The 121,896-nt window shown below is 40.4% G+C and overlaps 1 protein-coding gene across 4 annotated transcripts; it reads left to right on the plus strand.

Annotated features, from left to right (window-relative positions):
- The first annotated feature begins 54,767 nt into the window (after positions 1-54,767).
- Positions 54,768-120,325, plus strand: DAB2 (DAB adaptor protein 2). Of its 4 annotated transcripts, XM_053591754.1 has the most exons (15): positions 54,768-55,140; positions 90,691-90,882; positions 92,490-92,629; positions 93,411-93,509; positions 95,951-96,082; positions 96,567-96,647; positions 100,777-100,800; positions 101,041-101,094; positions 101,627-101,689; positions 107,647-108,300; positions 109,290-109,452; positions 113,274-113,906; positions 114,484-114,593; positions 115,774-115,841; positions 118,341-120,325. In XM_053591754.1, the coding sequence occupies exons 2-14, from the start codon at positions 90,792-90,794 to the stop codon at positions 115,834-115,836; spliced, it is 2,307 nt and encodes a 768-aa protein (XP_053447729.1). In that variant the 5' UTR covers positions 54,768-55,140; positions 90,691-90,791; the 3' UTR covers positions 115,837-115,841; positions 118,341-120,325. The 4 variants fall into 4 exon arrangements, with proteins under 4 accessions (XP_053447729.1, XP_053447737.1, XP_053447744.1 ...); XM_053591762.1 differs by lacking the exon at positions 101,627-101,689 and having other exon boundaries at positions 54,769-55,140; XM_053591777.1 differs by lacking the exon at positions 107,647-108,300 and having other exon boundaries at positions 54,776-55,140.
- Positions 120,326-121,896: the final 1,571 nt, after the last annotated feature.

Consider the following 121,896-nt stretch of genomic DNA (forward strand, 5'->3'; position numbering starts at 1 on the left):
GTCCCAGTTACTCGGGAGGCTGAGGCAAGAGAATCGCTTAAGCCCAGGAGTTGGAGGTTGCTGTGAGCTGTGTGAGTGCCATGGCACTCTACTGAGGGCCATAAAGTGAAACTGTCTCTACAAAAAAAAAAAAAAAAAGAAAGAAAGAAATTCATACTGTGGCCAGGCATGGTGGCTTATGCCTATAATTCTAGTACACTGGGAGGCCAAAGCAGGTGGACTGCTTGAGCTCACAGGTTCAAGACCAGCCTGAGCAAAAGTGAAACCTCATCTCTAAAAACTAGATGGGGGTTGTGGGAGGCACCTGAAGTACTAGCTACTTGGGAGGCTGAGGCAAGAGAATTGCTTGAGCCCAAGAGTTTGAGGTTGCTATGAACTATGATGCCATGGCACTCTGTCTCAAAAAAAAAAAAAAAAAAAAATTCATACAATAAGTAAGTTAAACCACAATCTCTGAGGGAATCCTCATACACTATTGGTGGCAATGCAAATTAGTGCAACCATTATGGAAAACAGTATGCAAGTTACTCAAAGAACTAAAAACAGAACTACTAGATGGCCTAGCAATTCCACTGCTTGGTATATATCCAAAGAAGAGGAATTCAGTATATCTGAAATATATCTACAGTCCCATGTTTATTACAGCACTATTCACAAGAGCCAACATTTAGTACCAACCTAAGTGTCCAAGGATGGATGAATAGATAAAGAAATTGCGGTACACATACACAATGGAATATTATATAGCCACAAAAAGAATGAAATAGTTCCACTTGCAACAATACATATGGAGAACATTACATTAAATCAAATAAGCCGAGCATAAAAAGACAAATCTCACATGTTCTTACTCAGATGTGGGAGTTAAATATTATAAATAATTAATTTCATGGAGATAGAGGGTAGAATGATGTTTATCAAAGGCTAGGAAAGGTAGTGAGGGAGTGGATAAGGTGGGGAAGGTGAATGCGTGCAAATAGGTAGTTAGAGAGAATGAACAAGGTTTGATAGCACAACAAAGTGACTATAATCAATAATAAGTTAAGGAATACTTTAACTAAAGGATTATAATTAGAATGTTCTTAGAATAAAGAAATATTAAATACCTGAGGTGACGAATACTCTATTACCCTGATTTGATTAATTCACATTACATGCCTGCCTCAAACCATCTCATGTACAGTATAAAGACATACAACTATTATGAACCCCTAATAATTAATTTTTTTTTTAAGTTCTGGGAGATGATCCCTAAACAATGGTATTATTATTATTTTTTTTAATTAAAACAATGGTATTATTAAAAGATCTCTAAGCATTTGAATATGTAGTCAGGATGGTGAACCCCTGGCATGAAGTATCCTGCTGGGTTTCTTTGACCAGAGATTCTCAAATGCAGCTGATAAACTCAATTGGAAGAACAGATTTTTAAGTATAGAGGGATTGAATCAGAGTTTGTAGAGGTGGGAGGATGGGGTGGACGGTGGTGACGATGTAGTGGCAAGGAGCAGAAATCTGTGCTTTTAAGAGCACATTATGGGAAACCATGTCACTTGACAATCCAGACTCTTAGGAGGAGTTCTAATGCTTCATATTTGCTAAATGAATTAGTAGATAGATCAGATTAGTTAGTTACAGACTGTTTTTTCCTCTTTATTGAAAATGTTACCTTGACCTTGCTTGATGCAAAACAATTCAAGCTTGTTTTCCAGATGGCTTTTCCCTATCAAAATTTTTAAGATAATGAGCCTGCTTTGATAAAGATATGCCTTTGCTGGGGTTTTGGAATTTCTTGCTGGTTATGCTCTGTGAATGCTCACACCATGAGTCTTTATGAACAACGAAGAGTGCAAGATAATTAGGTTTTTAAACTGAGATCTATTACAGATGGAATTTTCAAGCCCTACCATTATTTATCACCCCAACTTTCTAGTCTCTCCTGTGAACTAACTTTTCTAAAGGTTTCCCATTAGCAGGCATTAAAAACTACTCCCGTCTCCAAAAGACCTCCAAATGTTGGGGCACCACTTCTAGAGACGCAGCCTGACTTCCTAATTTCCAAATATGTCTGTTTCCATTGACCAGCAATATTTTATTCATTGTGGTTTTGTAGGGCTCTTGATCCGCCCTTCCTCTATAATAGGAAAAGTGGAAAGGCACGCTCTCTGTGTTTTGTTTTTTCAGTCCTTGTGAGACAAAGGACATTTCCTATTCAGAGAGAGACTTCTTTACTAGCAGAAAAGTCCACTTGCCACTCACACGAACATTGCCTGAAGCTAGTGAATTTTTGTTGTTGCTGTTGTTGGAGATTCATTGAGGGCGCAAAGAGGGTTACACTGATGGCATTTGTTAGGTAAAGTCCCTCTTATAATTGTGAAGCTAGTGAATTTTACACTCCAGGATTTGGGTACTGACCCACGCTGCCTTATTTTGTTCTGAGGCTTTCTCAGAATGCAATTACATCTAAGAGTCGACCTAACACTATTGAAAATTAGACACTCTGCAAGACTCTCAAGTACTTTTGATGGTACTAGACACTCTGAGATCTGCCTATCCCAGGGCTACACAGAGAGTAGGTGTTTTGTAAACATACTTCCCAGTAAATACCTTTGACTCCACCTCAATCTTACCAAGCAGCAATAGATTTTCATATCAACAGTTCTTAGGCCACAAAGGCAAAAAAGGCTTGCCTCTTAACCCAGCACAACAGCAATTTTACCTATGCCACTTACATTGACAACTTTTCTAGTTCTTAATATCTAAATTTTCTATAGCAGGTTGGGCTTCAATTAGAAGTGACAGCTGCCTACATTGATCAAAAGCACCTGAAATAGTTCAACTTTACCCTCCAATCAACCACTCAATATGACTGTAGTCAATTTCAGTTTTCTCATGTGAAAAAGAAATACTAATGAGCAACACTTTTCAAAGAAAATGAACATCAGAATGAATCAAGTCAAAGGGAAGAAAGTACTGAATACTGACAATTTTCTAGAAACTTAGTTTGTATCCATGGAAAGCACATATGCCAAAACGAGGAAGTGGTTGAAGAAAGCATCACATCTTTTTTGTTGTTGTTGTTTAGCAGACCCTGGCTGGGTTCAAACCTGCCACCCATTGTGCACGGGGCCAGGGCTCTAACCATTTAGCTATAGGCATCCAGCCAGGAAGCATCACATCTTAAAAGCAAGTTCTTTTTACCATAAAGCCACCCCCAGGCTAAGCAAAAGAATAAAGAAACACAAAATAACTTAAAAATATTTAAAAATAGTCTTTTTTTTCTTTAAAAATATTAGTCTATTGGTAAGACAAACACCATGCACCATGAAAGGTGAAATGAAAACAGAATGCAGCACTTGATTAGATTCTCAGAGAGTGGAGCACAAAGCAAATGTTATAATACTTCAGATATTTGGGGGGGGGGCGGGTGTAGAGCCTTTTCACAGACTAACGGGGATTTAGGGAGGCCTTTGAAGATAGGAAAGATTTCAAAATAAGACACTAGACCAGGCTTGGTGGCTCATGCCTGTAATCCTAGCACTCTGAGAGCCCAAGGTGGGTACATTGCCTGAGCTCAGGAGTTTTAGACCAGCCCAAGCAAGAGGGAGACTCTGTTTCTGCTAAAAATAGAAACACTAAAGCAAGATGATTGCTTGAGCCTAAGAGCTTGAGGTTGTTATGAGCTATGATGCCATAGCACTTAAGGTGCCAGAAGACTCTAACTCAAAAGAAAAAAATAAAAAAGAAAGAAAGAAAGAAAAGAAATGTCCATATGGTTTCAGGCTGTATTATCATCACTGAAATAAATTATCTGCTCATGATGAGTATTTGAAGAGATTACCCCTCATTTTGCAGTTTTTTGGCCGGGGCCGGGCTTGAACCCGCCACCCCCCAGTATATGGGGACGGTGCCCTACTCCTTGAGCCACAGGCACCACCCTAGATGCCTCACTTTGGATCCAAGATCTTCAACCTATTTTTTTTTTTTAATCCAGGCCATTGCTCTTTAATCACATATCGTATAAATGATGCAATTTCAAGGCTTTCTTACATCCCCAGACTTCTTCTCTGCCTTGGGACTGAGAAAAATCAGACTGAGTTGTTCCTGATTGTTTGATGAGCCTGCAGTATAGAAACAGGGAACAGCAAGGTGGGAAAAGCCTAAGTTTGGGCATCAGAATGACTGTGTTTGAGCCCTGGATCTACCACCTCTGAGCTGGGTGTCTGTATGTTGCTTAACCTGTGTGAGCCTCAAATACTTCGTCTGAAAACAAGGATAATACATAATACGCAAGTACATTATAAAGAGCACATTTAGTAGACTCTCAAAAACGTAAGTTATGGTTTGGACATCACATTCATATATACTTATGTTATTATTTCTGATGTGATTTTGGACAAACAAGGCATTAACTCTTTCCAGGCTTCAGTCTGGGCGTGATGAATGAAACCTTATGACAATCTCTGTGTTTCCTTCCAGTTCTAAGATTTTGTGAAGGAAATCACATCTGCCACCAATATAAACCACAGGCACAAGTTATGAATTTTTTTGCTGAGCAGTAGTTCTACTTCTGCATTCATGGAAATTTCACAACTTACTCAAAGAAGACAGAACAGCAGAGACAGAGGGTTTTCTTTCTACATATTTTCCAAAACACACTTCCCAAGTTGGGGTCTGGGTTAAAAATTAACTTTGGAAAAGAAAAATAATGCTATCTTTTAGAAATGGCAAAATAGTCCTGATGATTTCCATAAGAACTTATTTATTTATATGATACTTCTAATATTTTTAGTGAATTTCTTGCACAAGATCATATATAAGTTATGAATTATATGGCTGTGGAAGGGAAGACAAGCTTTGGTAGAGAAGGGTCCTTGCTTTGATTCTCATGTCTGCCAAAGGCGAGCTGTGTGACCCTGAGCATCTGTTGTCTCCTCATCAGGAATAATAATTTCTACCATCTAGCGGTGCTGTGTGTTAGCACTGTGGCAGGCCAGGAGCAGGATAGGGACTCAATCCCAACCATCTTCTCCTCTTCCCCACTCCTCAGGTGCAGGGACTATGCTGTACTCTTCTTGGTTAAGAGAGAACACTAGATGGTCACAGAGCAGATGTCCAATAACCATTTGTTGAGTTGAACTGGACACAAGTTTTTTTCACATGTGTAAGACTGAATTTCAGAGAAAACTGAAATAGTTCATTTTTATAATAATAATCAGAACAGTTAATGACCTGTGCCTATTTTATCCCATATCTAGAGTCAGGCTGATTTAAAAACAATACTTCCCAGAGCTTGGGACAAATGTTCTTGGAGAAAAGAGCCCCGCTAACAAATGTGTTTGAAAAGGCTGGTATTCTGAGTATGCACTATCCCCCCAACACCTGAAGGTCCACAACAACACATGAAAGGGCTCTAAAACAAATGTGGCAACAGAAAACTCTTTTTGCTATGTTTAAGCCATTGTTTCCCAGTAGCATTTGACCTTAGGACTCTTTGAACACAAATTAACCAAAGCTAGTTTTTCAAGGAATTGGAAGAAAAGAAGAACAAGCTGTGTGATATATTTATATTTTAAAAGTTATTATAAAATCTGCTTTAGAGCGTTGGTCATTAAGAGATTGAGAGCAATGTTTAGACATAAATAAGAAACTTTGAATAAGACTTATAAATAGGGTGGCACCTGTGGCTCAAGGAGTAGGGTGCCGGTCCCATATGCCGGAGGTGGCAGGTTCAAACCTAGCCCCGGCCAAAAAAAGCAAAAAAAAAAAAAAAAAAAAAAAAAAGACTTATAAATAGAACACTCAATGTGATTAATAAATGAGCCAGACTCTGCAGGAAAGAGTGCTCTGCCATTCTTCAGTACCCGTTCTTGATATCTCTCTGTTCTTCATCTTTCTGCCCTTCTGTTTGTGATTTCACCTTCCAAATTTCTCTTGAGTCATCATGGCTGCAATACTGGAAGCCATCATCATCTCTCTCCTACCCTATTGCAGTCTGATTCCTTGTAGTCCTCCTCCAAACAGGTATCATTTATCATCTGGAGAAATCATAGAGACAAATGGGCTAGCACTCATCAGTAAGCAATAAATAAATATTTTAGAATAAATTTATTTTAAAATCCACATTTGTGACAGACACTAAGATGATTCACGAAATGACAAGACTAAGAGGAAAATAGACATTTTAAGGTCTAACCCATCTGTATGTGTCAGACGAATTTTAATGTGGACATTTAGGTCTAAATATGTAAAAAGCATTCAACCAATATATATTTATTGGATGTCTATTACATACCAGTTATGGCTCTATGGGAAACATGTAAAGCTAATATAAAAGTAAGTGTCCAATTAGTCCTACAGTAAGTCCTGTGGGCTCTAATTTCTACGTTAGACAATGAGATCAGGAACCACACAGGCTTTGTTCACTGTTGTGCCCTCAGCACTTGGCACAGAGCCTGGCACCAAGGAGTAGCTCAATAGATATTTGCTGAATTGTTTGTATGAATGAATAAGTGAGTGAATGGATGTGCATGTCCAGCAGGGGATCTGACATAGAGTTCAGGGCAGAGGATTGCTGAATGGAGCTGACTTCTGAAGGGTGCTTACTGAGCAAAGAGGGAACACATGTGCAAGGAGAAGGCATGGCCCTGTGCAGAAGGCAGGAAGCCTGGGGTGATGGTGGTTGCCATAAACAGAGAATAGAATCATCAGTGCGAGATAGGATTGGGATCTAAGCAGGGAAGACAGGTCCTCTGACACCAGTTAAGGAGTCTTTTTTTATCTTAAAGTCAAAAGGGAATTTCTGAGTACTGTGAGCCAGAGAGAAAGGTTACATTATCAGATTTGTGTTTAAAATTAGGACTGGGGCAGGGAGGAAGGAACTAAAGGACTTACATGGAATACCACTGCAGCAGTGTAGATGAGAGATGATGATGGTGTGGACTGCTGCAGTCACGATGACTCAAGAGAAATATGAAAGATGAAACCACAAACAAAGGGATGGAAAGATGAAGAACAGAGAGATACCAGGAACAGGTCCTGGGTTTTTGGTTTGCGTAACTGGATAGATGATGCCTTAACACTGAGTTAGGAAATAGAGTGAGGCCCGGGGGATACAGAGCCTCATGGATTAAGTCAGTTGTATAAAATGAATGGTTGTGAATGAGTAACTAAGAGTCTGGAAAAAGAATCAGAAACTGACCATTTGCCTTCATTCTTGGTCATTTGAGATATGAATAGTGAAATAGCAAACACCTATTTTAGCCAAGATAGTCATTGCTTCCTGAGGAGACTGGTCAGTGTCTGTTCCCGAATCAGAGGGGGAGGGAGGAAGCCACTTTAGTGCTGGGCACATGAGAAATAGTTTTGGCAGTCACTATACTTTTCCTCTACAAAGATAAACCGTATCTCTATCTAGATTCTAGAACTTGATGTGTTTTTAACATCATTCCGTTTAAGAACCCCATAAAGGGCTGGATAATTACCATAGAAATGCAAGTGAAACAATATGTTTTTTGAGGGTTAAGGGAGATCTTCTAAAAGTTTACTCAAAAAACTAAATGCCGAGAAAAAATTAAATAAAATTCAAAGAACCAGCAAAGGTACATTTATAAATTAGACTGTGGTAAGCCCCTAAAATTTAGAGTGTTGAATTCATAAGAAGAGAAGACGTAGATTGAACAGAAAGAGAACAAAGAGGGGAAGCCTTATAACCCAGCGGTTGCCTGAATGTGAATTGCCTGGGGAAATGGTTGAAATGGAGATTACAGTTCAGAAGGTCTGGGCAGAGCTTGAAATTCTCCAGCAAGCTTCCAGATGACACTGAGGTTGAGCATTGCTAGGCTATAGATTATTCTGCAAAAAGCACTGAATCCTGAGTAATGACAGTCCCTTCTTCATGGGGTTGTAAAGATTACTTGAGACAATTACTGACACATAAGCACTTGCTAAGCTCTAACTCATAAAATTAACCATGTTGCTAAGTCATCGTTTAGGGAGGTGGTCAGCACTGAGCTCCAAGTCAAAGGTTTTAGGTAACTTCATAGTTATTGCATCCATAAGTCCTATAGTTATCAAGATCCATTAGAACGACTGAGGCACACTCTGGGAGGCCGAGGCGGGCAGATCACTTGAGCTCAGGAGTCTGAGATCAGCCTGAGCAAGAGCGAGACCCCATATCTAAAAGCAGCCGGGTGTTGTGGTGGGCGCCTGTAATCCCAGCTACTCAGGCTGATGCAAGTGATTGCTTTAGCCCAAGAGTTTGAGGTTGGTATGAGCTATGACAGCATGGCACTCTACCAAAGGGAATAGAGTAACACTTTGTCTCAAAAAAATTTTTAAAAAAAGAAAAGCAACTGTGCTTGTGGTTTATATGGGTGGCAGATGTGATTTCCTTCACAAAAGCTCAACTGAGACTGTGGCATTTCACCCCGTTGTGCAATTATTTTGTGTGAGCCATTAGGTAAACTTTTGTATGTTATGTTCATCATTTCTCATAAGTTTGTTCAACAGCTGCCCAAATGCCAATGTCAGCTGAACTGTACCAATCTCTGGACTAGACATAAACTGACACAGCATCAATTCCACATGAGAAAGTTCACTTCCAGGTCTACCATCAAAATATGTTGAAACTCAACTACTTGTGTGCCTCTATAACAGGAGCACGTTTCCTTCCATTTCCCTGCCAATGAAATGCCTTCCTTGTCCAACATTAGAGATTCATAAATTACGCAAATTAAAAAGCATATGGAGACAAGGAAATGCTCTCAGTTGCTCTCACTGAAAGTGCAGTGGATTTAAAAGGAGCCCTGACTCTGATATATAATATGCCCCACAGGTCTTTCTGGAACCCAAGGGGGGAAAGTCCTTCAAAAATAATGAACTTCTTGACGTCAGCGAGTCTGAAGTAAAACAATTAAGTGCTTTCAATTCATTTGATTGCAAACAATTGTGCATTGAGAGTCAGCTATGTCTGACTTTATCCTAAAAGTCATGCGAGAGAAAAAGGTTTAAGAGTCAGTTTCTAGCCCCAAGAAATATGTGGCTGATCTGTCAGGCAAGACGTACACATGTGTTCAGGGCAGCCTGCAACTGACTGCCAAAATGCAAGAGCAAGAAGTAGGAAGAAGGCTAGAGGCGGGGATGACCTGGGTTAGGTGCAGAAGGTCATCCTAGGAGACGGAATTTGATTTTGGCCTTGAAGAGTAACCAAACTGGATTTGGATAAACCTAGAGTAGTGCAAAGGTCATTCCCAGCAGAAGCAACAACAACAACAAGATTGGGGATTAGAAGGGATGTGACATGATTTTGAGTCTGCAGAAAGTAACATAACATTGGAAAGGAATATTCATTCAGTGTGGTGAGGCAGGAATATGGGAAGATTTTATTAATCAATTGAGGAGATGGGAAAGGAGAAGGGGTTGTATTGGAGGGATAAATATGCAAATGTCTGTGTGGTTATGTATGTATATGCACATGTGTATTTATTAGCTGGGTAAACTGTTGACACTTCCACTCTCAATATGACACCAGGTGGTAATACTAATACATACACACACGTCTGCAGCATGTGACACCTAAATATTTTAAACACTGGAAGAATTTTGGAGTCGCACTATGCATTCACCCTACCCTTCCATGTAAGAAAAGCAATACACAGAAGGCTCCTTTAGACTTGAAACTTTCAGAAAATGATGAAAGGGTTTGCTAGGAATGACCTCATCCACACTCTCCAATAAGAATTTTATGCACTTTCTTTTTCTAGTTGCAAACAAGGATCTATAACAGACCATAAGTGTATTCCACTAAACAAGCAACCAGGTCAGAGCACTTCATCTGTGTAGCTGTGAGCTACAAGAGCTGGTCTAATCTTAGCTGGGGCTCATCTACGTGAGCACAGTGACCTGTATGCTACTGGTATGATGCCTGGTTGGGCTGGATTGCCCATTTTTTCACTTTAGAGTCCTTATTTCTAAGTCTAGGTCTCTGCCTATGCCACTGCTAACTCAAAGCATCATCTTTTTTTTTTTTTTTCGATGTGTTGGATCTTAACTTTTTTATTAAATCATAGCTGTGTACACTAATGCGCTCATGGGGCACCATACACTGGTTTTATAGACCGTTTGACACATTTTCAACACACTGGTTAACACGGCCTTCAAAGCATCATCTTTATAAATCAAGTTCTTCATACAGTTCTGCTTCCTTCCAACAAGGGCCTCAACTGCTGACCCTGACTTTGCTGTGTCTATATGTGTCTTCTCCTTGGCAGCTGTGTTTCCTCTAGGAGAACGGTGGTCTTCTGTCTGCTGTGGCAAGCAACAGTCACTTCTTCTTGCAGTAAGAACCGAAACCAGGACTGTCACGTGCGGCTTCCTGGACATACTCCATCCAATATTAAACTCCCCTTCCTCTCACCACCGTGGTCAAGAGCACTGAGCATCAGTGTTGCCACTTAACAACTGCGTGCTTTTGGACAATTTACATTTCTGTGCATCAGCCTTCTGTTTTTTAAGAAAGGGATAATAATAGTACCAACCCAGTAACTAAGTTACTACATGGAAAGTGTTGGCCTATTACTCTTATTATCATTTAATCTCTTTAGGCTCTAATATCATGTTGATTAAATGTGCACAACACTCATTGGCTAATTAACTTTCTCATTGAAGGCAGACTAGATACTTGAGTATTTCTATGCATATTTACCTCTATGTGTCGATATGAAAGGTAATAGCAAGCAGGAAAGAGTGCTACCACATTACCATTCAGTCTTAACCTTCCTGACTATTTGGGGAAAAGAATCTTGCTGAGAACCAGGAGATCACGGAAATCTTTTAACAACACCTTACGCAATTGACAAACAGAAGGTTCAAAGTGAATAGAATCTAATATTCTTAAGTACTTTTGTTGCTACGCTCTTGCAAAACTTCTAAATGCAGTATCCAGCAGTCAGTTGAAAAATCAAGGAAGTCATTCTTAAGGATTATCTTGTCATAGAGACAGGGTTTCTGTATATGATAACATTAAATGAAAACATAAAACTGTGGCCATCACAGGAGGTCAGGAAAGACGGAGATCAAATAGGCTTGAATTATAGTGTGGAGGATGTGGCATGAATATCAGGAAACATTTATGAAGACTAAATGCTGTACTAAAATGGGGTCTTTACATCTGCCTTCCCCTAAAGCCCTCAACTAACGTGGATTTAGGTATAATCTGACTTTAGCTAGATAATTCAATGCAAACATTGGCAGCAGACAGAGTGGATTTGATTATCTTGTTAAGGTTACTTTGGTTGTCTGATGCTACAATTCAGAAAGAAACCTCTTGGTATTCCTCAATCTCATGCTTCTCAACTAAAAATAGAAGAATGGCCCTGCAAAACTGCAGCTACAGCTCTGCGATCTTCATGGCAAAGGTATATAAACAGCAGGGACTCAATGCATTATTACTAACTGGGGAATTGATGACATGAAGGAAAAGGAGGCATTCTGAAACTTCAATTCTTAATTTCAATCTTTAGGTTTTTAAATCTTTCCTAGAATTGCTTAATTTTAGGGACCTGAATCTATGACAAAAAGCATCTCTTTAATGATTTTAAAACACATTATATTATTTTGGCGAAGTCCCCTTAAAGAAGTAAAAGTATGCCTATGAGATTGAAGCAACAGGTATTTATTTTAAAAGTTTTATAATCATCTCTTCATTAAAAAAAAAAAATAGCAGTAGACACTTCTCTCTGCCTGCCCCCCCTATGATTCAGCCTGCCCTCAAGGTTGAGAATCCATAGAAATGTGTATCTAGTACTGAGCTAATGAGTAACTCAGTTTTTATTTCTAGTTACAAAGGACACAAACTTGGAAGATTATTAGAGGAATACGTTATGTAGCTTTTCTACTGTTATACAGGAAAATTTCTTCCCTTGGTATTAATTTGACAACTGTTTCTGGGGCTCATAAAATATGCTATGTTGGTTGGATAGACCTGAAGAGAAAGAGATAATAAAAAATAGACAAGGAACTACGCAGTGATGATGTGTGCTGCACTGAAATCAGAATGATAGTATAAGGTGTGTTTGAGCAAGGAGGACTACTTTAACTGGGCAATATGCCCATCCTTGCCCTGATTGCGTTCAGATTAATTTCTCTCTTGGGTCCTGCTCTGCTATGGACTGTGGTGGGGCCGACCACTGCAGATTACATTCCGCAGACTCCTATGTTAGCTGACTTGTGTTGGGTTTAATCACTAGACCCAGACGCGGGATTGGCATGCTGGCAGAAGGGAAAAGGCTTGGATGATGTCTTCACCAGAGAACTCCTTCCCGGCTCTCCCCAGACGTGCTTGCTGTGGTTCTAGCTTCTGCTGTCATCTCTGAACCACAGTAAAGTCACCTCCTCTTTTTGTCCTTCCATCCCAAGATTGGAAGTGGCTTTTAGCTCTTGCTAATTTCTGGATTGTTGCACCATTCCTTCTTAGGTGTCTTAGCTCTTCAAGATTACTTTGAAGGGTGGTGCCTGTGGCCTAGTGAGTAGGACACCAGCCCCATATACCGAGAGTGGAGGGTTCAAACCTGGCCCTGGCCAAACTGTAACAACTATAGCTGGGTGTTGTGGTGAGCACTTGTAGTCCCAGCTACTTGGGAGGCTGAGGCAAGAGAATAGGCTAAACCCAGGAGTTGGAGGTTGCTTTGAGCTGTGACGCCACAGCTCTCTACCAAGGGCAATAAAATGAGGCTCTGTCTATTAAAAAAAAAAGGTGGGGGCAGCACCTGTGACTCAAAGGGGTAGGGTGCTGGCCCCATATGCTGGAGATGGCAGGTTCAAACCCAGCCCCGGCCAAAACCCCACAAAAAAAAAAGTTACTTTGAAGAGCTAAGACATACAAAATGAATATCATATATTACATTTCTTCTGTTTTAATTACTTAAGAGTGATTTCATTTTCCTAGGTGGACCCTGACTGAGACAGGGAATGAAGTAAGGCTTAAGTGAGGAAGTGAGATTTAAGAGAAGAGCTAGACAACTAGCAGATCCAGACATGCAACGTTCTAGAAGGATACAGCTTTCTGTTGATCAAAGTGCAAGTTCAATAGCCTTGGACTCTTCAAGGAGCATAAAGCAAGCCAGGGTGGCTGAAGGGGAGCGTTGTCAGAGTTAAAGCCAGACAGGTGAATGGGTGCAGGATCATGAAGATTCTTATTCCAAGTATGAGAGAAATAGACACAATTTGATCTGAATTTGTTAACAATTGCTCTGGTTATTTACTGGTCAATGGGTTAAATGTTAGGAGGAAAAATAATTCAGGGCAGTGGCCAAGGAGATGGAGAAAAGTGGGGAGATTCACAAAGAGTTTTGTACAGAGGTGACCCCACTGGCTAGTGTTGTCAATGTCAAGGATGAGAGGAAGAAAAGAATCACGGATGACTCCTAAATTTCCATCAGAGCAACCCAGTGGATAAGATCAATAACAACTGAGAGAAATGCGTGAGAAGGTGGCCGACTGACAGGAGTGGAGGACTCTGCTCTGAACCTGTCGAGTTGAAATGCCTCCTAGACCTCCTGGTAGAGACGTAAAGGGGCAGTGTGTAGACAAGTCTAAAGTTCAGAGCAGAGGCTAGAGCTACTGATAAAAAATTCAGAAATTTTTGGCATATGAATGATTTTTAAAACCATGGATTTGAATAACCTTGTCTTAAAAAAGAATGAATTCCAAACAACTCATTACAAGCCATCAGTGATTGTTATAAATACAGGGTTTTGAAAGTGGAAAAATCATTAGAGGTAACCACATTTTTTAAAAAATAGACTTTTTAAGGAACAAATAGAAACATTGTGCTCGTGTGTGTGTCTATGATAAAAAGCAGTCTGAGAACCCAAAGGCCAGCTCTACACAATTAATTTGATTAATGTAGACAGCTTTTCAAATAATTTAGCACACATGATAGATTGCCTGAATGGTCTTCGCTATTTACATGGTCTGCCTGAAGCAAATGTTAATTAGAAACTCTTTTCCTTAGGAGGAATAAATTTTCCCAGAAACCAGTCATATTTGATGTGCTATCTGAAATGAATGTACAAATATCAACTCACCCTGGATATCACAAAACTTTAACAATTTATCTGACATTTACTATGTCATTACTCTCAGAATAATCTCTCAAGTATTCTAAGTAAGGACTCTCTGAGAAATCCTTAGCTTCTCACTGTCTTTGACATTCCATGTTCAGAAAGTTGGCCAAACATAACATTGACTTTATGTAGCTCATCTATTCTTCTTCACTGGTCCTACTGCTATGCTTCTGGTTTGATGGTACCCACCATCTCTCATCTGGACCACTTTCCTCCTTCTGGCAACCTTTTCATTCCCTCCAAGTGTGTCCTCACTGCCATTCCCAAAGCTGCATCTTGTCCTGGAAATTCTAAAATGTCTTTCTAGTTCATTCCTAATTCCAACTTCTGTACCTCTGGTCCTACAAGGGAGAACCTCACAGTGCCTTAATTGAAATACAACCTCCTGGACATCTCCAAAACAATACTGACTGGTTGGACGAGTAGGATGCCATATGATTTAGGACAAAATAGGTTGACCATGCTTTGTTCAAAACAGCTTTTTAAACATTCAGAAAAGAAAAGATTTAGCTCCTTAATAAAGTTTATTTTGAAGATTTAGAATTCTGAAAGAGTCATTGCAAATTGAGTATTAATAAAGTCTAGGAAGAGGGAAAGTAAACTGAATGAGTTATTCCGTGGTTTTTAGATGTTTTCTTCTAACTGGAAAAAAAAAGTATCTCAAGGTTGGAGGATGGGTTTAGCCAAACATAAAAAAGTGGAATTCCCCCCACTACTTTTCTGATCATGGTAAGAAAGAGAAAAAATTGGCTCAGCACCTGTAGCTCAGTACTAGGGCGCCAGCCACATACACCAAGGCTGCCAGGTTTGAGCCCAGCCTGGGCCTGCCAAACAATAATGACAACTACAACAAAGAAAATAGCCAGGCGTCGTGTTGGGTGCCTGTAGTCCCAGCTACTTGGGGGAATGAGGCAAGAGAATCACTTAAGCCCAAAGGAGTTTGAGGTTGCTATGAGCGGTGACACCAGAGCACTCTACCAAGGGTGACATAGAAAAAAAGACAGAGAAAAAATTAAGGCATTATAAGCACAAAGAAAAAATAAATATAAGCTTTCCCCAAAGATCATAAAGCAAGTTGGTTTCTAAAAGAGAGATATCAGTTTTGAGAAATGGTAAATAACACCAAAAAAGCATCAAGAGATATCAAAACAAATATGAGATAAACCCAGGCTGTGTTTATAACATTCGCTCGGTATAGTTGGATACACGAGGTGAGAAGAATAATAGTGTCCACGTTGTAAAAAGGAAAGTTAAGTGTAGCACAACGAGAGGAAAAAAAGATAAATTATTTTAATAGTTTAGTTGGCACTGAACTTTCTCTTAAAAATTTTTGTTGAGAAAAAATAGGCTGAATGGTTACATTGAGTGAAAAAAAAAAAAAAAGAGAGACCGCCTTCAAAAACAGTATAAAATGACAGTTTTTTAAAAAGATGAGGTAAGCTATTCTTCAAAAAGAGCTAACAGTTCCTCATTGATTAGGATAAGGAAGCAGAGAAAAGAGGCAAGAAAGAAAAAGGGAGCTAAGAAGGGTGGCAGGTAACAAAACCATGCAGCAGATTCCATGGGAAAGTCCCAGGGTGGGCTGGCCCGGGACCACTTGTGAGCAAAATTTCCTCCGGAGCTGTCATAGGAATCTCCAGCATTGTCCAAAACCTTCAGTTTTGGTGCCAATGTTTACAGAAATGTCAAATAAAATGGTCTGGAGCACATAGAAACCAGGAATTTGAGGTGATGTGACAGCAGGGGGAAAAAGTATCCCTACTACCCCCAACCCAATCCTTGAATTTATTTGGAGAAACAATAAAAAGGGGGGCTGAAGCACAGGACCACTTTTTTTTTTTCCCCTGCAGTTTTTGGCCGGGGCTGGGTTTGAACCCGCCACCTCTGGCACATAGGGCCAGCACCCTACACCTTTGAGCCACAGGTGCCGCCCAGAACCACTTTTTATTTAAATCTTAAAGAGAAGATGACACTCCCACACACAACCACACACACACTCTGGTTCGGGTTATATAAGCATTGATTAATAATAATAGTTAAATTATTTAAACTGTTTAATGTTCAACACAGCTACATATTTGTCTGGTATAACGTATTTGTATGCTTATAGCTTGCAAAAAAAAAAAAAAAACTATTCCTGTCAAAGTTCTTATTTTTATTGAAGAGTTACAGTCTCTGTATGAAAAACAAAATAAAGCATTGACTGAATTGTAAGCTAAACATCCTGGGATTCAGCAATCCACATCTTAAAAGGAAGTTGTTTCCCTGTGAGTCTGGGATGGTGGGCATCACCAGGCTATGATGCTGAGCTGACCAGAAATGGACAGGTAGGATTCCAAAAATATGTCTGTCATCTTCAGTTCTTTGATTGTGAAGTTGAAACCTTTTAGTAAGTGATAGAACCTGTCGTCTACGGCTGAGCTTTCAGATCATCTCCAACATTTTTTCTTTTTGAGACAGAGTCTCACTTTGTCACCCTTGGTAGAATGCCATGGTGTCACAGCTCATAGCAACTTCAAACTCTCGGGCTCAAGCAGTCCTCTTGCCTCAGTTTTTCATTTTTAGTAGAGATGAGATCTCACTCTTGTTCAGGCTGTTCTCAAACACGTGAGCTCAAGTGATCCACCTGCCTGGGCCTCCCAGAGTGCTAGGATTCCAGGCGTGAGCCACATCTCCAATATTTTTAATAGGAACAATGCTGCAAAGGGTGCTCTTCAAGAAACAGCTTTATAAATGCATTTAAATATGTGTAGGGTACATACCTAACCTTTAGCTGGTGGCTGTATTATCAAAATGTATGAGGCCTTTAAACAAATCACAAGTGACTAGCGAAAGGTAGCTGGGATATGTGAGGCTTTTAACCAAAGCCAATCCATTTTTCTCACCAGCCAAATGTCCTTTGAAATTGTGACCAAAGGAAGAGTAAGGGAAGTCAGGAGAAAATACATAAGTTCAATTGGTGTTATTTTAGTATCTGTAAGAATTAGGTATAGAAGTATATTTAGGGAATACAGGTTCTCATCGAGTTTTACCACCTGTGGATGTAGACAGGAAAAACAATTTCTGTGCTAAAACAGCTGAAACTGCCACATGATCACCCTGGATGGAAGATACAGAGTCCTTCCAACAGACCATGGACTTCAACTACCAGATAAGTGAGAATTAAAAGAGCAGACTTCAAACTGCAAAGTCCCCATTACAGACTCTTAAAAGGGCTCAGTCTTGGCGGTGCCCGTAGCTCAGTGGGTAGGGCGCCAGTCGCATACACCCAGGTCAGAGGGTTTGACCCCAGCCCAGGCCAGCTAAACAACAATGACAACAACAACAAAAAAATAGCCAGGCATTGTGGATGACGCCTGTAATCCCAGCTACTTGGGAGACTGAGGCAAGAGAATTACGTAAGCCCAAGAGTTTGAGGTTGCTGTGAGCTGTGACGCCAGAGCACTCTACCAGGAGCAATATAGTGAAACTCTGTCTCCAAGAAAAAGGACTCAGTCTGCTCTTTCAGAATTCACTAAATGTCCCAACTTAAATCTCTAGTTGTTATAGAACCTCGAGCAAGCTGAGAAAGCAAATCCAAAAAGGATGCTGGATGACATAGTTTCTTTAGAAGCTAAGCATCGACCCTAGAAAAATTTAGAATTATATATAGAAATGTTTGAGAGACTCAAAACAATCTTATTAATACTTTTGGTTATGTGATATGTCCATATTTAGGAATGATAAAACATTACTAATGCTTAAGAGAATCTGGTATATTAAAATGAGATATGAGCTGGGTAATTCCAATCTAAAATGCATAATGAAGTCATTGATATAGATTTGTGACTTTTAACTCAGATACAATGTTTTTCAAAGCTCTGGAAAATAAAAGGAGATTAAGCTTCACCATTTTTATGTTCTTATTTTTTCAAAGATTTTTTTTAAAAAATAATAAGTACTTGGGAAAGTTTTTCAGTTAGAAAATTAACACACTAAAAAATAAAGTTCAGTATATTAAATTTATAAAATTATTTTAAAAGTATAGAATAATTTGGTAACTAAGTGAATAAATGTTATTACATACATTTAAAATTCCCCTAAAAGTATTGTTAAAGTTATTTATATTTGAGAGTAATATAATAAGATCCGTAAGATGATTTGAAAGTCATAAATAAGGAGTAGGTTTTAAACTTTGAACTTTAATAAATTACTTGCTAAATTTTTAAGCACGAATCAACTTCTCAGTAGTGTTTTTTGTACAGGAAAATTACTTTTTTTTTTTTTTTTAAGACAGAGTCTCACTATGTTGCCCTTGGTAGAGTGCTGTGGCATCACAGCTCACAGCAAATTCCACTCTTGGGCTTAAGCAATGCTCTTACCTCAGCCTCCCAAGTAGCTGGGACTACAGGTGCCCGCCACAACACCCAGCTATTTTTTGTTAGAGTTGTCATTGTTTAGCAGGCCCACGCCAGGCTCGAACCCGCCACCCTTGGTGTATGTGGCCAGTGTCCTTACTCACTGAGCTATGGGTGCTGAGCCACAGAAATCACTTTTAAGAAAAAAAATTCATCCTTAATAACTGCCACCTGTACTATCTTTCGTTATCAATTCAGCAGGGCTAAAAATAAATTTGCAAAATGAGCTCCTACATATAAGTCAGAATAACCCATTCAAAAATTGGCTAACTTGTAAGAAAATAAAATACAAATAACCAAAAAATATGAAGATACACTTAACTTCATTCCTAGTTTACAAAAAAGCAGAAATCCAAAGTGTGATCCCATACAGTATCAATCAATAAGAGTGCTAAAATGGAAGCACTCTCATCTGTAAAGAATGTCTATTAGAACTACCTTTCTGGAAGACAATTTGCCAAAAATCTATCAAATTTTGAAATGTATATATTGGTGAACTTTATATTTCCACTACCAGGAATTTTTGGTATTTGTATCATATGTGTATTTTATCATGCATAAATTTGAACACATTCACAAAGACATTTATCCAAGAATGTATATAAGAATGTTTACTGAAACAATATTTATATGGAAAAAAATCTAAATTATCGGGCAGCGCCTGTGGCTCAGTGAATAGTGCACTGGCCCCATATCCCAATGGTGGCGGGTTCAAACCTGGCCCCGGCCAAACTGCAACAACAAAAAAAATAGCCGGGCATTGTGGCAGGCTCCTGTAGTCCCAGCTACTCAGGAGGCTGAGGCAAGAGAATCACCTAAGCCCCAGAGCTGGAGGTTGCTGTGATGCCACGGCACTCTACCAAGGTGAGACTCTGTCTCTAAAAAAAAAAAATCTAAATTATCAGTAGAGGATAGAATTTTTAAAAACTGTTAAATCCATGCAATGGCTTACTAAATACATTCGAAAAAACAAAGTAGCTCTTGGTGTGTTGGTATAAAACAAATCTTCTATCAATTAAAAGATAAAGAATAAAGCTAATTGCAGAGCAGTCTTACACTTCTAATTTCTGCCAGAAAGAAAAAAGATGTGCGTGCACCTGCACAGGGAAAATTTCTGGAAGAATATAAATACATAGATGAGACTCTTAAAGGTGGTCAGCTATGAGGACAATGTATTAGTTTGCTAGGGTTTCTCTAACCAAGCACAGTTTACCTAATCTGTGGCTTAAAGCAACAGAAATGTATTCTCTCATAGTACTGAGTTTAGAAGTGCAAAATCAAGTTGTTGGCCAGCTTGGGTCCTTCTGAGGATGGGGAGGGAGAATCTATTCCATGCCTCTCTTGTAGTTTCCAGTGACAGCTGGCTGCTTTTGGCATTCCTTGGCTTATAGCTGCATCCCTCCAATTTCTGTGCCTATCCTCATATGACCTTCTTCCTGTGTCTCTGTCTCCAGGTGACGGTCTTCTTATAACAATCATATTGAGCTAGGGACCAACCCAGCCCAGTATGACTTTGTCTTTATTGAGTATATCTGCAGCAACCCTATATCAAAATACGATCATATTCTGAGGTACTTGGGGTTGCAACTTCAACATATCTCTTTTGGGGGACACAATTCCACTCGTAACAAAAGGGCATGGCCATTCTAGGGTTAGAGAAAAACCTAAAAATCAGTTAATAAGGAAAGACGACTAGTTAAGTAATCCAAGCATGACTAACTGTTATTTATGGTCCTGTTCCCTTCTAACATAAACATTTGGAATACAAATACCATTCTGTATAAACTAATTGTCCAAATCTCAACATTTGGCATTCAATTAATCTTAATGATGTTTCTCTCCCCCATGCAAAAGACTTCCTTTTGGTTCAAAATAGCCTGATGTTAAAAGTCAATTTCCTTCAAATGATATTTTTATTTCTTAGATTCCCATAGTCAGAAGGAATGCCTTCAGCATTTTGACAATGTCTCCAAGAAGAGGCCCAGTCTCTATCTGAACACTTCTAGGAATGAAGAAGCCACTGTTCCCTGAAACAGCCCTTCCTGTGGCAGCTTAGTCCAGATAGTGAGTCAAGTTCTGCCTCCCTAAAATTTTTACCAGTTTTTTTGGTCAGCCCTCAGAGCCTCACAAAATTACATATATATAACAGATACTACATATACATTAAAAATAATAAATATATACATTAATGCGTGCATATATTTTTATATATTATGTGAAATGTACATGTACAATATATATTTGTTGACATTATAACTACACAAACACCTTTTTGGTTCTATTTTATGTCTTATCTGAGTCACAATTATAATCCCACTTCTTATAGGTAAACATAAAAAGTCAGAATTATAGGTTGGACCAGGTGGCTCACACCTGTGACCACATAACTGTGGAAAGCCGAGCCGGTGGTTTGGTTGAGCTCAGGATTTTGAGACCAGCCTGAGCAAAGCAAGACCTAAAATAACCAAGCATTATGGCAGGCACCTGTGGGCCCAGCTACTTGGGAGCCTGAGGCAAGAGGATCACTTGAGCCCAAGAGTTTGAGGTTGCTGTGAACTATGACGCTACAGCACTCAACCCCAAGCCAACTGAGTGAGACTCTGTCTCAAAAAAAAAAAAAAAAAAGTCAGAATTATAGGCATAATAACCAGAAAAACCTATAAGGCCAGCAGAAACCAGAATGAATGCATTGGATGGCACAATGATTAGGCAATAGTAATCAGCTAATCTAAGAAAAACAAGTGGATGCATTTTCATCACCCTTGACCCTTGCAAATACATTTGTCACCAGAAAATGCTCATTATGCAATTTGATGAACATAAGAAAAATCCAATATCAATGTAAGTTCTACAACTTTGAAGACTCAAGTCTTATATCCAGAATGTTCTGAAAGAGATATATTCTCCTGGGAAAAATATTAAAAACAAAAATATTATTTCATTTATATAAGGAAGAACCAAAAGCCTTGAAAATAATAGGGAAACTTTTTGTGGGAATTGTGTCCAAGAAATCCTTCAGGAAACTTAAATGCTCAAGGCGGCTTGAACAAAGGCATAGATTCTTTGTATGAAAGGGTTCCATAAAATTGTGACAAATTGTTGCATTCACAGTTACTCTGCCAGATTTTGTCACACAGTATGAGAGACATTAATAAATATATGTCAGCCTGTCATTCCTTCACAAAACACTCCCTTCACCCAAATAAATAGGCTTGTTTGAGGCAACAATGGCCATCTTTGTCTAAGAAATACTCAATATGTAGATAAACGTTGTTTGCTTGGAGCGCTAATTCACACAAAACTCTTTTTACCTGGGAAAAAGCAACAATGATTCCTTTTTGGAAATATGAACCATCTCCAGAACTCTCAGAGATGCTGCTAGAAGGTGCAGTCATGACTGGTGAGGACTTTTAGCAACTGTCAGAAAATCAAACTGAATGTATACTTTATCATAAAGAAGAAATTCTGATAAGACAAATTGAGCTCAGTATCAAAGTAATTTGGCCACCAAATTGTGCAGTGAAGTGGCTCAGAAAACTGAAGGTCCAAAATTGCTTCATTTCTTATTTTCAGATATTGTAAAGGAGAACATTTCCTTATTATCTTTATAGTTTTAAGAAAATTTCCCATGATAATTAAGGCCTGGAAATAATTCACAGAGGGAGCGGGGTTGGGGGAGGGGGACATATCTCTTAAAATGTAAAAATTGTATCTTTATAACAATATCCATGACTGATTTGTAATAAAAAGTAATGGTTAGACAATCTGTGAGTAAATTAGTGATACAACTCTCTGAAAAGGCAACAGGCAGTCCTTGCCTTCTCTGATGTACTTCAATGGGATTTTCTTACCAGAAAACAGTTGGCTCACTTCCTGGTGGTGAGCAGTTAATTACCAAAGATCGGTTTACTTAGCATTAGAAAGGGGCATTAGTATTTAGCCCTTCCAAGAATTCATGGTTAAGAGATGGGTTGTTGACTTTTCTCCACATCCATGCTGGTGGGAATGCAAGCTAGTACGTTCCTTCCGGAAAGAAGTTTGGAGGACACTCAGGGATCTAAATGTAGACCTACCGTTGGATGCTGCCATTCCTTTACTAGGTGTATATCCAAAAGACCAAAAATCACTTGGCAACAAAGATATTTGCACCAGATTGTTCATTGCAGCTAAATTCATAATTGCCAAGTCATGGAAGAAGCCCAAGTGCCTATTGACCCATGAATGGATTAGTAAATTATGGTATATGTATATGATGGAATACTATGCAGCACTAGAAAAGATGGAGACTTTACCTCCTTTATGTTTACATGGATGGAGCTAGAAAATATTCTTCTTAGTAAAGTATCTCAGGAATGAAAAAAAATGTCCAATGTACTCAGTACTACTATGAAACCAATTTATAATCACTCATACTTTCAAATGAAAGATGAATTCACAACTATAGCCCAAGATGAAGGAGGGAAGGGGAGAGGTAGGGGAAGGAAGGGGGGTGGTTCGATAGAGAGATGGTTAATGGTGGGACCACACCTATGGAGCATATTGCCAGGGTACAAGTCAAATCTATCAAGTATAGAGCACAAATGTCTTAACACAGTGATTAAGTAAATGAGGTGAAAGCTATGTTAATTAGTAGGATGTAAGCACTCCAATTTGTACAAATAATCAACACATTGAATCTCACAAAGGCATAAATGTATTCATGATCTATATCTATATGACTTAAAAAAAAAAAAGAAATGGGTTATTGTTTACTTCTCTGGTTTTCAGGATAACTTCTGGTAGATATTCATGCCTGTGCACTTAGAAGCTAGCAAAATACCAAAGAAAATGTAAAATTAAGAAAATTAAGCTCAGAAATCTTAACAAAATAGGAATGAACATAAATAAATAAAGTCTGTGCATGCCATCAAAGTATAAGCAATCAGAATATCAAAATAAATCATATGTCATGTTGAGGCTTCTGCTCATCCACATGTCTATTTAGTACTACAAAGTGCTGCTTCTCTGGAGATATACACTATTAATTTGCTCACAAATTGCCAAAACAAATATTTTTTTGACATAATCAATACTCTACTATTACTATAACCTGCCTTTCCTAATTTTTACTACTTGTTTCAATAGCAAGTTTTTTCCCCTATGGATTGACTATTCTGCTATTCTTCAAAAAAAATACTTTCTAAATATTGTCCTTCATTTGACTGTACCAGCCAGAGTTGGTTTGGGCCTGGGTTTTGCAAAATCAGGGGTTTTGCCCGACAATGGTTAATTTGGGTTTTGGTTTTGGCACTGTGGCCTGTAAGAACATGGAGGGTTTCCACTTTCCAAGTTTTCTTAACTGACTGGTGACGCATCCTGAAATAAGAATCCTTGTTTTTCTTTTCAATAATTTTTCCCCTTCTGGCAGGGTGGCCTCTGAAACCAAGTTGAAACATGTCGTTTCTTCACTACCTACCAAACAAGGAGTGAAACTAACATTTTGCTTTTATCACTTACTTTGTCCTAAACCTGGATAAGTTTATAGGGGTGAGGAGCTTTAGAAATTTGTAGCCTATTTTATTAATTTGTAAACAAAAACGTGACTTTCTTACCCTGCTTTCACTCTCCTTCCATGACTCTCTCCTCCTTTCTTTCCTAGCCAAGAAACTTTGACACGGCGAAGTTCTTCCACAGTTCCTGCCTCTCACAGTCTCTAAGTCCAACTCAGAACTTTGATTCCATTCCATCCTTTCACATACTAAGTATACATGTTGTAGCTCTATGTAGCTTATGTGTGCTGTAACTCATTGACTCTAAGACTCTCTTTAATTGTAAGATATCCCATTATTGGCTCAGTACGCATAGCACAGTGGTTACGGCACCAGCCACATTCACCGAGGCTGGCGGGTTCAAACCCAGCTGGGCCAGCTAAGCAACAATGACAACTGCAAAAAAACAAAGCCGGGCACTGTGGTGGGCACCTGTAGTCCCAGCTACTTGGGAGGCTGAGGCAAGAGAATAGCTAAAGCCCAAGAGTTGGAGGTTGCTGTGAGCTGTGCAGTAATACGGAGGGTAACATAGTGAGACTTTGTCTCAAACAAAAAAAAAAAGTCCCATTACTTTATCTACCAGAGAGAAAGAGCAGAATGCTGCCAATTTTAAGTCTATATGTGGGCGAGGCACAGTGGCTCATGCCAAAATCCTAGCACTTTGGGAGGATCACTGCTGGCCAGGAGTTCAAGATCAGTCAGAAAGAGAGTGAGACTCTGTCTCTCGGGGGGGGGGGGGGGGGGGAAGGAAAAACTAGATGAGCATGGTAGCACTTGCCTTTAGCCCAGCTATTTGGGAGGCCAATGCAGGAGGATCACTTGAGCCTACAAGTTTGAGGTTAGAGTGAGCTATGATGATTATGCCACTGCAATCAGGTGACAAAGTGAGACCCTTTTACAAATAAATAAAATCTATGCACGCCATCAAATATATGACCTATTCTGACTTGAGATATTAAAAAGTGAAAAAATGTGGGCGGCGCCTGTGGCTCAAGGAGTAAGGCGCCAGTCCCATATGCTGGAGGTGGTGGGTTCAAACCTAGCCCTGGCCAAAAACAAAATAAATAAATAAATAAATAAAAAGTGAAAAAATGTACCTTAGAATTGATAAACTATGATGATTGGAGGCAGGAAAAAAAAGAACTTAAATATTTTATAAAGGCATTTATAGAAATGCTAACCTTCTCTCATTGGGATTTATTGGTTCTCTATACTCTGCCCACACCTTCTTTTATTTGATTTCTTCATTCCAAACAAATATTAGATGCCTCCCCATGTTCAAGTGATGCATGCCAGGGACACAAAATAAACAAGGGACAGCACTTGCACGGAAGGAGCACTCATTTTGGGAGAGGATGAAAAAATTGTCTAGAGATGACAATAAAGTGACTGTCACTGTGTGAGGCAGAGGTACAGAATTCCGTGGGGCACAGTGAACAGTTGCCTCACTCCATCTTGCTGGGGGTAGGGAGAGCTGTCTAAAAAGGCAGTGTCTTAGCCAAGATTTCGGAGATGCATAAAGAACAATTCGTCCCTCACAGGGACAATGCAGATGAAGAGAGAAGAGAAGGATAGTTCAGATAAAGGAAACAGGAGGCAGCAAGAGAAATTTTAGTGCTGTGCTCTGGCAAAGGGTTGCTTAAGACTACAGAAGGGGAGTTCAAAACTGATTCTGAGGAATCTGGAAGCCAGTGAAGGGCCTAAGCAGAAGGTAAGAAGATCAATTTAGTCCGTTGTTTTAATTTGTTTAACTTGTACTTTGTAAAAATCAAATTAATCGTGTATAATCAAAAATCCAAATAGTCAGAAAAGGCTAATCATGGAAAACAATTTCCTTCTCCAGCCATCTCTGATCCTGATAAGAAATCATCTTTCATTCTTTCCATTGTTTTCTTCTTATGGTTATCTCAATATTAATTTTTAAGCTATGCTGCTGATTCTTTTTAACATAACAAAGCCCTTTCTTTGGGTTTTCCTTTAAACAGTTTTAGATCAGAAGTTTGAAGATGCACAAATAAGGTTTGTTGGAATGAGGGCAAAAACAGAGCCAATAGTAACAAAAATACACTCTGAAAAGTGAAAGAAAAGATCACAGGTAACATAGAACTTTTGCAATTCATTCTTTCAACTTATCTTTCTACTTGTTCTTTATTATTGTTTCTATTGTAATTCAAAATGAGAGAACCTAGACACACTGCTGTTTTAATTTACAACTTCAGATACTATCCAGGGATCTGAACTCTTAACACTGTCCCCACCTCTTCCCTGTCCATCTTCTCAATGTTGTTAAAACACTATTGTTGGCTCTATAAATAGTATTCCTTAATATACTTAAATGCTCCTACAGATGAGCTATCTACTTATTTTCTTCTCTTTCCCTGGCCAACTGCCCTATGAGAAATACTTTGCCATACTCACCCCTCCATCCATTCCCCCAGATGCCTGCCTCAGAACCACTTTCATCCTTCTTCTCCAATATATTGATCTCTAGATTCCACAGAGGGCCGTCATCCTGCGAATGCTCTTTCCCATTCTTTGTGTTGAAAACACTTTCTTGGATTCTGCGTCCCCCACCACACACACACACACACACATATCTTTCTTTCTTTCTTTTTTTTTAAACTAAAGCACATCTTCTAGTAACTTCCTATGAAAATGTGACAGATAACAAATTTTCTGGATTGTTTTTATTCCAGGATCACTCTTATTGGTCTCAGTGTGGCTCAGTTTGGCCAAACTAGTCTCAAGCTTGGTACACAATTCTAGGTTGAAATAGTTTTCTTTTGCGATTTTGAGAGTTTTCCTCCAATGAGTTTCTCCTCATTTTCTAGCATCTGGTGTCAATGTTTAGAAGTGTGATTTCATTTCTAAATTTTTACCTTTTTTTTTTTATTAATAAAAGGAGAGGGGACTAGAAAAGAGAGCTTAAAAGGTGAGAGCAAGAAAGTGGGGGTTACAAGGCGAAAAAGAGGAAGGACAGGAGTAGGGGGAGGGGAGCAAAAGCCAGAAAGAGGGAAAGCAAGGGGGCCAGGGATGAAGAGGAGATCTCCCACCAGAGGACAGGGAAGCAAGGGATGATGAAAGAAGCAGGGAAGAAGACTCATTTCTAAATTTTAATCTTTGAATATAATCTCTTTCTCTATTTCTCTGGAAGCCTTTCGGATCTTCTCTGAAGTGGGGTGAGTATTTTTCATCTCTTGTACTGGACATTTGGTGTTGTCTTTTCTATTTAGAAGCAGATCCATCAGTTTTGGTACATTTTCTTGAATACTTTAGAATTTCCTCTCTCTAACATCTCTTTATGAAGCTTCCAGTAATCAATATTAGCCTCTCTAAATGGGTCATTTATGATTCATATCTTAATCAAGTTTCCCATTTCTTTATCTTATGATTCCACTTCTTAAGCGTGCCTAGAATTTATTATGCAACCCTATTACCTGTTTTTAAGGGAGGAACAGGGTTATTATATTTTTAATTTCCAAGAATTATCTTGTTTTTAAACATGATCTATTATTGTTTATGAATTTAATAGCTTTTCAAGTCTCTCCAAGAACATAAACAAACAGTCTTAGTGTTTGTATAATCCCTGTATTACTTCCATTTCTTCTCATTCTTTGTTTTCACCTGTCTACTTTGGTCTCTCTCCCATGGTGAGGGAACTTTGTAGTAACTTTCTAGTGATCCAGCGTTGTATTCATGTATCAGAGTGGAGCTATGGAAACTGGGTGGAAGCCCAGTGAACATGGCTGGCGTTAGCTGACTTGCCTCAGGGAGATCTTGCAGAGCGCTGGCCATTCCATTAGGGGCTGCCAACCACTGCTGGGAAGGGGTCTTTCTTCTGGATGATTTAGTTTTTCTTGAGAAGTCAACTTCTTATCTCTTATGTTGAGGGCAGGTTCCTGGCTGTGGTGGAGAGGGAAAGAAAAAGAAAAAAGGGAAATGTCGAAACTATTCTAACAGGGTTTTTCGGTGTTTTTGTTGTTGTTGTTTGTTTTTTAAACAGAGTGTCTCACTCTGTCACCCTAGGTACAGTGTCACAGCTCACAGCAATCTCAAACTCTTGGGCTCAAGCGATTCTCTTGCCTCAGCCTCCCAGGTAGCTGGGAATATAGGTGGCCACCACAACACCCAGGTATTTTTTTTTTTTTTTTTTTTTTTTATTGTTGGGGATTCATTGAGGGTACAATAAGCCAGGTTACACTGATTGCAATTGTTAGGTAAAGTCCCTCTTGCAATCATGTCTTGACCCCATAAAGTGTGACACACACCAAGGCCCCACCCACCTCCCTCCTTCCCTCTTTCTCTTCCCCCCCATAACCATAATTGTCATTAATTGTCCTCATATCAAAATTGAGTACATAGGATTCATGATTCTCCATTCTTGTGATGCTTTGCTAAGAATAATGTCTTCCACGTCCATCCAGGTTAATACGAAGGATGTAAAGTCTCCATTTTTTTTAATGGCTGAATAGTATTCCATGGTATACATATACAACAGCTTGTTAATCCATTCCTGGGTTGGTGGGCATTTAGGCTGTTTCCACATTTGGCGATTGTAAATTGAGCTGCAATAAACAGTCTAGTACAAGTGTCCTTATGATAAAAGGATTTCTTTCCTTCTGGGTAGATGCCCAGTAATGGGATTGCAGGATCAAATGGGAGGTCTAGCTTGAGTACTTTGAGGTTTCTCCATACTTCCTTCCAAAAAGGTTGTACTAGTTTGCAGTCCCACCAGCAGTGTAAAAGTGTTCCCTTCTCTCCACATCCACGCCAGCATCTGCAATTTTGGGATTTTGTGATGTGGGCCATTCTCACTGGGGTTAGATGATATCTCAGGGTTGTTTTGATTTGCATTTCTCTAATATATAGAGACGATGAACATTTTTTCATGTGTTTGTTAGCCATTCGTCTGTCATCTTTAGAGAAAGTTCTATTCATGTCTCTTGCCCATTGATATAAGGGATTGTTGGCTTTTTTCATGTGGATTAATTTGAGTTCTCTATAGATCCTAGTTATCAAGCTTTTGTCTGATTGAAAATATGCAAATATCCTTTCCCATTGTGTAGGTTGTCTCTTTGCTTTGGTTATTGTCTCCTTAGCTGTACAGAAGCTTTTCAGTTTAATGATGTCCCATTTGTTTATTTTTGTTGTTGTTGCAATTGCCATGGCAGTCTTCTTCATGAAGTCTTTCCCCGGGCCAATATCTTCCATTGTTTTTCCTATGCTTTCTTGGAGGTTTTTTATTGTTTCATGCCTTAAATTTAAGTCCTTTATCCATCTTGAATCAATTTTTGTGAGTGGGGAAAGGTGTGGGTCCAGTTTCAGTCTTTTACATGTAGACATCCAGTTCTCCCAACACCATTTATTGAATAGGGAGTCTTTCCCCCAAGGTATGTTCTTGTTTGGTTTATCAAAGATTAGGTGGTTGTAAAATGTTAGTTTCATTTCTTGGTTTTCAATTCGATTCCAAGTGTCTATGTCTCTGTTTTTGTGCCAGTACCATGCTGTCTTGAGCACTATGGCTTTGTAGTACAGACTAAAATCTGGTATGTTGATGCCCCCAGCTTTATTTTTGTTACAGAGAACTGCCTTAGCTATACGGGTTTTTTTCCGGTTCCATACAAAATGCAGAATCATTTTTTCCAAATCTTGAAAGTACGATGTTGGTATTTTGATAGGAATGGCATTGAATAAGTAGATTGCTTTGGGAAGTATAGACATTTTAACAATGTTGATTCTTCCCATCCATGAGCATGGTATGTTCTTCCATTTGTTAATATCCTCTGCTATTTCCTTTCTGAGGATTTCATAGTTTTCTTTATAGAGGTCCTTCACCTCCTTCGTTAGGTATACTCCTAGGTATTTCATTTTCTTTCAAACTATAGTGAAGGGAGTTGTGTCCTTAATTAGCTTCTCATCTTGACTGTTATTGGTGTACATAAAGGCTACTGACTTGTGGGCATTGATTTTATATCCTGAAACATTACTGTATTTTTTGATGACTTGTAGGAGTCTTGTGGTTGAGTCTTTGGGGTTCTCTAAGTATAAGATCATGTCGTCAGCAAAGAGGGAGAGTTTGTCCTCCTCTGCTCCCATTTGGATTCCCTTTATTTCCTTGTCTTGCCTAATTGTATTGGCTAGAACTTCCAGCACTACGTTGAATAGTAAAGGTGACAGAGGACAACCTTGTCTGGTTCCAGTTCTAAGAGGAAAAGCTTTGAGTTTTACTCCATTCAGTAAAATATTGGCTGTGGCTTTGTCATAGATAGCTTCAATCAGTTTTAGAAATGTGCCACCTATGCCTATACTCTTCAGTGTTCTAATTAGAAAAGGATGCTGGATTTTATCAAATGCTTTTTCTGCATCTATTGAGAGGATCATGTGATCTTTATTTTTGCCTCTGTTAATATGGTGGATAACGTTTATAGACTTGCGTATGTTAAACCAGCCTTGCATCCCTGGGATGAAGCCTACTTGATCATGATGAATGACTTTTTTGATGATAAGCTGTAATCTATTGGCTAGGATTTTATTGAGAATTTTTACGTCTATATTCATGAGTGAGATTGGTCTGAAATTCTCTTTGTTTGGGTCTTTTCCTGGTTTTGGTATCAGGGTGATGTTTGCTTCATAGAATGTGTTGAGGAAGATTCCTTCTTCCTCAATTTTTTGGAATAATTTCTGCAGTACAGGAATAAGCTCTTCCTTGAAGGTTTGATAGAATTCTGGAGTGAAGCCATCTGGACCAGGGCATTTTTTGGTTGGAAGATTTTTTATTGTTTCTTTGATCTCAGTGCTTGAAATTGGTCTGTTCAGGAGCTCTATTTCTTCCTGGCTGAGTCTAGGGAGAGGGTGTGATTCCAAATATTGATCCATTTCTTTCACATTGTCAAATTTCTGGGCATAGAGTTTCTGGTAGTATTCAGAGATGATCTCTTGTATCTCTGTGGGATCAGTTGTTATTTCCCCTTTATCATTTCTGATTGAGGTTACTAGAGATTTTACTTTTCTATTCCTCGTTAGTCTGGCCAATGGTTTATCTATTTTATTTATTTTTTCAAAAAACCAACTCCTTGTTTCATTAATTTTCTGAATGATTCTTTTGTTTTCCATTTCATTGATCTCTGATTTGATTTTGGATATTTCTTTTCTTCTACTGAGTTTAGGCTTAGATTGTTCTTCTTTTTCCAATTCCATAAGATCTCTTGTGAGATTGTTGATGTGCTCTCTTTCTGTTTTTCGAATGCAGGCATCTAAAGGGATGAATTTTCCTCTCAAAACTGCTTTTGCAGTATCCCACAGGTTTTGGTAGCTTGTGTCTTCATTGTTGTTATGCTCAAGGAAGTTAGTGATTTCCTGTTTCATTTCTTCCTTCACCCATCTGTTATTCAACAGAAGATTGTTTAGTTTACATGCCTTTGAGTGAGGTCGAGCATTTTTGTTAGAGTTGAGTTCCACCTTTAGTGCCTTATGGTCTGAGAAGATACAAGGTAAAATTTCAATTCTTTTGATTCTGTTGATATTTGTTTTGTGTCCCAGGATATGATCAATTTTGGAGAATGTTCCATGGGGTGATGAGAAGAATGTATATTCTTTATCTTTGGGATGGAGTGTTCTATATGCGTCTATCAAGCACAGTTGTTCTAGGGTCTCATTTAAATCTCTTATATCCTTGTTTAATTTCTGTTTAGAGGATCTGTCCAGCTCTGTAAGAGGAGTGTTAAGGTCCCCTGTTATGATGGTATTATCAGATATCATATTGCTCAGACTGAGTAAGGTCTGTTTCAAGAATCTGGGAGCATTTAAATTGGGTGCATAGATATTTAGAATTGAAATGTCTTCTTGTTGTATTTTTACCTTGACCAATATAAAGTGACCATCTTTGTCTTTTTTGACTTTAGTTGCTTTAAATCCACATGTATCTGAAAATAAGATTGCAACTCCTCTTTTCTTCTGAATTCCATTTGCCTGAAAAATTGTCTTCCAACCCTTGACTCAGAGCTTTAATTTGTCTTTTGAAGCCAGGTGTGTTTCTTGCAGACAGCAAATGGATGGCTTGTGTTTTTTAATCCAGTCAACCAATCTATGTCTCTTCAGTGGGGAATTCAAGCCATTAACATTTATTGAGATAATTGATGAGTGTGGCAGTATTCTATTCATCTTATTTTGTGAGAGTCCATTGCTTAGTTTTATCTTTTGCATCAGTGTGGAGGTTAGGTTCTGTCCTTTAATTTCTGAGTTCTTACTTTGCTGCTGATCCATTGTGGTGGTCAGTGTGCAGGACAGGTTGAAGTATTTCCTGTAGAGCTGGTCTTGTTGTGGCGAATTTCCTCAATGTTTGTATATCCGTAAATGATTTGATTTCTCCGTCAATTTTGAAGCTTAGCTTAGCAGGGTACAGAATTCTGGGCTGGAAATTGTTCTGTTTAAGTAGATTAAAGGTAGATGACCATTGTCTTCTTGCTTGGAAAGTTTCATTAGAGAAGTCTGCGGTCACTCTGATGGGTTTGCCCCTGTAGGTCAACTGGCGCTTACTCCTGGCAGCTTGCAGAATCTTTTCTTTTGTCTTGACTTTGGACAGGTTCATCACAATGTGTCTTGGAGAAGCTCGGTTAGATTTGAGGCGACCTGGGGTCCGACAGCCCTCTGAAAGCAGTGTGTCAGAATCTTTGGTGATATTTGGGAAATTTTCTTTTATAATATTCTCTAGTATGGCTTCCATTCCTCTGGGGCATTCTTCTTCCCCTTCTGGAATTCCTATAACTCATATGTTGGAACGCTTCATAAAGTCCCATAATTCTGACAGTGAACGTTCTGCTTTCTGTCTCTTCTTTTCTGCCTCTTTTACTATCTGAGTTATCTCAAAAACTTTGTCTTCTACCTCTGAAATTCTTTCTTCTGCATGGTCTAACCTGTTGCTGATATTTCCATTGCATCTTTAAGTTCCCTGATTGACTGTTTCATTTCCTTCAGCTCTGCTATATCCTTTTTATATTCTTCATATCGTTCATCTCTTATTTGATTCTGTTTTTGAATTTCCTTTTGGTTATTTTCCACTTTATTAGCAGTTTCCTTCATTGTTTCCATCATTTCTTTCATTGTTTTCAACATGTGTATTCTAAATTCCCTTTCTGTCATTCCTAACATTTCTGTATAGGTGGAATCCTCTGCAGTAGCTACCTCACGGTCCCTTGGCGGGGTTGTTCTGGACTGGTTCTTCATGTTGCCTGGAGTTTTCTGCTGATTCTTCCTCATGAGTGATTTCTTTTATCTGTTTCCTTGCCCTAATTTTCCTTTCATTTCCTCTTGCTCTTTAAGTTCTGGTGCCTGTGGAAGTTGCGGGCGGGTTTAGACGGATTGAACACACGCGACCACTTGCCGGTTTTCCACTGTTTTAGTCCTCCTCTTGGGGTCCAGAAGTCTCTCGCTGACTCCCTGTATCCTCTCAGGGGTGATGATAGGCAGATCCCACCAGCCAGAGATGCCTGGAGTCCTATCTCCCCAGACTCACGGTGCCCAGATGCAAGGAAGCTGTTACTCGGCTGCCATCTTGCTCCGCCTCCCGATGGATTTTAAAAATTCCCTCAGAATGCAGTTGAGTGCACACAGGGAGGTATCCTTGACCTCCATACATCACTCTCTCTTCTCTCCCACGTGTCTTTCACACTTCTCCTTCAAAGCTTGGGTTGAAAGCTACTTGCTCTGGGAGCTTCAGTGCCCACCACTTGGGACATGGACCGCTTCCCCTGAGGGACCTGAGCCAGTCCAGGATGCAGAAACTGCACTGCAGTGTGTTCCTACCACCCAGGTATTTTTAGAGATGAGGTCTTGCTCTTGGTCAGACTGGTCCCAAACTCTTGAGCTCAAGCAGTTCCACTCACGGCAGCCTCCCAGAGTGCTAAGAGTATAGGTATGAGCCATCATGCCCAGCTTCTAATAGTTTCTTTAAAAAGCAGACTTCTATTTGTTCCCTTGTGTTAAGCTCTGAATCTCACCATCGTTCTCTATCATGCCTAGTGGTTTTGAAACGTCAGCCACTCTTCCTCAGTTTCTCCAGTGAATGAATATAGTTCTGGTCTCCTATGGTAATGATGGGGAAAGTGAGGGGTGCTGTGCGCTTTAGTGTTCTGTTCATGGTGGACATTGCTAGGCTAGAAGGACCAGGTTATCAGTGTCCATGCCTTGGGAGAGGATTAGTTTATATAATCGTACCATCTGTTCCCTGGACCCATCCCATGCCTCCCCCTTATCCACCATACCAGCTACTTCTGTGCAGTGTGCACGGCTACCATGGTTACTGCACTCCCTATGCATACTTACGTACATGAGGTCTGAATTCCTCTGCCCTCACAAATCCATCTTTACACTTTCATACACATTTCATCATTCAATGATTTCCTCAAATAGCTTGCCTGCTGAAGCCCTTCTTTCTCTTTGTCTTTGTGGGTTTATAGCCTTTTATTCCCTTAATAATAGTTTAGTGTGGGATTGGGGAACAGAGCAGATAAACATGTGAATTCAATATGTCTTCTTTAACCGAATATTGTATTTGCAATTTAGATTTGCAATGTTTTAGCTCAAATAATTCCTTTGGTTCGTATGTGGAATAACATATTTTTTGAACCATAAATTAAACATTAGAGACATAAAGACGAACACTTGAAGTCAAAGCTATCCTGGAAATTTGAAGTATAGGCCATAGTTCCTAGCTAACTCCTATGCTTTCTTCTGCTTTTATATTTACAGCCTTAACCAAATTTTCTGAAGTCATAAGCCAAAATAAAGGTGTAGCATGTCTGAAAAACTTGAACCCAGGCAACTCTCACCCACGATCCCAGCTTTCCCACTTGGTTCTCCCCCCCACACACACCAAATACTTTCACCAATATTTCAGTGGATTTATTTACAAAATTTGAGACCCAGATAAAGGTTTTATGGAGATAAAGGACAATTTTTCCATTACTAGCTCAGAAAGATGTATCTTTTTGCTTTTCCATATTGGGCATTATACAACTGAGCCAACAAGTAAGATTTTAAAAATCTTCACCCCAACTGGGCCTGCTGGCTCATGCCTGTAACACTCCAGGAAGCCAGGGCAGGTTGAGCACCTAAGCACTAGAGTTTGAGACCAGCCTGAGCAAAAGCAGGATCCTGTATCTATTAAAAATAGAAAAATTAGCCTAGCCAGGCATTGTGGCCCATGCCTATAGTCCCAACTACTCAGGAGGCTGAGACAAGAGGATCACTTGAGCCCAAGAGTTTGAGGTTGCTGTGAGCTATGAGAGCTTTGTTGCACTCTACCCAAGGGCAACAAAGTGAGACTCTGTCTCAAAACAATTAAAATAAAAATAAAAATCTGCACCCTGCAGTAGGCTCAGAAAGTGAAATCCAGTGCTCCTTAGTCTTTCAATTGCTTGACTTCTTCCATTTTCTTTATAACCTTCTCAATAAATGGGGCAATACCTGGAAAGACTGTTAAACACCAAAAGTATATAAATATAATATATATGTTCTCTTCAAGAAAGGAACAGGCTTTATTTAAAACCTATATCAAAACAGGCTTTGATATAGGCCAAGTGCAGTGGCTCATGCTTGCAACCCCAGCACTCTGGGAGGCTGAGGCAGGTGGATTGCCGGAGTTTGGGAGTTTGAGACCAGCCTAAGCAAGCTGAGATCCCATTTCTAAAAAAATAAATAAATAAAAGGTTTGATAAAGTTTGGGGTGGATGATAAGAACTTGGACCATGAAATGGCCTGAGGTGAAAGTGTTAAAGAAATGTCAGTAGTCACCAAGAAGGATTTAGCAGCAGGCAGAGACAGCACCCTGTAAACAAAAGAGATTTCTAAATCAATTTGCAAATGAAATGAATAGGAATTTGAGGATGGGAAAAGAGTGTGGCTGGGCAAGGAAGCAAAGAATAAGACTTTTCATTTAGGAATTCGTGGGTACCATTGACCCATGAATGGATTAATAAATTGTGGTATATGTATACCATGGAATATTATGCAGCCTTAAAAAAGATGGAGACTTTACCTCGTTTATGTTTACATGGATGGAGCTGGAACATATTTTTTCTTAGTAAAGTATCTCAAGAATGGAAGAAAAAATGTACTCAGTTCTACTGTGAAACCAATCACCCACACTTCCATATGAAAGATATAACACAAGTATAGCCCAGGATGAAGGGGGAAAGAGGAGGGGAAATGGAGGGTGGAGGTAGGGTAATCGGTGGGACCACATCTATGGTGCATTTTGCAAGGGTACATGTCAATTCTATTAAGTGTAGAGTATAAATATCTTAACACAATAATTAAGAAAGTGAGGTGAAGGCTATGTTAACCAGTTTGATGTAAGCATTCCAAATTGTATATAAAACCAGCAAATTACACCCCATAAATGTATTAATGTGTACAGCTATGATTTAATAAAAAAAGGGATGTCAAATATATATATATATATATGTGTGTGTGTGTGTGCCACTTAATACCAGAAATACATTCTGCAAAATGTGTGGTTAGGCTATTTCACCCTCGTGCAAACATCTTTGAGTGCACTTTCACAAACTTGGATGGTACGGCCTGCTGCACAGCTAGCCTATCTGTTATAGCCTATTGCTTTTAGGCTACAAACCTGCACAGCCTGTTATTGGAGTGAGTACTGTAGGCAAATATTACACAGTGGTAAGGATCTGTGCATCTAAACACATCTAAGTGTAGACAGAAAAGGTAATGGATGGCACTGCAACTGTAAGACTGGCCACAAAGTCACGAGGCAATAGGAACTTTTCAGCTCCATGATAGTCTCATGGAGACCATTATGACCAGTATGATAGATGAGCTCCACCCTTGACTGAAACATTGGTATGTGGAGCATGAATGTGTGTCAAAATATACTTAATATAAATTTATTATTATTTTTGTTGTTACATTTAATAGCAATTTAATAAATACATATGTGTGAATATATATGTATGTCAAAACAAATCCCATTCATTTCCACACACCTTCAGAAAAGATTGCTACAGGCATGAAGGTCTTTGTTTAGGTGGGTTTCATATGAGGGACACAGTGAACTGATCAAAGAAGGATGCTTGTTCGACATGGTGCAAAACTGAGATGACAGACAAGAGTAAATCTTGTACTGAAAAGAAATAATCAGCAGAAACAAGAGCTTGAAGCCCAGCAGTGGCCAGGAAAACTATAAATCATCTCCCCTCGAGAATCCTCAGAAAGACAGGAAGGAACTCAAGGTTCCCACTCAGCTAATATCTGGGTTAGCTTTATGCAAGGTCTCTGGGCCTTACAAGTGCATATAAAACCCGTTGCTGGCTAAAAGAGATTAAATTTTATATCGTATCTGCTTTTGATGAAGACTAAACAGAAAAGGTATTCACCCTAACTAAGGACATGGTGGAATGTCTTGGGAAATACCCTTTGCCGAATGTCTTCTAGGGTAAGTTGAATAACCTCTGGGGGTAGGGAGACAGGACTGCATGGGAGCCTTGACTAGATGAGCTCTGGGGTTCTTTAAGACGCTGAGAAGGTCTGTTCTCAGAACTATGCAGATTCAAACCATTTCAGTTGTATCCAAATGTAACTAAACTTCTTTAATGTATAATGCATCAAAGTTCTCTTAGCAAAGTGCAGTAGCACCACGTGATACTTCTCATTCCTGTTCAAGCCACTGATGGGGAAATGGAAGTCTTGCAAAAACTATTCCAGTATTTCCTGTTGGATAAACTCTGTCATTCTCTAAAAACACCAAAAGGAGAAGCAAACTGAATCAAAAGTGGAAAAGTTTCCAAAAGCAGGGCAGGGCAGGCCGAGCTGGAAGAGCAGGGTCTGCCTCTTACACAGAGGTCTCTTTCTGCTGGGGACTGTGTTTTCTTTTCTGCAAAAGGTGTCTGCATGCTAAATGATTATTTGTGTTTATGATGCTTTCTTATAAGCAGCTTCTGGGGACTTGCATTTTAATGCAAGACGGAGTTGTTATTTTAGGGATAAATCAGTAAAAAGGGTCCACACTAACCTGTCATTTTCCTCTTCTATTTTGAAGCTCTCTGTATGGGAGTTAACTTCTCCCCAAAAAAGCACGTAGAAAATTCCTGGTTAGGCCACTTGCTTGTTTTGTGAATGACGTTTGTGGTCAGCTATAACATATACAGCATGCTTTCTCCTTTTTGCTGCCTTTTTCATGCCTGTTTTTATTATTTCGGCATTTTTGTGGAAGTGATTAAACATTATTTGGTTTCAAGCTGATGTAGCAACTGTGGAAGGAGAAAATGCTCTCTAGCAACGTACGCATACCCATGCGATCAAAACCACACCCACGCGTGTGAAACATCCCTAAATGCGTCCAGATAGTTTTTGCTTGATTCAGCCTTTTTTCTTTCCTTTCTCCCTCCCTTTTTTCCCCTTCCTTCTTTCCTTTCTTTCCTTCCTTTTCCTCCCTCCCTCCTTTCTTTGTTTCCCTTCCTTGATGCCTTTTTTCTTTTCTCTCTCTTCCTTCCTCCATCCCTCTCTTTCTCTTCTCCTTTCTTCCTTTTTCTCGTCTGAGAGTATAGCACAAGAGAAATGAAAGCAAATATGATTTCCTTTCCCTTGTAGGCTTATTTCTCCTAGAGGTTGCAGTATTTGGATGTTGTAGAAATTTTGTTTTTCAATTCTTATTCAGAATGACTGAAATATTTTTGCGGGGTATCACCTTCCAAGCCATCATTAATGTTTACAGTTTTAATAGCAAGTTGTATCACTATAGTAAATTGTATAGGGATATTTTCCCCTACCCCACCCCACTTCCTGAAAAAAACATTAAGCTAAAAATAAAGTAAATACGGGTGTTTAGACCAAAAATTCCTGACATGGATACCACTTAGCAAAATCCAAAATGTATCCCCAAGAAGCAGAATGTTTCTAATTCTGTTAAATTTACTTTATATAATGATGTTTGGTAAAAATTAACAATGTTAACAGAAACTCTGTTTTTTGTTATTGGAAATTCAACTTCTGTTGACACTCAGGAGAAAGGGAGTATGAAAGAGTAAAACTGGGCCTACGCCAGAATACATTTTTATGAGGAATTCTACAGCTGTTAGCGAGTGAAATGTCTATTTGATATACTATGTCTGCCTGGAGACCTAACAAGAGAAAAAAAAACTACCAATTTAAATACTTTCTAGAAGTTTAATCGGCATACCTAGCTTCACTGCTATATAATCCAGTAGTTGGGGATCCATAATATTTATGTTAAAAGCGAAAGGAGATTACATCTGTATACAGTCTTTAAATACTCTAATTTATTAAAGGCATATACAGGCTCGGGGCCCATAGCTCAGTGAGTAGGGCACCGGCCACATACACTGAAGAGGGCAAGTTCGAATTTGGCCTGGGCCTGCTAAACAATAGTGACAACTGCAACCAAAAATTAGCCGGGCACTGTGGCAGGCGCCTGAAGTCTCAGCTACTCAGGAGGCTGAGGCAAAAGAATCACTTAAATCCAAGAGTTTGAGGTTGCTGTGAGCTGTGACACCACAGCACTCTATCAAGAGTGACAATAAATAAATACATATACAGAACACTTTCTAATTTATCCATATTATTCAGTCACTAAGAAACATAAATGAATTACCTAATATTATCATTATTATTAAACTTGTCATTATCTACTTTCAATTTCAGAATGCTATTTGCTTGGGGAGGTAGATTTATTTCAACTCACAGTTATACCATAAACTCAATGCAAATAATAACATCTTTTCTACTTTGTTCCTTCATTTTCAATTTGGAATAGGGTTAAGAAACTTGAAATTTTCAAACCCTAAAAAGTGCAATGATCAAGCATTGTCAAATAAATGATTCGTAGCTTAAAAACATTTATGACATACATAAATCAATCAGAAACAAAAACCTGATATGTTTAGTTTCCCTTTTGCAACAAAAATACGCAATGACAGCTCTTTTAAAAATAGAAGTATTTTAGGGTGGCGCCTGTGGCTCAGTGGGCAGGGTGCTGGCCCCATATACCGAGGGTGGTGGATTCAAACCCGGCCCTGGCCAAAATGCAACAACAACAAAAAATAGCCAGGCGTTGTGGTGGACACCTGTAGTCCTATCTACTCAGGAGGCTGAGGCAAAAGAATCGCCTAAGCCCAGGAGTTGGAGGTTGCTGTGAACTATGTTACACCACAGCACTCTACCAAGGGCAATAAAGTAAGACTCCGTCTCTACAAAAACAAAAACAAACAAACAAAAAAAAAATAGAAGTATTTTATATAACATTTCTGACATGATGGATTTTATCTCTTTTATCATGACATGCAGGACAGGTATTTTTTAAAGCAGATGGTGCCACACATTTTTCTAATGTGTCATTAAGTTAGATGTTTGGAATCAGGGATTAGTCATCTGCCACAGGACATGATGTAATGGGTGTGCCAGTATAGGACACCAAGTCAACTGCACACCAATCTGGTGTACCCTCTGTTAGACTGGAAAAAAGTATCTTTTCTACTAAGAAATATCAAACTTTAGCTTCCCTTGTTATGAATAAATTATCCTATGATTTTACTCCCCCATTAACCTTTGTGTTCTTTAGAGTATCTTCTATTACATTTTAAGATCTAGTTAAATGACAAATATATTAATTTATTTCTCTAGTTACATAATATTTTTGTTATTTAAAAAGTCTTTCAGCTTGGTGCCCGCAGCACAATAGTGACAGCACCAGTCATATACACCAAGGCTGGCAGGTTCGAACCCAGCCCAGGCCAGCTAAACAATGACAACTGCAACCAAAAAATAGCCAGACATGGTGGAAGGCGCCTGTAGTCCCAGCTACTTGGGAGGCTGAGGCAAGAGAATCACTTAAGAGTTTGAGGTCGTCGTGAGCTGTGACACCATGGCACTCTATTGAGGGCGACACAGTGAGACTCTGCCTCAAAAATAATAAAATAAAACAAAATAAAAATATAAAAAGTCTTTCAATTTTTATTGTGTTCACACTTACATGGCAGTTCAGTCTGTGTAATATTCAATAAAAATGAAGAGTACAAATTTTCCAAAAAGATTATTTCAGCCCCAAATGTTTACCAATTCAAAGAGTAAATTGTCTACTAGATTCATAACAGGTTTTACTTTTTTGTGAGCATCGCTTCCTTGCCACCCCTCACATTTTTTTCCTTGTTTAGACTGAAGGTTGTATCACTTTCTGTGCTGCAACCAGTGAGCATTTCTCAGCTAAGGAGAACCATGAAGAGAAGTTAATACTCTCCTTCCCGTCTCCTCTGGGCAATCCTTCTTCACAGGGCATAGTGTACTGGTTTACCACTTCTCTACACTGATCTGAATAACAACGAATAGTTGTCTTGATGGCAGGCCTTACCCAGAAAGATCCTACCTAGATGTAGCTGGAAATCAACTTGTTCAGGAAGAGAAAGATGAGGACTAAGACCTACCATATATTGCATATAGTACCAAAATAATTTTCTGACCCAATTAAAATATTTTAGGCAAAATAGAAATAGGAAACAATATGATTTTACATTATAACACTTAGAGATACTTGCAGATTTAAAAAGAGTATGCCAGCCTGTGTAAGCACAAGACCCCATCTCTACTAAAAATGAAAAATTGAGGCAAGAGGATCACTTGAACTCAAGAGTTTGAGGTGCTGTGAGCTATGATGCCACGGCATTCTACCAAGGGTGACAGAGCGAGACTGTCTCAAAAAAATTAATTAATTAATTAATTAATTAACAAAAAGAGTATTAGGCTGGACACAGTGGCTCATGCCTGCAATCCTAGCAGTCTGGGAGGCCAAGGTGGGTGAATTGCTTGAGCTCGAAAGTTAAAGACCAGCCTGAGCAAAAGCGAGACCTCATCTCTAAAAATCGCTGGGCATTTTGGGGGGTGCCTATAGCCCAACTACTCAGGTGGCTCTGGGATGCTGAAGCAAGAGAACTGCTTGAGCCCAAGAGTTCGAGGTTGCTGTGAGCCATGATACCACAGCACACTACCAAGGGCGACAAAGTGAGAAAAAAATAAATAAATAAATAAAAAGAGTATGCATCTGGGACAAATTAAAATACAGTTAAATTCAAAGTGTTTGTGCTAACAAAGACATCATGGATAATTTTTTTAAAAAAAACTCTATTATCTATCTTCTTTTCCCTTATCAAATATTTAAAAGGTCACACAAAGTAGTTTGAAAAGTCACCAGGCAAGGTAATAAGAGTTGGAAGAACTGGCATGAATCACCTACTTTCTACAACAATCGGCATGTACTGACTTCTCTGAAATCCAATTGTATCATCTTTGAAATGGAAACAATGATAATGGTCTCACTTGCAAGATGAGTATAAGGATCAAATCAGAGTATAATTTTTAAGGTTATTAAACGAGGCTGAGTGAGGTGGCTTACACCTGTAAACCCAGCACTCTGGGAGGCTAAGGCAGGTAGATTTCTTGAGCTCAGGATTTTGAAACCAGCCTGAGCAAAACCAAGACCCTGTCTCAACTTAACACAGAAAAATTAGCCGGATGTCATGGTGTATGCCTGTATTCCCAGTTATGAGGGAGGCTGAGGCAAGAAGATTGCTCAAGTCCAAGAGTTTGAGGTTGCTGTGAGCTGATGAAAGCTTGGCACTCTACCAAAGTGATAGAGTGAGAGTCTGTCTAAAAAAAAAAGAAAATTAAAATTAAGTTATTAAACTGTAAAGTTTGGTGCATGCATATAATGCAAACTCCACATCGTCAAGGTGAAAGTTGTTTCCAAGTTCTACCCTATTCCTATTTCTGTCCACCAGTGGAGGTGCTACCCACGCTTGAGCAACCGGAGAATAAAGAAGAGAAGTGAATCCCTCCCCCCACCCCCCATCAAGTATTAACGGTGCCTTCACTGGGTAAAATTGCTTTCTGCAGCCATGTCCTGACTACCAAAGAAGCCACTGAAAGAAATGTTCTTGGAGATCGGTAGATTTGATTTCCTGACTCCATAAAGCAAGGAGAACAAAAACCAGACCCTGGAATGTCCTCAGACAAGCACATGACAGCAATATAAGCCTCTTTTAGGGCTCAGAAGCCAAACAGACTTTGTACCTATTTGTTCTCTGTGCCCTCATGGTGTGAAGCAGACAAGAAAGACCAGATCATTTCGCAAATCATTTGACTCCAATCTGAAATCAGTAACCCAGAACAAAAAGAACTTGCAGACCACAGGGACACCAAAGAGAGGCCCCGGCCTGGGCGTTCTAATAAGGCCTAACGCTGAGTGGAGAGTGCTAAAATCACTCAACTGGTCCTTGATCCCAGAAAGGGATTCTCCAGCACACACAGATATCTGAGTACACCTCAGGGGTGGAGAGACAAAGAGAAAATACTCTCAGTTATGAGGTACTATGATAGGCAGAGTCTGAATTCTGAGCTTCTTATTGCTGAGATTATATTGGTTTTTCTATAGAATACCTTAATGTGGGAAGCTCTCTGAAATAAATCATCGAAATTCTAGACTGAGGTTATGACTTCTCATCTGCAGCACCCAACTGGTGACCCAGCAGTAATTGGCTCATTAAAAATGTTGAATGAATGTATGTATGAATGGATGGATGGATGGATGAAGAACTCTACGGAATACCTAATGGTAGCAGTGATCTTCATTTTTCTTTGTTAAGAAAATTTTACAGGTCGCAGTGGCTCACACTTGTAATCCTAGCACTTGAGAGGCCAAGGCGGGTCGATTGCCTGAGCTCACAGGTTTGAGACCAGCCTGAGCCAGAGCGAGACCCCATCTCTAAAAATAGCCGGGCTTTGTGGTGGGCGCCTATAGTCCCAGCTACCTGGGAGGTTGAGGTAAGAGAACCACGTAAGAGAACCCAAGAGTTTGAAGTTGCTGTGAGCTATGACACCATGGCACTCTACCAAAGGGCGACCACGTAAGACTGTCTCAAAAAAAAAAAAGAAAAGAAAAGAAAATTTTCAGGTAGGCACAGTGGTGGAAGGCGGGTAGATTGCTTGAGCTCAGGAGTTCAAGATCAGCCTGAGCAAAAGCCAGACCCTATCTCTACTAAAAATAGAAAAACTGAACAAGAGGATTGCTTGAGCCCAAGAGTTTGAGGTTGCTATAAGCTATGACACCACAGCTCTCTACCCAGGGTGACAGCTTGAGAATCTGTCTTAAAAAAAAAAAAAAAAAAAAAAAATATATATATATATATATATATATATACACACACATATAACAAGTTCTGATGAGACTTGGTGTTGCATAGGGATTAGAAACACAGACCCTGGAACCAGACTACCTGGGCTTGAAGCCTGACTCTGTCAATAACTTTTTCTGTGACCCTAGTCAGTTTCTACATTGGTAAAATTGATAGAGTAGGTTTTAACTCACAGGACTATTATGAGGCCTGAATGGACTACTATCTGTGAAGTACTTAGGAAAGTGTCTATGTAAACAGACATAAAAGTAAAAAATACCCACTCATGTACCCAGTATCGAACAGAAAATAATTACCAGTATGACTCCAGCTTCCTTTTATTTGCCCCCTTACCTTTTCTCAGAGACTACTATCATGAATTTGTGATTTATCACCCCCATTTTATTCACATTTATATGAATATTTGTATCTCTAAGTAAAAAATAATTTTATTTTTAATATTTTAAACTATATATAAGGGCTCATTCCTATGATTCCAGCACTCTGGGAGGCCGAGGCAGGCAGATTGCCTGAGCTCACAGGTTCAAGACCAGCCTTATAAAGAGCAAGATCATGTCTCTAAAATAGCTAGGTGTTATGGCAAGGACCTGTGATCCTAGCTATTAGGGAGGCGGAGGCAAGAGAATCGCTTGAGCCCAGGAGTCTGAGGTTGCTATGAGCTATGGTGCCACAGCACTCTACTGGGGCAACAAAGTGAGACTCTGCCTCAAAAAAAGAAATTAAATAAATAAATAAATAAATCATATATAAATGATATTATGCTTTACGTCTCCTTCTGTAACTCATTCTGCTTACTCAATCTTTCACAATTATGTTATTGTTTATATTATCGCTAACAATAATAGGAATACACACCATTCCTACTGTCAGAATAATCTCAATGAATGCATGAACTGCAATTTGTCTATTCTCTTTTTGATACGCATTTAAATTGTTTCCACTTTTTGCTATTCTAAGCATCGTTAGATGTATTTCTTGGCAAATGAGTAGTAGTTTCTCCAGCTTGTTCTAGAAGTAAAATTTCTGACTTTCAGGGTAAGCTTATTTTTAAATTGTTTTTTTTTTTTTTTTTTTTTTGAGACAGAGTTTCATTATGTCACCCCAGTACAGTGTCTTGGCATCACAGCTCACAGCAACCTCAAACTCTTGGGCTTAAGCAATTTTCTTGCCTCAGCCTCCAGAGTAGCTGGGACTACAGGTGCCGCCATTTTTTTGGTTGCAGTTGTCATTGTTTGGCAGGCCCAGGAGGGGTTCGAACCTGCCAGTCTGGGTGTATGTGGCTGTTGCCATAACCTGTGCTATGGTTGCCGAGCCAAACTTACTTGATTTTTAAAAATTACCCTTTTAAGATGTTTGGACAAATTCACGTTATCATCCACACTGTACTGTGTTAATTATTATGAACGACTACTATAAACCCTAAGACACACTTACTGAACCCTGATGACAACACTGTGGAGGGAGTTCTATTATTTCTCTTACTTTGTAGTTCAGCAGTATTTCCAAGATCACACAACTGGTAAGCCAGGGAGCTAGGATTCATACCTAGATAAGCTGTTTCCAGAGTTGTGCTAAATGCAAAATAGAACTAATAAAAAAAGCAAGATATTCTGAACAAAAAGTATTACAAGTCAGATAAAAAGATTTCGTTGAAGGTGATGGGACTTCATATAATCCAGTGCAACTTTATTTAAATAATTACACTGGCTTGGTGCCCATGGCACAGTGGTTACCGTGCTGGCCATATGCCCCAAGGCTGGCTTGTTCAAACCCAGCCTGGGCCTGCTAAACAGCAATGACAACTGCAACCAAAAAATAGCTGGGCATTGTGGCGGGCGCCTGTAATCTCAGCTACTTAGGCGGAAGCAAAATAATCACTTTAGCCCAAGAGTTGGAGGTTGATGTGAGCTGTGATGCCACAGCACTCTACTGAGGGTGACATAGTGAGACTCTGCTCAAGAAAATAAATAAACTAAATTAAATAATTGCATCTTCAAAGTCCCTAATGTCCAAATAAGGCACATTCTGTGGTTCCAGGGGGACATGAATGCTGGGGAACTCTACTCAACCCTGTACAGGATCCCTTTCTCCATTCATTAGCCCAGGAGGGAACTCTGATCCACTTTTCTCATGACAAGATTTGAGTGTTAGGAAAGAGCTATACCAGTCACAGATCTCCCTCCTTTCCTCACGCTAAAGGTCCAAGGTTCTCTTGCCCTGGCTACAGATACACATTTTAGTTAGGACATACTGGCAGAACTCTCTAGTTCCAAGGAGGTCCCCTCAGTGTCCAAGTGACCCTGCTTTTTTGTTTTTTTATTAAATCATAGCTGTGTACAATAATGCAATCATGGGGTACAATGTGCTGCTTTTATATGCAATTTGAAATATTTTCATCAAACTGGTTAGCATAGCCTTCATGGCATTTTCTTAGTTATTGTGTTAAGACATTTATATTCTACCCCTAGTAAATTTCACATGTACCCTTGTAAGATGCACCTAGGTGTGGTCCCACCAATTACTCTCCCTCCTCCCCTCCCCTCCCTTTCCCCTTTCCCCTTCTTCTTGGGCTATAATTGGGTTATAGTTTTCATAAGAAAGCTATAAATTGGTTTCATAGTATGGCTGAGTACATTGGATACTTTTTCTTCCATTCTTGAGATACTTTACTAAGAAGAATATGTTCCAGCTCCATCCATGTAAACATGAAAGAGGTAAAGTCTCCATCTTTCTTTAAGGCTGCATAATATTCCATGGTGTACGTATACCACAATTTATTAATCCATTCATGGATGACCCTGCTTTTGACACTCTTCCCTTTACCAGTGTCTTTACGTGAAAAGGTAAGCATAACAGAAAATGCCCCTCCAGGTGTGGACAGACCAACATGGGTACAGTGAACCTTGCAAGTTGTCACTAACCGCTAGAACTATGTTTAAGTCTTGGCTACCTGAGCTGTACCATTCTAGATCATTCAGGAGTCTTGGGTAATAGTTCTAGCTCTGTCTCTCTCACTGTAAACAGAAGTAAATCAAAGTTTCTGCACCAACATTTCTTAACCTTTGGAAACAGGATTACTTGCCCTAGCCTGTTTGACAATGATGTTATGAGGATAAATATAAGATTTAGATAAAATCATCAGATAAAAATGAATAGAAAGAATGTGGAATGGCTATAAATTCTTAATGCAATGGAATTTAACCTTGTTTTATGCTGTAAGATCCTTTGATAATCCAGTGAAATCTCTACTGTGTATCTCCCCAGAAAATGCACTTATGCCTGGGCACATACATATGCATTAACTTCACAGTGATAGGGAGGTGAATCACCCTGGAGTCCAGAGATGCCTCCCTCCCATCTCTAACTAAAAAAAACGATCTTTGGGCCAGGCACTGTGGCTCACACCTGCAATCCTAGCACTCTGGGAGACTAAAACAGGTAGATTGCTTGAACTCAGGAGTTTGAGACCAGCCTGAGCAAGAGCAAGAACTAATCTCTACTAAAAATAGAAAAACTAGCTGGATGTTGTGGTGGGCACCTGTAGTTCCAGCTACTCAGGAGGCTGAGCAAGAGGATCACTTGAGCCCAAGAGTTTGAGGTTGCTGTGAGCAATAACGGCATAGCACTCTACCCACGGTGACTGAGTGAGACTCTGTCTCAAAAAAAAAAAAGGTGGTGCCTGTAGCTCAGTGGTTAGGGCACTGGCCACATACACCAAGGTTGACGGGTTCGAACCCAGCCTGGAGCCAGCTAAAACAACAATGACAACTGCAACAATAAAAAATAGCCAGGCATTGTGGCGGGTGCCTGGAGTCCCAGCTACTTGGGAGGCTGAAGCAAAAGAATCGCTTAAGCTGAAGAGTTTGAGGTTGCTGTGAGTTGTGATGCCACAGCACTCTACCCAGGGTGACAGCTTGAGACTCTGTCTCAAAAAAAGAAAAAGAAAGTCTGTGGATGGTTAGACTCCTTTCTCAGTAAGAGCAAAGAATCTCAGAAATAAGTGAGGTTGGTTTTTAATACTCATTTTCTTATTTTCTGCCTTTTCTTTCCTCTCAGTGTCCCCATTTCAGCACAAAGTCGCCCATTTCTCTTTGGTAGGATGAAACTGATATTTTAAACTAATCCTCACTGATATGTTAGAAAATCAGGTTTTAGAACTTTCCCACTTACAGGGTCAGGGTCAGCCTTAAGAAATTTCATCACAGCCAGAGCAAGGTGGTTATCTAAACACATGATTTACTAAGGATGGAATTTCTGATACGGGTAGTAGAAAAAATTCAGGACAAGAACACCTGCCCAGCAATAATGTAGTTTTGCAGACATTCTACGTGATTTACTGCATCTTTCTAGTGTTAAACTTCCCACAGTCCCTCCATATGGTTGCTTTTGCTTCCCACCAAAGGTCAAAATGGGAAGGGGAGATGGGAGAGCATTCATTTACAGATAGGGAAATCGATTTCTTGAGAAGCGAGGTGACATGCGTTAAATCTCGTAGTTAGTAACAGCTCAAGCTCTTACTGACCCAGATCTGATTCTAAATCCCACTTTCCTGTTATATCATGAAGGCAATCAGGGACCTAATATACAGTTTTAATTTTCAAATGGCCATTTTGAAGCCAAAATGTAGTATGACCTCAGGGGTAGTGAGGGTCATCCCAGGAATTGTAAGCCTTGTATTCTTTTCTCTTTCTGGGTACTTTAACCTGAGTATAGGGCAGAATCGACAATTGCCTCCACCTACTAAAAGATAAAGGGGAAAAAAATCTGTCCCTGCTATTACAGAGATGCCTGAAACCTCTTTAATAATATGAAGTGCCTTTTGGGCAGTGCCTGTGGCTCAGTGAGTAGGGTGCTGGCCCCATATACCTAGGGTGGCGGGTTCGAACCTGACCTCAGCCAAATTGCAACAAAAAATAGCCGGATGTTGTGGTGGGCTCCTGTAGTCCCAGGTAATCTGGAGGCTGAGGCAAGAGAATCGCCTAAGCCCAAGAGCTGGAGGTTGCTGTGAGCACTCTACTGAGGACAACAGAATGAGACTCTGTCTCAAAAAAAAAAAAAAATTAGAAGAAGAAGAAGTGCCTTTTATTTCATATAAAGGAATGGGATTGAAAATGTAAATACCTGGAATTCAGTAGCAATGGCTGCTATCAGATCCTTCTTTGAAGTAAGCTTTCATGGGGAAGTTCAGGAAGGAAAGACACCACCAGAGCCTGTATCCTGTCTGAGGCTTCAGAGAGGCAAGCAGAGAAAGAGGGCTGGTAGCCAGTCTTGTGGTTTTGATTGTGAGTGAATCCCTCTCGAACTCTTCACATAGCTCTCATCCTGTACAGAATAGCAAAGTGAGTATCTTCTTGACCACAGGAGAAATGTGGTGTTTTTCAAAGTGTGGTCCCTGAGACCATGCATCAGAATTATCTGGAAATGCTCTTTAAACACACAGATTCCCAGGTACCCACGCGTACTTCTTTACAGAGGGGTCTCTGAGTCTGGACCCAGGAATCTGCCCTTCTATCCAGCTTCCAGGATGGCTGCTGTGAACATTCAAACTTGAGAGCTATTGCTTTTGATGATGAATGAAAAATGGTAATACTGATAAATACTCAGTTTTTAATGGCCTAGAGGTAGGTATCCATGAACGCTATTTCATGGGGTTTCTTTTACAACTCTTTCCTTATATTATGGTATTATTTTTTTAAATTACATAAACCTATGCGTATATCATTTGTCTTTGATATATAATGGGATCTCGGTCTATATATGCCTGTAGACTACTTTCATTTCCTTTTTGTAAGGCTCCCACCTCCTTTTTCTGCCCTTATCTCCTACCAGGCCCCTATCAACCTATTGCAGCCTAGTCTCTAGTCTCCCTTATAATCCGTCCCCACACACACATACAAACATATGAGGTCAAACATACATGAGTAGGTGTTTCTTTTTGTATTTCTAAAATAGAAACATATTTTACATTTTGTTTTTCTGCATCTTGCTTTTCTCACTCAACAAAACCTAATAGAAATACTCTCATTTTTCAAGGTTTGGCTCCAATTTATTGTTTTAAATGTTTGCATATGATCTCACAGTAGGGATGAATCATAACTTAGTCATTCCCCATTACATGTATGTTCCATATGTGCTTTATTTTTTACAGGATAGATTCCTACTCATAGGATAGATAACTGTGTGTTTGAGACGACAATGATTGATCTTAGTATTCTTGCAGGAGTTTATATATTTTTATTTTTTATAACTTTTGTCAGTTTGCTTTCCAAAGAAGATAGTATTTATTTGAATGGTAATTCATATAGTATTTCCTCTTTATAATTTCTCATTATGAAAATTTATATTAGTAAGCAAAATGTAATTAATCATATAAATTTATGATACTGAATTTTAAATGTGCTTCATTTACAACGTTCTAATTTTTCCAGGTATCCTTTATAGGGCTCTGTCACCTGACTTTCTCTAATATTGCATAAAACAAGAAAATTTTGAGTTCTGAGGTGCTAGTAGAATGTAAGCAAGAAAACAAAACAAAAACAGGCTGCCTGCACTGGGGCTATCCTCCAAATAGATTAGATGGACAGAAAGATAGAGACATGAACATCCTCTCATGTTTGCCCTGCCTTGCCAATTGCCAAATCTGATAGGATCACTTTTTCTGCAGTGTTAAATATGCAGGACCAGTCAAGGTTAAAGGATATTTTCGGGGAATAATAGCAAGTCTCCTCATTTTTTAAAAAAGTGATATGGGGCAGGAAAAAAAAAATGTGAGCTTGCTAGATTCACATCCAGCCATCCTTGTCTGATGTGAACATCTATAAGTATCTAGCCAGGCATCAGGGTGCTCAGACAATTTACCTTCAGGCCAGTCCCAAAGTGCCATTTACAATTTATGGGAGATAGCAACATTCAAAATGGGAAGTTTGAGGAAGACAAGAACATTAGCCGGGCGTGGTGTAATCCTAGCACTCTGGGAGGCTGAGGCGGGTGGATCCCTTGAGCTCAGCAGTTCCAAACCAGCCTAAGCAAGAGTGAGACCCCATCTCTACTAAAAATAGAAAAACTAGCTGGGCGTGGTGGCAGATGCCTATACTCCCAGCTACTGGGGAGGCTAGACAAGAGGCTTGCCTGAGCCCAAGCATTTGCTGTGAGCTATGATGATGCCACACACAGCACTCTACCCAGGGTAAGAGGGTGAGAGTCTGTTTTAAAAAGAAAAAAAGTGGTGGGGGGGGTGGGGAGAGACAGGAACTGTAGAGGAGAGCAGAAGAGGTGGGGAAGAAGGGAAGTATTAGGCCTGTGAGCTAAAGGCGGGTGGGGGGAAATGGTTTAATTATGGAGGAAAAGACACATACAGAGGATAGCCTGAACAGGCAGAGTTGCCGTGGAAGCACATTCCAGGGAAATCTTAAGAGATTACTTTAATAATAAACTATGCATTCTTCAGCAAGCCATCACGAGACTAACTACCCTTTTCCTGGGCTGGGAGCACAGTCTTTTGCTTTATTTTATGTTTTCCTTCTCCCTCCTTCAAAGACACCTTTTTTTTTTTTGCAAGGAACAACTGTCATTCAAGGACCATAGTTTTTAACATTGCATTGAATGTTCCTCATCTTAATTTTCTAAACATGAATTTCAACAGTGATAAGGAAAGTCCATGGTTTGGGCAGAGTGAACATCTGGGTGGGCTTTGGTGTGATTCTCCAGATGGAAAGATGTGCATTTTAGAACTAATAAAAACAAAATAACTTAGATGTGGCAGAAACAATGTTTCACCAGGCATAAAAAGAACTAAATTTATTTTCTTTTTTTTCTTAATGTGAGCAGGACATTGAATTACTGCCAGAAGCAATATCAGTGCCCTAGAGATATAAAAATATATTTCAAACCAGAATTCTCCACAGTCAGCTCTTCAGAATCCTGTGTGAAGCAAGAGGTGTCCATTCTAAGTTGTGTGTGTGAGCCCACTGCTCATAAATGAACTGTTTTCAGTAACATTTCTTGAAACCATGGCTTATAATAGATGAAATCATTTTTTTTCCTCTAGCTACTTCAACAAATCTCTTTCCTTTGGTGGGGTGTAAAAGACAAAATTAATATTTCTGATAAAAGTCTTCCAATTTTAAAAATAGATTGGGGGGGGCAGGCATGGTGGTTCACGTCTGTAATACTAGCACTCTGGGAGGCTGAGGCAGGCAGATCTCTTGAGCTCACAAGTTTGAGACCAGCCTGAGCAACAGCGAGACCCCATCTCTAAAAAAATAGCCGGGTGCTGTGGTAGGGCCGGCAATCCCAGCTACTTGGGAGGCTGAGGCAAGAGAATCAGTTGAGCCCAAGAGTTTGAGGTTGCTGTGAGCTGTGAAACCACAGCACTCTACTGAGGTGACAAATGAGATTCTGTCTCAAAAAAAAGAAAAATAGGTTTGAGTAGGTACTTCTGAAATGAGAAAATATTATATACTGAGGTTAAAAAAGAGACCTATTTCTTTAAAATTGTCAAAGCTTCTATTTGCCTGAAATTGGCACCATCTCTCTGGACTTCTGGATTTTAGAAATAAAGCCCTGTGGGCGGCGCCTGTGGCTCAGTGAGTAGGGCGCCAGCCCCATATGCCGAGGGTGGCGGGTTCAAACCCAGCCCCGGCCAAACTGCAACAAAGAAAATAGCCGGGCGTTGTGGGGGGCGCCTGTAGTCCCAGCTGTTCGGGAGGCTGAGGCAAGAGAATCCCGTAAGCCCAAGAGTTAGAGGTTTCTGTGAGCCGTGTGACGCCACGGCACTCTACCCAAGGGCGGTACAGTGAGACTCTGTCTCTACAAAAAAAAAAAAAAAAGAAAGAAAAGAAATAAAGCCCTGTGATCTAAGATGTACCAGAATTAAAGTTCTCTGCAAAAATGTTATAAGTACCATCCTAGGACTAAAATTTATATACCTCTTATCATTCACACATATCCACTTTTAAATTCAATATGAAAAAAATTTTAAGAGATAATCTCACTCTTTTATCCAGGCTGAAGTGCAGTGGCATGATTATAACTCACTGCAACCTCCAACTCCTGGACTCAAGCCATCCTCCCACTTTAGCGTCCCCAGTGGTTAGGCACTGCACCACCATGCACAAATAATAATAATAAGTATTATTATTATTATTGTTGTAGAGATTGGGGTCTCACTGTGTTGCTCAGGCTAGTCTTGAACTTATGGCCTCAAGTGATCCTCCAACCTCAACTCCCAAAGTGCTGGGATTACAAGTGTGAGCCACCGTGCCTCATTTTTTAAAATAAGAGCAAATTACCTCAGAGGAATATTGAAAACTATCATCATCATGCTCCCTATCCCCACAGGGTTGAGAACTGTGGCAGAAACAGTCAGGTAGATGCTTTGGCCAGCTGTGCTGCTCTGTACCCCTGCAGGCTCACTGTTCCAAGCCTGACCTACTTGAGGGCAGACACTACCACTCACATTGAGTTACCCCAAATTATACAGTGGCTTTACAGTCCGGGCTAGGCATGGACCACAAAATACATCCTTGGTGTCCCATGAGAGCCTGATTTGAACTCTTCAGTTTGCAGAGGTAAAATGCAAATCCACTGTGCTGCTTGGTCAATCAAATCAATAACCCTCTCCCACCTGAGACAAAATTTGGCATTTTCATGTTTACTATACCCTGCTTAAAAAAAAAAAAGAAAAGAAAAGAAAAAGAGAGAGAGAGACATGGCTTTCACAGGAATAATTTCAGAATTCTTTAAAAAGAAACAGAGCTTCCGTGGATGTTTTACAATTGTTCCGGATTTTAAAATATGGAGAATATTAAATCCCAGCTTGTTAACGTGGGCTAGGATATTCTGGGGAGCGCCCCTGTGGCTGAGCACTGTACTTGAATGTCAATATTTTAAAATATTTTATTTCTTACGGCTCATGTTTTTCAGAGAGATATAGGAAATGTTATGGAAATTAATGCAGATAAAGTCATGTTATGTGTGTACATATAGCTGTATACACACTGTGAGGGAAGCCAGTGTCTAATTTCTGTTTATATCAGACATATAGCTTATTTAAATACGTCATATAAACATGAACATATTTTGTTTATATCGATTTCACAGAGAGGGTATTGTTTTTATGTCTGTGTATACAAGATTATGTTTCACATATAAATACAGTATATTTTATATATACACGCATAGATTCCCCACCTATTTACGTGCACCCCCATCTGCAAGGAGACTCTTCTTTAAAAGGGAGCGATCGCTTGCCCAACTTGAGACACCGCAGGTCTGACCAGGACCCCACCGCTCCTCGTCAGGAAAGTCGCAAGTAAAGGCGGCTCTTTGTTCAACGGGCCCCAACGGGTCGGGATGACTTGGTGCGCCACATCGCTGCAAGTGGCAATTCAGGGACGGGTTTGTGAAGTGCAGCTCTGTGGGTCCCACCCCTTTCCTCCAGAGTTTCCCCTTCCTGTCCTCATTTGCCCCCTCCTCCCCACCGCCGGTGCGGGCCCCGGGCTGCCGCCTTCCCGAGACGCGCTCCTCGGCCGGGTCGCTCGCGTCCCTGCGATCGCCCCCAGCTGGCGGGGCTGGCGGAGCCCGGGGGAGCCGGGCCACCGCGGCGCGAGTTAATAAACAGTTAAGTTTGGAAGACTCAGCAGACACGTTGAGGGGGAGTTACCCAGCTCAGGCAGCAAAAACATCCCGGCACATTCCTGGGGAGTCCTCAGCTGCCAGCATCTGATTAGAACCATATCTCTGGCCGGGAGTGGCCGCGCGGCTCGAGCTCGGCCGGCGGCTATTTAAGCGGGGCCCGCCGTCAGGCTGCGTGGCCCTTGCAGGCTCCGGGCGCCGGGAAGTCATGCTCGCGTCGCCGAGGCGCTGCTAGCCGGTGAGTAGCCTGCAAACCCTGCTTCCCTCTGGCTCCATTTTTTTGCGACTCTTTCTCTCCCCCACCCCTCGGGCTGTGGGGAATCTTAGAAATGAGACGGTGCACTTGTGGAAACCAGCGGTTTTGTGGCCTGACATCTGAGGAATGCGTCCACGGAATGCCTTTACCTTTGGGGTCGGACTCCAGATGCCCGGCTTGTGACATGTAACAAGCGCCTCCTTTTGTGTGTTTGGGAGTGTGTGTGTGTGTGTGTGTATGTGTGTGTGCGCGCGCGCTTGTTTAAAAGGTCTGCGGGCAGCCCTGGGAGGACGCTGGTGTGGCCCCTGACCGCCTAATTAACTCCTCCAAGTGTGTTTATTTTTCTGTGTGACAAAGGCTGGGGACCTGGTTTGTGCCCAAGAGAAGCTTTCTCCTGGTGACTGACAACATATGGCATTAAAATGTGAACTCTGTCGTACACCGGCATTCCTAAGAAGTATCTGCCCAAGGGACTTAACAAACTTGTTTTAAATCCCCAGAGCAGGGAGCAGGGTACAGGGTTGGGATGGTGCTTGCCAGCCTGCTGTAAGCTGGTTAAAAAGATTAAGTAAGGATTTTAGAAAAGCGGGGAGAAATGAATCGGTTAAAACCACGGAGCCCCAGTCAACACAGCAGTTTTCATAGCGTGGAGCTGACTGTTAATTGCTTCTGTGTCTTTCCCTGGTCTGCAGTTAGTTCAGCAGGGAGCTGTTCGAGTCTAAAGGGAAATTTAACTGGATTAAAAACACTTAAAGAATCTGGATGTTATCTCCACCCCATCCACAAGCCCCCACCCCCCCCCCCACGCCCCACCTCTTCCCCTTTCTTTTTAGTTTGTGTTTGGAAGGAAGAGAGCCACTCTGTAAAATGAGAAGAACAGAAACAAACTTCCAGACACATGGAAAGATTTAAAAATTATGGAGGGGCAACTTCATGAATAGTAAATGTTGCTATTGCTCTAAGTCTATAAAGTGACTTAATGAAAAAATTTCTGGCCTTAATCAGGCAAAGCAGGGGAATAGGGGAGAAGGAGATAGAACATCAGAAGTAATGGCACAGGAAAGAAGGCAGCTGCAAAAGCCTTCTAGATAAGCCTCCTGGAATGGCTTTGATGGAAGGTATAATTGATCCTCCTTTCAATCTTGTGCTTGGCTCTTCACACAGAAGCGCCTACTGGCTGTTGGGGAGGAAGGAACTGGTGGACAGGTCGGAGCACTGACACTGCCTGAGGGCTTGTTCCTGGGCTTGCTTCTTACCCCGCAGCCATGCCCTAACCAGACTACTCTTCTCCTGGCCAGGTACCCAGTCCACCCCAAGTTCTGTCTCTGCCCTCCTCGAAGAGCGACAGGCCTCAACAACACTGTAAAAAAGGTGTATTGCCTTGAGAATTCAGGAGTATTTGAGGTTTGAGCCCTCCTTGATCTTTGAGAAGGACTTTTTGGTGAAGTGCCGGACATGTGGAAATTAACAATTCCACAGTTACTACAACAGGGAGAGTGCAATGGAGAAAGTCTCCAAGAGAAAACCGTAGGAGGCCTGGTAGTCTTGGCAATGTATATTTCTGAGACATAACTTCTTCCAAATTCTTAAACAGTTTCTTTTAAGGCCAACTGGATTTTTTTTTTTTTTTTCTTATTGGTGAATAGCTTAATTTCCTCCTTCCCTTCCCACTCCCAGATAGATCTATCCCTTCTTATCCAAATGACTGTCTGGAAACTGGTTCTTCTTAAGCTATACCCACCAATGTTTTTTGTTCGTTTGTTTTTTGAGACAGGGTATTGCTCTATGGCCCCAGCTGAAGAGCAGTGGCAATCATCATAACTCACTGTAGTCTCCAAATCATAACTCACTGTAGTCTCCAACTTCTGGGCTCAAGTGGTCTCCTGCCTCAGCCTCCCAGGGGTTGGGAATATGAGCACACACTACCATGCTTGGCTAAATTTTAAAATTTTTTGTAGAGATGGGGTCCTGCTATTGTCCAGGCTCATCCTTCTAGCAATCCTCCTACCTTGGCCTTCCAAAGTGATAGGATTACAGGTTATGAGCAACCACACCCACCCCTTCTATTTTAACGCATGATCCCAATAAGCAGATGATAGAGGAATGTCTTCCAACTTTGAGCTCTAACACATGTGTGTTTGTCATTCTGGTGATCTTGGACAAGTTGATCTTCACTTTAGGATGTAAGCCAGAGGAGGGGGCACTTGTTAAGGAGAAAGTTCAGTGTTTGCATTTCTGCTTTATAGGTTTTAGATTAAACTGAAAGTCCAAATTCCCACACATTAGGCCTATTTGTTGACTTGCTTCAAAGGCTAAAAGGATTTCAGCCACCTTGTTTGGGTTGAAGGGTGTTGCTTCTAAGGCATTTTGTTGGCATGAAGGTGCTATTGGGACTGCCAGCAGTTGCTGGCCAAATTGGGAGTGACATTTACTGGGCACCTCAACCATGCTTTGATTACTTGGACATGAAGAGAGCAGGAATACATGGATCAGCCTTGCAGAGTAGTTCCTGGCCAGCAGGAGGCTCTGTGGAGACTCGGGCTCCTGGTGGTACATGTACAGCAAATACGTGCTGCTTCATTTCTGATTCTACCCTCCTATGTCCATAAGCCTAAACTTTGCTACTACTGACTTTTTTACCTGGATAGTTTTGAGGGGGTCATTTTTGAGATGTTTCTCTTCCTCATTCTCTTCACTTGAGGATTTAATTATTGCTTTTCTTAAAGACAAAGCTAAGATGCTGAAATACTTGGGAAGGCTGTGGAAAACTGAGCTGTCCTGGGGTTAGAAGTTGCCCTAGGTGCTCATCACAACATACGTCCCCAGCTGGAAAGGTTTGAAAACAGGCCAGGAGGTTTAGGTAACTAACCCAACACATAAGGTTTCCTACCCTTCAGATGGAAACACCACGGGAACTAGATTGGTAACATGAAACACCTGAGTAACAGGACATGGTATTTTAAAATTCTCTCTGCTGATGCTATATAATTCTAAAGTCAAAGCTGTGTCACCAAATTGCACAGAGGTTGGCCCTAATCACATTTAGATGAAATAGCTTTAACATCAGATATGTGTGTTTAAGGGAAACTTAACTCATGACAACATATCCTAACTAGATTAACTGTGGGAACCAGAAGGAAAGCAGCCTACCTAGTCATTTCTTAAAGACAAAAAACAGGCAAATTCCTGATGAGGGGAACAAATGATGCTGGGTATGGACATTCACATGCTAGTTGCTACCTCCCTTTTGGTGTAATTGAGTAGTGATTGGGAGTGAGGCTGCCTAAACTCAAATCCCAGCTATAGGACTGCAATTCCATGGCCTAGAGCACATTGCATTAATCTCTCTGGACTGTGGCAGAGTACCGTGATGTCACAGCTCACAGCAACCTCAAACTCTTGGACTCAAGTGATCCTCTTGCCTCAGCCTTCCAAGTAACTGGGACTAATAGTAGGCGCTTTCCATGGAACCCAGCTATTTTTAGAGACCGGGTCTCACTCTTGCTCAGGCTGGTCTCCACCTCCTGAACTCAGGCAATCCACCCGGCTGGGCCACCCAGAGTGGTGGGATTACAGGCATGAGCCACCTCACCCGGCCCGACTTTATCTTTCTTATCTGGGAAGAATAATAATACCTACCCCAGGGTTGTTGGTTAGACTGTTAATCTAACCTATTTAGAATACTTCATTCCATCTGATTTTGAAGGTTGTGTAAGTGTGTGTATTTTGCCCTCCTCCACCACCAAGCTATGTATAGTCTTTGTGGAAACTGAAGGAAAATAAAGAATTCATCAGAATTGGATACCTCTCACCTTCCTGGAAAAGATTAATTATTCAAGCCTTTACTATTAACACAGTCAGCCCGGCACGGTAGATCACGCCTATAATCCTAGCACTCGGGGAGGCCACGACAGGTGGATCCCTGGGCTCAGTAGTTTGAGACCAGCCTGAGTAAGAGTGAGACCCTGTCTCTACTAAAAATGAAAAATTGAGGCAAAAGGATCACTTGAGCCCAAGAGTTTGAGGTTGCTGTGAGCTACAATGCTATGGGGGCACTCTCCTGAGGGTGAAAAAATGAGACTTTCACCTCAAAAAAAAAAAAAATTAATTAATTAACACAACCAGTGTTTGCTTGTGCTCATCCTAGAACAGACATGGAGTGACTGTCCGCTCTGGACCTACCTAGAAGCTGGCACTTTGGTTTGGTCAAGATGACCTTGCCTGATTCATTTAAGTCTTCCCCACACCCTCTTAGGCTCCCTGCAGAGAAGAAGCAATCCTTCCCCCAAGTCATCATTATAACAGAAGGAAGTGGGAAGGGAGGGACCACCGGACTAAACTGAGTGACTAGGCTAGACATAAAAATTCTTGAATGTGCGCAGGCCCCATACTACCCTTGCCCACATAGCTGGGCAGGTTACCATAGTTACTCCCCTTTCTGAATGCTCCTCCTAGCCTGGAAGGAAGCCTGCCTCTTCTGGGCAAGCAGAATCTGAACAAATTACTTCCTGGTCTAAAAATGGAAATTACTAAGTGAAGTAGAATCTTCTTTCTCCTTACAATGCCTTCCCCTTTCCCCAACTTGTGTTAATCCCTATTCTTAATTTTCTAACCTTCCAAGTTCTTATATCATCTAGATAGCAAAACATTAAAGCTTATGAAATTTCAGGAACACAAAAGTTACTGCCTCAATATAGAAGCAGCCTGGCAGTTTTCTTTACTACCACAACTTATGCAAGTGCCCTTAACTGCCTTAAACTGGTAAGAATTCTGATAGAATGGGGCAGGCTGAGTGTTATGTTGTATAGAAGTTACCAGAAAGCAGAATGTCTTGAGGGCTGCCCTTTAGATATTCAGTTAACCACAGTGTAAAGAGAGTGGGCAAAATAGGAACTAAGAATCCTAGAAAGCTGGATTTGAAACATTGTTCAATCTGGAAGAAATGTGAGTGAGGGATATGCAGGGTGGCCATAAAGTTTGTGTGCAATTTTTGTCACACGAACTTTATGGCCACCCTGTATTACAAAAGGTACCCAGTTTCTCTCTAGCATATGATGGATGCAAAGTGTGACTTGTAAACACACTTAGATCTTTATGTGGCATACGAACTTCCTTCTGTAAGTTCACATTTAGCAAATTAATTCAGCCTAAAGATGGGGTCCTTACTTAGCTCAGTGTAGATGTCACAGGTAGAGGTATCTCAACACAAACAGTGGTTCTCAGAGCATGGTTTCCAGACCACCAGCATCAGCATTACCTGGGGACCTGTCAGAATTGCAAGGTCTTTGCCCCCATCCCAGATCTATTGAACCAAACTCTAGCCATAGGGCTTACTTAGCTGAATTTCAACAAGCCCTTTCTGTGGTCTGAGGATACTTTCTTTTTTTTTTTTTTTTTTGTAGAGACAGAGTCTCACTTTATGGCCCTTGGGAGAGTGCCGTGGCCTCACACAGCTCACAGCAACCTCCAACTCCTGGGCTTAGGCGATTCTCTTGCCTCAGCCTCCCGAACAGCTGGGACTACAGGCGCCCGCCACAACGCCCGGCTATTTTTTGGTTGCAGTTTGGCCGGGGCCGGGTTTGAACCTGCCACCCTCGGTATATGGGGCTGGCGCCTTACCGACTGAGCCACAGGCGCCACCCGAGGATACTTTCATAACTCAATTGTTTTATCATTCACTTGTTCAGGGGAAAGCATAACAATGCAGTTTAATTGAATCAGGATACAGAAAGATGAAAAAGCATAGATCTTGAGCATATCCCAAGTATTGCCCCGACTTCCTTCCCTCTCTCCCTTTCTTCCTCCTTCAGAGTCTCACCCTGTCACCCTAGGTAGAGTGCTGTGGCATCATGGACACATAGAGACACATAGAGTCTCACTTTGTCACCCTCTGTAGAGTGCGTGGCATCACAGCTCACAGCAACCTCCAGCTCTCTTGCCTCAGCCTCCTGAGGAGCTGGGACTACAGGCGCCTGCTATAGTGCCCGGCTATTTTTTTGTTGCAATTTGGCTGGGGCCAGGTTTGAACCCACCACCCTCAGTATATGGGGCTGGTGCCCTACTCACTGAGCCACAGGCGCTGCCTAGAACCTCAAACTCTTGGAGGCAAGTGATCCTCCTGCTTCAACCCTCCCAAGTAGCTGGGACTATAAGGCCTCTGCCACAACACCCACTAGTTTTTTATTTGTATTATTTATTTATTTATTTTTGAGACAGAGACTCACTATGTTGCCCTCAGTAGAGTGCTGTCACATCACAGCTCACAGCAACCTCAAACTCTCGGGCTCAAGCGATTCTCTTGCCTCAGCCTCCCAAGTACCTAGGACTATAGGTACCCACCACAATGCCTGGCTATGTTGTTGTTGTTGTTGGTGGTGGTGGTGTTGTTGCAGTTGTCGTTTAGCTGGCCCAGGCCGGGTTCGAACCTACCACCCTCTGTGTATGTGACTAGCACCATAATCACTGTGCTGAGCCAAGATTTTTTTTATTTTTAGTAGAGACAGGGGGTCTCCCTCTTGGCTCAGGCTGGTCTCAAACTCTTGAGCTCAAGCAATCCACCTAGGTTGGCCTCCTTGGTATGGGGATTGAACGGGTGAACCACTGTGCTTGGCCAAGTATTGCTTTCTTGATCTTAGGAAAAGTAATATACTCCTTAGTTTTATATTATCACCTCACTTCTTTCCCTCTGATGGTTTTTCTTTTTAAGAGTGTGTACTTAATCTCTATTTATTAGGAGACCATCCTAGTTACTTCTTTTAAAAAATATTTCAGTAAACTAGATCATTACCCTAGAATGAAACAGTTTTCTCTAACCTATAAAACTTCTTATTTGGTTTTCCATGCCATGTCCACAAGTACAGATAAAAGCTTCTCCATAAATGAATCTACTTCACTTAGTTTTTAAGGAGCTTTATGGCTTATGAACTCTTCCATTGTCATCTTTGACTTAAATAACTTGACACAGAAAAGATGTCTCCATTTCTTAGCTCCAATGTGATCAATATCTTGCCCAAGATCTTATCACTAAATGGTAAAGCCTGGATTCAAGCATGAATCTTTATGATTTGAATTCTGGTGTTTATCTGAGTACTTACTAAGTACCTATTAGGTGAAGTATTGTGGTGAGCTGTCAATGGAAAAAATCCCAGTGAGCAGAAATCAAGAAGAAAGTCTCCATCATATGAGGCAAGGAAGACTGTAGGTTAAATATACTTGCATTACAATGGCCACTCTGTAGGGCCTGGTGCAGTGGTTTATGCCTCTAATCCTAGCACTCTGGGAGGCCAAGTCAGGAGGATTGCTTGATTGAGCTCAAGAGATCAAGGCCAACCTGAGCAAGAGCAAGATCCCTGCTTCTACAAAAAAAAAGTAGCCAGGCCTTGTGGCAGGCACCTGTAGTCCCAGCTACTTGGGAAGTTGAGCCAAGAGGATCACTCGAGCCCAAGAAATTGAAGTTGTTGTGAGCTATTATGCCATGGCATTCTACCCAGGACTCTTTACTGTTTACTCTTTTAGGGGCAAAAAAAAGGCAGCCCTGCAATTTCCTAGGCATGCTACTCCCTGTTTCTCACCTTTGGTTGCCTCACCTACCTTGCAAAGTGGTCCAAAGAATGACCAACATTGAGTAGACATTACATCTGAAACTGAAAAATACAAGAATATGATCTAGACACATCAAATTGGAACTCTGATTTTGAGGAGCCAACATGGGTTAGTGGTTAAGAGTTTGGACTCTTAACTGCAAATGACTGTAACCACAGCCCAGCTTTGCCAGGTAAGACAAGCTGTTTCACGTCTGAGCTTCATCTCTCTATCAGGAAAATGGTTGCCTCAGTGTTAAAACTAAAAGAGAAGCCATAACAACAACCAAAAACCTCCCCAGAGCTGCTGCTGCTGCCTCAGAAATACACCTGTTCTAGAACTACAATTCTCAGTACGATAACTAAGCTGATTCCTGAAAAATGGTCTTGTTCTCATTATTTATGAATATCAGGCAAGCTAAATTCTAGAGATCAGCACATTCAGGCTGCAAATTAGAAGACTGTCTTTCTTACATGTCTTGGAACTATTAACTATGAATATTAAGCAGGAGAATGACAATGCTTCACAAACCCGTAAAGGTGCACAATGTTAACTTTTAAGGTACCAGTTAAACCTCATCTGGGCTGGATAGCTGAGTCCTCTTAAGGTCTCAGTTAATCCATACTCATAGAACTGGGCAGGAAAGAATAACTTTGTCCCTAGTGACATCTACTTTAAACACAGCTTCCTTCCCTATTCTAAACCTTTCATCCAAAGGATCTCACTTTATTTTTCATATTTTAAAGTGCCCTATTAGGGGGCCAAGGCCTGTTCTTATCTTTTATGATATGTATTTCAGATGCTGAAGTGCTTTGTGTTACCATATAGTGAGCAGGAATAAGCCAAAGGGTTGGCATAGTCAGAGGAAGAATGCTGAGTTAGTTCAAAGGAACATAAACCTACCCTCTGGGTCAGAGGATCACAGTCACAATGACTACACTTTGTAAATACTCAAATAACTGTCCCCTTAGAAGAGTCTCGGCTGTGCTTTAATTACATCATTGGGTTTCATTGTTGTTGTTATTTGTTTTGCATTTTGATTTTCCCCGCCCCCATCCTGCTTACCTTGAAAATTAAACAACTTAAATACAATCCCATTTTTGAAGTGGAAAGCAAATATATAGCTGATAGAACACACTCTTCTGCTAATAATTGGTTGATAACAAAGAAGTTTGATTTTGATTCTGCCCGGGCCAGTGTTTACCTAGAGCTGAAGCTGTTCATAAAACATATATCGTAGAACTGAAATGATAATTTTAGTTAATGTCTAAGCTGTCTTCTGAAGGATACCTTGATACAGAGGACACCTACTTCACTACCTAGTACCTTGTTCCTTGAGATTCCTGATTTTTCTAGCTGTTCTAAAGTTTCCAATGACTAAAAGTTGGTGGTAAGTAAAAGGTGGATACAAATATATGGGGACACGTAGATGTCAATTGCTGCCTACAAGAAATTCAGAGAAAATGACAGCTACCCAATTAGCACATAGTTAAGCGTACAGAGTGTTACATGAGCCCAGAGGAAGAAGACGACACTGGGATGATAGGTGCACATAATGGAGTTGGCCTTAAAGGAACAATGGAAATTCAGATAGGCAAAAGTAGGAAGAGAAAATGCATTTTGGCAGAAGCACATAGCCAGTCACACAGGTGGGTGAGCACAGGTTGTGTCCAAACAACACTGACTGGCCAGTTCAGCCAAGAGAAAGTACAGGTGACAGAGATAAGAGGGATAGCTTGAAAAGGAAAGATGGATTTTCTTGAGCCATGAATATCAGGATAAGAATTTCAATCTTGGGCGGCGCCTGTGGCTCAGTGAGTAGGGCGCTGGCCCCATATGCCGCGGGTGGCGGGTTCGGACCCAGCCCCCGCCAAACTGCAACAAAAAAATAGCCGGGCGTTGTGGCAGGCGCCTGTAGTCCCAGCTGCTCGGGAGGCTGAGGCAAGAGAATCGCGTAAGCCCAAGAGTTAGAGGTTGCTGTGAGCCGTCTGACACCACGGCACTCGTACCAAGGGCGGTACAGTGAGACTCTGTCTCTACAAAAAAAAAAAAAAAGAATTTCAATCTTTATTTGCTAAGCACATCTTTTCATTGAAGCAGGAAAACAAAATGATGACTCATAGATAAATTAACTTGGCTATATGAATACAGTGAGTTTGAGTGAAGGTTGCTTAGCAGTTAAAAATAAAACTATGTTTCATTAAAAATCAGCAAAGTAGAGAAAAGATTTGCCTAACCTGATGTTCAGGAACAAAGGGAAATATGTATTACCTCTCATGTTTTAAATGTATTGCTAGTTAACAGGCCATGTAGAGCCTAGAAAAGTAGGACAAATAATTCCCTGACCTCAAAAGGGTTATGGAATTAAGAGAAGAGTTTCTATGGGAATCAGAAGGCAAACATACATCATTGCAAATATAGGCAAATGGTGCAGCTAGTGAGAGGGAGGCCAGTGAAGAATTTCCTGAGACCACACGTCTTGAGTGGACTTGGAATGAAGGAACGAATTCAGAATTACAGGGAGGCAACGTAAGGATTCATGGTGTACTCTGTGTCTCTTCAGGGGACACGGAAGAGATCAGCCTCTCTAGAGAACAGATAGCTGTTTGTATGTATAATATGCAATCTGATTAGGAAGGGCTTTGACTCTTAGCTTGAGTGTGAACAGAGGAATTGAATACTCATGCCTAATGAATACCAAATCAGGAAAGCTAGGCCAGTAGGGCACGCCCACAAAAATTCATCCATAAAGGTAGGTCAGTTACAATTAGAGTCTCTTAATTCTGGCACTCTGGAAGGCCAAGGAGGGTGGATTGCCTGAGTTCACAGTTTCGAGACCAGCCTGAGCAAGAGCAAGGATCCCGTCTCTGAAAAAAAACAAATAGCCAGGCATTGTGGCAAGCACCTGGAGTCCCAGGTACCCAGGAGGCAGAGGCAAGAGGATCTCATGAGCCCAGGAAGTGGAGGTTGCTATGAGCTACAATGCCGCAGCACTCTACCAGGGTGACTGAGTAAGTTAGACTCTGTCTCAAAAACAAAACAAAACAGCAGAAACAATTACTAGAGTCTCTTACAACTTAGGTTTTCATTGGAACCCTTTTGAGAAGATGGAAGGAAAACTCTTCTCACAAATTGGTTTTTGACGTCAACTATTTTAAATATATTAAGGAGTATCTATGCCATGTGTGTAGAGAAGATCAAAATACACCGAGCCAGCTAATCATCAGGGCCAAGGTATTATACAAGGTCTTAGAGCTTGGGGGGAGGAGGAACTCTGGGTGGCAGTAAGGTGAGGTTGGGGAGGAATGCTGGACCTAAGTTAAAGAAATATGGTGGAAACAAGGAGAGGTACATAAACAAAGGGCAATTATGAAAAATAGAGGGTCAGAGGTTTGCCAGATTCGGAAGATGTGTGAATAGTCCAGGGTAAAATCTTAGCTTCATGGTAAGCTACAGAGATCTCCTACGCGTGTCTATCAACAAAGTGAGTTTTGCAATTCTGTTTCCAGTTAGTGTCTGGCAATGCAAGTGTTCAAGAACTCTAATAGAAACAATGACACAACCATGTTTTGGACTCTTAATCCTTCATGCAGCCACCATTTGTGGATGGCTTACTGTTTGGGATGATGGTAAAGTCTATTTTCTTGGTGAAGGCTGACATTAAACAAGTGCTACTTGGTAGTCCTTTCTAAGTGAGTAGAAAGTAACTGGGTAGTGCTTCCTAAGTAATCAAACCCACCTGCAGGGCCCCCTGTTTTCATGGTCATAATATTGTTTCATTGGAATCTGAACTTAAGTAATTTGGCCTGATCTGAAAGTGACACTATTGTATTTTGAGGAAATCTGGTATATAAGAGTGCTACAAAACATGCCTGGTTCTAGAATAGCAAAATTCCTGTCAACTATGAATTACTTGTATTTCTGATGTGGCAAAACTGAACGCCAAATGAGCAGAGGGTTTCCCTGTGGTGTTCATGAACATGGTGTTGACTTAGAACTTCAGATTTTAAGACAAGGTTGCCGAAAACACCCCTGATATTATTTAATGTCCCTGTGTATTACAAAATTTTCCCTTCTGCTGGCATTGCCACACAGATGCTTTTCCAGATTGCAATATGGTTATAGGAAACTGAAACATTAAATGTAAATATCCCCCCATCTAATTAATGTTTTAAGCATATATCATAATTTCAAAACAGTTTAAGAGGGTAATTAGCCCTTAAGACAAAATTTGCATTTTTCCATGGTTGATATCATCAAGAAAGCAATTTATATAGAATTCTGTGAAGTGAAACTAATTTTGCTTTCTCTTACTAAGCATTATTAATGGCAATGAAGATTTCTGCCCTAATCAGAAACATTTCCTCCAAAACATTTAGCATCAGTTGTAACTCACTTTCTTGTTCTTTCTCATAGAAAAGACCACAATAGACCACATCTATTTTGTCACTGTATACATAGCATAATGAAGGCAGTGCTTGGCATATAGCAGGTGCTTAATAAACAACAGATGGCTAGATGAATGAGTAACTCAAGACACTCTCATTTACAACATTAATTGTAATTTATTATAGAACAGCAGTTCTCAACCTGTGGGTCATGACCCCTTTGGGGGTCAAATGACCCTTTCACAGGGGTCACCTAAGACCATCCTGCATATCAGATATTTGCATTACGATTCATAACAGTAGCAAAATTACAGTTGTGAAGTACCAACGAAAATAATTTTATGGTTGGGGGTCACCACAACATGAGGAACTGTATTAAAGGGTCACAGCATTAGGAAGGTTGAGAACTACTGTTATAGAGTGAGCAAAATGGAAAACTTTAGCTTGCCTTATCATCTGTTGGTATAAGTAAAATAGTTCTGAGCACTTTATAAAAAAAAACTTTGAAGGTATTTATATTGAGCAATATCCATATGTTCTTCTAGGGCCTGAGAAAGGCAGACAAGCTATTACTGAAATTCTCCAGATGGTGAGATCTTTCCAAGTCATTGGTTTAACTTCTACCAATGGAATATTCATCATTGCTTATATGTCTATCACCTAGCTAACTGTAATTGTAGTGAATGGTTTTCTTTTTCTTTTCTTTTTTTTTTTCTTGACACAGAGTCTCACTATGTCACTCTTGGTAGAATGTCACGGCATCACAGCTCACAGCAACCTCAAACTCTTGGGCTTAAGCGATTCTCTTGCCTCAGCCTCCCGAGTAGCTGGGACTACAGGTGCCCGCCACAACACCTGGCTATTTTTTGGTTGCAGTTGTCATTGTTGTTTAGCAGGCCCAGGCCGGGCTCAGACTCGCCACCTTCGTTGTATGTGGCTGGCGCCCTACTCACTGAGCCACGGGTCACTGACCCCTTAGTGAATGGGTTTCAACTTGATATTTCATCCAGAGACAATTTCTTCTTATTATTCTGTTTCTCCTTTTAAGAGTGCCCACCAAATTGTTTATAAAATAACTAATAGAAATTGAGAAAGTAGGTAAGACCTTTCACTTAGCACTGGATAATTAAGATTATTATTTTTGACATAACACTGTCTGCTGAAATCAAAGAACCCTGATTTTGTTTTAATTTGCCTGTACAGCTGTATTGAGTTAAGATGTTGTCTTAGTCCATTTTGCGTTGATACAAAGGAAATACCTGAGGCTGGGTAGTTTGTAAAGAAAAAAAGTTTACTTGGTTCATGGGTCTGCAGAGCACAAACATGGCCCTGGCGTCTGTTTCCTGTGAGGACTTCATGGAGCTTCCCGTCGAGGCGGAAGTGAAGGGGGAAGAGATATGTCTCACTGCAGAGAAGGAGTAAGAGAGAGAGGAAAAGGGGCCAGGGAACTGATGGGGAGAACTCACTCACTACCTTGGGGAGGGCAGGAACCCTTCATGAGGGGACCCATCCCCACGATCCAAGATCTCCCAGTAGTACTACCTCCAACACTGGGGATCAAATTTCAACATGAAATTTAGAGTGGATAAACAAGGAAGCCATATCAGATGTGATGTTCTTAGGCTCTTTAAAATGCTAAAATTAGGCTGCCAACTCATTACTGTCCACGCAGACCTCAATGTCCAAAAACCCAAGACTAGAGACCAATGATGAGGCAATACCCTGACTGACTTTCAAAAGCCTAGCATTGAAGAGTTTTTTCCGGACACTAATTAATCATTTAATTCAAAATTTACAATTTACTGTTGAATTTTTTTTTTTTTTTCAGTTTTTTTTGGCCAGGGCTGGGTTTGAACCCACCACCTCCGGCATATGGGGCTGGCGCCCTACCCCTTTGAGCCACAGGCGCCACCCTACTGTTGAATTTTTTAAATATCAAGAGCATTCCTCAGCAAGTTTGGCTAGGTGTCGCTTCGTGACGTCGATGAGGGCAGAGCTGAACGCAGACGGAGGGCAGTGTTCTCTGTGCTTTCAGATGTGCTCTAGTTTCCTTTGTGGTTTCTTATAGCTTTTGAGTTTAATTGGAAGTGGCTGAATCTTGGGGTATCTTCATGATCCTATCTTTAGCCTAAATTAGACTATATATTTACTTACATTTTAAATATTGGTGTCTGACAAAGTAGCACATCTCTAATGAATTTAATTTTTAAAACACAGAAAGGCATGGGACACCCTCTTTGAGGTCATGTCCCTTTACACAGATTCGTCACCACTCCAACCTCCCAACAATTATTTAAAACCTAATATCACCAATTTTAAATGTATAAGCAGCAGAAATCTGTCTCTCACCAGACCACCACCCTTTTTAACCAGCCGTTGCCTTGGCACTGATCTTTCTAGACTTCAACAGTTGGGAACATAAAATGGGAAAAAGTTATATATTCTGATTCAAACAAGAAGCTGTAATGCCATGACTATTTTAGTCAACAAAATATTAGCCTTTTTACAAAAGATGTTCCCCATTTTACTTTTTATGGTGCTCACACTTCAAAATTTCATTTCTTACATAAATTTTTATAAAACTGACATGAGGGGAGTCCTCTTTTTAGGATGAAATGGATCTTAGAATGAAGGTTGTAAGACACAATGGCCTTTGACTTTTTTTAAAGCTACCTTTAGGGCATTTTATTTATTTGAAGTTTGAGGGTCACTGAACATCATAGCTTGGCAAGATGGAAGAACTTGAATTTGACATTTGCGATTGCTAGACCTTAACCTTTCAATTAAAAGGCTTTGTTTCCAGAAGATTAGCCAAGTATTTAAATGAAAGAAACTGGCAGTGTTGATTCACTCAAAGTGGCAAATACATGCAATTATCATAGTACAAAGCTGTCTCTTTGAAGCTATGTCCCTTTACACAAATTTGTCACTACTCCAACCTCCCCACAATTATTTAAAACCTCAAAAATCTTCCCATTACCATCTAGACAAAATAGTGTTGCTATAAGCCCACCCTAATCCAGTAGGCCACCTTTTAACCTTTCCTCCTGGTATAACCTGGCATAGGCCCTGCCTGCTAGGCAAGCAGACATAACTATCCTATACGCATTGCTATTTATTCGTCTTCCCCCAAAATATTTTCTGGCTAATGCCACATTCCACCCATCTTCAAAGAACTAACCCGATTCTCTGTTTTGCATGAATTGTTCTCCAGCAGAAAGGTAATCCACGTGCACCAGACTGGTGTGTCGTTCACAAGGTTGCTTCACTCCTCTGCTTCAGCTTCCTCTCGGATCAAAAGGGGATGTTGATACCTTCCCTAGATGATTAATTGAGAAAGTCTTAGCCTCATGCCTGGTGTATCATAAACAAATTTAACTTTTAAAAATAAAATATTTCTTCTCTGGAAGGAATTTGTTGCAGCCCTCCAACCTTGCACTCCCAAATCCACTTTCCTCTGTTCTCCTTTTTCTCCCCCCAGAGCATTTATCCTTTTCTGAAAGGATAAGACATATTATATTAAATTATTATATGATAGTATAATTATATTATATAATAATTATAAAATTATTTAATAATTATAAAATTATTATAATTATATTATATTAAATATAATCCACTTATGTTTCTCTCCTTGCTAGAGTGTAAACCCTATAAGAAAATAGACCTTTATTTTATTCACTGATGGTATCCCAAGCTCTAGAATGCCTGGCACACAGTAGGGACACAGATTATTACGTGAATTAAATGGCATTTGGAGGCAAATTTTGTTTTCAGTCTCTCAATGGTAATGGCTTTGGGGTGAGATCAATCATTAGACTCCATGTCTCTGAACAATAAAAGGCTGTCAGTATTTGAAGGCCTTTTTAATTTTTTTTTTTTGAGACCTAGTCTCCCTATGTTGCCCTGGCTAGAGTGCAATGGCATCACAACTCACAGCAACCTCAAACTCTTGGACTCCAGCGATTCGCTTGCCTCAGCCTCCCAAGTCGCTGAGACTACAGGTGCCCACCACAACACCCAGTTATTATTATTACTTATTTTTTGGCTGTAGCTGTCATTGTTGTTTGGCAGGCCCAGGCCAGTTTCCAACCTGCCAGCTCCGGTGTATGTGGCTGGCGCTCCAGCTGCTTGAGCTACAGGCACCGAGCCCCTTTCTATGTTTCTAATAGTCATGGCTTCAGAGCAAAAGCTGGAATAGCTCATGACTTATGGCTTATCACTCTGACTAGGCACATTGTGAGATAAGTGATGTTCTCTGAGAAGTCAAAGGCATTTACTTTTTCCCCCACTAAGGGAATTTCTTAGATAGCGATGCAAATGTACAGTAGAATGGCATTTAGGGTAGGAAACCTCAACACCAGAGAGATGATTTGGAGAAACAAATTTTATTCAGATGCCACATCTGATAACTGAAACTAGAACTTTGCTTACGTTAGAGGGACTGTGAAGACTTGTTAGTGTTGTTTCTCTCACTGTTTTCTTTGGTGGAACTATTTACATGTTTCTACAGCTGTTAGTTAAGAAATAAATTGCTAGTTAAAACAACATTGCAACCATAAACAGTATTCTGATTGTAAAATTTGCTGCACTCTTGGCTTCTGTGCGGTGTAGAAAGGCTTGATCACTATTTTTGAAGGATTTGTCTTAACCTTCCTGTCTGCAGTGTTGAGTCTTTTTAATAAAGATTGGATTAGGGACTTAATGGTGGCTTTCAAAGACTTGTCTACGGGTTCAGCTAAGGAAACAAATAATTTAATTGAGTTCTCTGATGGTAAAAAATACCTACATATTAGGAGTAAAGAGTAGCAGATGCCATGAAAGAGTGGATCCTCCGAAAGCTTCAAGGACCAACTTAATGACTGTAATACAGATCGTAGAGAGCAGCCACAAATGGAGCCCCTATCTAATCACTTACGTCCATCCCATGTTTTCCTTAAGTACTGAAGTGTCAGTTGCTTAACAGGTATGGAATTCTGCAACAGGTCATTAATAGTTCAGAGAACAGAGGAGACTGCTCTGAAATAACATGAAAGCTAATGAAACGTCTTGCTTAAATGTTACATTTTTTATGAACCAAAGACAAGTTCCTTAATAGTGACTCATTGATGCTGCATTCCTGCATAGACTGACCAGAAGCCTTTTTATAGTTTAATATAAATAGGAATATTTTGTTAAGGGCCAGGAAGTCTCAGTTGAAGCACAGCTAAGTGGCATTTGATAAAGAACCTTTCCAATTAACTCACTTAATGCTAGAGCTGTGTACCAGAGCAGCACCCCGATGGTGGGTCATCTTTAAAAGATATTGAAACCTGGTAAGAATTGTGTTCATTCACAGGGCTGGAGAAGGAAGAACCCTATACCCATTTGCTTACTCAGGGACAGTCTCCCAGTGGTAAGTCAGATTTTTTACCAATCCTTTGCCCTAAAGTCAATCCTTGACGATTTATTTATTTATTTATTTATTTATGTATGTATTTTGTAGAGACAGAGTCTCACTGTACCGCCCTTGGTAGAGTGCCGTGGCGTCACACGGCTCACAGCAACCTCTAACTCTTGGGCTTACGTGATTCTCTTGCCTCAGCCTCCCGAGTAGCTGGGTCTACAGGCGCCCGCCACAATGCCCGGCTATTTTTTTTTTTGTTGCAGTTTGGCCGGGGCTGGGTTTGAACCCGCCACCCTCGGCATATGGGGCCGGCACCCTACTCACTGAGCCACAGGTGCCGCCCAGTCCTTGACAATTTAAATGACATATGCAACTGTGGGAGCCAAGCAGGTTTATAGATGTAGTGAAAATGACAAGTAGCACAATTTCTAGCCCCTACTCTGAACTAGAAAACAGAATAGAATTCGTAGGTTTTTTTCTTTCCTTTTTTATTTTATTTTATTTTATTTTTTGCACAACTGTTAGGCAATACAGTAATCTCACCATTAATATAAACCAAATTCATTTAACGTGGAAGGAACAGAGGGTTACCCAGTATTAGATCTGCAGCTGGAGATGATTTTGAGTAACACATTTTAAAAGACACAGATCTAATAAACGAGTATAGTCTAGAAAACAAGAAAAACTAAATTGTCCTAGTATATAAATTTTTAATTTCAAATAAGTTAAGCCTTTTGGGAAGCAGCAATTTATTTGGTGCCCTGTAGTTTAATGATTTGTTTAATTAATGCACTGCCTTTTAAAATACCCAAACTGAGTTATTTATCAGGCTAACAGTATACAGTTTATAAGAAACAGCATATTGCAGGCAGCGCCTGGGCTTTAGTGAGTAGGGCGCTGGCCCCATATACCAAGGGTGGCGAGTTCAAACCTGGCCCCGGCCAAACTGCAACAAAAAAATAGCTGGGTGTTGTGGTGGGCGCCTGTAGTCCCAGCTACTCGGGAAGCTGAGGCAAGAGAATCATCTAAGCCCAAGAGCTGGAGGTTGCTGTGAGCTGTGACGCCACATACTCTACAGAGGGTGACAAAGTAAAACTCTGTCATGAAGAGTTTCTATGTGTCTATGATGCCACAGCACTCTCACCAGGGTGACAGGGTGAGACTTTGAGGGAGGAAGGAAGGGAGAGAGGGAAGGAAGTCGGGGCAATACTTGGGATATGCTCAAGATCTATGCTTTTTCATCTTTCTATATCCTAAGATTCAGTTAAACTGCATTGTTCTGCTTTCCCCTGAACAAGTGAATGATAAAACAATTGAGTTATGAAAGTATCTACCAAGGGCAACAAAGTGAGACTCTGTCTCTAAAAAAAAAAAAAAAAAGAAAGAAAGAAACAGCATATTGCATGTGGTATTTTTCCTATTAATATAAAGTTAAGACATGACTTACTTCTACTTTGTAGAAGGATAGCTCGATCAAAAGTAAAAAGAATATTATGATGGACTTTGAAAGAAAACCAGTATTTTTCTAGGATGCTGAAAATCATTGGTTACCATCTCAGGAGTGTGTATAAAAAAGTAAATGGAGTAGTTAAGACTTGAGCCTTTGGCTCAGCACCCATAGCTCAGTGGTTAGGGCGCCAGCCACAGGCACTGGGGCTGGTAGGTTTGAACCTGGCCAGGGCCTGCTAAACAACAATAACAAAAAACAGCCGGGCATTGTGGCAGTTGACTATAGTCCCAGATACTTGGAGGCTGAAGCAAAAGAATCATTTAAGCCCAAGAGTTTGAGGCTGCTTTGAGTTGTGATGCCATAGCACTCTACTGAGGGTGACATAGTGAGACTCTGTCTCAATAAATAAATAAATAACTTGAGCCTTTAAAAATGTTTCCTAATGACATAACCAGGAAAGTTTTCTTGGATATCCTGTTTTCATGAAGCTGGTACAAATTTTATTTTCCTCCCATTCCCCAGCCCTGGAATAATTACCATGCTAAAAGAGGTGACTGAAGAAAACCACTCAGTGGAATATATACACTCAAACGTTGTCCAAGCCACCCTTTAAATCTCAAAATAAACTTTTTGAAATCTGTACTGATTACAGTGATACTTGAGGCCTTTCCTTGTGTTTTTAGATTATTACAAACCAAGAAAGAAGACAAGTGAGCTGTATATTTATTTCCTAAGAAGTCTCAGTTCTCTGAAACACAGCCATCCACTTTAATCTTATTTTTAGGGGTTACCCAAATGACTTGCCAAAGGTGGTATAAAAATTGGTTGCCCGAAGTCTTTCTTATGATTATGAATAATGTTTAATGTTTGTTATTACATGGGGTGGCTTTGTTGTGAAATCTACTGGAGACAGAGATCTTTGGGTTACTCTAACAAACTTGTCCATTTTGTTTCATGACTCCAAAGATAGATTTCTTGCATTGTTTGTGGAAGGAAAGACCAATTAATGACTTAATGTGATTCTAACAGATATAATTTTAGGCAGATTAACCTGGATTTGCATGTGGAATGCACAAAACAAGTCTGTCCACTTGGACCTTAGACTTTACAAGCAAAAGTCTAATATGAAGTGGTAGGTGTTTTATTGTAATTGGGTCTTCTGCTCATCCATCTTTCCAGTTAATGAGCTCTATATAGATATTTTAACACATTAGAATGCTTTGTTGTTCAATGTAATTGCTCCAGTCATGCAGCTATTAAAATTCCAAATCTATTTAACTTAGCATGGGTCAATATGCTGTCATTTTGAATTTTTCCATCCTTCAGTTTAAAAGTGTATTTCTTTATTTCCATATACATACTTGACTCAATATTATTTCCCAAAAGATGAGAGAACAGTGAGACGGAACTTTAACTCAAGGATACTTGTGTATTTCTGCCCACTTTGTTCATCTCATACACACTTTGCAGTAGCTTCGTCTTTTTTTTTTTGTAGAGACAGAGTCTCACTTTATCACCCTCAGTAGAGTGCTACGGCATCACACAGCTCACAGCAACCTCCAACTCCTGGGGGCTTAGGTGATTCTCTTGTCTCAGCTTCCCAAGCAGCTGGGACTACACGCGCCTGCCACAACACCCAGGTATTTTGTTGTTGTTGCAGTTCAGCCAGGGCCGGGTTTGAACCCACCACCCTCGGTATATGGGGCTGGCGCCCTACCCACTGGGCCACAGGCGCCTCCCTGCAGCAGCTTCTTACAGTTTTGTTATATATATATAATATGTTATATATATAAACTAAACACCATTTCAAAGCAGGTGGTCTAGCAATTTCAGGACTTTTTTGGATCTGGCATCCTAAATTTTTAAGACTCAGGTAATATTAATATATCACTATAAGAAGCAAGATACCAAATTGACATAGTCTCCCTTCTCCCTAAAACCTAAAACGACCTGGGGATTTCTTATCTATTCTTATCCTATCTCATTTGGCCAGCGACAAAGAAGTAAGCAAATGAGTTTCATATTCTTACTTCTTCTGGAAGAACTCTCTTGACCTTTTAGGTAGCTTTCTGAATCTTTCCTAACTTTCAGCATGCTCAAAAACTGGTATTGGGAGGAGGGACAGCTGCTTATCAGGTTGCTGGTTCTCTGAAATTTGACAGATAAACAGCAAGTCCTTTTTTATTTGTAAACAACTCCTTTTTCCTTCATCTGATTTCAAAGGAAGCAAGTCTGCTTTAAGGGAAATCAGCTAAATCATGAAGAATCATTTTTAAAATGATAATATTTCAAGCATACCAGATAAAACTTAACACAGTAAGTGGTTTTGAATCAAAATAAAACAGAACCATTCATAATCATCAGGGGTAGCAGAGCCACTGGTTGCCTTGAGATGAAGTCTAAATGTTCCATCTTCCCCCAACTAGAATAAATCACATCAGATATGGAAATGTGATCGAGTGGCGGGTCTCTCATGGAAGGTTAATGCTGAGTCTGAGGGTAGACAGAACACCAAAACAAAGGGTATATTCTACTGAAAAGGCCACCTAGAACCTAGAGTGTATTGGAATCAGAGAACTTAATCAGATCTTGTGTTGAGTCTGCCTAAGTGTAAACATTTTTTTCATGGTTTTACTCTATATGCAGAAATGTAACTAAAAAGTAAGTTCCACCTGTCTATGTGTAATCACTGCACACACCCCAGTTCAACTGCTCTGTGCTAACATTGCAAGGCAGCTGGATTCTTCTCTTTTCCACTTTTCAAGCAACTCGTCTCTGAAACATGAGTGGCAGAAAGGACTCATCAACACTTGAGCAATGGGTTTTAGGATTATATAAATGTGGGGTTCTGCCTGAAAAGAGAAACCACACTGGGGTTTTTTTTATATGATTCACCTAGGCTATTAAAGAAAAAACCAAATATCAGGCAGTATTTCTTACACTGCTTTTTAGAAGAGAAAAAGTTTAAGATTACCTACCAGCTTTTAAAGTGCCCTGGTGTGGTATATATCATAAAATAATTCTGTTAGTGTATGTGGCCTTTCATTTATAGCTTAATGTGTAAAACACAGATGCTTCTAAACAACATCCTTTCTTCAACTCTTCTAACACCCACATAGACTTTCAAGATGATTGCAACGTGGCACTTGAATAGATAATGGGGGGCATTTAACAACTAGGATTTATGTGCATACGCATCACAGGTGAAGGCATGAAGGCACCCAGATAAAAAGATTCCTGAAATCCACATGTGGCACATCCAGGTTGACTTAATTCATAATTATCTCATATCGGAATAGAAAAGCACAACTTGATGTTGTGTATTCTAGAAAATGCACTTCTGAGATCCATTTATAGGATTCTTTTAAAAACTAGCCTGGGGCCAGGTGTGGTGCTCATGCCTATATTCCTAGCAATTTGGGAGGCTGAGGCGGGAGGATCAGTTGAAGCTAGAAGTTCCAGACCAGCCTGAGCAAGAGCAAGACCTCATCTCTAAAAAAAAAAAGAAAAAGAAAAATTAGATGGGCCTGGTGGCACATGTCTGTAGTCCTACCTACTTGGGAGGCTGAAGCAGGAGGATCATTTGGGCTTAGGAATTGGAGGTTGTAATGAGCTATGATGATGCCCCTGCAGTCTAGACCAGGAGATAGAGTGAGACCGTGTTTCAACAAAACAAAATAAAACAAACACACAGAAAGTAACCTGGAACTGGAGTTTGCTTTGGTAGAAGCAATTATCCTAATTTAGGAAGGATAACATGAAAGCAATGACATAATTACTGGCCAATTTGAGATGAAGGTATGAGGAAAGATTATTGGAAACACATAAATAGGGTAGATGTCTCAAACCCCTCTTAGTGGCTTTTTGACTACCTTTTCCTGCAAGGATGAAGCATCATAGTCATTGTGCATTTCGATGCCAAATTTAAAATAAAACTCCTGTGTTTACTATGTTTGTATCAGTTCCATAATTCTTTTCCCCAAATCACTGGTCCAAAGGCCCAACAATAGAAAAATTCTAGAGATTTCCTTGTCAGTATTTTTTTTTTTTTTTTGAGACAGGGTCTCACTATGTTGCCCTCCATAGAGTGCCAGGGCATCACAGCTCACAGCAACCTCAAACTCTTGGGCTTAAGGGATTCTCTGCCTCAGCCTCCCAAGTAGCTGGAACTATAGGCACCCACCACAATGCCTATTTTTTGTTGCAGTTGTCATTGTCGTTTAGCTGGCCCGGGCCGATTTCAAACCCATCAGCTTTGGTGTATGTGGCTGGTACCATGACCACTATGCTACAGGCACCAAGCCAATTTTTTTGTTTGTTTGTTTTTTTGAGACAGAGCCTCATTTTGTTGCCCTTGGTAGAATGCCATGACGTCATAAGTCATAGCAATCTCAAACTCTTGGGCTCAGGCAATCCTCTTGCCTCAGTCTTTCTATTTCTTGTAGAGATGAGGTCTCACTCTTGCTCAGGCTGGTCTTCAACTGGTGAGCTCAAGCAATCCATCTGCCTTGGCCTCCCAAATTGCTAGGATTACAGGAGTAAGCCACCACACCTGGCCAGTATTATTTTTTTAACATTAAGAACTCTAAAATTGTTCATGTAATTTACCCATTCTTCCCATCTAATGAGACAGAGTAAAGTTCTTCTAAATTCAAATTTTAAAACTGGTTTATTCCATTGGCCCATTCCCATTGTCTATGAACATTTTAGCTTTTTAAAAAACTTCTTTCTACATGCTTTTATGGTCTATGTTCTTGTTACTATCATTTCAAAACTTGAAATACCAAATCCTAGGAAGGTGCCTTCCTGTCACTGTAGCCATGGCATCCTGGCATGCCACTAAAACCTGGTAAATTTTATCCACCCAAGAAAGTGCTCCAGTGACTAAGGCAGGTGCGCCATCTCTCATCCTGCAGCAGTGTCTCTGGGCATAGCGAGAGGTTCAGCAGTGTTCTACCATGTCCCCACAGGCCCGCTAGTCACACAGCTCCTTCAGTGCACCCTGTGTATGTCGCCCACCAGCCACTGCACTGAGGCATACAGAGGTGCCCAGGGGTCTTGTTGGCAGAGTTAGGTGTGAACCCTGACACATGAGTCCAGGTCTTTATTCCGGACTGCTCACCTCCATAAGGAGTTCGCCTTTGGACTGTCCCCTCCCCCCCTTCTCCCACCCCCTCTGGCCCTCATCAGAACACCTCATCCCTTGGCCATTTCCCAGAAACGCCATGGCTTACTGAACAAACTTGCCTACCTGGTTCCCAGCCACCTTTGAGCTCTAAAGCCCAAAGTATATGAGGAAGAGTAGTCTTTGCCAAGCCTCTCCAACTCACCCTCCAAAAAGCCTTATTTTCCTTTTTCCCAGAACAATGATTTCATAATAGCCTTTCCTCAGATTTAATGGGAATTACTCCTGGCTCCTTCCATTGGTGACTTGATAGCTCTTAAAATAGAAAGAGAAGTGGCTAATGAGGTGGTTCAAGATGGTGTTTAATATTATGATGTTGGGTTAAAAAATACAGTCATTACCTTGCCAATCTCTGCTCTCTACATGGCTCCTGATGACAAGTACAAAAGGGAAAACAGTGTGTAAGGAAATAAATACCACGTCCCAGGGGTAGGTCAGTGCCTTGTGACCCCCAAATGCAGAGCTCTGGTAAAGGGACATGGACGCTCACTGTATACTGGACCAGAAATCCCTGCTCTCTTTTCCATGACAAGCTGTGCCTGCTACCCTGCCTCAGCAGAGTGTAGTTACGTAGGCTAGGTGAGCCATAGGCACATGGTCTTGGGTGAGGCACAGCACAGCCCACGTGATCCAATGCCAATAAAGTAAAGCAATGACAAGAATGTGATTTTTTAACCTCTGTAGTTTCTGTAAACCAAAGCTTCAATTTGTTTTCTTTTCTTTTTTTTTGAGACAGAGTCTCAAGCTGTCGCCCTAGGTAGAGCCATGGCATCACAGCTCACAGCAACCTCAGACTCTTAGGTCTTGCCTCAGCCTCCCAAGCAGCTGGGACTATAGGCACCCACCACAATGCCCAGCTATTTTTTGTTGTTGTTGTTGCAGTTGTCATTGTTGTTTTAGCAGGCCCGGGCCAGGTTCAAACCCACTGAGTGATGGGTGCCACCCTCAGTTTGTCATTTCTTTCCCCTTGTAGAAGTGAGTTAAAGGAGAAAGTTGGATTCCAATTTTCCTGCTCAGTCTAAGCTAGTTCTCAAGTCTTACTTGAAAACGAGGGTGGAATATCAGTTTTTCCTCCCACAGTGATTATCTGGGACATTAAATGTGAAATGGGTATACTCTCTAATGTCAATTAATTCAAACTCAAGACTCATGTGTCCATATTCACAAAACTTCCACGTGATCAAAAGACCAAAGAGATATTCTAACACTGCCTTCTTTCTTTGAATAAGGGTAAGGATTGATTCTAGAATCAATCCTCTCTGTGTGTCTTTGTTCATACAGGCATATTAACTTGTGCCGGGCTTTGTCAAGAGGCTAGAGCACACTCTGATTTGAAGACTACACTTTCTATTTTTTCAGCTCTCATGGAGTTGACTGTTAAAACAAATAGCTATTATACTGAAAGGACAGTAAAAATATGATTGCAAAATTGTTCATCAACTTTATGCTTCAGTTCAACTTGTGGACACTTTTCAGATACTTTTAGTGAATTGGGTATCACTACCCCGTCTAAAGAAGGGGCCCTTCTTAGGGTACATAAAGCTCCTTTAAAGCTTAAACTCTCCTAAGCATTCTTTATGATGATGGCTCTTCCTTAAGGTTCTAATAGGAGCTGTTTTAAACAAAAAGTTATTTCAAAAACAAAATGGGTGGGAGTGGGCATAAAATTAGGAGAGGTCATAATGAGTAATGAATGTGGAAAGTTGCCAACTTAAGAACTCAGACTTCCTATCATGCTTAAAAGCAAAACAAACAAAACCTAAAAGGCCAACTGATTAGTAGAGAATGTACTGAAATACATTTAAATTCTTTGATCTGTGAGTGGCATATCCTACCTAGCCAAAGTGGCCAAATCAACTTTTAGTAAGACAGTTTGACCTAATATGACTGCAGCTTCTGCTACATAGGCAGGAAAGGAATCCAGTGACAATGTCCAATTAGACCACATAAAATGCTTTCTCTGTTTTGGTTCAAAAAAGATCTATGAAATACCATATTCAAATTACTGTTCTAACCTATCTTCTGTTCTTCTGCTTAGTGTATCTACTAAATGGAATGCTCGTTTAGGCCCATGTTACCTCCTGCTTTTGAAAATGTCTTTAAAAACTGACATGTAATCTTTAGGAATGGGGCATTAGAGTCTCATGCTGAGATCTAGATTGTTTCTGGTTACCCGCTCTATCCCAAATAGCTATTTAACAATTAGACAAGTCATACACTTTTTGTTGCCCTCAGTTTCTTAATCTTTATAATGAAAGGATGTGCCCAAATTATTTCCTAGGTTTCTCCCAGATCAGTAGTCCAACCTACTCAGTATTTCTTTAAGCATACAAAGTGTTATTAAAGTAGAACTTTGGACTTCAAACTTGTAAGGACATTGGGATCATCTGGAAATCTTTAAAACATATTGATGTCTGGATCCCTGCCCCCAGAGATTCTGGTTTAATTGATTTGGGTATGGCACGGACCTCAATGTTTTAAGAGCTTTCCAGTAAAAGTTCCCTAGGTGATGTGAGGTAGATCTTCTAAATTCTTAGTGGCAATGATGTAGGCATGGGTTTGACTCAGGATTCATTAGAACAGGCCTCTGTGGGTAACTGAGGGTCACTTTTGTTCACAGAGTTTGGTTCCCACCAGAACCTACTTTCTGTAGGTTTATAAGCCAGAAATGGAAGCAGGAGGTCGCTCTGAGGTTGGCAGTCTCTTTCACTGTTTCACCTAGGCTTTACATCTTTCCAGGTTTCCAGTCACAGTGCTAGAAAATGGTGAATCCCAGGTGGGTGGGACTCCCAAACCCGAGCTCTTTGCACTATGCTATCTCCTCTCTACTCCAAAATTAACTATATAGGAAGCTCATCACTCTGGTATGACTTGGTTCCAAAGATAGAGAAAAGCTTCTTGGTTCAGGGTTTATATATCCTCCAAGGCCTGCCACATTCTTTTTAAGGGTTAAAAGCAATAATATGTTTTTGCTGTAAATGCATAACTTGTGCATAGCTCGATGACTCAGGCATGTTCTCTTCCTGAGGCCCCTACAGCAGTGTCAGCATTTAGTAGAAAATCCTCTAAGGACTCCTTTTCAGTATGCATTAACATAGTCTCATTCCCAGTGAAACTGGATGCAAAAATCTTACTGTCTGTTCAGTTTGCCTTTTGCAGAATAAAACAGCCTTGAAAAGCACAGGAATCCAAGCAGTTAAGGGAGGAAGGTTTTGCATCAAAACTATCAGAAATAGCCTAACTTTGCTGCAGTATCTCTGGCAATGCCCTTTATTCTCAGAAGGCTACTGTGAAGATAGTTGTGAAGGCTGATTGCTGTCCTCTTGGACCCCGAGGTCTGTCTTGGAGGTTAATGTTTCACATGTTCTAATTCAGCACTTCAGCTGAGGCAGGCAGAAAGTTCCAAAAGGCAAGGAAGCACATTCTCTGTCCAGTACAAAGTACTGGATGCTCCAAGCAAAGATGGTTGTGTTGTTTTGTTCTTGAACCTCCTTAATTCCCTTCCCTGTGTCTGTTTTATGTGGCTCTTTCTGAAAAATTAACTGGTATGTTAATGTCAATGGAATTATGACTTTTTGAAAGCAGTTTGTAAAACACAAATTAAAATCAATAGGATTTAAGAAAAGAACAACACAAGAGAAATACCATATGTAATAAAAAAGGATACATGAGTTATGCTTAATTTTTCTTTTTTTTTTTGAGATCGAATCTCACTCTGTTGCCCTGGATTGCTGTGGTATCATAGCTCACAGCAACTTCAAACTCTTGGGCTCAAGTGATCCTCTTGCCTCAGCCTCCTGAGTAGCTGGACTACAAGTGATCACCACAATGTCTGGTTATGTTTAGTAGAGAGGGGGTCTCTTGCTCAGGCTGGTCTCAAGCTCCTGAGCCCAAGTGATCTACCATCTCAGCCTCCCAGAGTGTTAGGATTACAGGCGCCAGCCACAGCATCTAGTCCTAAGCTTGATTAGAGACCAATCTTGTGTTGCTGTGTCTATTTCATTAAGTGCTTTCTATACTAGGCATTTGTCCCATTCCCCTTAATACTAAAAACAGATTCTCTGCTATCTGTGGAATGAGGCTATCATCAATTCCTTTACTCAAGTTTTTTTCTTTTACAAGCATTTTGAGACTGCCTTGTATAGTGAGGGTAAGAAGGTAGGCTTATGGGTTCGAAGGGCAGATGGTGGTAAACTGGTATCATGATATCACTTCAGAACCCTGGAATCATGAAATGATCCAGTGGCTGATCCCAATACATTCCTATTGATGGAAAAAGTGAGCAGGTGTAAGGTACTAGCCATTTTTATCCCTACAAAACCTAGTCTGGTCATTGTCCACCATACTAGACATTTTACATGAATTGCTTCAAGGACTAAGTAAACTATAGCTGTTTTTATTAGTGCAAAGGACATAGTCATTCTAAGATGACTCATGCAGTCTTCTGGTATATACATCTTTCACAGCCTTCTCAGAAACCCAGAGAGATGTTGCAAGCTCCAAAATCTCTTACTCATGTGATTCCAGCACCATGGAAGGGGGAAATTTCTGCATTCTTTCAGAGAAGTTTGTATTGAGTCCAAAATCCAAGTTAGAGATCTTTGCTCAAATAGAAGCCAATTTTATTGAATTAGCGAAGTTTCCTTTACAGCTTTCTTTTCTATGTGAGGCCTTAAGGAGCCGGGAATCTATAATAACTTAGATTCTGTTTGTTTTCATATGTTATTTATGTTTTCTCTTTTCAATCTTCTAATGAAGAAAACAGCCTATCTCTGAGAACCAGAATAACAAACCAGCACTGTTTAGATGGAGAATTGTTCATGTGACCCTTTGTATATGTTTTTGAGCTTTAATTTGTAATCCTTGCCTTACCCCTTGTGTGTTTCTGGACTAATTTTGTTTTCTTTGGTCAGAAGGGCCCTAGGACTAAACCCAACAAGAAAGAAGGCTACATCCTTCTTCCTTGTCCTGTACTCACTTGTTCCTCTTTACAAGAAACTTTTAACCATACTAGAGCTTTGAGAGAGACCCATAGATTAACATCATCTAGACAATCTTCAACAGTGCCCTAATTTGGGAAGGTAGTTAAAGGGAATAACTAGAGAATCTTTTGGTTCTTACATCCTTTTCCAAGTCTGGTCCCTTTCTAAAAATCAATTCATATAAAACCTGCTACAGGTTTTAAGGACACAAATGACAACCCTGTAACACTCTTGAAAGGATTATGGATTTGAATATTGAATGCAGGATTTAAGCCAATTATTCTCCACAGAGGGATCTAAGTCTATAAGCAAGACTTCTTCCATCCACTGCATGTCAAATGGCAACCTGAGTATCTGACAAGAAAGTCTATGTTGGGCGGCGCCTGTGGCTCAGCCGGTAAGGCGTCGACCCCATATACGGAGGGTGGCCCCAGCTGAATTGCAACCAAAAAAATAGCCGGGCGTTGTGGCGGGCGCCTGTAGTCCCAGCTACTCGGGAGGCTGAGGCAAGAGAATCACTTGAGCCCAGGAGTTGGAGGTTGCTGTGAGCTGTGTGAGGCCACGGCACTCTACCAGGGCCATGAAGTGAGACTCTGTCTCTACAAAAAAAAAAAAAAGTCTATGTTGGGTGACTCTTTAAACCTTGGCAGAAAGGTGAATTATTACAGTGGTAGGTACATAACTGAGTATACACTTTTGTTAAAATCTTTCAATAAATCTTGAAAATTTCTTTTGTAAAGGAGTTTATAATCTTGGGGCCTGTGGGCAGATTCTACTTCTGATCATTTCAGAGAGTAGAGATGCATTTTCAATTGTATGCCCAACAATGGAGACCTACCCTTAGTTACTGCAACTCCACACACACACATCTATTTTCTTCACATAATTTATGCTAAAGAAAATTTTCTCCTTATTCTTTTCTCCCTTGTCCCTTATAATTGCTCCAAATGGTGCAATGGTCAAAGGATGTTGTCAAAGGATACGAAACACCATTAAAATAATTCCAATTGTATTAAGTGAAGTTTTTCTTTTTCTTTTTTTTTTCTTTTTTGCTATAAAGAACTTCTAGCAAGGTAGAACCACTTACCCTTTGAAACCTTTCATTTAGCCCAGTTTGCCCAACACTAGATTTGATACCTGGTCTTGAGTTTTCAGGTAGTCATGTATTATTTTTATGACTAAACATTCATGCCACTATTCCCTGCCCCAAGCCCCACAGAGCTCTGTGGCACTACTCAAACTCCTTTAAAATATTCTTCCTTTAAAAATATTCTTCCTTTAGAATACAAATTGCTAAATTTAGTGAGCTAAATCTTTTCTTGCCAGAAATATTACCCTGTAAGAAAGTATGAAATCAGACTTCAAAGATAGTGACAAAATCCTACGTCCAGGTTACATTTTCAGCTAGTGATGCCACCCAATTCTCTGCCATCTTTCCTCTGCTATCACATGTGCATTGTCCAACTCAACATAATAGTGACCTGAGCAAGGAAACTAAATTCTTAGAATTCTTGTGCTTAGCCTAAGAAATTGAAAGTGGATATATCAAACAATATAAATATAGCTTTGAAAGCCCAAACAATACAGTTTCAAAAAGCACGTAAGGATTGATGTTTAAGTGAAACCCTTGAATCTGTATCCTTAAAAAGCAGTTTTTCAAACCGTAGAAACCGAAATATATTACCATTAATATTGTATATTAGTTGGAGTTCAGTCTACAGCAGTTACTGAGACAGAGTCTTCACTTTATCACCCTCAGTAGAGTGCTATGGTGTCATGGCTCACAGCAACCTCAGACTCTGGGGCTCAAGAGATTTTCTTGCCTCAACCTCCCAAGGATCTGGGATTACAGGCGCCCGCCACTACATCCAGCTGGGTTTTTTAAAGACGGGGGTCTCACTCTTGCTCAGGCTCCAACCTGTGAGTCCAATCCACTCGCCTTACCTCCCAGAGCGCTGGGATGACAGGCGTGAGCCACCGCGCCCGGCCCTGTTGCAGAAAATCTTAATGCTAAGCCTTAACTAGGTATAAAGTTGTTAGCTGGAAATCCGAGAGAGTCGAGAGAGAACACCAAATCATTTCCCGGTCAGAAACCAGAGAAAGCCACTATCATCCCTAGGGCTGAGGGAACAAAGAAAACCATCAAAGCTTACACGCTTGGAAAAGAGAGTCCCATGGGGCTGCTACTTAGACCTGGAAAGGAGGGTGCGCTGGGGACCCGACGCCCCAGGGCCTGGAGAGACAGCGCCAAGTGGCTGACGCTGGTGTCTCTGAGAGGGACACCATGGGGCTGCTTCTGCAAGTGTAGACCACGCTGCAAACTGCATTCAGCGCCGGTTTTAGGGAGAACTCTTACTGTTGAGGTGAGGTAGCTGTGCTAGAACCCCACTTACAGGAGCTGCGAGAGTAGGACGTCGGTGTGCAGCAAACGGAAACGGCCAGGCGGCCCTGGAGCCGGCTGGCTCCCTCTGGCACCCCCTACTGGCAGGAGCTAACACGCAGCCTCGCCAGCAGGAGCGTTTGCGCAGGCGCAGACCACGCCCTTAGCTACTCCGCATTCACACACCCTTCTGCGCGTTTGGCTGCTTCCCCCCCACCGCAACTGAACAAGTGTTTCCATCTAACACGATGCGATTGTCCTTTACTCAAAGGAGAATGTTCTCACCCTCTCCTCAGATTAGAAAGCTACCGAGACCAATAGGTGTTACGTTCATTTTTCAAAACTATCTTTGGGCTATATTAACTACCCCTAGCATTCAGCCAAAGTCCCATCTAAATAATCTGCTATCTAAACACAAAATTGTACATTTAAGTTCTAAAGAACTTACTTTAAAAGAGAAGGTAGAGAGGCCGGGCATGGTGGCTCACGCCTATAGTCCAAGCACTCTGGGAGGTTGGGGCGGGTGGATCCCTTGAACTCAGGAGTTCAAAACCAGCCTGAGCAAGAAAAATCGGTGGGGTGTTTTGTTGGGGGAGGGGGGTGGGGGTGGGTGTAGTTGCAGATACTTAGGAGACTGAAGCAGAAGGATTGCTTGACCCCAAGAGTTTGAGGTTGCTATGAGCTATGATGATGCCATGACACTCTAGCATGGGTGAGGATGGAGTGAGACTCTGTCTAAAAAAAAAAAAAAATAGGATTTCAACATGGATTTGGGGTAAAAGAAAAAAAAGGTAGAGAGCTAAAAATAAATGATACATGTAAATTTATACACATAATAAGCAAGAAAGAAAATATTCATAGCTAGTTCTCAAGACCACCTAGGTTCAATATACCAAACATTGAGAAGTGAGTGGCCTGCCTTCAAGGAGATGATATTCCAGATTTTGTGTAAAAACCTAAAATAATGTGCATAATGCAATGGTACATTTCAAAACTATTAAGGAAAGAGTATAATTGTGGTGGATGTGTTACTTAGTTCAATGTAAGCATTTCACATTGTATATCAGATCAGTACACCGAACCCATAAATGCATCAGTTATGTACCCATAAATGTACACAGTTATGATTTAATAAAAAAAAACATGCAATGGCCATGTGTATATTGAAGAGAGGAGGGGGCAGCTTCAGGGAGAGATCCTACTGTCTTCAGGGACAAGTAGGTAACTGGGGTGGGCAGAACGTGGTGGCAGTGGGAGGAGCTCTGAAAATTTGAGAACGTAAGAAATCAAAACAAAAAGGATTTTAAAAGAAACAAGGAACTTGGGTTGGTATATGAGAGTAAAAGGAAACGAGGTTGAAGACAAAGAGGGGAGAAGAATAAAGGAGCCTGACATACAAAAAGAAAAGGTCTATATTTTTGTCCTAAACTAAAAGGGGAACCTCCAAGATTAAACGGGAAAGCATCTACCTTTATTCTAATTTTTAGGGAAATGTCATTTAAAAATATCCAGATTATCCCAATTCAGTATGTAAGCCATGGGTGGAACTTCAAGGTTGTCATGGAAGCAAAAGGTAGGGGGGAGGCTCAGAAAGGGTGTGGGTATCTGAATGATGCAGTGGGACACCCCCACAAGGATGACAAGCAAAGTCATTGAATTTGGTCAGGAGACTGGTCAGCAGTTGAGGTGGCCTTTTTGTAGAGTATAGATAAACTTTGAGGAGATGGGAAAGGGAAAGGATAGGAGGCCATCAGTTTTAGATGTTTAATCCTAACAGGATCATGAAATGATAATCAGAGGCCTACAGGGTCACATAGAACTCTTTTTGTTATTTCTAAGGTGAGATCTGTGGCAGCAGCCGTAGGAAATTCATTTTGTGTGCCTAGATTTATTTCAGAGTTTCCCACACTTGTATACTGGAAATCTATAAATAAATCTACGATGCATATCCACACTCTTCTAATTTCAGGGTAATAATTTTCTTGACTTCAGAGAATTTATTCCAAATGAAGGGGATATCTGCTCACATTAACAGCATCAGGAGGTGAGATTAAGTTCTGACCTTAGGGGACACAGGGACATTAATGCTTCTGCTTCCTCCCCTTCTCCCTGGTGGGTCCCTTTCTTCTGAAATCCAGGGTGATCTCATCTCAAGATCCTTAATGTAATTGTAACTGTGAAAACCTCTGGCCCATGTAAGGTCACATTTAAAGATTCAGGGGTTAGGACTTAGACATAATCCTTTGGAGGAGCCTATAGGTGCATAATAGAGGCTCTCTGTGGGTAGAATGCAGGTTTTCAATGAGATTGTTCAGTGTAGTGGGGGTTTTTTTGTTTTGTTTTTCGTTTTTTTGAGACAGAGTTTCAGGATGTCGCCCTCAGTAGAGTGGTGACGTCACAGCTCACAGCAACCTCAAACTCTTGGGCTTAAGCAATTCTCTTGCCTCAGCCTCCCAAGTAGCTGGGACTATAGGCACCTGCCACAACACCCAACTATTTTTCTGTTGCAGTTGTCATTGTTGTTTAGCTGGCCCAGGCCAGGTTCGAACTTGCCAGCCTCGGTGCATGTGGCTGGTGCCATAACCACTATGCTAAAGGGACCGAGCCTGTGCAGTGTAGTGTTGAGGAACTCGGGTTTGGGGCCAGATAGTCTGGGATAGGAACCTAGTTCTACCACTTAGCAGGTGTGTAGTTTAAAATCTTTGTGCTTTGGCTTCCCCTCTGGAAAATAAAATAATATTGTATAATTAAACTCACAGAGCTACTATGAAATTTTTTAGAATTAAAGGTAAAGTGCTTGGCCTCCACCTAAGTCCTGAGTTAGGTATGGCTTTGAGTCTTCTGCTAAGACTTTTCATCTGTAAACAGTCTTCTGTAAGACTTTTCATTTGTCCTCTGGCTGCCTGCCAGTTAGGTGTCTTCTAGCGAAATTAACTCCTAAATCTCCAAGTGAAACAATTTATGTAACATATATAGGTTGTATGTCAGTATGGATGTATATAGAGACTTTTAATACTATAAAGACTATTTTAAAACTCATAAGGGCAGGAATTGAGTACTGACTTCAAGGAAAACACGTTGACATTTATGAAACAAGCTAAGTGCAATTTGAGCGAAGTAAAAACGTCAGACTTGATTTCTATTCTTTAAATCTAACAAACAGCATATATTCCCATGGAGTGGGCTTGGTCCTTCAATTAAAAAGCTCACATAAGTGGGTGGTAGAGACACAGAATGAAGAGGTTTTTTTTTTGGTGGGGAAGTGTGCCAGCCCACAGGTGGTCTTACAGGTTTACTTACAATGAATGGCTTTTCTTTTGCCTTTGCTACTCAGTCAATTGAGAAAGGTAACCCTTTTGCTCTAGCTTCTCTAGAGCTGTGTAGGAACATTGACTAGGGGGTAAGACTTACTTGGGGAGTAAGAGAAACTTTTGGAACACAAGTTCACTTCTGTATGGTTAAATCACTTGTTTTTCTGTTTTACCTACTGTGATATGTGGGGGAGCTTTGTAGGAGAACATAAAACAACTGTTTTGGGGATGACAATGCTGAATAATAACATAAAAGTATTTATATTCAATGAATTATAAAATCGGCACCCCATAAATTCATTCTTTCTCTGGTAGTATAAATGTTGATGTCAAAAGTAGATGTCTTTTAAAGGGAAGGGTTTGGAGATCACATACAGAATTTTTTGAAAGTATTTTTCAGTATGACTGAGATAAAATTCATGACTCTACTTTTGTCACTCTTTTTACAGTTAAGCAATTTTGTGAAGAAACAGAGTTGATCATACCCAATTTCAGACACTGCTTGCAATCTTATCAGGCTCAGCATTTAATTTATTTCTATTTTGCTATGAAAGCTAGCAAGTTTTTGATTTCTATCTTTAATACTAGATTTTTATGCCAAAGTTCTAATGCAAACTGCATAGTTAGATAATCATTAAATGTTACCAGATACCAAGTGCTTAAAGAAAAATCTATTAAGCATACTTTTTCCACTTTGGAAGCTACAAAGGAAACAGTCCTACCCACTTCCCTGCTTTCAGAGTTCAGTCTAATAGAGAATAAAGAACAAAATGAGTCTAGAGGGCTATAAAAGAAAATCACTAGTTGTTGGCATAAAGTCTAGGTTTGCTGTGTTCTAATATCATTATGCATCTAAACTCTGCCTACAGGTGTCGGGGTAGGTTATGTTTAGTTGAGACTTCTCCACTGGGAATCGCCTGTTGTCACTAAGTGTTGGCTGGTGCTGGGATTTGCTGCCTGACTTCTTGCCATGTCTAACGAAGTAGAAACAAGTGCAACCAACGGTCAGCCTGACCAACAGGCCGCACCAAAGGCACCATCAAAGAAGGAAAAGAAAAAAGGTATGGAGAAGTGCTCTTCAGGTCAATGAAGGGAGCTAGGATGGCTACCTCTGTAACGTGAAATTCAGGATAAAGTGAAAACTGGCTCCTGCCTTGCTTCATCTTCAGCTTAGTGTCAAGTCCTAAACAGGAAAGTTGTGCTTTGGCATAAGACATTGGTTCCCCCACATGTGATAAGGCAAATAGCTCTGAGGCTGTAACTGCACCAACTTAGGTCCTGCTGGGATACATTCAGAGCAGGTTGTTCATTTAATAATGCAACCATTAGGGGAGGGGAGAGGGGAGGATGGGCAGAGGGAGGGCGATTGGCGGGATTACACCCACGGTGCATCTTACAAGGGTACAAGTGAAACTTACTAAATGTAGAATATAAATGTCTTAACACAATAACTAAGAAAATGCCAGGAAGGCTATATTAACCAGTGTAATGAAAATGTGTCAAACTGTTTATAAAACCAATGTATGGTGCCCCATGATCGCATTAATGTACAGCTATGATTTAATAAAAATAAAAAAATAAAAAAAATGCAATCATTGATTTGTTATATGGTTATCTTTTAGTAATAGGTTTAGCATTATGCTTTATTGAGTTCAGTATTTTTTAAAGATCAAGATCTTTCTTTATGAGATAGCATTATGCTTTACTGAGTTCAGATCTTTTTTTAAAGATCAAGATGTTTCTTTATGAGACCCTCTTCTTTTGACTGAAGTACCACTAGAAGAAAGCCCCATAGTCCTTAGTGACCCATGGTTTGGGAATATGCCGGGACTTGCTTGTCTTTCACAACTGTACTTTAGCTCTGGGTAGCAGACGGCAAAGGCCTTCAGGAGAAGCAAAGGTAGTTATAATAAAAACGGGATAATATTATCTTAAGGTTTTTCCAAGGGAATATACCCATAATTCCCTTCTGCCTCATTGATAGTTCAAAATGTCAGTAAATTGTGTGGCGGTTTATTTTTCTTTCACCAGAGTATATCTATTTATCCTCCTTCCATTCTTTCAAAACCTTTAAAAAAAAAACTATGATGAAGAATGTTCCCACCTCCCACCTCACATATTCCTATAAGTTTTCCATAATTCAGTCGATTTTGTACTTCTAAGCGTTTATTTTCTACCCATCCCAACTCCATTCACAGACTTGTGGAGCATAATTTAGTTTCAAAGGAAGTAAAAATCAGGCAAGCTAGATATTGAATATATAATCAGTTGTGATATAATCAGGATTTATACTTCTTAAATCTTAGAGATTCTGGAGCATATTTAGTTATAACTAAGACTGGTATTTATTTATTTATTTATTTCGAGACAGAGTCTCACTATGTTGCCCTTGGTAGAGTGCCGTGGCATCACAGCTTACAGCAACCTCCAACTCTTGGACCCAAGCGATTCTCTTGCCCCATCCTCCCAAGTAGCTGGGACTATAGGCGCCTGCCACAATGCCCATCTATTTTTTGTTGCAGTTGTCATTGTTGTTTTAGCTGGTGTGGGCCAGGTTCGAATGTGCCACCCTTGGTGTATGTGGCTGGCACCATAACCACTATGCTACAGGTGCCGAGCCAAAGACTTGTATTTAAATAAAAACTTTATCTTGTATTTCTTTTCTCAGGCTCTGAAAAGACAGATGAATATCTTTTGGCTAGGTTCAAAGGTGATGGCGTAAAATACAAGGCCAAACTAATTGGCATTGATGATGTGCCAGATGCAAGAGGGGATAAAATGAGCCAAGATTCTATGATGAAACTGAAGGTAAAAGGGAAAAGAATTGCCTTTTCTATATATTGGTCAAAAGTCCAATAGAGATAATTGTATTAGAAGCTTTTGTTAACCTGTATCTCAATTACTTAAAAATATTTTCTAATCATATTATTGATCCAGTAATGCCTCGTTTTCAGAGAAGCAGTGAGTTTGCATATTTCAAGTGCTGTTCCAGAGACCTAATTCAATCAACCATAGTAGGTCTCCAGATGCCTTTTTCTTTTGACAGACTTAACATTTGGACAAACCAAGCTTATCTCTACCATTTCCCTCATTTAATGATTAGAAAATCTGTGTGCAAATATGCACATTATTTGTCTTACTTACATAATACCCTATTTTTGACCTGGGAAGTGTTCAGGTAAAATTCAGGACTCTACTTGGAAACAGATGTTTTTTAGTCTCAGCCTTTCTTTTCTTTGAATTTTTAAATCTGAGTCGTCTGTCACGATGCAAAACGAAATTAATACTACTTGCTAAATCATGCAGGACCTAGAAGAAACATCTTTACAGATCTTCCGATCTAGTTCTCTTATCTTTTCCAATAACTATTCTGAGGCCAAGACAGTGAGAGTTCAAGTTCTCATTGCGAAGGGACACCCTGGCTCAGTGTCTTCCATTTCATCTGCCGTCCTGATAAAAAGTGCCTGACTCTTTCATAGATGGCCAACCAAGCTGAAAACAGAGCTGACCGCCTTTTAAAATTTTAGTATTAGAAGGATTGGAGAGTACTTTTAATTAGATTTTTTTCTTGTTTTCCCAACCTCATCAGGGAATGGCAGCAGCTGGTCGGTCTCAGGGACAACACAAACAGAGGATCTGGGTCAACATTTCCCTTTCTGGAATAAAAATAATTGATGAGAAAACTGGGGTAAGTAAAAATTCACCTTCACTGACCCCTGTGTAACCACCTGACTCTGCCAAACAATTTACTACTTGAATTTCAGCTCCCCTTTTTCCTTCTTAAAATTCTGAAGGGGAAGGCTCACGCCTATAGCTCAAGCCACTAGGGCGCCAGCCACATACACTGGAGCTAATGGGTTCAAATCCAGCCCAGGCCTGCCAAACAACGACAACTGCAACCAAAAAATAGCTGGGCATTGTGGCCGGCGCCTGTAGTCCCAGCTTCTTGGGAGGCTGAGGCAAGAGAATCCCTTAAGCCCAAGAGTTGAGGTTGCTGTGAGGTGTGATGCCATGGCACTCTACTCAGGGTGACAGCTTGAGACTGTGTCGCCAAAAAAAAAAAAAAATTCTGTAGGGGAAAAAAATAGCATATATTATGTTTCCAAAATTAATAAGCAGAAAACAGAATAGAATATATGGAGTCTAGATTCTTTATTAAGTTCATTTCCTACAACAGATGTGAGTCTTAAGTTTATAAACATAGCTATGCTGTAAATATCACTTATTTTTGTTACACTTCAAATATGCAGACTAGATTAATCCTAACCCTTGGTTTGTGACACTTGTATAAGTCTGTGTATGGTTCTTCTTTTAATGTATTGATTACCTGTGAATTACTAGCTAGAAAATTAACCATAACACATTCAGATTTGTTTAATCTTTCTTTTCCCTGCCTCCTCACGCTACAGATGTAACCTTTCTCATTTTTCGTGGTAGCTGTTGTTCTATCACATATGAAAAGTCTTTGTTCTTTTGTTTTTGAGCCTGACCCAAAAGCTATCCTATTTCATGTCTTCTAAGACTTTTTTTCTCTATTCAACATAACATCATTAAGATTCATATTTTTTAAAATGTTGTTTGTAGCTCATTTTCATTGCTATAAAATATTCGAGTGCATCATTTTACCTTGGGGACACTTCCAGTTTCTGTTTGTCCTTTTCTAGAAAGATGCTTCCTATCTAATATGCAAAACCCACCCATCAGATCTAGGGCTCTGGCACCCTGGGGCACTCTTCACTCAGCCTGCGGGTCTTCTGGTCTTCAGGCACCCCCGTCTCCATCATTTTCCCTCTCCCCTCAACTCTTATTTTCCCAAGGTCATCAGAGAACAGTGGTAGGTTCCTCTCGCAAGATTTTCTGCCTCCAGAAATCTTCTAAGACAGTGGTTCTCAACCTATGGGTCGCGACCCACAGGAACTGTATTAAAGGGCCGCAGCAATAGGAAGGTTGAAAACCACTGTTTTAAGATATCCAATATAAACGTTTAGTGGCTTTTGTCATTTGTGAATTAAACCAAGATACATTCCACCACCTACAGATATCACTGAAGAGTAGAACCCTGCAACCTGCTTGAGAGGATCATAAGAAAGGGGAGAAAATTGAGGGGAAGACCCTACTAAGCCAGTAAACTCCCCCAGCCCCGTGTAACTTTTAGATAATGATGTGGACTGTGTATGTGAGGTTGAGAAGTAGTTGATGACAGCATTTGGTAATGCTGGAATATACTGGGGATACAAGTAACATACTATTACTTGTTCCTGTAATAGATAGGATGGTTCCTTAGTCACCAGGAGCCCTCATCTAAGGATCCCAGTTACTGTTTACTTAAGTTTGCCTTTCAGTGGGGAAGAAGAACTGCCTACTTGGGTTGACTTCAAGGTTATACATCCCCTCTTCACTTTAGAAATTCTTGTACTTCTAGTCCTCAATCCTTCCTTGCTCTGTGGCATGATAGCTTTGGCACCAGGAGAATGAAGTGTCAATATTTCAAGAAGGAACATTCTTTTCATTTTTGTTTTATGCTATGTAATCTTTCTTTCTTTCTTTCTTTCTTTCTTTCTTTCTTTCTTTCTTTCTTTCTTTCTTTCTTTCTTTCTTTCTTTCTCTCTCTCTCTCTCTCTCTCTCTCTCTCTCTCTCTCTCTGTCTCTCTCTCTCTCTCTCTCTCCTTCTTTTGAGACAGTCTCAAGCTGTTGCCCTGGGTAGAGTGCTGTGGCATCATAGCACACAGCAACCTCCAGCTCAAGTGATCCTCTTGCCTCAGGTTTTCTATTTTTTAGTAGAGACAGGGTCTTGCTTTTGCTCAGGCTGGTCTCGAACCTGTGAGCTCAAGCAATCCACCCACTTGGGCCTCCCAGAGTGCTAGGAGTATAGGTGTGACCCACAGCACCAGGCCGAGTATCAATATTTTAAGAAGGAACATTCTTTTCATTTTTATTTTCTACTATGTAATCTTCCTTTCTTTTGAAGCCCTTTCTAGCGAGGATATTGCTCCAGCTTTCACCCAGAGATTAAAAATTCTTTCTTCAAGTGGTTTACACTTTTCATATGTCTTCATATGTATGTCTATGCTTACCTAAAAATAGATTCTAGTTTTCTCTCAATAAATTATTCTTTATGTTCCTTTTAAGGTAATAGAACATGAACATCCAGTAAATAAGATTTCTTTCATTGCCCGTGATGTGACGGACAACCGGGCGTTTGGCTACGTGTGTGGAGGAGAAGGCCAGCATCAGTTTTTTGCCATAAAAACGGGGCAACAGGTGAGCTATAAGCCTTGGGGTGTCCTCTGTGGAGCATAGAAGTGTCTGTATCACAACTAGAAAACTTGCTGGACACAGTTGTATGTAGGAAGGCTACATAATGATTCAAAGACTAACCATCTTTATTGGCCTAAGGAATCTTTGTAAAATGTCATTGATACCCACGTAGTATGTGAAACAAGGATTGTGAGAAAGGACTTTCTTATCACGCTAATTTCAGAATAAGAGCAAATTATTCCTAAAAACCTTAAAGGAACTTCCAAAAATAATCATAGTATCTCTTGTTTAGGGTAAATACTTATTAATCTGCTGTCCTTATGTTCCTGCAGGTAGGGATTGGGGCAGTGGTAGTTTCCTAGAAGCTAGGGCGAGTAATAAGGAGCTTTAAAAGAATATTAATAAAAGAAAACTAGTATTAATCTGAACTGTTGGGGACAAAATAATAAGATTAAAATGCTGACAACAATGCTTTCTGTTGCTTCAGGCTGAGCCATTAGTTGTGGATCTTAAAGACCTTTTCCAAGTTATCTATAATGTAAAGAAAAAGGAAGAAGAAAAGAAAAAGGCAAGTACGACCTGATAAAGGCTCTATTAAAACTTAAAACTAAAACTGTATTCAGGACCATGTGTAATGTTACGTATGCATATGGCCTGTCTAAAGAGCTGGCTTTCTATACTTCTTTTTAAATTTCAGATTAATATGAGAGTAGGGATGATTAGGTTACATTGTTTATATTTGTTACATAGAGTTCAAGTTGTCGTTGTGGCCCTGACCCGGTACCATCACATACCCCTTACATTGTGCCTGTGAGATGAGAGCACACCATTCCCCTCTCGCCTCCCCTCTACCCACTCCCTCTGCTTTCTCCCTCCTCCCCCCTCCAGTTTAACTGTGCTTTTTCTCTTGTGTGGGCATATATTTGTTCATCTAATGGTTCATATTGGCATTGAGTACATTGCATACTTGTTTTTCCATTCTTGTGATACTTTCCTAAGTAGAATGTTCTCCAACTCCATCCAGGTTAATATAAAAGATGTGAAGTCTCCATCTTTTTATGGCTGAATAGTACTCCATGGTACCTATAATTAATAAACCCACGGTTTATTAATCCATTCATGTGTTGATGGGCACTTGGATTGATTCTGTATCTTGGCGATTATGCATTGAGCTGTGATAAACATTCTGGTGCATATGTCCTTATTGGAAAATGATTTTTGTTCTTCTGGATAGATACCCAGCTATGGGATTGCAGGATCAAATGAAAGGTATACTTTTAGTTCTTTGAGGCTTCTCCATACTTATTTCCAAGAAAGTTGTATTAGTCTGACATCCCACCGACAATGTAAAAGTGTTTCCTTTTCTCTATACGCTTGCCGGTATTTGCAGCTTTGGGACTTTTTGATGTGGGCTATTCTAACTGGTTTTAGGTGATATCTCAGAGTGATTTTTGTATTTGCATTTCTTTGCATTTCTCTGATAATTAGGGATGATTTGAATTTTTTTATGTGTTTATTGGCCATTCTTCTGACTTCTTTGGAGAAGGTTCCATTCATACTCTTGAACAATGGTAAATGGTATTTTTTTCTTCTTTTGTTGATTAATTTGAGTCCTCTGTAGATTTTAATTACCAACCTCTTGTCAGATTTGCTTTTTAAATGTTTTTTGTTTTTTTGTTTGTTTGTTTGTTTTTTGAGACAGAGTCTCACTATGTTGCCCTCAGTAGAGTTCCGTGGTGTCACAGCTCACAGAAACCTCCAACTCTTAGGCTTAAGTGATTCTCTGGCCTCAGCCCCTCAAGTAGGTGGAACTATACGTGCCCACCACAACTCCTGGCTATTTTTTGGTTGTAGTTGTCATTGTTGTTTAGTAGACCTGGACCAGGTTGGAACCCACCAGCCCTGGTGTATGTGGCCAGCACCCTAACCACTAAGCTATGGGCACTGAGCCTATTGTTTATCTTTTTGAAGAACAAACTTTTTGTTTCATTAATTTTCTGAATGATTCTTTTGTTTCAATTTCATTTATTTCTTATTTAATTTTGTTATTTCTTTTCTTCTGTTAGGTTTAGGATTTGATTGGTCTTCCTTTCCCAGTTCCTTGAAGTTGCTCATTATGTTGTTGATGTGCACTTTCTGTTTTTAAATGTGGACATCTAATGCAATAAATTTTTCTCTTACGAGTGCTTTTGTAGTATCCCACAGGTATTGATAGCTCGTGGCTTCATTGCTATATATTGGAGGAATCTAGTGATTTCCTTCCTTATCTCCTTCTTGATCCACCTGTCATTCAGGATGAGGTAGTTAACTTGGTGTGGGGATGAAGGTTTTGTTGGAGTTGGGTTTTACCTTTCCTCTCTTATGGTCTGAAAAGATACAAAGTATAATTTCTATTCTTTTAAATTTTTTGATTTGATTTATATCCTAGGATATGGTCACTTTTAAGGATGATCTAGAAGCTGGCAAGAAGAACGTTTGCTCAATAGTTTTGGGGTGATTTTATGTTCCATCTATGTCTATAAAGCCTAATTAAAGCAAGGGTCATGTTTAAGTTCCTTGTTACTTTGTTTAGTATCTGTTTAGAGGAGCTGTCCAGTTCTGTCAGCGTTGAAGTCCCCAGTATCATGATATTGTAGGATATCATATTGTTCAGACCAATTAGGGTTCATTTTATAAATCTGGGAACATTTAAGTTGGGTGCATATATATTTAGAATTAAAATGTCTTCTTGTTGTATTCTTCTATTGGCCAATATATATAATTTCCATCTTTGGGTTTTTTTGTTTGTTTGTTTGTTTGTTTGTTTACTTTTGTTGCTTTAGATCTATTTGTATCTGAAAATAAGATTGCAACCCCTCCTTTCTTCTGACTTCCATTTGCCTGAAATATTGTTTTCTAATCCTTCACCCTGAGTCTTGTTTTGTCCTTGGAGGTTTGACATGTTTCCTGAAAACAGTAAATAGGTAGCTTCTGCTTTTTTATCTAGTCAGCCAGCCTGGGTCTCTTCAGTGAGGTATTCAAGCCATTCACACTTATTGAGAGCATTAATAAGTATGGTGGAGTTCTGTTCATCTTATTTTGTGAAAGTTTGTTGCTTAGTTTTATCCCTTGTGCCACTGTGGAAGCTAGATTTTATCCTTTAGTTTCTAGATGTCTACTTTGCTGGTGGTCCATTGTGGTGGTCAGTGTGAAAATTGGGTCTGAGTACTTCCTACAGAGCTGGTCTTGTTATGGTGAATTTCCTCAGTGTTTGCCTTTCAGTAAAAAATTTACTTTCTCCATCAAATATGAAACTTAGTTTAGTAGGATATAGACTCCTAGGCTGAAAATTGTTTTATTTAAGAAGCTTAAAGGTAGATGACTCCCCTCTTCTGGCTTGAAAAGTTTCAGCCGAAAAGTCTGCTGTTACTCTGGTATTTTTTGCCTTGAAGGTAAGAAGTTGTTTAGGCCTAGCTGCTTGTGTAATTTTCTCTTTCATTTTTGACTTTGGCCAGTTTCATTACAGTGTGTAAGAGATACTCTGTTTGTATTGAGACGAACCAGGGTTTGATATCCATCTAAAAGGAGTGTGTCAGGAATTTTGGTGATGCTTGGGAAATTTTCATTTATGATATCCTTCAATAGGGCTTCCATTTCTTTGGGTCATTCTTCTTCCCCTTCAGGGATACCTATAATTTGTATGTTTGAATGCTTCATGAAGTCCCATAATTCACTAAGTGATTGCTCTACTGTTACTCTCTTCTTCTTTGCCTCTTTAAATGCCTGGGTTAACTCAAGAGCCTTATCCTGTAGCTCTGAGATTCTTTCTTCTCCATGGTTTAATCTGTTATTGATACTTTCTAATGCATCTTTAACTTCACTGAATGATGCCTTCAAGTCCATAAGGTCTGTGTATCCTTTCTCATTTCTTCATGTCTTTTATTCCTCAGGTCAATTTTGGACTTCCTTTTGGTGGTTTTCCACTTTCCCTTCATTTCCCTTCATCATTTTTGTGTCCATACTCTAAATTCCCTTTCTGTAATTTCCATAATTTCTTCATAGGTGGGATCCTCTATGGTAGCTGCCTTGTGATCCCTTGGAGGGGTCGATCTATTCTGGTTTTTCATGTTGCCAGAATTTTTTGGTTGTTTTCTCCTCTTGCATGTTTTCTTCTTTTTTACTTCTGATCCTGGCTTTCTCCTTTTGCTTCCTCCTTCTCTTTAATATTCCATGTCTTTGTGCTTGGGTGGTAGAGTGGCCTAGGAATCAAGACTGTCCATTTTGTGGATCTGTTGCTTCATGTGTGTCAAAGCTCTCTGGACCTCCAAGTCATGGTATCAACCACACACCATGCCAGGAAAATGCTTTCTATCAATTCCCACTGCCTCAAGCTGGCCTGACCACTCCACTTCTTTCTATAGAAATGTGTAATGGGTGAATATTATGGTAAGGCACTTCTGATTTCCAGTCTCTGACTTTTATTTTTTTCTCCCTACAACTTGCATCTTGATTCTGGTACATGTACAGGACAATCAAGTTTAAATCCAGTAACTCTATTCAAATCCAATATGGATAAGAAAGGAGAGGAGAATGTAGGGCAGGAATGATATGCATTTTTGCCTTATGTTTATTAATCCATTGGTATATTTGTTCTTGTATTTAACTCCTCCCTTTACCTACAAACACTAACATCACTCAATTTGTATCTTTCTTTTTAGATGGAAGAAGCCAACAAAGTAGAGGTAAAATTCATATTTACCCTGTGTGAACTGTGTGTGTTTGATGTGTGTATGCCCTTGTTTGCTACCTGCCCAGGCATTCTCCTTTCCTGCCTAATCACTCTGTTTATGGCCTCTCTGGTCATGAAGAGATACATGTAAATGGTCAATACCAAAATTGCTTAGTAAGCCACTACAGTAGGCAAAAAAAATTTATGGGAAAAACTTATCAACTAAATCTTTAAATATTTGCCATCTTTTCAGAATGGGAGTGAGCCCCTAATGGTTCTTGATGACCAAGCTAACAAACTGAAGTTGGTAGGTATATGATGTTTTTTGTTTTTTTTTTTGTGTGTGTTTTTTTTTTGGCCGGGGCTGGGTTTGAACCCGCCACCTCCGGCATATGGGACCGGCGCCCTACCCGCTGAGCCACAGGCACCACCTGGTATATGATGTTTTATAATTCTTACTTACCTAAACATGGATTCTACTTCTGTAGATGTTGTTAATACCAAATATGTATGGACTGTGTATGAAAATACAAATGTGACAATTATTTTTCTAAATGTTAGTATAATATTTATGTCAATATGCAAAATAATCTTTTTAGGAGACACACCTTGATCTAATCCAAATACTTTTTAAGGTGTGGACTTTGGCTTTGCTTGGGGACATGTCTACATTTCCTGACCTAAATAGCTTAATATCGAATTTGTATTAGTTAAATGAAACTACAATTTTGACAAATATTTTCCTAAACTTTAGTTTAGGAAGCAAACAATTACAACAATATATTCAAAGTAATCTTTTTAGTAGATACATCTGAATCTAATCCAAATACTTTTTTAAGGGTGTTGACCAGATGGATTTGTTTGGGGACATGTCTACACCTCCTGACCTAAATAGTCCAAAAGTAAGTGTTTTTAAATTTGCAATGTAATGGAAATGCCATCTATAATTCAAATTGGCAATTAACTGGAAAATGTGAGCATCTATCGAAACTCAAAAGGTGACTGTTGATATTTTTTAATTTTCTTTTTTTGTATTTTATTTTTTAATTTTTTATTTTTTTGAAACAGAGTCTTACTTTGGGGCCCCCAGTAGAGTGCTGTGGTAACACAGCTCACAGGAACCTCAAACTCTTGGGTTTAAGCTATTCTCTTACCTCAGCCTCCCAAGTAGCTGGGACTATAGGCACCCGCCACAACGCCCAGCTTGGTGACTGTTGATATTTTGCACACCAAGTGTACATAGATTTTAGAAGGAATTTGCATCTTAAGTCACTGTAAAAAGCTATCAGCACAAATTTATATATGTTAATATTGCTTAAAGGTTAAATATGACCAATAGGTCAGGCAATGTAGTCCCTCTTGCTATTACAGAAGAACAGGAAGAGGAATTCACTATCAGTCCTTGGCATAAGCCTACCTGAAGAAAGTATAATTGTTAGGTGATGAATCATAATGCATCCTGACCTCTTCATTTCTTTTCCACCTGTTGTAATTTAACAGCATAATACTGGTGTGAAGTTAAGACTTAAACAAGATGCTCAGTTCAGTTATGTTTAATCAAAGCCTGTCCTTCTTTAAAAATGGCTCATTGTAACTGAGTGCAGTGGCTCACACCTGCAATCCTAGTACTCTGGAAGGCTGAGGTGGGTGGATTTCCTGAGCTCAAGAGTTCAAGACCAGCCTGAGCAAGAGTGAGACCCCGTCTCTAAAAATAGCCGGGCATTGTGGTGTGTGCCTATAGTCTGAGCTACTCCGGAGGCTGAGGCAAAGGGATAACTTGAGCCCAAGAGTTTGAGATTGCTGTGAGCTATGATGCCACAGAACTCTACCAACGGTGACAAAGTGAGACACTGTCTCAAAAAAAAAAAAAAAACTGCTCATTCTTTAAAGGTTGTTATAGTATATTAAGTCTTCTTAATACTAATTTATCCGTAACAACCCTGTGAAAATGGAACAATATTCTTACAGATAAGGAAATGGTGGTTCAGAAAGAAACCTGATTTATCCAGGAAAGAGGTCCAGATTCAAGGGTTACATTTGAGTCTTCAAAATAATCAGTATAATTTTGAATGATTTCTTATAACTCCTAACGTTATTTACTTAATAATTTCTTCAGCACCTGCTATTTGCAAGGTACAGCAGTGAGTAAGAAGCACACATCCATGATCACAGAATTTGTGTCTCTCGGGGAGATCAACAGAAAAAAATAAGCACAAGGCTAATTAACTGATATGAATTATAGGATATTTATCAAGTTTAGAAGTTGAGTCATACTTCTGAGGAGATGAGTTTCTCAACTTGAAAATGAAAGATGAGGAGGCAGTAACTAGATAAGAGAATCAATCTAGAATAATGGGGAAAATGTCTACATAGGAGTCTCTTATGGCAGGAAATTATCATGCAAAATTATATGAGCAAGAAGGTCACAGAAATTCAAACAGCAGATCAAAAATTGGGTAAGATTCTCTCTTCCCAGAGTATTGCAGAGTGTACCAGCCCTGTGATTCCTCACTGCATAAAGCTTCCGAGTGAGATGGAGCAGCACAGGGCAGTGTGCACTCCTCTCTAACCCCAGCCATGTGGGGATCACTAAGCACAAAGCAGTAATAGTTTAAAAGCCCTACACAGCTCCTAACAGAGAAGCCTATTAAATATTCCTTTTACAAGTGAGTCCTAATTCACCTGGCTATAGAACTTTTTATTCTTCATGTTTGTTACCATTGTAAGGATAACCTTTTTGAAATACTGGATTAGGTTATCCTGAAAGATCCATCGTATTAGCTGTGAGATTCTTTTGATTCCCAAGCAGCTTTGCTCTCTTCTCCATCAGCAGCCATCTCCCCAAAGCAAACTGGTATGTCTGAACAACCTACTTCCCAAGTATAACTGATATGCACACAAGTGTGTTGAAAGAGAGCAAAGCACTCAAGATATAAAGTGGAATTCCATTCTGGTGGGATAGGCAAGCAAGCACTGACCATTAATCTGCTTTTATAGATGTCTAGAAAGCTCTGGAAAAGGAAATGAAAAACAGCATGGGTACTCTAGAGTTTCATTCTTTCTGGACCTCATATAGTCTAAGAATTTTTTTGTTTATAGAAATTCAAGTTTTGATTAAACTAATAATAAATTAAAGTAATAAATACTATCAAAATAAATGATCCATGCTAAGTAAGAGAAAGCTAACAGGGCTAATTATGTCCTGGTGACACTTTGACAACATGCTCTTACATATTGATTCTTTTTATTCACAGGACACAAAATAGGTTTATCCCTACCCAGTAAAACCAGCATGTTTAAAAATATCTAACTCTCACAACAGTTGCTCTGAAAGTATGTGAAGAGAGAATTACGTAGGCTTTATTAGTGGTTCCGGATGGCTATCATCCCCCAAAATATACAGAAAAGTTTTATGCATTTCAAATAATGTTCTTATTGCAAATTAAGTGGCAATTTTCAATAAGAACATGATGTCCTTCAGAACATGATGTTTTGGAAAAACCACTTAAGCATTATGTTTCCATAACAATAAAAAGCATAAAAATGCTCTTAGATGTTAAAACTTGAAAATTGGAATCTGAAAGCACAGTTATAAAAAAAACACAAGGCCTGATCTACCATCCAGGGGATTCAATCTGATACAAATGATGGGATCAAGGTACAAATTATAGGTGTCATGTATACACTTGTATATGCCCCATAAAATGCCATGGAATGAACACAGGTAAAATGGGAATTGAAAGATCAATGGGAAAAGCCTTTGTAAAAATAGGAATTTGTATTAGACCTTAGAAGTGGGTAGAAAAATTGTAGTCAAGCTAAAACAAGTTGAGTCCTATCATGATTCATTTGGAATTCAGCCTAAAGAAGTTTATTTTAGTACTGGAAGTAGCAAGAAGCTGCTAATGGCTTTGAGTAGGGAAGTCTTCGATTTGGCAAGTCAGAATGGCTAGGTAAGGTTAAGAGAAGTGGCAGCTATGGAACTCAGTATTTTGAAAACTGTTTCATGCAGATGCCTTTGGATTTCCTACATTCCACCCCCCACCCCTTACCAGAGTTCCTTAAGAGCAGAGATTGTAACTCACTTTCATTCCTCGAGTGCCTGCCTCTCAGGTGCTGACTCGGTGGCCAGATGGAAGTCTGGACATCGTGTTGACAGCCCAACAGAAATTAACAACTCTCTGACCGAGAGAGTAGATGAGGAGTCTTTTGCCTTCTCCGTGGTAGTCTATGAACCACACTCTTAATCTTGGATTAACAAGCATCCCAACCTGAAGAGAGACTTATACATTTTACTTATAGGGTGACTATTCAGAAGTCTAACTTTGTGGCTCCTGTTTGGTGTCCTAAGAACGTCTTCTGAAGTATTTGAAAAGGAGAACTCTACCAGCTGTGAAAACCAACTGTTCTAACCCCGAGGTGGCTCATGATAAATGAATAAATGTTGAAATCACAAGGTTTTGTAATATTTTATCCTACCTTTGATTTCCCTACCTAAAATTCCCCAAATTAAAAGGTCTTCCAATCCATTTCTTTGATTTAAAAAATGTTTTTAATTATAAGCTCTTGTGACAAATTCTTCTGGTTATAAAGAGAAAATCTGGCTTTAAAAAAATTGTGTTTTTATACCTCACAATAAAGGAAGCCAAAATATAGCATACTATGTAGGTCTGATTTTGTTATCTCTTCTACAGTCGTGACATTAGACCTAAACCTTCTAAAATTTTTAAAATCCAAGGAGATCTATTTGAGCCCCTTTTACACTTACTAGTTTGAAAATTTCACAGTTCAGTGTTTAATTGATCTAAGTTAGTCAGAAGGAAGGGATATCAGTATGAAAGCTCTATCTCAGGGTGAGTCATAATTAATCGTGTCACCAACTGGAATAAGGACACGTCAGATTCATCACATTTGCTGCTTTTTTTTTGCTGAGAAGGATTTTTTTTTATCAAACAATTGAAAACCCCCAAAATTAGCATACCAGAGAAATGACAGGAAATAGAATTAGTAGAGCTATATGTTTGGTACATTTTTCAAATTAACTTTTTTTTTTGAGGCAGACTCTCACTATATCGCCCTCAGTAGAGTGCTGTGGCATCACAGCTCACAGCAACCTCAAACTCTTGGGCTTAAATGATTCTCTTGCCTCAGCCTCTCAGGTAGCTGGGACTACAGGAGCCCACCACAACACCTGGCTATTTTTTGGTTCCAGTTGTCATTGTTGTTCAGCAGGCCCAGGCCAGGCTCGAACCCTCCAGTCTCGGTGTATGTGGCCAGCGCCCTACTCTCTGAACTACGGGAGCCACCTTTTTTTTTTTTTTTGAGACAGAGTCTCACTATGTTCCCCTGTGTAGAGTGCCAAGGGATCACAGCTCATAGCAACCTCTAACTCTTGGGCTTAAGCAATTCTCTTGCCTCAGCCTCCCAAGTAGCTGGGACTACGGGTGCCAGGACTATGATCACAACACCTGGCTATTTTTTGATTGTAGTTGTCATTGTTGTTTGGCTGGCCCAGGCTGGTTTTGAACCTGCCAGCTCCAGTGTTTGTGGCTGGTGCCCTAGCCACTGAGCTATAGATGCCAAGCCCAAATTAACTCTTTAAAACACTTCTCTACCTTATACAGCAGTACCCTTTTATTTGTAGGGTTTACTCTCTAAGATTTCAGTTACCTGCAGTTAATGGCGATCAGTGCAATAAATCATCATAACTTGAAAGAGAGGAGGGGAAAGACAGAAAGAACACATTTGCATAACATGTATTACATTATATTGTTATAATTGTTCTATTTTATTATTGTTGCTGATCTTACTGTACCTAACTTATAAATTAAACTGTATCATAGGTATGGAGGAATAAGAAAAAATAGGATTTGCAGGGTTTGCTACTATCTTGTTACAAGCATCCACTGGGGGTCTTAGAACATATTCCCCCAAAGTAAGGGGGGACTACTGTGTATTAGTTAATGGTTGACTTTAACCACCAAATGGATGAGATTACAAAGGAAATGCTAAGCAGCATTATAAGAAGATGTACAAATATGAGAGCTTAATGTGTGATAAATTAGATTACATCAGTATTTTGAGTGTCATTTTTATGGGTCATAGACAAAAAGGATATGTATAACCACAAGAGAGAGTGGGATGATAAGAGCAAGGGCTCTTCCTTGGCCAGCGCCTTCAAAAGAGGCCTAAATATTTAGCAAGGCATACCTGTGGGCTGTAATATAAAGCAAAATCTTCCCCCTGCCCTGCCAAAGGAAAGAACTTGACCAGTTATACATAGGGACATGTATTTGACCTGAAACCTCATCACATAACTATAAAATATGAACATATTAGCCAATTAATTTGCACACTTAGAGAGGTGATGCCACATGACTTTGGGGATACACAGAAGGGACTGTATGTACATCAGGTGGCAAGCTAGGCTAGGCTTCTGAGGTCACTTGCTTTCAAACTGAACATACATTGATAATCATTTTGAGTGATTTGCAATCAATTCCCTTTAAGACTCAAAGGCATGAGTTGAAACAGTGCTGATAATGAACTCAGCCAGTCTGTATGTGTGAACCAGGGCAAGCAGAGACATGGTATACACAGTAAGACTTCATTTAATAAAGTTGAGACTTAAAAGAGCACGGGCTGAGGCAGGGACAGGGAGGACCTAGTTCTAGTACATGGCTAGAGGGTCAAGCACTGGGGGAGTTGATGGGCAGCAGTAACATCAAATGGTTGGTTTGTGTGGACCACACTCTAATGGGACTTTTGAAAATCCTGGTCATCTTATGTAGTTTTCTCATTTGAAGTCACAACATAAGAACTAACACTTGCTTTTTTTTTTTCTTTCCAAATGCGATAGGAAAGCAAAGATATCCTGTTAGTGGATCTAAACTCTGAAATCGTCACCAATCAGAATTCTTTAAGAGAAAATCCATTCTTAACAAATGGCACCACTTCCTGCTCTCTTCCTCGACCAAAGCCTCAGGCATCCTTCTTGCCTGAAAACACCTTTTCTGCCAATCTCAACTTCTTTCCCACCCCTAATCCTGATCCTTTCCGTGACGATCCTTTCGCACAACCAGACCAATCGACACCCTCTTCGTTTGATTCTCTCAAATCTCCAGATCAGAAGAAAGAGAATTTGAGCAGCTTATCTGCTTCATTGAGTAAGGGGCCCCAGAATGGTGATGCTGATTATTTTGGTCAGCAATTTGACCAGATCTCTAACCGGACTGGCAAACAGGAAGTGCAGGCAGGCCCGTGGCCCTTTTCGAGTACGCGAACCCTGCCAGCAGTGAGAACTGAAAACGGGGTATCTGAAAGAGAACAGAACGGCTTCCATGTCAAATCCTCCCTGAACCCTTTTGTGGGAAGCCCTCCCAAAGGACTGTCTGTACCGAATGGCGTAAAGCAGGACTTGGAAAGCTCTGTCCAGTCCTCACCACATGACTCCATAGCCATTATCCCACCTCCACAAACTACCAAACCGGGAAGAGGCAGAAGGACCGCTAAGGTGAATTGTCTTCTCCACATATCCATTAGCAGAGTGCATGCTCGGTACCAAAGGGTGGTGTGACGCAAGCTCTCTTTCCTGCTGCTCTCATAATTCCCCGTGTGGCTGTGAAATAGAAGGTGCGATAAGGCTCAGCGGTCCTCCAGAGTACTTTCCTCTAATTGCCACCCCCCCCCCAAAGCTTCTCGGCAGTGTTTGTCACACCCTGCTTTCCGTTTGCATGTCTTGTCACTTACGATTAAACTAAACACAAGTTTTCCCGTTTTTAATGCTGCTATGCCTCTGTACCTCTGGTAAGTTTGATTGTCTTGTTCTGGGACGGGAGGGCAAGAGTTCTTGTGATTCCCTTTGTACCTTCCCCACACTAATACACGCCCGGCACTCCCCGATTGTTGCATTAACGCCCAGGTGGTGGTGAAAAATCGTAGAGCTTGTCTCCTCTTTTAACTGCTGACTGCATAATCCGTGGTCTCAGAAGAAACTTATATATTTACTACTACTGCTATTAGTATGAGCTTCACTCAAAAGCAATTTAAAATGCAGGTTGTATAGGTATCTTTTTGGGACTCTCAGAGGAATATGCCAGCTCGCCATGATTGTATCATCTCTATGTAGCCTGTTTCAATCCAATAGGATAATCAGAAATATTCAGGATACTGATATATAAATGTCCTTATTTATAGATGCCCTGTCTTTCCCAGCTTCAAGCTGCTAGCTGCTAATGAGACCAGACCAATACAAATTTGTAAATGAGCAAAATGGATTCACTTTGCAAGTTCTTAGTTGTAAGAGTCAGTAAGACCCAACCCAATAGTCTGTCCATTGCAGGATTTTTTTGAATGTCTTCTTTTTGGTAGTAGTAATACTTATTTATCAGGAAGAAAAAAGTCTTTTTTGTGGCTCTCCAATTTGGGTGAAGCATAGGAGGCAGAACAAAGTTGTATTTCACTGAGTAACTAACGCTTTTCCCTCCTTCCCTGTCCGGTCAGTCTTCAGCCAATGACTTGCTTGCCACAGACATCTTTACTCCTCCCATCTCAGAACCTCCAAGCCAGATATCACCCACAGGACAGTCTGCAACCATGCAGACCAACCCTCTGGATCTCTTCAAAACAAGTGCCCCTGCCCCAGTGGGGCCCCTTGCGGGCCTAGGTAGGTGTCTGGAGATAGAGTTCGGTATGACTCTGTTGCTTTGCCTCATAAAATGATGATGTGTAGGGGAAGCTGCTTCGCATCCAGGAGGGTTCTGTAGGCATGAGATCTGAGCCACTGCAGAGCCCTGCTCCCACTCTCACTCCTGGACCTCTCCAGCTGCATTTGGTCCTCATGACTTGTGACTGGAATTTGCCTCTGATAAGAAATCCACTTTCAGCATTGCTGACCTACCTGAACCAACTGGGAATGACTTCCTGGGGGACAATTATAAGGGATTTTGAAGCTCATACCAGCTTCAGTGGGGCACAGGGGTCTGTCATTAGTGCTGGAAAAAATAGCAACAAGCCTATCTTCCATGTCATTTATTATAGTGGCTCAAAGGGCTGTCCCCTGTCAATACTTACATCCATCTTAGATAACTAAGTGTGAAGCAAGAATAAGTCACAGAATTGAAGTCCTAGGTTCCAAGCCCAGCTCTGTTCCAAGGCATGTGGGAAGAGTGGGCCAGGCATCCACTCCGAGCAGTCTCTGAATGCTCAAGCCTCAGCAGCCCCTTGCCAGCATTTTGGCTGGCTTGATTATCTCACTATAGTTAGAACATAAGGACTGAAAAGCTGAAGTTGAAAAGAGCCCAGAGATAAGGTAAGAGATGGAATCTCGTCAGAGACCTTGGTGCCCTTCTCCCTGAAGGTGTCCTTCGCTCCAGTGCCACTGACCACTCTGGCAGGACAATGGGAAGGCGCTTGCTCTTCGTCCATAGGCACTAGTTCTTTTTAGACTCCGGTAGAGTTTTCAGAAACTCTACCAATGGTCTTTGCTGTCCTGCTCGGGACTCTTTGTTTTTCTGCTTCTTGGTACCTCTGCAAACTCCAAATAGACTTTGGCATGGGAGGTGAAGGATTATAGATGAAGAAGGACTCTCCTCACCTTTGGTAAAATTTGACCAGGGATTTTGGTTTTCTCTGCCTCTTGCAGAGTCAGTCATCAGGATTCTAATGCTTTTTGTCTCTGCTATTTTCTTGCAAAGGAAAATATTTTGATTCTTTTACAAGAAATCTGCTTAAGCCCATCTAGAATAGGGTGGCAAAAGGGAATGGGCGTGTTACCCAACTACTGAGTGGCTGATATCCACTTGGACATGACAAGCCAGATTGTCCCAGGTCTCCACTCAGATTTATGCCAAGATACTCTCCGCACACCCAGTATCTCTTGGGGGCTTCCCTCTTTCTGTATTGCTTATTTTCCCCCTGCACCTCCAGTTGGAGCTGCTTGGTGCCTTTCTTCACAGGAAAGCAGAAAACTCGCAATGCAGTGTCTGCAACTAGATCACATCACAGAGCTTTGTATCTAACATCAATGCCCTGAAGAATTTTTACAGCCAATATTTAACAAGTCAGCCTGAAAATACAGCTGGACCCTATAACTGTTAATTTATTCAGATGAAGTGAAGCTTTCTGGCTAGATGCCCCTGTCGAGGCCTTGGGATATACAACTGCAGAATACTGATGACTCTTCCAAGTTTAGACATGGAACTCAAACTGAGCTCTACAGTATAGTCCCTGTCAACTCACAGGGATCCTTAGCCAAGGCATAGAAGGTTGTAGGTCTGGCTTCCGTTAGACCCAGCTGGGGGACACCTCCCCTGGAGAACGAGGGGTGGGGAGAGGGTATTGTAGAAAGCTGAGCCCTCAGCTTTGATGTGCTGCCCTGTGTTTTAATATAGCTTCGGAAGGTGATGAAATTGATATTTTATACCCGGATTCCCTTTTCTCCTAGTCTTTGCCTCTGCTTTCTCCAACTGAACCCTAAATGTTTTGAAACAAAATGTACAGAATCTGGTGAGTGGGAATGAAGGCTGGCCTAAGTATATAGTAGGAAAGTCTTTAATTTTTAGCAAATATAACATTTTTGTCTTTTACAAACACCTTTCTCACTAATATGATCTATAACTAAAGCCATGCGTTTTCCTAAGGGAAGGCAAATAGTACAGCATGAAAGATAATCGAATTCTCCTCTCTCTCTTTTTCTTTTTTTAGTTTTTGCACATCCAATGGTTCTGTGCAATCTGGCTTCTGTTAATAAAATTTAAATAAACTTGTTTTAAAATTCTAACAATAACTTTGTTTAAATTAAACCCACTTTCAGAGCCTGTATTATAGAATCTAAGAGAACTTTTCCCTTGATCTGTTATGAAAGTGGTATGTTCTTTAGTGTAAATGGGGTCTAATTTCTGTATCTATGAAGTAAGAGTTTGAATTATCCTACTAATTATTAAAAAATAGTGCTGTGCTTTGCTGCCAAGAAATCAGAACAAGGGGATGGGATGCTGGATTCAGAGCCAGTGGGGCTGATGTTCAGCCTCTATTGTCATAGACTTTCCAGTTTTAATTAACACTCTTGTACCCAGTTTCCTCACCTTCAAAATAAGCATGTTCATAAGTAAGTGGTTTCTAAACCACACCACTCTCTCTGAGTGCACCAGAGGCATTCGTGGCCAGATGGCCAGCGTTCCTGATAATACAGTGGAATCAAGTGACACCAGTTTCCCACTCTGAGGACCTCTAAGATAAAATAGCATGCTACATCCCCCATGAACACCATTTTTAAAGTATTTCTCACTCTGGAAACAAAAAACATTCCTAACCTAAGTTTGAAGGGCTTTCCTTAGTTGGCTTTGAAAACTTCAGCTCAAAGCAAGGGCAGAATATCATCTGTGAATAGGTATGAGGTTGGATTTAGGGGTTTTATTAGTGGTGACAATTTAACTGAACCATTATGACAATTGGCAAGAGGCGGGGTGGGGTGGGGGGTGGGGGAAGGTCCCACAGATTAGAACAAGATGCAGGGAATGAGCCTCCCCAGTAGAGGAGGACAGTCATTGAAGTCACCTGGATTCTAGTGATTTAACTAATTCCCTGTGAGCACAGCAAGGATGCAGGAGATGGAGCCATTCACCCACTGAGGTCAGAGGTCCATCGCAGGCCATTGCTTATCTCAGAAGTTTTTTTGTTTTCCTTGTCCTCTCTCCCTCCCTCCCTCTTTTAAACACTCTGTTCTAACTTCTGGCAAGGTTTAGTGAGTGACACATGGCAGGAAGCACTTTATTTGAAACAGCCCTTCCAGGATAACAGCCTTTCCTCCATTTTTGTATATAAAAGTCTAAAACTATCTTGGCATCAGCCAAACTTTATCTTCCTTTTATATAGCTGTGTCAACTTTGGCAGCATTAAAAAGCGAGGACACTTTGAAATGGTTTCTTCAGGATGTAAGCATGTTGAGGCTTTATGCACATGTGTGATCACTGGTCTTCATGAGACTCCAGACACACGTCAGCTGCCAAATGAAAAGACCAAATCCATGACTCAGAAAGCCCAACAGATTATCTCAGTTAACTACTTCATAATCTGTGTGGTCTGTATACATAAATGTATTTATTCAACAAGTTAAGGTCCCCTAGTGACAGGCTCTGTTCTCCTTGTGTGAGGTACATCAAACAACTAGTGTTTGTAAGATAAGGGCTCATTTTCTTCTGGAGTAGATACTTATGGCCTAGTTACCTTTTTAATGAGGAAAGTTAAAAAGCCACGTAGAATGTGGGCTTCCAAATGCAAACAGCTATACTGCCAGCTACGTGGTAGAAGCTACTTAACCTTTAGAGAGATTTAATCTCTCAGAGTTTTTGTTCTTCCCAGTTCAGCCTGGGGCTGCATGCAGCCACTGAATGCTCTCTGAGTGCCCCCTGGAGATTGTGCTTTCTGAAACTCAGGAATCCTTTCCAAGCTAGTCTCCTAAGACCCACTTTCTCCTTCTTCCTTCAGGTGGTGGACCAGCCACACTCCCTCAGGCAGGAACGTGGAGCCCGACACCTCTGGTCTTCAGTCAGTCCACTTCTATGGTCCCTGGAGCCATGATGGGTGGTCAACCTTCAGGTTTCGGTCAGCCTATCATTTTTGGTACAAGCCCAACTGTTCCAGGTTGGAACCAGCCTTCATCCTTTGCAGCCTCAACTTCCCCTCCAGCACCTGCCATTTGGGGCCCTTCTGCGTCTGTGCCACCCAGTACTTGGCAATCAACAAGTCCTTTGGGGAATCCTTTTCAAAGCAATATTTTTCCATCTCCTGCTATGTCCGCTCAGCCCCCTTCTATGCTGTCCTCTCCTCTGGTCACCCCTCCTCAGCCACCTCCCAGAACTGGCCCTCCAAAGGACATCTCCAGTGACGCCTTCACTGCCTTAGACCCACTTGGGGATAAAGATGTCAAGGAAGTGAAAGAAATGTTTAAGGACTTCCAACTGCGGCAGCCACCAGCTGTGCCCGCACGGAAGGGAGACCAGACTCCCTCTGGGACTTCAAGTGCCTTCTCCAGTTATTTCAACAACAAAGTTGGCATTCCTCAGGAGAATGCAGACCATGATGACTTTGATGCTAATCAGCTGTTGAATAAAATCAATGGTGAGCTGTTCACTACAATGCCCACTGTACTAACAAATACTTACACTGTCCTAGGGGTCATGGGGTCCCTCAGATGAATTCTTGCTCACCCAGTGAAAGTCTCATTCTTGCTTCTTTTGGTAATCAAGTATTATGAGGACAACTTTAACCGTATACCTGTTGGAGCTAGCCATTTATCTTAGCTAGCCCTTTCTAAGGGCTGACCCAATGCTGCCCTCTAGTGATAATTTCTCGAAGGGCTGCCAAGAGCTATTAAAATTCAACGGGTGGTGGCACGTGGAAGTCTATATAATAAAGCCTCATCCATATATCTTGGCCTTAAATGAAGGGATTCTGAATCTTTTCTGCTTCAAATAAATATGAATGGATTTCTCTCTTCTAATAAGGGATGGATTTGCCTATAATAATCATTGAGAAGCCTAGTATCTGGTGATGATTTTTGTTCCACTGACATAAATTTCAGAAATTTGCAACAAAATTTCAAAAATAAGTTAACTAGGTGACTTGTGCCTTTATTTGTGGAAAGTTTGTCTATTGACCACTCTCACTTGTTTTTTTTTTTTTTTTTGCCTTCTAGAATCACTAAAGCCACCTCCCAGACAAGGTGCCCTGCCAGTTACCAAATCTGTTGACAATGCATTTGAGAACCCTTTCTCTAAAGATCCTTTCAGTTCATCACAAGCCCCTGTAAGTGTCAACTACTAAAGTTGTTACTCCCAAGTGTGTGCCACCTAGCACTACTGCCTCCTGAATTAACCTTGCTTTTGTATTTGTTTATTTTTGTCTTATATTTATTTTTATTTATTTATTTTTTATTTTTTTTGAGACAGAGTCTCACTCAGTTGCCCTGGAGTTGAGTCCCATATTATCATAGCTCACAGCACCCTCAAATTCTCAGGCTCAAGTGATTCTCTTGCCTCAGCCTCCCAAGTAGCTAGGACTACAGGAGCCCAGAACAACCCCTGGCTATTTTAAGAGATGGGTCTCACTTTTGCTCAGGCTGGTCTCGAACTCCTGAGCTCATGTAATCTGCCCACCTTGGCCTTCTGGAGTGCTAGGATTATAGGCGTGAGCCACTTCTCCTGGCCTTGTAATAACTTTTTGATAGTAAAGTGTGTTTGACTAAGATGTATCATTGAGAACTTTTGCAATATAAATACTCATTTAAACTAGGCGAGGATTATTATTATTATTTTGAAATAGAGTCTCACACTGTTGCCCTCCATAGAGTGTTGTGACATCACCGCTCACAGCAACCTCAAACTCTTGGGCTTAAGCGATTATCTTGCCTCAGCCTCCCAAGTAGCTGGGACTACAGGTGCCCACCACAATGCCCAACCATTTTTTTATTGCAGCTGTCATTGTTGATTTTAGCTGGCCCAGGCTGGGTTCAAACCCGCCAGCCTTGGTGTATGTGGCCAGCGCCCTACCCACAGAGCTACGGGCGCCACAAGGAGAGGATTATTTTTAAAGGAACTACTATCTTCTGAATTTGAAAAATAATATCATGTAGAAAATGTCCTTCAGCTGTCACTTTAAGTAGCTCGTGAAAATATTCTGAGAGAAAACTGAGCCAAAATACTATCTTCTAAAACTTTACAAATATTTAAGTTCTTAATTTTCTACCCATGGTTTTCTACCTCATAAAAATACTTCCTACCAGGGAAGGCAAATGTAATTAACTTGAACTTGATTTTGATGTAAATAATATACATCACCATCCATAAGCAGGTGGACACAAATTATTGTAGACCCATACAGTGTCTGATTAGCCTATGACTTAAGTGATTTTTAAAGGAATTTTGGAAGTCTTCATTTATAAGATTTTTTTTCTTATGATTGTAATTATATGTTTTTATCTTCTTAGATGGCTTCTCAATCTGCATCTCCTGATATGTATAGGGATCCTTTTGGAAATCCTTTTGCCTAACGTCTGTAAGTAGAAGATTATATTATGCCTATCTTGAGGGGGGTGGGGGTGAGAAAAGGTGACACAGATAAAAGGGGTAAATCTTGAGTTTAAAATTGGGAAGAGGGTAAAAATGTAGGAGCAATAGACATAGAAATTTATGCATAGCTAATTCAATAATAACTAGACTGGAAACTTAAGAATATAATTCTTAAGCATATCAAAAACAGTAACATACCCACAGGGGTATGGATTTATACTTTATCCTATGGTTTTGATTTTTCATTTTGTATGGAAGTAAACTCAACATATAAGAGCTTTCTACCTGTTTAACCTTCATCTTGAAGCTATTGCAATGTGTCCTAGTAATAACTTGGTTTCCTATTTAAAAAGACCTTTTGAAACCACCACACAACACAGCTAAACAGATGATGATCACAACTCTTTTGCCATTTCTTTGTGAGCAATCACAGTTAAAGTTAGTCTGAAATAGTTTGACAATATGAACCTAAATTGTTGTTGTTGTTGTTTGGTTTTTGGGTTTTTTTTTGAGACAGAGTCTCACTATGTCACCCTTGGTAGAGTGCCAGGGCATCAGAACTCACAGCAACCTCAAACTCTTGGGCTTAAGCAATTCTCTTACCTCAGCCTCCCAAGCAGCTGGGACCACAGGCACTTGCCACAATTCCTGGCTATTTTTCTGTTGCAGTTGTCGTTGCTGGCCCAGGCTGGGTTCGAACCCACCAGCTGGCGCCATACCACTGTGCTCCGGGAGCTGAGCCAACCTAAAAGTTTTAACAGCTCTTCAGTATCGCCTTCATTAATAGTAAAAATTCAAAATGAGTCCAAAGGCTGACTCTTCTTTGTCTAGTAGACTTTATCCTCAGTAAGTTATTAGGCATAACCACCTGCAACTGAAACCCTGTGAGGGTGCACTGCAACTCTTTCTTTCTCCACAGCAAGTGGTTGCAACTTATTTCTGATCTTAAAAGATGGAAAGGTAGGGGAAAGGAAGCTTATCTCCATTTTAGAGAAGGTAGAGTACAGTTGGTAAGGGTAAAACAATAGAAGGAAGGAAAAAACCCCAAACCCATTTTGTTCGGTCTTGCCTCTTCTAAGCAGGACTTGGCCCATCTAGAATTTAATTATTTTAAATAGATCAATATTTTAAATGTAGCATCAACAATAAGATTTTTTTTGATGGAGTCTCACTCTGTCACCCCAGCTAGAGTGCAGTGGTGTCATCATAGCATGGTGTAACCTCGATCTCCTAGTCTCAAGTGATCCTCCTGCCTCAGCCTCCCGAGTAGCTGGGACTACAGGTGCCTGCCACCACACCTGGCTGATTTTTCTATTTTAATAGAGATTGGGACTTGCTTTTGCTCAGGCAGGTCTTGAACTCCTGTTCTCAAGTGATCCTCTTGCCTCTGCCTCCTAGAGTGTTAGGATTCAGGAGCAAGCCACCGTGCCTGGCCAGCAATAGGATGGAGTTTACACACATTTGGATCCTTCTCTCTCACCCCAGGTCTACAGTGTTTCTTACAGTATATTCCATAAATTCAGCTCCAGAGAATGGGGCAAATTGTTAAAAATGCAAATTCCTGGGCCACACCCCAGCCTTAAGGGTTTTTTTTTTTTTTCCACTGACAAAAAGCTTCCTTTTAATAAGAATCCAGAGGATTCTACTGGCCATAAAGAAGCATCGTGTGGTAGATACTGAACAGCTAGAAGTCTCTGACCAGAGACTCATTTTGACTCTCCACTCAAGGGAAGACAAACCCAGATAGAGGGGAGTAACTACCCTGGAGTCAAGAAAAGACTAAACTGAGTAGGGCGGCGCCTGTGGCTCAAAGGAGTAGGGCCCTGGCCCCGAGGTGGCAGGTTCAAACCCAGCCCCGGCCAAAAACTGCAAGAAAAAAAAAAGAAAAGACTAAACTGAGTTAATGAGATTTTTCTTTGGGAGCCCTTTCTTCTTTAGGTCATAAAGGAAGGATAGTTAGGTCAACCTGCAAAATGAATACATTGGGTGGGGAGAATTATCATGGGAGAAAACAGCTGACATTATCGAGCACTTGCCTTAATCTCTTTATTCCATGCTGTACACTTATTACATTATTTAGTCCTCCAGTCAGCCCTAGAAGATACTATTAGTGATATTTTTTAATAACAACTTGATATTTAATACATTGATTTTCTTTTTTCTGTCACCCTCAGTAAATTGCTATGGTGTCATAGCTCATAGCAACCTCAAACTCTTGGGCTCAAGTGATCCTCTTGCCTCAGCCACCCAAGTAGCTGTGACTACAGGCACTGGCCACAAAACCTGGCTTTTTTTTTTTTTTTTTTGAGACAGGATCTTGTTCTTGCTAGGCTGGTCTTAAATGAACTCCTGAGCAATCCACCATCCTTGGCCTCCCAGAGTGCTAGGATTATAGGCATGAGCCACTACGCCCAGCCCCTAATATGTTGATTTTCAATTCAAAATACTAACTACAGGCTTTTTTTTTTCCTCCATGCTTCTCTAGGGTCTTGGTATGCTGACTATCCAGAGGAACAAAAAGGTTGGCCTTAGTAGTAAAGGACAAAGCTAATAGCCAAACACGTCCTGATGGCTGCCCTTGTCCAGCTTTGGCATATTATCTGTTGCCTTATTTCTTGCCTCCTCCACTTGTAAAATGCCTTTTACTTTATGTCTAGGTTAAAGCTAAACTGAATCTATGGTTTTAAATAAATTAAAATCCTAAACTCACTAGCTTAAATATAAAGGAAATACACTAGTTTCCCTACTGAACTTTGCCTATTGTGTCCCTAGAACATTCTAGAACACTCTACCTTTTACCCTGTGCTTAGGAGATGCAACCACCACGACCCCTGTTTTAAATAAATTTTCAAATCCTTACTATTAAAAGTTGTTCAGGGGGTCTGTTTTAGAACAAAAAACCTAAAAAACTATGGTAGAACAAGACACCTTCCTAAATCTTGCTTCAGACAATCACTGACAGAAAATATTTAAAGTTGAAGCAAGTCCAAATTCCTGTTAGACACTTTGGAATCTAATACACTAAAGGACCTTTTTAAAGATATAGCTGTCTTTCTGAAGATCAGTTTCTCCCAGGGCCAATAATGTCCTTTTTCCAATCTCTTGCATTCTTTTGCAATTTAAGGAAACTATTATTCATCTCTCCTCTCCTTTTCCCTCTGATTCTCTTTCAATCAGTTTTGTTTCTGGGTTCATGTAGCATTACCTCCCTTTCACAAGCAACAGATTTCCACTGGGGAAAAAAAGTCTAATGATTGACAGATCTGGAGCTCTCTTCATTCTCAGAAATTGCTAGCCCCAATAACTAGAATTGCAAATGGGCACAGCCTGTATATTTCCTATGGAACAGGAGGCCATTGTCTTGAACTGAAGTTCCAGAACAGCAGTAACTATTGAAGAGATATTGAACTCAAGTCAGCAATGAAGGACTGTATTCTGAAGAGCAACACGTCACAAAGCTAACTGTAATGTGCCAAACACATTAGGTGCTTATTTGGGGTCATACCAGGCCTTCATCAAGTAACTGGAAAACTTTCTTGAAGCCACAATCTCATAGTAGGAAGATAAATGGGAGGAAAAAGCTGTAGAACAAGTATTCGGGATTATCATTGAACATTTAATGCCTGTGATGTTTTTCTCCTCACAACCTTGAAAACTTTCTTCATTGGGTGGCGCCTGTGGCTCAGGGAGCAGGGCGCCAGCTCCATATACCGAGGGTGGCGGGTTCATACCCGGCCCCGGCCAAACTGCAACAAAAAAATAGCCGGGCGTTGTGGCGGGCACCTGTGGTCCCAGCTACTCGGGAGGCTGAGGCAGGAGAATCGCCTAAGCCCAGGAGTTGGAGGTTGCTGTGAGCTGTGTGACGCCACGGCACTCTACCGAGGGCAATAAAGTGAAACTCTGTCTCTACAAAAAAAAATATATAAAAAAAAAAAAAAGAAAACTTTCTTCATTTATTTTTAGTCCCTTTTGTTAGCAGGGTTCTAAAGAGTTTGTTCTTGCTGAAATCAGCTTTGTTTGTTGTGTTTATGTTAGGTTTTTAATGTCATCTCCTGACCCTTCATGCTCAGGTTCTTGTGAATGTTAATCAGCCACATACAATGTTACCTTTTTGTGGAAGAAGATGACTGCTCAGGATCTAAACAAGATGGTGGCCTCACGAACCGCTGTTGATTAACCCCAAGTAGTTAAGCTAAAGTCCTGTGGTTTTATGTTTAAGGGTAATAGCTGATCATATAAGGCATAATTCTCCATCAGTCTTCTTGCTCAGTCATAAACACAGACTTGAAATAGTACTTTAAATGTCCAAATATTTTATTGTGCTAAACTGGAGGTAACTATTTCTAGGTAGCTGAATTTTTAAAAGTTGGGATCAGCCACACAACCGTTTTGTACATACTTATTTCTTGTGCACTTTTCTGTATGCAAATAAAGCTATAAATTTACTCATTTCAATAAACTGGAATTGCATAACTTGTGTGTCACCATCAGTTTATTCTAATATTTGATCCTTTATTTGAGTTAATATTAGTGTCAACTTTTAAAACATACCAGTCTAAGGGGAGCAAATGTTAGTTATAATACATTCTGGATTGTCACAACATGAAGAGAAAGTGGAAATGCATGAATAGGATAAGATGAGTTAATTATCATCTATTTCAACATCTTATTCTCCTCTCTTCGACCCACATACAATTCCCCTCCTGGGAGTCTGAAGGAGTCCAGCAGTAGGACTCTCCACAGAACGCAGATCTCAGTTGCCAAAGATCTGATGTTCTTAGCACTAAGGCATTCTTAGACACTTGTTCAGTATGAGTTCAAGGTTCTCATTCATATCAAGAAGCCCTGCAACTACAAGGCAGAGAATCTCCAGGCAGACCTTGCCTAGATATGGAGGTCTTGGTGTTAAATGTAACTTCCCCAGGGAATAAGGAAAACTTGTGGGAGAGGGGCATCTATTGGTGTACACTATTATGGAATGTTCCAGCATTACTGCCTTACCTGTTCCCTTAATGGAAATATTTGGTCTCTTTGCTTTTTTTTTTTTTTTGAGACAGAGTCTTAATTTATCACTCTCGGTAGACTCCCATGGCGTCGCAGCTCACAGCAGCCTCAAACTCTTAGGCTCAAAGGATTATTTTGCCTCAGCCTCCCTAGTAGCTGGGACTACAGGTACCCAGCACAAGGCTTAGCTATTTTTTTTCTTTATTTAGTAGGGCCAGGCTGGGTTCAAACCCACCAGCCCCAGAGCATGTGGCCAGCACACTAACCACTGAACTATGGGCGCCCAGTCTATTTGGTCTCTTTCTGACACAGTGAGGTGGAATGTAGAGAAACACTGCACACAAAAGCAGCTTCCAGGAAAACTGAAAGTAAGCCATGGCTGAGCGGGAGAAAACTGCTGATGACAGCATGGTGCACAAACTGTCTAGCTGGTCCAGGGACTCTGTAGTGTGTCTGACCTGCCAAGCCTGTGTGCTATTTCCATATGCCTTTATCTGCCAGGTCTTGCAAGAGGTTAACCCTAGCTCCTGTGTGCAAGGGGAGAGCCTTCATTTCAGTGCAGTGGGAACCACTGTTGAGCAAGCAGAGGGAGGTGCTTACTGAAGTGTCCCTGGCAAAGTGGGAACAGACCTACTCCTGATATAGCCCTCCTATCCTTGGGTTTCACAACTATGGATTTAACCTACCTTAGGTGGAAAGTATTGGGAAAAAGAAATAAAAATAATGTGACAATAAAAAATAATAACAATAGGCTCAGCACCTGTAGCTCTGTGGCTAGGGCACCAGCCACATACACCAGAGCTGGAGGGTTTGAATCCAGCCCCGGCCTGCCAAACAACAATGGCAACTACAACAAGAAAATAGCGGGAGGTTGTGGCGGATGCCTGTAGTCCCAGCTACTTGGGAGGCTGAGTCAAAAGAATCGCTTAAGCCTAAGAGTTAGAGGTTGCTGTGAGCTGTGATGCCATAGCACTCTACCGAAGGCAACATAATGAGACTCTGTCTCGAAAAAATAAAGAATAAATATAGCAACTATC

Source organism: Nycticebus coucang, chromosome 1, assembly GCF_027406575.1.
Source record: "Nycticebus coucang isolate mNycCou1 chromosome 1, mNycCou1.pri, whole genome shotgun sequence".
Lineage (NCBI taxonomy): Eukaryota > Metazoa > Chordata > Mammalia > Primates > Lorisidae > Nycticebus > Nycticebus coucang.

Excerpts from the sequence above, each read along its gene's own strand:
- DAB2 (XM_053591754.1), top strand. The coding sequence starts at position 90,792 with ATGTCTAACGAAGTAGAAACAAGTGCAACCAACGGTCAGCCTGACCAA. Across the intron at positions 96,648-100,776 it reads AGGAAGAAGAAAAGAAAAAG|ATGGAAGAAGCCAACAAAGT; the intron begins GCAAGTACGACC and ends CTTTCTTTTTAG. Across the intron at positions 101,095-101,626 it reads AAGCTAACAAACTGAAGTTG|GGTGTTGACCAGATGGATTT; the intron begins GTAGGTATATGA and ends TACTTTTTTAAG.